This window comes from Hemiscyllium ocellatum, chromosome 28, assembly GCF_020745735.1.
Source record: "Hemiscyllium ocellatum isolate sHemOce1 chromosome 28, sHemOce1.pat.X.cur, whole genome shotgun sequence".
Lineage (NCBI taxonomy): Eukaryota > Metazoa > Chordata > Chondrichthyes > Orectolobiformes > Hemiscylliidae > Hemiscyllium > Hemiscyllium ocellatum.
In genome coordinates this window covers 39,742,438-39,886,616 of record NC_083428.1, presented here as the reverse complement: position 1 = coordinate 39,886,616, position 144,179 = coordinate 39,742,438, and the positions used below count along the sequence as shown (strand labels likewise).

General features: G+C 42.3%; 3 protein-coding genes across 3 annotated transcripts in view; 1 reads left to right on the top strand and 2 right to left on the bottom strand.

Moving 5' to 3' along the window:
• The window catches only part of LOC132829029 (immunoglobulin lambda-1 light chain-like), a 7,721-nt gene extending 6,217 nt beyond the window's left edge, over positions 1-1,504 (bottom strand). The window contains exons 1-3 of the mRNA XM_060846301.1: positions 1,422-1,504; positions 1,009-1,323; positions 587-637 (exon numbers count right to left, since the gene is read on the bottom strand). Coding sequence (XP_060702284.1) covers positions 587-637; positions 1,009-1,323; positions 1,422-1,470 — 415 coding nt within the window. The 5' untranslated portion in view covers positions 1,471-1,504. The remainder of the gene's footprint in view (positions 1-586; positions 638-1,008; positions 1,324-1,421) is intronic.
• Positions 1,505-36,516: 35,012 nt separating this feature from the next.
• Positions 36,517-48,353, bottom strand: rpl37 (ribosomal protein L37). The gene is made up of 4 exons (XM_060846290.1): positions 48,289-48,353; positions 45,917-46,052; positions 41,407-41,491; positions 36,517-36,633 (listed from the first exon to the last, which is right to left on the bottom strand). Exons 1-4 carry the CDS (start codon positions 48,289-48,291, stop codon positions 36,564-36,566), a joined length of 294 nt encoding a protein of 97 aa, XP_060702273.1. The 5' UTR covers positions 48,292-48,353; the 3' UTR covers positions 36,517-36,563.
• Positions 48,354-72,281: 23,928 nt separating this feature from the next.
• cdo1 (cysteine dioxygenase, type I) lies at positions 72,282-123,867 on the top strand. Its single transcript, XM_060846000.1, has 5 exons — positions 72,282-72,536; positions 108,022-108,099; positions 118,937-119,097; positions 120,901-121,070; positions 122,949-123,867. The coding sequence occupies exons 1-5, from the start codon at positions 72,367-72,369 to the stop codon at positions 122,976-122,978; spliced, it is 609 nt and encodes a 202-aa protein (XP_060701983.1). The 5' UTR covers positions 72,282-72,366; the 3' UTR covers positions 122,979-123,867.
• Positions 123,868-144,179: the final 20,312 nt, after the last annotated feature.

Here is a 144,179-nt window from a genome sequence, read left to right as displayed (position 1 = left end):
CTTGGTTTCTAAGAATGATTGCTTCTGATATTTGTCAAAATTAATAATGGGTTCTGTGTAGGCACATTGCTTTTTAGTTGAGTAGCAATGACAAAGCTTCAATTAATTAATTCACCATGAAATGTTTTGGGGCATGAAAAATTAAAAACATATCAATGAAGTTTCTTTCTTTCAATTGCACATTTTAAATAAAACCAACAGAACTAAATTTAACTCTGTTCCCAACATTGCACTTTCAAAGCCTTGAAAAAAAAATTAAACCACATTCTCAAAAATGTGCCACCACCAAATACATTAACTAATGTACAGCATGCTAAAAAGCAAAAAAGATTTGGTCAAATCAAAGCACTTATGAACAAAAACACTATTATGTACAAAACTATGAACTAACAGCCAATGTCAGAAACAGCACAAACTCAGACAGGCAGCACCAAGAGTGATTGCTCTGCTTCTGCTGCTAGACTCTGGAGAAACAACCAACATTTTCACTCAGGTTAAGAAACAGGCATGAGGAAATAATTAAATTTCAATCAAGTGCCTAAATTCACACAGTTAGTATCCACAGAGGGAATTCTCAGCCACTTACCTGCAACAAAGAGCTTGGTCCCTTGCCCAAACACATACACAGTGTGATGTTCTAGGGTTCAGTCCATACAGTTATCCAGGATCCTGGAATTGGAAAGAAAACACCTTCAGATACTCCAGTGCCAGCATTGATCATGTATTCCCAGTGTCCCAGTTGGTGTGGGACAGTAAGGAATAACCTCACAACAACATCCTCACACTGACATTAAAATGTCATCAACACTCGGTAATGGGCAGTGATTTCAGAAAGTTACCAATTATGAAAGAACGGGAAATGGAAAATATTATACCGAAGGACAACATTAAAGTTATTTATGAAATCTTAAATATTAGAGTATTTGATCCAATACAATGATATTAGGAGGACGTTATTTCCTGATATCAGTTTTTGTGTTACCTTCTGTCACTGTGAGACATTAGCACTGGCCGAGCTAAACCACTTTCCACAGTAATAGACGGCGGCATCATTCACACCCACGTTTTTGATGATTAACTGGTAAATGTTGTGGCCGTTGTTGACTGTCGATGTGAAACGGTCGCTGCTAAACCCAGACCCATAGGTAGGCGCACTGAGCGAGTGATAGTAATAGAGGATCCACTGAGGAGCTGATCCTGGTGTCTGCTTGTACCAGAACACGTAATAGCCATCATCCGTTCCAATGTTACAGTCCAGTGTGGCCGTGTTCCCCGGTTTCACAGTCAGTTGTGCAGGCTGAGTCAGAGTCTGACACTGTCCATCTGTAAAAGAGCAAGGATTAAACATCAGAAATGGACCCTTTTAAAGGTGACTGTAAAACCCCAACCTGCTGCTGTGGAAGGAGCAGTGTTTTACTTACAGCCCAGCCACACTGCCAGGGAACAGAGAAAGCACAAGATCCACATCATTTCTGTCAATGAGCTGCCTGCCTTCAGCGACTGTATCTGGGACAGACTGTGGCAGCAGGTTCCCATTGAAGCCAGTTATAGAGCCCTTCACAACAGGAAGGAAATCCGTGCAAATGAGAGCGATTCACACTGACCAACCAGAGCAAGGATCTGAAACCCGCCCATTCAGGCTCAGAGATTCAGGTTGATGCAGTGATGCCTCAGTCCGACTGGAAGAACTGTCACATTTTACACTGAAGCTCATTTATTGTCTGATATTTCCCTTTATGTTTACTGCATCTTCTGACCAGCCCTGGAGTTAAAATTGTTCTTCACACCTACTATGAAAAAATGTCTTTCTAGTGTAAATTATTTGTTGCTCTTGTTAATAGGTGAGATTCCCAACAGTGTGGAAACAGGCCTTTTGACCCAAGTCCACACCAATCCTCCAAAGTGTAAACCGCCCAGACCCATTTCCCTCTGACTATTCCACCTAACACTACAGGCAATTTAGCATGGCCAATTCACCTAACCTACACATCTTTATGGGCAGCACGGTGGCACAGTGGTTAGCACTCACAGCACCAGAGACCTGGGTTCAATTCCTGCCTCAGGTGACTGTGTGGAGTTTGCACATTCACCCCATGTCTGTGTGAGTTTGCTCCAGTTTCCTCCCACAATCCGAAATTGTGCAGGCTACACTAAATTGCCGAAGTGGTCTGTGTGGACTTGTTGGGCCGAAGGGCCTGTTTCCACACTGTAAGTAATCTAATCTTTGGACTGTGGGATGAAACTGGAACAGATCCACACAGACACAGGGAGAATGTGCAATTTCCACACACAGTCACCTGAGATTAGAATTGAACCCAAGTCCCTAGCACTGTGAGGCAGCAGTGCTAACCAACATGCCACCCTGAAGAGCTTTTAAAAATCTGCATATTGTCGATCTTTTTTATCACATAATGTGTATGTTCTAATGCCTTCCTGCAGGAAAATGGATCTGCAACGTGATACAGCGAACTTCTAAGCATAGGCCACTTGTTGAATGTCTGGTATACATATTTAATTTGCAAACCGACTTGAGGCATGATTGGAGGTAGAAAGTTTCCAACATCATTCCCAGCTCCAGCTATTTCAGACATTGTGGGTCTGGGCCCAGCAGGGTAGGGCAGGTGCCCAATTAGACTCTGTTAGGGTCTTGTTAACACTGAACTAATGGACATTGATGAGTCATTTCCAGCAAGTCTCCAACTTCCAGTTTGTGTAGGGGCCTGTTTGAATAAGGAAAGGCCCTCCTGCCTGCCTGGGTATTAGAGCAACTAAATGCTGCCCTGTGAAGGGGCTACACTCCATCCACCCATAATTCACGAGGACCCTGTCTCCAGGCCAGTTCAGAGGATCCCTCTGTGAGAATCCCAATGTGTGTGTGTTCCCAGCCTCCAAGAGAGGGATTGGAGCAGAGTGACATTCCCAACTCCTGTATCCCTCCCCAGGGGGAATATCCAGCCTGAGGTGTTGGTGAATCCCCTCAGTTAATGTTTGGATAATTTTGCTCTGTCACAGTTTGTGTGAACATGAAAGAGCTGAGCATGTGACTAGTTAATGATGCACCTACTTGCCACCTAACTATCAGACTCTAACCTGCTATTGACCACCAGGTGACCAGTTACACAATTAACAATATTGCCCAGAATGGTGAATATGATTGAGACAATAAGTATATCTGTTATTTCCATGGAACCCGAACATTGAGAATGAATGGAACCTCATGGGAACTTTGAAGGAGTTTGAGTGAAGCTGCTGAGCAGTCAGTTTCAGCCAATCAGCTTTCAGTATTTGAGGGTGGTTTGTGCCGTCCAATCCAGCTGCTCCGAGTGGGTGAAATGAACAAACACCTGGCCCCCAGCAGGAACTGGGGCCTGTTATTTTAAGCAGAGGGACTGTCCAGAACACAGTCAACCTCAATATAACATCATTTTACTGCAGCCGTACCCAAATCTCTCAGATTCCTTTCCACCCACTTAAGTAACAGAAACATCACTGTTTAAGGAGGCGAACCAGTTCTGTTCGGAATCTATGGCATGGTCAGCTTTGCATCAGCTTATTTAAAAACTCCATGTGAAGGGAAAGAAAGAATATACATGAATGTTACACTTTGATTTGTCACATTGTCAGTTTTGTCGAGTTTTCATTGTGTCTGTTCACGAGTCCGAGCAGCTTTCTTGTGCTATGGTTCAAACCTGCCTCATTAATGACTGACCACTCCTCTATGGTGCCCCTCCTGTCCAATAGTAGCTGGATTCTACCTCTCACTGTGGGAAGTTGCCACAGCACAGGTATCCTCATAACGAAGCAGCATCCCTGGTGCCATTACCATCGCTGTCTTGATGCATCTGTGAGTGAGTGACAGAGATTATCTTACTCTCCAAAAGGAGCCAGTCACATAGACGTTCAACAGCACTGTCACCTCCTGGGGGACTGTGATAGGATGCCTTCAGGTTGGAGGTGCCAATCCAGAGGCTGGCATAGTTCTGTCCTGGTGACCTGGGAAATCGTAACCTGCACCAATACTGAGCCTCACTCATCAGGATGAAAGCCCCTGGCTCCCCTGTATCTTAGACACCGCCTGAGGAAACCCATTGCTTGTGACAGCTTCAGGTGCTGTATACAAGTATTTTACAGAATACTTCCAGACTGGATGGGCAGAGAATGGGTTCTGTGCCATTTTGCTTCATGCCATCAACTGTGTTCTTTATAGCACACAGGTGTCTCTTTTAAGATCAGCTGTGATCACTGTTGACCTGCAGTTTGCAAGGATCAGTAACATGGTGGTCATTGCATGAAGCCAGTATTTGCACCCAACACACATGTACACTGCGTGTATTTCACATTGTATGATGTGAGGCAAATGATGTGAACCTGTACTCTACACCTCACTCAGAAATGGAGTCCTCCTTTTACCCATTGAACTGCCTCAGACTTCACCCACACGGATGTGATCCCAGCCATTTATCATTCACACGAATTGACAGATATGGAAGGGAAAGCAGGTCAGACTGGACACCATGATATCAGGCTCCGATGGAACACAGGTCCAACCAACTCATGAACTCACTTGTCCCTTTACCTGCTCTCCCTGGACAGCCTGTTGTTACTAAATCCCTACACTTTGACAGCCATCACATCAAATAGTGTGCCCCCCAAGCCCAGACACGACAGTTCAGTGATGTCCACTATCGAGCTGCACTGTAGAGGCCACAGTGGTGATGACTGTCTATAACTCCCCTGCCCGTAGTATCCCATTCCCCCACGAGCACAACTGGCTCTGCCATTACATTTTCAAGTGTCGCCCCAATCCCCTTCGCCATCTTTGTATTCTCCGTAAACCAGGCTGCCGCTGACTCTCCCCACCATTGAGTCCCTCCACCTCCCAGTCACAGCAGTGCTCCTGGTTCCACTCCAACCCCCTTGATATGCATTTTATTGACCCCAGGACTGACCCCATCCCTTTGTCCCTGCGTACACAGTGTGTTTGCTGCAGCATTGCCCTGGCAGCTGCCTGTACACTCTGAAGTGCGGAACTGTTGGTGGATCAGAGATGTGCCATGATGATGAGGAGAGGCTGGCAGGTGTTGATGCCACATCTATGGATGTGGGGGGCATGTGGCCAGTGCCCCTGGAGCATGCCCTGAGGTGTTGGTGCTGGGTGTCCAACATGGAGGTCTGGGGGAGCAAACACCAAGAAGCGAACTGGAGTGGCCAGTGTTTCAGAATGCCCTGAATATGAGATACAAGAAAATTTGTTGTATTTTCAGGTTGTTTTTCTACCTTTGTTCTGAAATGATCCCAGAACAGACACTGAGATTCCACTGTCCACTTTGAACTATGTCTGAGAAAATATTCTTAACCCCTTCACTCTGTTTATCTCTTCCAATACATCTTAATTCAATTCATTATTCTTCACCCTCTTCCACTGTCCCTTTGTGATCTCCTGTGTAATAGTTTGTCAAAGGCTTTCTGGATGTCCCTGTATTCCAGTTCCATGCAATGTCACCACCTCTCACCACATTTCATTCTGGAATCTGAGTTATACACATTTTGTTACAAACTGTTTGTGTGTAGTGCTGGGATTTAAAACAACAGCTCATAAAACAGAACAATTGGAAGAACAGTGAGTGATAAACTGTGAGAAACAAAACTCACATATTAATAAATTTCAGTCCAAGTCAAATTCTGAAGCAGCGAATTTTATTGATACATACTTGCAAGAATGGATGCCTAACGAGTAAGCTCCCCGATCTGAGGGTTACATTCTGATTTATGCTGTTCAGCTGCGTCTCTCGGTCCTCTCCTTTCACCCCATTCGTTACTTTTGCTGTAGCACGTCGCCTATCACAAGCTCTACTTCACTTCACCTTTGTCTAGCTTCTCTCTGCCTCTGTTTACTTCTCCCATTACTCTAAGCCTGTCGCCCCTTACTTTTATTTATCTCATTCCTTATATGTGACTATCCTGGCAAACTAAATTCCATCCGTTGGCCATGTCCCTCCTGTGACTGGCACACTATTCTCCTGGGCCTGGTACATCCTGCTACACGGTTGCTCTGCCTTATTAGTCATAGATAATTCTACCTGTTTTCACTTCTCATTGTTTAGTATTGGTATGTACAGCTTAATTTTATAATGTAAGGTTTTGCAGAAGCAACACCTGTTCCCTTATTCTGCACAATTTTAACCCTATATGTCACAATCCCAAAATTTTCTTCTTGGCTACGAAGTGTTGTCTTCTGCATTTGTCTCATAAGTTGCTTTCCAGTTCGCTAGCATCATCCCTGAGACTTCATTTATCATGGCTAATTCCTTAAGGTCACCCATCCCCTCATTGTTCAAGAGGTTGAGTTCCTCTGCCTGATTACCTTTTAGGGGTGTTTGAGACAGACTTGGCAAAACAATCAGCCGCTGGGTTAACCCCTGTACACAAGGTATGATACAACAGCCAATTGCTGTCAGTACCCCTGCTACCACTATCAGGGAGGTGAGGATGGAGACTACCACGCCTTTCCACTTCCCAAACCATGATTCCAGCCATCCCGTGAGTGATGTGTCCACCCCTGAATTCTCAGCCAATTCTTCCGCCAAGGTGGTCAATCCTTGCAAGACATGAGAGATTGACCCATCAGGTGCTGTATTATTTGGAATAAAGGTACAACAGCTATCTCCTAACATCACGCATACACCCCCTTTTTCGGCTAGGATCATAACTAAGGCCAGTCTGTTTTCCCAGGCCATTCTGCTGGTTGCATCAAGTTGCTCGGAAATACCCTTGACTGCATCTCTAGTGTAATTGATGAATCTTTGCTGGTTATAAAAATATAGTTTATCCAATCCACATTCTTGTTGACCGTTACCCATCAAAATAGGACTGATTCCAAACCTGCTGCAATCTGGTTGACAGCCTTGAACTGATCGGGGAGCCCTCTAGGAACTCCTATGGAGTTGAGGTAAAGCTTATCATCAAAGGAAGTATCTAATAATGACCTTTTACTCCTCTCATTCTTTGTTACTACCACCTTCTCCTTCTCAAATACCAAGGTGAATGGGATTGCCAATTGTTACAATTGCACATATCCCTCTCCAGTCAGGAGGTAGGGTAGGTCGCAATATTCTGCCTCCACAGTACCACCAGAGATCCGCCCAGGGAACCCTGAGTGCTGAGTAGTTCCCTCCTTTGTCTGTTTCTGTGTCATTCTGAGTTTCTATACATAACCTCAGCTCCCCCAAGTCTCGAGACTGATTAGTACCCTGTTGGCTTATACACGATGTGTGATTCCCGACCCTGGTCAAAAATATGGGGGGAACTTTCAAATCTGTCTTCTCCAAAGAAGTGAACATTAGAGATAGGGATATACAATTCCTATCATTCCATGCAGCCTTATCCTGATACAGGGCTATCATGCATCCCATGCCCTTCCTGTTTCAGTTCCACCCGAGCAGAAAGGGGACTGTGGGCAACTGGTCTACTGGAGGCACATGTATAGCAATTGCTTTTATTCAGAGTTTTAACAGTGAACTTTACCTATTCAACCCAGGTATTTGTGTCCCCGTATCTAGTTTTTATTTCATTGGTCTGCTTCAAGTCCTTCACCTCTATAATTTTTACCACCTTTGGGTTGTTGGGAAGGGCAAAATGTTGTATCTTACTATCAAGTGGTTTAGCTCATTTTCCGTTTCCTATGACTATTCGGAAACAGCAGCCAGAAAAACACTTCCCAGTGACAGCTATTACTATCTTTAAATCATTACTAAGGAGTCGAAACCCATTTTTAATGGGGAAAGGACTCTTCAGAGGAGGTATTCCTAATGGTGAGATATATCGGGTGGCACTTTTTGTCAGAACAGTCTAGGGCTGGGCGAAAGGGGGCTTCTATGGATAGAGCCATGTGGCGGTTTTTGCAAACCATACCTTGTGTCCGGTAGGGTCTTAAGAAAGATTTCAGAGGAAATATACTCCCTTTGATACTTTACATCTGCGCATTTTACTAGGCTGCAAGCATTGACTTCAATTACTTGCGGATGTTCAGACTCAGGGATCGTTAATAACAAATATGGAGATGACATGATCATTTGACAAAATTCCAATACTAAGAAGGCTAATATGGTAACCCTAAGTGTCCCCAGCATCCTACAACAGTATTGAAGGACCGAGAGATTTAACATGCAATACAATATATAGATATCAAAAAGAAACTATCCCGCGTCCGCATAAAAATCAGTTACTTAAAGTCTTTTGAGTCTGAGTTTCGGTGGTTCTTCCGTCGATTCGGTGTCCAGACTTCTTTCTTAACCGGGGATTCCACCGGTCCTTTAGTCCTGGTGGAGTGAGTCCAGCCTTTTTCCACCATGCGTATCGCCATTTTGGTAGTCAAAAGAGCCTGGTACGGTCCCTCCCAATCTGGTTGCAATTTAGTTTCTGTCCATGACTTAATTAGGACCCAATCTCCAGGCCAGATGGGATGAATGGCGAATTCAAGGGGTGGAGTCTGTACCAGTAACCATTGTCTCCTGAGAAAAGACAAAGAGGAGGACATGCCCATTATATACTTCTTTAAGAACAGACCTTTAGTCTCCAGGGTTGCAGTTCCCCTTTCATTCCCACATAGGGAAGGCCAAACAATATCCCATAAGGGGACAGCCCCATATCTTTCGTTTGGGGCCGTTCGCACTTGCAAAAGGGCTTTGGTAAACACTTAGTCCAAGGGAGTCTGGTTTCTACTATTAATTTCGATAACTGCTTCTTGAGTGTCTGATTCATTCTCTCAACCTTTCCTGTTGAAGGTGGGTGCCAAGGGGTGTGGAACTCCCAGGAGATTCCTAACCCCTTCATTACTCCCTGGAGTACCCTGGAAGTAAAATGAGTTCCTGATCCAAATCTATACATTCCATTATCCCGTATCTGGGGATTAGTGTTCAAGTATTATCTTGGACACCCCACTTGCGGTGGCAGTGGCTAAAGGGTATGCCTCCACCTATCCAGATTGGTGATCAACCATTACCAGCATATACCTCAGTTTTCCCACTCGGGGTAATTCAGTATAATCTACCTGAATGCTCTGAAATGGTCTTAGCTCAGGTTCTCTCCCTCCTGTTTCCTCAATATGTTCTTGTTGATTTTCTTGCGTGTTATACATCCCTCACACATCTGTTTGGCTACTGTATAGATCCCTTTGCATCCATATTTCGTTAAGACCAAATCACACATTGCTTGCACTCCCCAGTGACTTCCCTGGTGTAAGACAGCCCTAATTTCTCGCATCATCATCTTATTTAGCATCTCCTGGCCATCAGGTAGCATCCAGCACCCCTTTACTGGAGCTCCTAGTTCTTCTACCTCTCTCTTCCTTAGTGCTAAATATCGGTCTCCCCCCAGGTTCCTGCACCATCGGTACCAAAATCTACATTGTAGCGGGCTGGGGGTTCAGAGCTGCCTCCTTAGTGACTTCATCCACCAATCTATTTCCCTTTGCTTCGGGATCATGTCCCTGCTGAAGTCCATTTATGTGGACTATTGCTATTTCCATTGGCAACAAAAGGGATTCCAATACTTATTTTACCAATTCCTCATGAGCCAGTTCTTTACCCAAGGTTTGTGAAGGTTTCTTTACCCCTACTGTTCATCAGTCCCCTCTCCTGCCATATCTTCCCAAATGTGTGTGCCATCCGAAGGCATTCTTAGAATCTGTGTATACAGTTCCTTCTTTGCCTTCCAAGATGTTAACGGCTCTTCCTTGTGCATAAAGTTTGCAAGTCTGCGCTGACCAATCATTGGGTAGTCTACTAGCCTTAATAACACTCCCCTCTATTCCATCCACTACTGCATATCTTTTACCTTCAATCACTCTGGAGGACCCATCACTGAACAGCCTGGCCCCTAATCTCCCAAATCTGGCCTTTCACTGTATTGATGAAGTTAGAATTGTTCCCTGACATGACAGCCTGACCCCACTGAGGTCAGACAGTGTATATCACTGACATCCAGGTTAACCTTTGGTGTGCGCACCAGATGGGAAACATCTGTCAGAATCTTCAGATGAATCTCAAAGATGTGATTTAAAGAACCTCAAAATGTTTGAAATTCTTTTCCTTTTTCAGCCAGGCCCACCTTATATAGTCACAGCTTCAGTACTGGAATTCTCTCAGCTATTAGGAAAGCTAGGAGCATGGAGAGATAAGCTAGGGGAGGGTGGAGGTGGGAAGAGAGTTGTCCGGACTTGTCCGACCTGCCTAGCTCCTTTTCCACCTATCCACTCCACCCTCTCCTCCCTGACCTATCACCTTCATCTCCTCCCCCACTCACCCATTGTACTCTATGCTACTCTCTCCCCACCCTCACCCTCCTCTAGCTTATCTCTCCATGCTTCAGGCTCACTGTCTTTATTCCTGATGAAGGGCTTTTGCCCGAAACGTCGATTTCGCTGCTCGTTGGATGCTGCCTGAACTACTGTGCTCTTCCAGCACCACTGATCCAGAATCTGGTTTCCAGCATCTGCAGTCATTGTTTTTACCCCATTAGGAAAGCTAGGAAGACTCTCGTGGGCTAATCCACCTCTTGACCACATTCACTATTCTTGAAGTTCTCAGAATCACACAGCGCAGAAAAGGCCCTTCAGCCCATCGAGCCTGCACCAACAATAACTACCACTAAACCTGCATTAATCCCAATTTCCCACACTTGTCCTATATCTTTAACTGTTATGATATTTCATGTGTTCATCCAAATATTTTGCTAGGTTGTAAGGTTTCCAGCTTCCATGACCTTCCCAGGCTGTTCATTCCAGCTTCCCATGACTCTCTGAGTAAATATGGTTTCTTTCTCAATTCTCCTCTGAAGTTCCTACATCTTACCTAAAAACTGTCATCCTTCAACCAAGGGGAACAACCACTCTCTATTCACCCTCATAATCTTAAGCACCTTAATCATGTCACCCCTCAGTCTTCTCTGCTCGAGCAAAACAATGTAAACCTTTCTAGTCTCTCCTTATAGTTTAATTTCTCATTCCAGGCAACATCCCAGTGAACCTCCACTACACCCTCTAGTGCTATTACATCCTTCCTGTAGTGAGGTGACCACAACTGCACACAGTATGCCAGCTGTGCCCTAACCAACGCTCTGTATAACTCCAACATTACTTCCTTGCTCTTATACTCTATGCCATAACTGATAGAAACAAGTGTACCCTGTGCCTTCTTAACTATCCTATTCACATGTTCTGCTAACAGCAGGGATCTATGAACATAAGAACATAAGAGCTAGCAGCGGAGGTGGGCCATCTGACCCTTCGAGCCTGCTCCACTATTCAATAAGATCATGGCTGATCTTTTCATGGACTCAGCTCCACATACACCCTATCTCACTATATCCACTAATTCCGTTATTGCTCAAAAAAAATCTTCCTTAGCTTTAAAGATGTTTACTGAAGTAGCATCAACTACCTCCCTGGGCAAGGAATTCCACAGATGTACAAACCTCTGGGTGAAGAAGTTCCTTCTCAATTCAGTCCTAAGTCTGCTCCCTCTAACCTTGAGGCTATGCCCTCTTGACCTAGTTTCACCTGCCAGTGGAAATATCCTCTCTACTTCTATCTTATCTATTCCCTTCATAATTTTATATGTTTCTATAAGATCCCCCCTCATTCTTCTGAATTCTAATGAATATAATCCCAGTCTACTCAGTCTCTCCTCATAAGCAAATCCCCTCAACTCCAGAACCAACCGAGTGAACCTCCTCTGCACCCCCTCCAGTGCCAGTACATCCTTTCTCAAGTAAGGAGACCAAAACTGCACACAGTACTCCAGGTGTGGCCCCACCAGCACCCTGTAGAGCTGCAATATAACCTCCCTGCTTTAAACTCAATCTCTTTAGCAATGAAGGACAAAATTCCATTTGCTTTCCTAATAACCTGTTGTACCTGCAAACCAACCTTCTGTGATTCATGCACAAGGACATCCAGGTCCCTCTGCATAGCAGCACGCTGCAACTTTTTAACCATTGAAGTCATAATCCTTTTTACTGTTAATCCTACCAAGATGGATGACTTCACATTTATTAACATATATTCACATTTATTCCATCTGCCAGGCCTTTGCCCACTCACTTAAACTATCTATATCCTTCCGCAAAGTTTCTCAGTACCCTGCACACTTTGCTCTGCCACTCATCTTAGTGTCATCGGCAAATTTTGACACCATACATGTGGTCTCCAACCCCAAATCATCTCTGTAAATTGTGAATAATTGTGGTCCCAACACTGATCCCTGAGGCACACCACTAGTTCAGATTGTCAGCCAGAATAGCACTCATTTATCCCCACTCTTTGCTTCCTGTTAGTCAATGAATCTATCATGCTAATACTTTACCTGTAATCCCATGTATTTTTATCTTAGGCAGCAGCCTCTTGTGTGGCACCTTGTTGAAGGTCTTTTGGAAATCTAGGTACACCACATCAACTGGGTCCCCATTGTCCACTTTGCTCATAATGTCTTCATAGAATTTCCAAAGATTTATTAAGCATGATCTACCCTTCATGAACCCATGCTGTGTCTGCCCAATGGGACAATACCTATTTAGATTTCTTGCTATTTCTTCCTTGATAATAGACTCAAGCATTTTCCCCACTACAAAGGTTAAGCTAACCTGTCAATAATTCTCCATCTTTTCTCTACCTCCCTTTTTAAACAGTGGCATCACATCTGCTGTTTTCCAGTCTGCTGGAACTGCCCCAGAGTCCAGAGAATTTTGGAAAATTATCACCAGTGCACTTACTGTTTCTCCTGCTATCTGCTTTAGTATCCTGGGATACATTCCATCTGGGCCAGGAGACTTGTCTACTTTTAGCTCCATCAGCTTGCCCAACACTACCTCTTCCATAATAATAATTGTTTCCAGGTCCTCACCTACCTTCGTTACTTTGTCAATTTCTAGCATGTTATTAGTGTCCTCCACTGTGAAGATTGATACTAAATATCTGTTCAATGTCTCAGCCATTTCCTCATATCCCATCATTAAATGCCCCTTCTCATCCTCTAAAAGATCAACATTTACTTGAGCCACTCTTTCATTTTATATATTTGTAGAAACTTTTGCTATTTGTCTTTATATTCTGTGCTAGATTTTTCTCATGTTCTACCTTACTTTTTTTTATAGCTCTGTTTGTGGCTTTCTGTTGACCTTTAAAGTTTTCCCAATCTTCTAGTTTCCTGCTGTTTTTGGCCACTTTGTATGCCTTCTCTGTCAATTTGATAGACTCCCTTATTTCCTTAGGCATCCATGGCAGATACCCCCTTTTTTTTACAGTCCTTCCTTTTCACTGGAATATACTTTTGCTGAGCACTTTGAAAAATTGCTTTGAAAGTCTTCCACTGCTTGTCAACTGCCTCACCGTCAAATTTTTATTTCAAAATATTTTGTAGCCAACACCTCCTTCATTCTATTGTAGGACCCTGGTATTGGATTTTATCTTCACACTCTCCAACTGTATTCTAAATTCAACCTTACTGTGATCGCTCCTTCCAAGAGGATCCCTGACTATGAGGTCATTAATTATTCCTGTCTCATTACACAGAACCAGATCAAGGATAGATTGCACCCTCATCAGTTCCATTACATATTGTTCAAGAAAATTCACAGATACACTCAACAAACTCCTCCTCAAAACTACCCTGACTGAGCTGCTTCGACCAATCGACATGGAGATTAAAATCCCCCTATAATAATTGCCGTACCATTTTTACAGGCATTAGTTATGTCTTTGTTTATTGCCCACCCCGATGTGATGTTATTATTTGGTGGCCTATAGACCAGGCCTATCAGTGACCTTTTCTTCTTAGAATTTTTAATTTCCATCCAAATAGATTCAAGCTCATTCTCCATACAACCTATATCGTCTCTCAGCACCACCCTGAAGTGTTCCTTGATTATTAGAGCTACACCACTTCTCTTACCTTCCTGTCTGTTCTTCCAAATAGTTTGGTAGCCCTGGATGTTTAACTCCCAGTTGTGAACATCCTTTAACCAAGTCTCCGCAATGGCTACTAAATCATATTCCTTTGTGATGATTTGTGCAGTTAACTCATCGACCTTGTTACGAATGCTATGAGCATTCATGTAAGGTGCCCTTATGCTAGCTTTCTTACCTCATGACTTCCAATACCTTGAATTATATTCTCCTGCGTTTTCCTTTCTTTTTCATTCTTTCATAGTCTGCCTTGAACTTAAACCCTTCTGCACACATGCTGCTCCAGGAACACTCAGAAAGCTCGACATCACCAAGGACACAGGAGCTCACTTGATGGCACTGCACCCACAAGCATCCACTCCCTCCGCCACCAACACTCTGTAGCAGCAGTATCAACTATCTCTAAGATACACTGCAGAAATTCACCAAAGATCCTCAGACAACACCTTCCACACCCACATAGAACATAGAACATTACAGCACAGTACAGGCCCTTTGGCCCTCGATATTGCGCCGACCTGTCATACCAATCTGAAGCCCGTCTAACCTACACTATTCCATGTACGTCCATATGCTTGTCCAATGACGACTTAAATGTACTTAAAGTTTGTGAATTTACTACCGTTGCAGGCAAAACATTTCATACCCTTACTACTCTCTGAGTAGAGAAACTACCTCTGACATCTGTCCTCTGGAAGGACAAGGGCAGCAGATACATGGGAACATCATCACCTTTAAATTCCCCGCACAAGCCATTTACCATCCTGACTTGGAAATATATCTGTCACTGGGTCAAAATCCTGGAATTCCCTCCCTAATGTCAACCCACAGCAGATGGACTGCAGCAAATCAAGAAGGGAGCTCACCATCACCTTCTCAAGGGCAACTGACAGGCAATAAATGCTGGCCCAGCCAGCGGTGCCCACATCCTGCAAATTAACTTCAAATTAAAATTCTTCTGCTTGAATTTTGAATCTTTAGAGCTGCCTAAGCGTTGGGTGCTCAAATTCTCCTTTAAACATCTCACTTCCCTCCATTCAGACAGGGCAAGAGACAAACTTAAGGAATTTAAGATGCAATGCTACAGTTCAACCATCTAGATCCAGATGGGTAAATATCTCTGCAGTATTGGTGAGATGTTTAGCTGAAACAATTTCTATTTCTCCTGCATTCCTCATGCACAGCAATTCCTCAGGAAACTTTCGCCAGCCAAGGAAAGAAATGCCTTGTACTGTACCTCTCTAAGCTGTAGCCTGCACATCCATCTGACACTGTGTGCAAACAATTATCTCTCTGTGACTGGTTAACCAGCAACAATAATCTCAAGCTGTCCAAGATTTGATTGCCAGGTTGATCATAAAGCATTTATCTATTTCCAAGACCAGATTTGTTATCTTGGTGCAATTGGCCACACAACCCAGTAATGTATGGCTTAGATCTTTATGTTACAAACTACATCCATTTTGTCAGCTCCATACTTGCTCATTTATGGTGACTTCTGTCCAGTGATGTCTTGATTTTAAAATTCTCACCTTTTGTTTGCAAACCCTTCTGTTTTCTTGCTCCTCTGTGTTTATTATCACCTCCAGACTCACAAAGTCTAAGACATCAATGTTCCTCTAATTCTGTCTCCTGTGCATCCCCAATTGCGATTACTTGACCATTTCTGATCATGCCTTCATTTCCCTAGGTCCCAAAATCTGAAAGTCCCTACCTATACTCTCCACTTCCCCAGCTTGTCTTCCTCCTTTCAGTCAGTTATAAAACCAATTCTTTGAACAAGATTTTGACAATTCAACCCAATATTTCCCTCAGAGGCTCAGTGACATAATTTGTCTTCTCAAATTCTTGTGAATCACTTGGGTCCTTCCATTACGTTAATAAATGTGTGTTTCATTGTTGTTTGCTGTACAGGGAATATTTGTTGTGAACTGCAGGAAATCTCCCTTTCACTCCAACAGCCACTCCATCGGTCAGGTTATGTTGACTCGGAATGTTACTTAAGCTCTGTTCATTTAAAAGATTAGATGAGCAAAGGGCCTCGTGTAACCAGATCAGATGGCCAGATCAAAGAAAAACCTGGGAACTGCACACTAGTAAGCCTAATATTTGTGATAGGTAAGTTACTTGAGAAGATTTTGAAAGATAAGGTGTCCGTGCATTTGGAAAGACAGGGTGTGTGCACGGGAGATTATGTCTCACAAATTTGTTAGAGTTCTTTGATGAAGCGACCAGGAAGGTTGAAATGGGCAGGGTGATATACATGGTCTGTATGGATTTCAGTGAGGCCTTTGATAAGATTCCACATGGTACACTGCTCTAGAAGGCTGCATGGAATCCAGGGGGAGCTGACAAATTGGATACACATTTGGCTTGATGGTAGGAAGCAGAGAGTAATAGTGGTAGGATGCTTGTTAGAATGGAGGCCTGTGACTAGTGGAGTGCCTCAGGGGTCAGCTATTTGTTATCTATATCAATGATTTGGATGAGAATGTATAAGGCTTGATTAGTAGGTTTGCTGATGACACTATAATAGGTGGTATCATGGATGGCAAGGAAGTTTATCAGAAATTGCAGCAGCACCTTGATCAGCTGGAGAAGTGGGCCGAGAAATGGTAAATGGAATTTAATATTGATAAGTGTGAGCTTTTCGCATTTTGGAAAGTGAAATCAAGGTAGGAGATTCATGGTGAATGGTAGTGCTTTAAGGAGTACAGTGGAACAGAAGGACCTTGGAATTCAGGTGCACGGCTCTTTGAAAGTGGACTCACAGGTAGACAGGGCAGCAAAGAAGGCTTTTGGCACACTGACCTTCATCAGTCAGAGCATTAAGTATAAGAGTTGAGAAGTTATTTTGCTGCTCTACAGGACGTTAGTGAGGCTGCACTTGGAGTGGTGTGTTCTGTTATGGTCATCTTGCTAAAGGAAGAGAGATGGAAAGAGTGTAGAAGAAATTTACAAGGATATTAGCAGGACTCAAGGATCTGAATCATAGGGAGAGGTTGGACAAGCTAGGCTTTTTAAACTTAGAACATTGGAGACTGATGGGGATCTTATAGAAGAACATAAGATCATGAGAGGCATTGATAGGGTGAATGCACTCAGTCGTTTTTCCCAGGGTTGGGGGAACGAGGACTAGGGGGCATCAGTTTAAGGTTAGAGGGGAAAGAATAAAAGGGAACCTGAGGGGGCAATGCTTTTACACAGAAGGTTGTACGCATATGGAATGAGCTGCCAGCAGAAGTGGTTGAGGTGGGTACATTAACAATATTTAAAAGGCATTTGGACAAATACATGGATAGGAAAGATTAAAAAGGATATGGGCCAAGTGCAGGGAAATGGGGTTAGCGTGGATGGACATTCTCATTGCCACGGACCAGTTTGGGCCAAAGGGTCATCACAAAATAACAATATGGACAATATAGAAGCATGGATAAAAAATCTTATCTGACCAACCCTGAACAGACACTGAAAAAGCCGTCTTAGTCAAAGGATTAAATTACAACTTCCAAGATGTGGATGAGAAAGATTTCTTAGCAGCTTTAGAAACAACACTGAAAGACAACCAACTCGCAGAGAAAACCCAGCAAACCATCGTACAGACAGTCGCACCAACATTAAGCAGGAAAAAGGAAGGAAACACACTCAATACACAAGAAAGGAAAGCACTGGAAAGACTAAACAAAGATAAAAACATTGTTATCCTACTTGCAGACAAAGGACACTTGACAGTCATTTTAAATCAAAGAGACCACACTGAGAAAGCGAACGCACTACTTGAAAATACCAACACTTACCAACAAAGTGTCGATAGACCCGACCCCACAACTAGAGAATCAAATCACAGTCCTACTCAAAAAACTTCAGAAATCTGGAGAAACAAATAAAACCGATTTCCAAAAAATGAAACCAGACAGATCCAACACACCACGCTTCTACGGACTACCCAAAATTCACAAACCAGGAGCCCCCCTCAGACCCAGAGTTTCGCTCCCGGGAACACCAGCTTACAGACTGGCCAAGGAGCCACACCAAAGACTAAAACACTGAGTAGAAGGCTCACACCACTCCATCCACTCCACCCTAGAATTCCTGAAGACCATCAAAGACACCAAGATAGAAGAGAATGAAATAATGGTCTCCTATGACGTAACAGTCCTGTGCGCATCCATCAACATAAACTTGGCCAAGGAAACACTGTCTACACTATTAGAAGAACCAAAGATACATACACCAAACACCATCAAGCAGGGGCAACTTTATCAAGCTAGTGGACCTCTGCGGTACCACCCACTTTACCTTCAACAACAAAACCTACAGACAAACCAATGGAACATCCATGGAATCTTCGACTTCAGGGTTCTTAGCAGAGGCAGTAATGCAGAGACTCCAACAAACAGCTCTGCCAACCATCCAACCGAAACTTTGGGTCCACTACATGGATGACATCATTTGTCATCACTAAACAAAACAAATTAGAAGCCTTCAAAACCATCAATAATACCCTTACTGCATGAAATTCAATAAAGAGGAGGAAACCAACAACAAACTGCCATTCCTAGATGTTGCAGTAGAATGAACAGTAAATGGGGAACTTCAAACCAGCGTCTACATGAAAACAACACATACTGACCAAATACTGCATTACACCCTAACACCCACAAACGAAGCTGCATTAGAACATTATTTCAATGAGCCACCACACACTGCAACACAGAGGAACTAAGCAGAGCAGAGGAAAATCATGAATACAGTGTATTCAAAAAGAACGGGTACCCAATGAACACAGTCCACCAATTTCTCAGCAATAAACCCAAACAAGCAGATAAAATGCGTCCAGAAGCCTTAGCCACTCTCCCGTACATAAAGACATCTCAGAAATGACTGCTAGACCCCTCAGACCTCTTTGGTAGCCCACATACCCACCAACATACTAAAACAGCAGCTAATGAACCTGAAAGATCCTATACAGATAACAAGCAAAACTAATGACATTTACAAAATACCATGCAAGAACTGTAACAAACACTATGTTGGACAAACAGGCAGAAAACTAACCACCAGGATACATGAACATCAGCTAGCCACAAAAAGACATGACCCACTCTCACTAGCATCCTTATAAACAGTTGAGGAAGGAAACCACTTCAACTGGAACAACACATCCATCTGAGGACAAGCCAAACAGAGACATGTGTGAGAATTCCTAGAAGCATGGAATTCCAACCGGAACTCTGTCAACAAACACATTGACTTGGATCCTATTTACCATCCCCTGAGAAAAAGAACAGGAAATTATGTCACCACTCGAAATGACATCACCACAGGAAATGACACCACCAACCCAAGGAAACCTAAACACATAAATAGAAAGTGGGCCATGCCACCAGTCCTTCATCTGGAGGCTCACTGATGATGTTACCTAGTATGATGATGAAACGCCTAAAAACGAAACTTGCAGCTCAGCGAGCAAACCTACATCCAGGCCATGCTGTGGGATTCTATGACTCTATGACTCTACGATAACTATGGATGAAGCCATTTGAATTGCTTTCAGTCAAGTCTTCATTCCTCTTTGCGTCAGAATGAATCTACAGGTATTCCCTGCTTTTCGAAAGTTCGCTTTATGCCACTTCACCTTTACAAAAGACCTACATTAGCATCTGTTTTCACTAACCAAAAGAAATCCAAAGAGGATTTTCGCTTTTTCACTAATTGCTTCTTCACTTTATGCCATTTCGGCTTATGAAAGGTTTCTCAGGAATGCTCTACTTTTGGATAGCAGGAGAAACATGTTTATTTGAATCAATCGGTAGAATTCTCCCAGTCCTTGTATGACACGGGAGATCAGAAATGCAAGATCAGGAAAATGAGATTCTCAACTTTATGAAAAACAGTTCTAGTTTGTAACCAATTTTGAACAATGAGATGAGAATCCTGCCAATGAAAAACAAGTGGCCTGTTTCCATGATCAAACATCTCAATGTTGCTTATTCTCATGTTATTTATCTGCAGTTTGCTATCCTCCCAGCAGTGGGGAGAAACTAGGTGGCACCAATTCCCCACATGACCCTCAAAGGTGGCACCTGCAGGCTCCCACTCAACGCATGCTCCTCTGGACCACCATCTTGGCCAGTATTCCCAGTATCTCAGTGTTCACTCCCTGGGGAATGACTAAGGTGAATCCCGGGTCCATGGAGTTTGGCATCAGAAATGCATCAGCCTGACCACATCGTCATGGCGCGTCTCTGACTCACTTACAACACACCTCTCCACTTCAGTGCTGCGGTATGGAGCACACTGACAGCTTTCATTGTAATGCTGCTGCCAGTATACTTTGCACTCAGGGTCAGGCACCCACATTATGCATTGGAGCAGGGTCCATCACAGAGCATTTTGCTCACTATGTAACACTTACTCACTTTACACTGCCTTTGATGCTCGCAGTATCTATGCTCTGCCTTGCCTTGGCTTTTTGCACTTTGCTGCCTCATTCAGAACTTACACACAGTACACTCTGTGTTGCCTTCCCTTTTAGCACAGCCACGGGGCTTGGCGGCTTGTCGGGGTTGTCAGCAGTGACTGGTTAAAGAGGGAGGTGGACATGTTGCTGTATGTCACTGGTCAACATCTATCTCACGCCTAACACAACAAACACTGTGTGTTCTTCAGTTAATTGTCCACGTCACGAAGTCTAAGGGGAGTAGACCTCACTCAGGACAAGGGATTGTGTTGCCATTCAGGGAGTCTCACCACAGTCAGACAAGGGCACCGTCTGATCTCAGTCCGGGACCCAGGACACATATTCAATTGGTTGCTTAGGAAGGCCAGTTCTTCGGTTCTATATCACTACAGTCTGGGGAGAGGGCACTGTCTGTCCTGTAGATCCAATGCAATCGGTTAGGGCACTATCAGTGTGTTGATCAGGCAGCTGCATACAGAACGGTCAAGGGTCTGGTCTCTTATCAGAAAAGGCAGTCGTTCCAGCTTGGGGAGGGGGCATGGGCCATGGTCAGTCTTCAATGAAAGTCAAGGTGATTTACCAGGGCCCAGTGCTATGATTGGGAGTGAATTGTGGGGATTCCAGAGGGTATTGTCATTCTGACAGTGGGGAGCACAATATATAAGGATGGGAGATAACAGCACATTGGAAGACATGGGCTATTCTGGGATGGGGAGGAAACGGTGTCGACAGGGACAGCAAGATGAAATGAACATGTAGGTTTAGGGGTTCCCTGGATGACCAAGGACAATTCCATCAAACAGGTTCTTGCACAGTACAGGCTGAAGACAGCTATAAGCACAGAGTCCCGTGTGTGAAACACAAGCAGTCACCACTGTGTGGGATACAAATGCTTGCCACAAGTAATCTTGACCATGTCATTGTGAGTATAAACTGATCACAGTTATCCCTGTGAAGCAGCCACTGGAGTTAGTTATTTATTCATTCGTGGGATGAGGGCACCATTGCCTAAGCTGGCATTGATTGCACACCCCTATTTTATAATTTAGTTGACTACAAACTTTGGAGTTCTCATACCAACATTGTGTAACAAATTCCTTTCTCTCGCCAGATATAACTCCGACAGGCACCATCCAAAGTCTTGGCTAGCTCTGGATGCAGGTTTGCTCGCTGAATGGAAGGTTCATTTTCAGATGTTTCGTCACCATACTAGGTAATATCTTCAGTGAACCTCCAGAAGAAGCACTGCTGATGTTTCCTCCTTTCTATTTGTATGTTTGGGTTTCTTTGGGTTGTTGATGTCATTTACTGTGGTGATGTCATTTCCTGTTGTTTTTCAAGGGGGGTGGTAAATGGGGTCCAAGTCAATGTGTTTGCTGATGGAGTTCCAGTTAGAATGCCATGCTTCTAGGAATTCTTGTGCATGTTTCAGTTTAGCTTGTCATAGAATGGATGTGTTGTCCCAGTCGAAATGGTGTCCTTCCTTATCTGTACGTAAGGATACTAGTGAGAAAGGGTCATGTCGTTTTGTGGCTAGTTGATGTTCACGTATCCTGGTGGCTAGTTTTCTGTCTATTTGTCCAATGTTGTGTTTGTTACAGTCTTGCATGGTATTTTGTAAATGTCATTAGTTTTGCTTGTTGTCTTCCAAGTTCATTAGCTGCTGTTTTAGTGTATTGGTGGGTTTGTGGGCTACCATGATGCTAAGGGGTCTGAGTAGTCTGGCAATCATTTCTGAGATGTCTTTGATGTAGGGGAGAGTGGCTAGGGTTTCTGGACGTGTTTTGTCTGCTTGTTTGGGTTTGTTGCTGAGAAATCAGTGGACTGTGTTCATTGGTTACCCATTCTTTTTGAATACACTGTATAGGTGATTTTCCTCTTCTCTTCGTAGTCCCTCTGTGCTGCAGTGTGTGCTGACTTGTTGGAATAATGTTCTGATGCAGCTTTGTTTGTGGATGTTGGGATGATTGTTTCTGTAGTTCAATACTTGGTCAGCAAAACACTAAAACAGCAGCTAATAAACTTGAAAGACCAGAAAACAAGAAAAGCTAATGTAATTTACAAAATACCTTGCAAGACTGTAACAAACATTACATTGGACAAACAGGCAGAAACCTAGCCACCAGGATACGTGAACATCAACTAGCCACAAAACGACATGACCCTCTCTCACTAGTATCCTTACATACTGATAAGGAAGGACAGCACTTCGATTAGAACAACACATCCATCCTAGGACAAGCCAAACAGAGATACACACAAGAATTCCTAGAAGCATGGCATTCCCACCGGAACTCCATCAGCAAATACATTAACTTGGATCCCATTTAACACCCTCAGAGAAAAAGAACAGGAAATTACATCACCGTAGGAAATTACATCACCACAGTAAATGACATCACCAACCCAAAGAAACCCAAACATATAAATAGAAAACAGGAAACATCCGCAGTGCTTCGTCCGGAGGCTCACTGAAGATGTTGCCTAGTATGGTGATGAAACATCTGAAAATGAACCTTCTAGCTCAGCGAGCAAAACTACATCCAGAACATCAACCTGATCTACAAATCTTCTCAAACCCTGCTCTTGGCCAAATGTTTGGATCCATCAGGCTCTGAATGGCAATCCACACCTGAAGGTAACATGATGAAATAGTAAGCACATAGAAGCCAGCTCTCTTCCAAGATATCAGTAATGCTTTGATTCAAAGGAAAACTTATCCGCTCTTGGAGTTGTACTCATAGGGTACGGATTCCTTTCCTACAGTGCATTGTGTTTTGGTTTGGGGATTTATTTGCCTTAGCTACAAGGTGGTTTCTATTAACTCCCGGGGACCAAATTTGCCATCATTTGTATGTGTGAATTATAGAATGTACGCACAGTCTAAGTATTAATGACTAATCAGGAAAATTCAGGAGCTTTCTTTGAAGGACAGCTCAACACTGTACATGTTCATTACTTACCAGCAACTTAATGTTTTATTTTTCTGAGAATGTACTGCATTGTGGAAAGATGAAGATTCAATTAAGAGAGGAGGAATCTTGAAATACTCTTACACTCTATGCTGAGTTCAACTGATGTGTAAATATTTCTGTTTTCAAACAAAAAAAAGGTTTCAATCAAATCATGAGAAGATTATTCAGGAGACCGAGGAATGTAATACATTTCACGGTGTTCCCAGTTTTAGAATCATAGAATCCTACAGTGCAGAATAGGCCCTTTAATCTTTCAAGTCTGTATTGCCAAAAATGAAATACTCCCTACATTTGTTCGATTTTCCCACACTAGGCCAGAGCCTTAAACTTATGACACTGTAAGTACTCATCCAAGTACTTTTTAAAGGTTAGGAAGTTTCCCACATCAACTACCCTCCCAAGTAGAGCATTCCAGACAGACTCCCACCAACTTCTGGTTGGAAATGTTTTTTTCTCAAATCCCCTCTAAACCTCCTACCCTTCACTTTAAAATTATTCCCCCTTGTTATTGTTGCTTCAACGAAGGAGAACAGCTGCTTTCTATTTCGCTTATCCCTCCCTTCAATATCTTAGAAATTTCGATCAGGTTCCCCCTTAACCTTCTCTGCTCCAAAGAAAACAATCCAAGCATACCCAGCCTCTCTTCATTACAAAAATGCTCCATCCCAGATAATATCCTGGTGTATTTTCTCCACACTATCTTCAGTGCAATTACATCCATCCTGCAGTATATTGACCAGAACTGCACACAGTACTCCAGCTGTGGCCCAACCAAGGTTCTGTATAGCTGCAATACGAACTTCCTGCCCTTATAACCAATACCATGACTGATAAAGATAAACCCAAATGCCTTCTGAACCCCCTTGTTAACCTGTCCTGCCACCTTCAGGGATCTGGGGACAAGCACCCCATGATCTGTCTGCCCATTCTGGTGTCTTGTCACTTATTGAGTTGTCCCTTGTCTTGTTCGTCCATCCAAAGTGCATCACCTCACATTTATCAGAGTTAAATTCCATCTACCATTGATCTGCCCATCTGACCAATCTATTTACATGCTCCTGTATCCTAATGCCTTCCCTCTCACTGTCGACCACCAGGCCAATCTTTATGTAATGTGCAAAATTATTTATCATCTCTCCCACTCTTATCTACAAACAGCCCATATTCCAGTGGTATGCCACTGCACATCAGGCTCCAATCACACACCACCACTCTCTGCCTCCCATCACTGAGCCAATTTCAGATCCATTTTGCCAGGTTACCTTCATTGTCAATTTCCCATATGGGGCGATGTCGAAGGCTTGCTGAAATCCATATCAACTACATCAACTACCCTACCTCCATCCAAACACCATAGAGTCATAGAGATGTACAGCATGGAGACAGATCCTTCGGGCCAACTTGTCCATGCTAACCAGATATCCTAACCCAATCTAGTCCCAAATGTTACAATTGTACCAGCCTCCACCACTTCCTCTGGCAGCTCATTCCACACATGTACCACCCTCTGCGTGAAAAGGTTGCCCCTTAGGTCTCTTTTATATCTTTTTCCTCACCTTGAAAACTTCCACCAATTTTGTTCTGCATGACCTGTCTCTGACAAAGCCATTCTGACTATCCCTGATCAAACCTTGCCTCTCTAAATGGAGATTAATTTTCTCCTTAACTATTTTCTCTAATAGTTTCTCAACCACCGATGGTCTATTGTTCCCTGGTCTACACCTACCAGGAGGGCTCATGAAGAAGGGCTCATGCCCGAAATGTCGATTCTCCTGCTCCTTGGATGCTGCCTGACCTGCTGCGCTTTCCCAGCAACACACTTTCAGCTCTATACCTGGCACCTTTCTTGCAAAGCAGAACCATGTTCGCTGTCTGGCAATCCTCTAGCGCCTCCCTGGGGCCAGAGATGATTTAAACATTTGGGTCAGAATCCCTGTAATTTCCTCCCTCATTTCCTGCAGCAGTCTGCATGCAACAGTAAGGTAATGGCTTAGTGGTGTTATGAATAGACTATCCATCAAAAAGACCCCAGCAATGATCTGGGGACCTGCACTCGAATGCTGCCGTAAGTATTTCAAATATCTGCCCCCTCCATACTCTGATTATCCTGATTAATATAGGGGTCATTGTAATTTCCAAATTTAATTGCCCTATTATTTTCACGCACTTTGATAAATTGATTGACAGATATCTTACAATAATCCTAACAGCATGACTGCTCCCTTTTTATTCCTAAATTCTACCCATAATGCCTCATTCACTGACCCTTCCAAGACATCATCTCTCCTTACTGCAGTATCTGACTCCTTAATAATGCAACACCACCTCCAACATTACATCCTTCCGTACCTGAAAATCCTATGCTCTGGAATGGTAAGTTTCCCTCCCTCAACCATGTATTGACAACAACATCACAGTCCATGTGTCAATCCATTCACTTAACTCATCTGTCTTAACTCTCATACTCCCAGCCTCACCTTACTCACTTAAGACATCACATGGCTAAATTTGTTCAGCTTTGGTCCTTTTCTTAACCAAATCAAACATACTAGGTCCCAAAACTTCATCCAAAAAAGGTTAATTTATAATAGAAATTACCTAGAGTCCATTCTGAAATCAGACAGAATAAAAAATGTTGGGAGAAGGTTAAGTTGGGACATGTCACAGGTCATCAGATACTTCCTCCATGTCACTAGAGAGTTGGAAGATCTGACAGCCCAGGTGACAGAACAGGATCTATTGTAACTATAACTGATGAAATGAACCATTGCATCTAATCGTATTCCCTTTCAGTTCATGTTAATTCTTAATTTTGATACAATGACCTTTACCAAATTTTAGAAAAGCTGAGGCAGATTTACGAATTGGACACTCCTGCCCTAACTCCTGTTGCACTTATTGAAAACCTAATCCAACCTTCCATTTATCAGAGACAAATTCTAAATCCCTTCTCGTCACTAATTCACCCATGCTTTACACAACTGATTTGGGGACTTTCTCGGTTTTCACCATGCAGAACAAGAGACATGACCTGGAGTGTTCTGACGAAAGAGTGTTGCTGAGCTCTATTTTCCTCCGGGAAATTAAGCTAGAATTTAAAAATCTTTCGACATGTCTGAACAATTCTGATTTTTACAGACTCGTGAGTTCATTTTCTCCTTTATAGGTTGGTACCACTCCGACCAAAATGCAAAATGAAATATTGTCTAATAGTTTTCAAATTCTATATTTATACAAACCACTGTGTTTTATTTATCAATCCGATTCCTGAAAGGACCAAAGCAATTGAATTCCTGACAAATTAATTTTTAATGAAGTCATGTTGTCTTTCTAATAAACTCATTCATGCAATAATTCACAATGTTTTGTATACAGACACTAAAACGATGTTGTTTGTGTATTCTGAAGTAGTTATTGCAATCTCTTTTTACTAGTCATTTGATCAGGGATTGTATCCTGAACACCAGTACAGACATTGGCCCAACTTCATATCCAGATGCATTTAACCACTCAACATTTCAAAGTGTGGAAACAGGATGAGAACTGGGCAAAGGTGATGGGGGTCTCCTCACATCTGGACTGCTCAGTGATGTCAGGGATCAGGGTTTGTAAATAAGGTGAACAACACATGTGGAACTATTTCTGTACTGATTCACTTTAGTGGAAAGTACATAGTGACTGGACATTGTTGACTGTTCCACGTGAAAAAACTACCTTCAGGAAATCCAGCATTGGGTTTTCACTCAATTACCTACTTGAACTAGGTAAAAACAATGACTGCAGATGCTGGAAACCAGATTCTGGATTAGTGGTGCTGGAAGAGCACAGCAGTTCAGGCAGCATCCAAGGAGCAGGAAAATCAACGTTTTGGGCAAAAGCCCTTCATCAGGAATAAAACATATTTGAACTGAAATTCCTGGCTGGAGCTGTTATTGGTCACTTTAATCCTCCTGCAGCCTCTTCAAACAGGAGAAACTGAACAAAACCTTCCTCAGGTACAAACACTTCAAACATAATACAGCAGAATCACACAGAGCAAAACAGGAACACAAAATGCAGCAGATTCCAGAGGAAGAGGGTGGGTAATGGTGAAGGGGTGGAAGGTAAGTGACATTTTCTGCCTAAATTAGACAGCAAACACATATGAAACTTCCAAATATTTAACAGCCGGATTGTGAGACTGTTGCGGCTGTTTCTGAAGCTGTTCCTTGTTGCACTGTGCAGGAGTACACCTTCCCACTGCTCCAATCACTGCCAGGGACGGTCAGGTAGCTGCTGAGACTGAAGCTGTTGTCCGGGTCACGGGACACCATGCTGGTTTGGACCTCACTGCTCGTCGGACTCCCATCCACTGTCCAGCTGACCGCAGCAAAGCCCATGGACAGTTTGCTGACCAGACAAACTAACGTGCCGGCTCCTTTCCTGGACATCTCCTCGTCTGAAGGCCCAAGCAGTTTTACTGAAGGGTCAGGGAGTTGCTGAGCTGCAAGAGAAAAGACAATGTTTGGATAAAGTTAGGGAAAATTGCAACATTGTTTCAGCTTAACAGCAGGTTGAAGATGTTAGCTTCCTATAATTAGCTTGAATTGCATTGAGTGAGAGACAATATTAAGAGTGTGTTGCTGGAAAAGCATAGCAGGTCGGGCAGCATCCAAGGAGCAGAAGAATCAACATTTCGGGCACAAGCCCTTCATCAGGTCCGAGGTTTATGAACCAATGGGGTGGAGATTAAATGGGAGGGGGGTGGGGGGCTGGGGTTAGGAATCTGAGAGTGCGAAGGGTAGATGGAGGTAGGGATAATGATGATAGGTTGGAGAGGAGGGTGGAATGGATAGGTAGGAAGGGAGATGGGCAGGTAGGACAGGTCATGAGGGCAGTGCCGAGGTAGAAGGTTGCGAATGGGATACGGTGTGGGTTGGGGAAATGAGGAAACTGGTGAAGTCCACATTGATGCCATGGGTTGGAGGGTTCCAAGGCGGAAGATGATGTGTTCTTCCTCTAGGTGTCGGGTAGTTAGGGTGTGGCGATGGAGGAGGCCCAGGACCTGCATGTCCTTGATGGAGTGGGAGGGTGAGTTGAAGTGTTCGGCCATGAGGTGGTGGGATTGGTTGGTGCGGGTGTCCCGAAGATGTTCTCTGAAGCACTCTGCAAGTAGACGTCCTGTCTCCCCAATGTAGAGGAGACCACATCGAGAGCAACGGATCTCGTCAGATGCCCCCCACCAACCCACCCTCCCATCCCAGCACCTTCCCCTGCCACTGCAGGAATTGCAAAACCTGCACCCACACCTCACCCCTCATCTCCACCCAAGGCCCCAAAGGAACCTTCCATATCCAGAGTTTACCTGCACTTCCACGCGTCATTTACTGTATCCATTGCTCCTGATGCAGTCTCCTCTACATTGGGGAGACAAGATGCCTACTCGCTTCAGAGAACATCTCTGGGTCACCCACGCCAACCAACCCCACCATCCCATGGCTGAACACTTCAACTCCCCCTCCCACTCTACCAAGGACATGCAGGTTCTGGGCCTCCTCCATCACCACAACCTAACCACCTGACGTCTGGAGGAAGAACGTTTCATCTTCCATACTGGGACCCTCACACATCATCAATGTGGACTTCACCAGTTTCCTCATTTCCCTTATCCCAATTCCAACCTTCCAACTCGGCACCACCCTCATGACTGTCCTACTTGTCCATCTTCTTTCCCACCTATCCGCTCCACCCTCCTCCCCGACTTATTACCTTTACCCCCACCTCCATCTACCCTTCGCACTCTCAGCTCCCTTCCCCCTGGCTCCACACCCCTCCCATTTATCTCTCCACCCCCTTGGATCATAAGCCTCATTCCTGATGAAGGGCTGTTGCCCGAAACGTTAATTTTCCTGCTCCTCAGATGCTGCCTGACCTGCTGTGCTTTTCCAGTACCACCTTCGTGACGCTGATCTCCAGCATCTGCAGTCCTCACTCTTTCCTGAGAGACAGCACTGTCTGTTTAAAGTTGCCAAGAGTTTGACACCAGGGAGTATTAACTTCAACAAGGTCTTCTTCGTGGGGTCCTGCCATGATTCTGCGCCTTAGAGTGTCCTTCACTCCCAGGTTGCTTGCTGGTCTGTGTTGTATCAGTTATTTTCAAGTGAGCTCACCAGGAACAGTGCCCAGACCTCAGCATCCTTGATTGAAGAATGAGAGTCCACACCTCAATCTTCAGTAAGACCCAGTGATCACTGCCTCTCTACCACCCCATGAGGTGAGCAGACCATTTTGTTTGCTCCAAATCAAGTGTTGATCCTTTTTTGTTGAGGAATAATTTCTATATTTGAATCAATGGTGTTTTCTCCTACATCAGTCATTCTCTTTCTGATTTTTCTCTCCACCAACCACAGCATTGATAGCTTCCATACTCCTCAGTGACGAATACTACATGATGGAGGCAGGATGAATTCTCAATGGTCAACTTCTTCTGACAAAGGAAAGATAATCACTCTACTGGTATTATTCTGTAGGAGAAGGAATAACAGGAGAAGGAATAATGGGAGAAGGAAATCTGCATGACAATTGTGGAGGTGTGCAAGAATTATAAAGTGATTTTGGGAAAATTTAAGTGCCCAAATATCATCTGGGCTTAAGTTAAAGGTGATGACTTTCTAAAATAACACAAATAGTTTCCTTAATGATTAAGTCCTGATCCAACAAGGAAGGAGGCATAGATGGGTCAACTGCTAAAAGATGAGGCAGTCCAAATGGATTCCTGAGTGTCAGAGTAGGAGCACTTCTGTAAGTGTATCATAAGGTTTAGATTAGCCATGTAGAAGAATGGGGAACAATCTAGAGTCGAAATTCTAAATTGGAAGAGGGCTAATTGTAATGGTTTGAGGGGGCATCTAACCAGGATAAAATGGGACCAAAGATTGAAAAGGAAAACAGAACACGGAATGATCTTTAAGGAAGAGATCTTTCAGGCACAGGCCAGGCACATTCCAACAAGGGAGAAAGATAGGGGAATCAAAGTCAGGGCTCCATGAATGATGAGGAATACACAATGAAACAAAGAAGTGGGTTTATTATCCAAATCAAATGAAACGTTAAAGTCAGCCCAAATCCAGTACATTGAAAGAGGAAGTGAAGAAGATATTGAGAGTGCCAAAAAGATTATGACAATAGAAAAGCATAGCTGAAAATGTGTTGCTGGAAAAGCACAGCAGGTCAGGCAGCATCTAAGGAACAGGAAATTCGACATTTCGGGCATAAGCCCTTCATCAGAAGGGCTTATGCCTGAAACGTCGAATTTCCTGTTCCTTGGATGCTGCCTGACCTGCTGTGCTTTTCCAGCAACACATTTTCAGCTCTGATCTCCAGCATCTGCAGACCTCACTTTCTCCTCCAATAGAAAAGCATACCTGTATATCTTCTGCCAGCATGTAATCATATTCAAATAGTACAAGGTGAAGTGGGGCATATCAGGAAGAAGCCTTAGAAGTACACTTAGAGGAGCTGGGGATGGCTAGAGTACTTAATATATACTTCATATTAGTTTTACATTGAACATAAATCAGGAGCAGAGTGGGCATTCATTTCTTCAAACCTGCTCAACCATTCAATGAGAACTGTTTGTGTTCTGATTTCCACATTCATATCTGTCATGAAAATCATTGATACTCCTGCCTAACAAAAGTCTATCTTGGCCTTAAACAATTCAATGACCCCCACCTCCACTGGCTTCTGGGGGAAAGGGTTCCAAAGTTGTGCAAACATCTGAGAGACAACTTACCCTCATCTCTACGCTAAAAAAACAATCCGTAGTGATATAGCATCTAATTCTGGACTCACCCACAGATAAAATATTCTTTCCGTATCCACCTTGTTGAGACCATTCAGGATCTTATAAACTTCAAATCAATTCACTAAACTAGGTCTCAACCTAAATCTCCACTGAATAGTTTCAAACAAAATTGCATCCTTCCTTAAATAAGGAGGAAAACAGCACACAGTATTCAAGATGTAGTCTCAGCAATGCCTTACTCTTCTGTTCAATTTCTTGTCAGATAGGATAGTATCCCAATCCCTTTCTTCATCACTTGCTGTGCCTCCACACTAGGTTCATGAGACTCATGCACTATGACACCTTTCTTTGTAATTGCAATTGTTCTCTATTTAAATTATATTCTGCTTTTTCTCTGCCAGTGTTTTGCCCACTCACTTGAGCAGTCCATATTGGCCTGCATCCCTGTAATGACTTCTTCACATATTTTCTGATCTAGCTTTGTGTCATCACTATTTTAACCTTTGATCCTTTCACCTAAGTCGTTGATATAACTTGTTTAAGCTGAGTGCCCGGGGAAAGGTTGCTGACAAAATATTGGTAAAATCAGCAGTAATGAGGCAATGGATAATGTTTGTGAAAATTTACCAGGAAGGCTGACTACATCTCCAATTGCTTAGATCAGCTGGTCCAGGTGCTTTTCCATACAGGTTGTTAAAGGAAATGGAGCTGAAGATAGTAGAAGGGTTTGCCATAATCTTCTAATCTTGTGTTGACAGCGGGAACGTACAAGTGATTGAAGAGTAGTGACTGATATCGTTATCCAAAAAAATGTCAAACGGCCTAGCCACCTATTCAGTTGTATCAAATTAATAAAAAATCTCATGAATGGAATGAGACTGGATCAACCACCTGGCACTGACCTCTGCAGTAAAAAGAACTAACTCGGTTCTGTTGATCCTCCTCCAATTACCTTTTTCCTAAATTGAGGGCTAGTGCCAAAATTGGGAAAACTAGCTTACAGACTAGTCAAGCCATAGCCTGATATAGTCCATTTGTGGAATCATAACTTACAATGGCCCAGTCAGTACCATCATCACCCCAGATATGTTCTGTACCCACAGCAAGACAGAACTAGTAGATGTGGTGACTAGTGGTATGGACTCAGGAGGGAGATGCTCATTGCATCCGGTGAAGCAGGGCAAGGAAGGTTCTTCCAGATTTCCATGTGCCGCCATTGCCTCAGCTGATGAATCATTATTCCTCAACGTTGAACATGGAGAAGGTACTGTGGGTGGTGAAGTCCAATCCTCACATTAAGGAAACCCTTCATTGTATTGTGTGACACTACCGCCATGCTAAATGGGATAGACTTCAAACAGGTCTAGCAACTCAAGACTCTACATTCACGAAGCACTGTGGGCCATCAACAACAGTAGAATTGTACTTCAACACAATATGCAAGCACATACCATGTTCTAGATTAGAGTGGTACTGGAATCTGGTCTAGAATCTAATCTAGAATCTGGATTCCAGCATCTGCAGTCATTGTTTTTACAAAATACATGCTATGGTATTTCCCACACTTAACCATTACCATCAAGCCATGAAGTGGAGGTGCCAGTATGGGGCTAGGGTGGACAAAGTTAAAAATCAGACAACACCAGGTTATAGTCCAAAAGGCTTATTTGGAAGCACTAGCTTTCGGAGCGCCGCACCTTCACCTGATGAAGGAGCAGCATTCTGAAAGCTAGCTCTTCCAAACAAACCTGTTGGAGTATAACCTGGTGTTGTGTGATTTTGTTAATATCAAGCCACGGGATTACCTATGATTCAATAAAGAATGCAGGATGGCATGCCAAGGATCAACACAAGGGATACCTAAAAATAAGATAAGCTACAACACAGAACTACTTGCGTACCAAACAGCATAAGCAACAAGTGATTTGCAGGCCTAAGCAATCCTACAACCAATGGATCTGATCAAAACTCTGCAGTCCTGCAACATCCAATCATGAATGGTGGTGGACAATTAAATAACTCACAGGAGGGGGAAGCGCCACAAACATCCCCACCCTCAATGATGGGAGATTCCAGCATATTAGTGCAAAAAATAAGGCTGAAGTATTTGCATTAATCTTCAGTCAGTAGTGCAAATAGATGATTCACCTTGTCCTCTTCCACAGACCCCTGCATCACAGAATCCAGTCTTCACTCAGTTTATATTCTTATGATATCAAGAAATGATCAAAGGCACTGGACACTGCAAAGGCTATGGTCCCAACAACACCCCAGCAATAGTACTGAACACTTGTGTTCCAGAACTTGCCAAGTCCCTCGTCAAGCTGTCGATTACAAATAAAACACTCGCATCTACCCAATAAAGTGTAAAATTGCCCGGTCTGCCATACACATAAATGCAGGATTAATCCAACCCAACCAATTTCCAATCCATCAGTGTATACTCATTCATCACTAAAGAGATGGAAGAAGTCATCAACACTGCCCATCAAGTAGCACTTTCATAGCAATAACCAGCTCATTGGTGTACAGAATGGTTCTGCCAAGTTGCTCAACTCCTGACTTCATTGGTTCAAACATCTACAAAAGCGCTGAGCTAAAATGGCTACCTTTGCCATTTGGGCTGCATTTAACCAAGTGTCACATCAAGGAGCTCCAGCAAAACTCTCAGCTAATTGGAGTCATGTCTGGCACACAGGAATATGGCTGTAGTTGTTAAAGGTTAACTATCTCATTCTCAGAACATCACTGCCTATAAGGGTGGTAGAAACATTGACACTACTTTCAAGAGAACATCAGCTGGACAACTGAGGAGGTTAAAGTTTAATGGCTGAGAATAAGGAATTAAATTGTGGTACAGACATCAATTACTGAACGACCTCCTCCTGTATGTAACGGCTCCAATTCAAAAGGCCCAGACATTCCTATGAAACTTGGCCACATCTGGAGCAGAAGTTTGCTAAATCAACCGTAACAGGGACACTCAGCAAATGTTCACCATAACTGGCTACCTTATTTATGCTATCTTTCCCTCCCAGAACCTCTCTGCGGTCTGAAGCATTCTGCTGGCAGCACAATCTCTTGAATCAACCAAGAAGGAAATGCTAGTCCATTAGGGTGGAATTCTAAATTACAGATTGAGATTAGATTACTTAGTGTGGAAACAGGCCCTTCGGCCCAACAAGTCCACACCTGCCCCGCCGAAACGCAACCCACCCAGATCCATTCCCCTACACCTAACACTACAGGCAATTTAGCATGGCTAATTCACCTAACCTGCATGTTTTTGGACTGTGGGAGGAAACCGGAGGAAACCCACGCAGACACGGGGAGAATGTGCAAACTCCACAGTCAGTCGCCTGAGGCAGGAATCGAACCCGGGTCTCTGGCGCTGTGAGGCAGCAGTGCAAATTGGAGATTACACCTACTACGTTGAAACTGCACTTCCTGAGTAAATCAAGGTTACTTATTAAGAATATAATCTTTCAAGTAGTGACCTTTGGCAATGGAGTTGACCAAATGTCATATACTCACTTCCTAAATGCTTGGCTGGCAGTTTCATTCATCTCTTTGATTGCCAGTAACAACTGTCTTCCTCATTTCTTTTTCTGCTCCCTTGTTGTGTTGTAGAGATAACTTCTGAACTTCTCCAACCGTCCCATCAGCAGCATCATAAATGTTCCTGGTCACTGAAGCTTAACAGATGAGGTAGCTGAAACTTTGGTTTTGAAGTGCTTAGCATGCTTGCACTGGAGAAAGAGATGATAGCTAAAAGTTGTCCACAAATGAAACCACAAGAGATACATGTATCAGACACCGAGACAAGAATGGCTGGACCAGATGTAGGGAAGAACAGCTGCTTAGCTGTTCCATTATCCAACTTTTGAGGCACGTTCAAGACACCTGATGCGCATCGTAAGATTTAGTATCTGTGTTTCTCGCACCTCATCACATTGTGAAGGATTTAATGATTTTCAGCATCTTGGCCCTCACTGACCCAGAACTGGGTACCAATGTTTGAATTACTATACTCCAGTGCACACAGAGAACACAGCAGTCACAAAATTAGTTCTGTAACTGATAGTGTAACTAACAGTACAATCTGTAATATTCTTCAGGAATCTAGTTTTAAATCTGAAAGCTCATCATGTCAGGCCAAACCTGCAACTGAGGCATGGCCCCTTCAAATACAGAATCTTATAAATGTACATTGCAAGTGTATGACAGAACATTCAGGAGAAATAATCTGAGGCTTAATTTACTAATTCACAGCATTGGCTAATTTACAGAATTTGAGCTGCAACATCTGTTTAATAAGGAAAGCAAAGTTCATTCCAGATGGTGACAACATTGCAAGTAATGACCTAGAGTTTTTTGGTGAACTGGACAATTGTCAAATACTAGAAACACTCTCACCATCATCAATCACCCAACACACTGCCTGATTATTCATTCTGTCCAGGTCAAAATTTTTATTTTGGATACAAAGTGTGGGGCTCCCTGTGATATTGATACAATCAGCAAGTGCCCTAATGTATGGATAGAATCTTGCCCAATCATGTCACTTGCCATGCACGTCTAAGAAATCAAGTCTGCCATTCATGATCCTGAGTTGGATCTCGGCAGAGAAAAGGAACAGGATTTAACCAAGAGGAAGATATAGTGGTGCATGAATGTGGACAGATTTCCATTGTTTCACCATAATTAAGCAGACACCTGGATTATAATTTGGCCAAAATTGATAGATGGTAGTGCTGCTGCGAAAACATCCATCCAATCAGAATATCAAGGCAACATTTATACTGGCCATGATTTTCCACAATCTCCTAGATGTAGGAGAAAGTGAGGACTGCAGATGCCGGAGATCAGAGTCCAAGAGGGTGGCACTGGAAAGGCCCAGCTGGTCAGGCAGCATCCGAGGAACAGGACAGTCACCGTTTCAGGCATTTCCTGATGAGGGCTTATGCCCGAAACGTCGACTCCCCTGCTCCTCAGATGCTGCCTGACCAACTGTGTCTTTCCAGCACCACAATGTCCTCAATGTATACCAGCAGACTGTAAGTTAGCAAAATGTTTCAAGAAGGGACAGAAAACACAGGATTTTTTTTAAATGGCAAAATAAACCAGAGGGGATAGATCTTTTATTTAATTCAATTGTAATCTAAATGCATTACCTGAAACAGAGGTAGTCCAAATTCCTTAGTAACTTTCAAAAGAGAAATGCTTGGAAAAGTGATCAAATCCTTTGAAGTATAAGTTATTGTGCAGGCTAAATACGTTTTGAACTAATGAGTAGAATTAGAATAAAAATCAAGCACAGAGAGGCCAGGAAAACTTTGCAAATTTGAATTTTATTTGTTGTGTAGATACACTGATAGTTTATGCAGTGCTGGAGGAAGCCATTGCTGAACGTCTGGGCTTCGGAGTGGTCCCCTCGCGGAATCCATTCCTGCACACAAAGGTGGGAAAGTCGTTAGGCTAGTGGAATGTTTAGTGGCAACAACCAAGTACAACTGAGTATGCCTCTATAGGAACGCCAGAGTAATCTTCACTCTTTCACTTTTGCTGTACCCTTCTATGGGAATCATTGTGTATATAGCCAAAGACTAATTGCAGCTTTGTTTGTCCTCTCCAATTCTCTCACAAAGCTGACAATTCCAATTAGGTACAATCTGATGAATGCCAGCAGCCCTCTGGTGGCCATTTTTCCCACCTAACTGTATAAAATGAGTACAGTGCATTCTGGTATAATGCAACAGTTGCGTTCCTCTGCAACCTGGCGCTATGGGAAAATCATTGTCCCCATTCCGTCGAAAATTTGCATTATCCAAACAGTATCCACATTTTGTCAATTGCACCATAGCCAATTCACATTGATGAAACATGTGTTATACTTTAACACACTGTAAGGATAACTAGCAGAATTTAGAGTCATACTGCAAGGAAACAGACCTTTCAGTCCAAGCTGACCATAATCCCAAACTAGTCCCACCTGCCTGCTCCTGGCCCATATCCCTCCAAACCTTTCCTATTCATGTACTTATCTAAATGCCTTTTAAACATTGCAATTGTACCCACATCCATCATTTCCTTAAGAAGTTTATTCAACATACAAACCACCTTTGTAAAAGATTTGCCCCCCCCCCCCGTCTTTTTTAAAGTGAGAAGCAAGATATTGTGCCCCCTAATCTTGAAATCCCCCATCATAGGGAAAAGACAATTACCATTAACTCTATCTCGACCCCTCATATTTTATTCTATACGGTCACTGCTCAACTTCCTATACTCCAGTGAAATAAGTTCCAGCCTATCCAGCCTTTCTTTATAATTCAAACATTCCATACTTGGCAATATCCTGGTAAACCTCTTCTAAACTACCTCAAGCTTCATAGTATCCTTCATATAATCAGAACTGCACACAATATTCCAAGAGGCCTTACCAATGCCCTGTAAAATCTCAACATGACTTCCAAACTCTGTACTCAAAGGATGGATCGATGAAGACAAGCATGCTAAATGCCTTTTTAGCCACCCTGTCTACATGTAAGGGAAACTTCAAAGAATTATGCACCTGAACTCTTAAGGCTCTTTATGGGGGCATATTTTTAAAGTGAGAGGAGAGAGTGCAGTAAGATATGAGAAGCAAATTTTTTACACAGAGGATGGCTCACATGTGGGATAAATTTCCAGAGGAAGTGGTGGATGTGGGTACAATTACAACATTTAAAAGACATTTGGGCAGTACATGAACAGGAAAGGTTTGGTGGGATAAGGGCCAGGAGCAGGCAGGGTAGAACTAGTTTAGTCTGAGATTACGGTCAGCATGGACTGGTGGCACTGAAACATCTGTTTCCATGCTGTGTCACTCTATAACTACCCAAGGGCCTACCACTAATTGTACAAGCCATACCCTTGTGTGTTGCATGTTGAATGACACCCCTGCAATAATCTGTGCTGGAGTCTCATCCATTCACCATACTTATTACATAATGAATTAGCTCGCCACTAACCTTAACTTAATGATGGCATAAAAAATGTAGCATTGTAAGGAGTGTGGATGAAGCATAAAACTACAAATATATTATCAAATGGATGCGAAAAACTGCGATAAATGGATATTGAATACAGGCAAATAAAAGATCCAATATAGATCCAATGAGGATAAAACAGAACTCTTTCTAATTGTTGTAGAAAAGTGTGGTGCTGGAAAAACACAGCAGGTCAGGCAGCATGAATCAACTCTTTCTAAACATTGAAAAGCTAGAAACACTGAAGGTCCAAAGAAACTTGGGGCACCATGCACAAATCATTAAACTGGCATGAAAATAATAAATATTAATAAAACGGGTAATGAAATACTGCTTTCCTTTCTAAAGGACTAGTATTCAAGGCAGTAAAGTTATACTTTGACTAGGTAAGGCCTTGGTTGTGAGCAGTCTGGGCACCATACTTTAAGAAGGATATATTGGCCTTAAGAGACAATGCGGTGCAGATTCACCAAAACTATACTTGTACCTAGGAGGTTAAATTACAAGGAGACTACAAACACTAGCCAGTGCTCCCTGGAATTTGATGCAATATGATCAAAATCAAGATATTCAGGGAAACAATTGGAAGTAGAGAGAAACTGTTTGTATGTTGGGGAATATGGATCAGAAGACCGTCTAAAATTAGAGCCAAGCCTATCAGGACTGAAATTCGGACACTTAAATACATAACTTGTCAATACATTTGGGCTCTTCTGCAAATTGCAACTAATACTAGATGGTTATATTTTAAACATGAAATTAATGGAAATTTGTTTTTCAGACATATAAAGCAATTTGGGACAAAGGTCAATTAGTTTGGAGAGCAGTCATGGTCTCACAGAATAAGAGAAAGAAAAACAAAACTGAAGAAATAGGAGCAAGAGCAGGCTATTCAGCACCTGAAGCTGGCCTCATCATTCAACAAGATTATGGCTGATTTGCTCAAGGCCTCAATTTCTCGTTCTGGTCAGCTCCTCGTAGCCATCAACTTGTTGACGCTTCAAACATCTATTTACCTCCTCCTTGAATGTTTTCAGTGATCTAGCCTCCAAAACTCTGGGGCTGAGAATTTCAGACATTTTCTACCCTCAGAAGAGACTGCTTTGCATCTAAGTTATAAATGATTGTTTCCTTATTGTGTAACAATGTTCCTATTGTCTCACTACTGAAAACATCTTGTCGACATCGACTCTGTCAAGTCCCTCAGAATCTTGTATATTTCAATAAGGTAACCTCTTGTTTTTTGAAATTCTAATGAGTTTAATTCTAATAGGCTAACCTGTTCAACCCTCTCATCTCAGGAACCTCTCTTGAACAACCTCCAATGCCAACCTTCCTTAAATACGAGGATGCAACTGTATGCAGTATTCCACGTGTGATGTCACTAACATCCTGCACAATCGCCCGAGCACAAGAAATGCAGGGGCTTTTTAAATTCTAAACTGCCAGAAAAATTCAACTTGCCTTGTTAACTACTTAATGCACATGCATGCTAACATTGTGTTTTGTGTGGATCATCCAAATTCCTCTTTTGTGGAGTTTTTCTCCCTAAATCAGTCTGCTTTCAGATGCTTCCTACTAAAGTGAAAAAACTCACCTTTTCCTACATTAAACATCACTTGCCAAGTTTTTTGCCCACGCAGTCAAATGCAACAGTGGTTTTCCAATATATTGGAATCCTCCCTAATATTAGCAAGTTCAAGAATATTTCAACCAATGGCTCCAACATCTCTACAGCCATTTCCTTTAAAATTGTTAGATGCAGGCCATCAGGTCCTGGTAGCTTGTCTGTCTACAGTGGCATTACTTCTCAAGTACTCAATATTTCCTTCAATTATAAAGAACACCAGTCCTCTGGAATACCTTCCTCTTCATTTATGTAATAGTACTCTAAATTTGATGCTATTGATAGAAACCTCAAAGTTTCAGCAAACCATTTTCCAAATTGTTGCAGGTTTTGCTACTCAACTTCATTGTTATGCAGCACTTTGGAATATTCCAAGAATCTGAAAGGTGCTAATTTGGAGTAATATACATGGAGAAGACAAGTAGTAGGGTTTTTAAAAAAAAGTGATAACTTATAAAAACACACCACATTCCTTCTCTAAAACTTGTTACTTTAAGATGGCATTTGACCCCAATTCAATGTACAGTAAACATTTTAGGTGGCAGAAAAATGTCAAATCAAGGCTTAAGCACCATCACTAACACAACAATTATCTTATATTAAATTAACAGGCTGCTTCCATTATGTGAACAAAGGAATTTAAAAAGGAAAACCTAACAAATACACCAACATTTTAAAGACAAGAAATGAAGAAGTGTAAAATACACACCCTCTAGGGGTTTCTGAGGGTTTCCCAAACATCCAGGCTGCATTCATAACAGATGATTTTTATCATTGATTTGGGGCATGCCTTAGATTCATTTTTCCCCCAACTACCCAGCCAAGCACCCGAATCAAATTATAAAAAGGTGCTGTGATGTGTTCTGATTTAAGACCTTAGTTTATTCTAAATATTTATCAATCTCAAATCAAAACAACTTCTTGAAGAAGGAGAAAGTGAGGAATGCAGATGCTGGAGACCAGAGTTGAGAAGTGTGGTGCTAGAAAAACACAGCAGGACAGGCAGAATCCGAGGAGCAGGAGAATCCTGAAGAAGGGCTTATGCCTGAAGCGTCGATTCTCCTGCTCCTCAGATGCTGCCTGGCCTGCTGTGTTTTTCCAGCACCACACTTCTCAACTTCTTGAAGAACCCCAGTCCAAACTCATTTGACTAGGAAAGCGGAAATTCAATGATTTGGATTCAGACTAGATTACAGAGGTTAAAAAGTTGCTCCTGATCTGGCATGCTACTACCTCCTAGATTCACCACCCAATGCTGCCCCTCTTCCACATACAGCCATCAACACTGCTCTTTCTGAGATACAACCCACACCAACACTCCTTCCTCTAGATAAACTAACCCTATCCCACTCCACAATATGAGCCTCTTACAGATGGCCTTCCCAGCCCAAACTCTACCTCTGTCAGGAGATTAAAAAAACAGTCGAGAAGCCTATTCCAATTTTCTACTTTTCATCTTACGGAAGAATTGATGTTTGATCATTTCACACAGAAACAGTGATCATGTGCATTAGCACTGCTGCCATGATCATTACAAACAGGCTCTCAGCATCACTGCACCCCTTACCTGAATCTGCGATACACCACCTTCAGGTGCCTCATGCGACCTGTACCAGTTGTGTTTCTCCTTTTGGCCTTCACACTCCAGTTATCTGCAGAAAAATCAGAAAGATCACAACGATCAGCTCCCAAACTGATCAGGTACAATTGACAGAGCTATTCAACAAGAGTGGATGTTCCCACCGACCAGTTCACAAACCAGAGATTACAGCCTCTCAGTTTACTCCACATATCAATCATTTAAATGATGCTGAAACATTGGGATTTTACTATAGCTAAGGGGAAATACTTTTAGGATACCTTGAGATGTTGAGAATTCATCAGTACAAGATCAAGAGTTGACCGAATTAAAATCTTCAAACTTCTGAAGAACTACACAAGTCAAATAACAACGCCTTGTTTTCACTGGTCAAATAAGTAGCACAAATTGAAAATAACCACAAACGACTATTTTGTAACGAGGTTGGTTAAAAATATCATGTAGACACCAGAGCAGTTAGAATTTTTACAGCATGATATGGGGTTTTGACTGGTAAAGATTGAACGGTAAGAACACCAGGAGTGAAATCAGGCCATAAGTGAATTGAAGAACAAATGTCTGCATGAATTTTAGGGTGAAAATCAAGTGATTGCTAAAAGCATTCTTATTTTTTATTCATTTTGTGGGACTTGGGCTAAGCCAGCTGGACAGCATTAATAGCCCATCCCTAGTTGCCTTTGAGAAGGTAGTGGTGGGCTGCCTGTTTGAATTGCTGCAGTCCACTTGCTGTTGTTTGACACACAATTCCAGTAGGGAGGGAATTTTCCAGTTCCAAGGTTGATGCCAGGTGGTCTGTCTAGTTTCATTTCTTTGTTGTGAATTTCTAGTGATTGATACAACGGAGGAGCTTGCTAGGCCATTTCAGAGGGCAGTTAAGACTCAACCACATTATCGTGGCTCTGGAGTCACATGTAGGCCAGACCAGGTAAGGAGCTCCACAGGCAGGAGGCTGGAAAAACACAGCAAGCCAGGCAGCATCAGAAGGTGGAGAAGTCGACATTTCGGGTGTAACCCTACCAGACGAGGAGCTGGGTGTGGGGGGAGTTGCAAATAAAGGGGATCGTAGGGACAGGGTAGTGAAGTGGGAATAGGTGAAGACAAGTACAGGGTATGACCTGGTTGGTCAGTGGGGAGAATGAATCTAGTTGATGGCAGGATGCAGTGGAAGGGATGGGGAGGGAAGCTATTTGAAATTGGAGAACTCAATGTTGAGTCCTCCTGGCTGTTGGCTGCCCAGGCAGAAGATGCGGTGCTGTTCCTCCAATTTGCGCTGTAGTTCATTTTGGCAATGGAAGAGGCCAAAGATGGTCATGTCAGAAAAGGAGTGGTTGCAGGAATTGAAATGGGCAGTGACCAGGAGGTCTGGTCAGCCCTTCCAGAACCAGCTGCGATGCTCAGTGAGCGTTCCCTAAGTTTACATTTGGTCTCCCCGATGTAAAGAAGATGACATCAGGAGCACCTGAAGCAGTAAACTAGGGTAGAAGAGAGGCAGGTGAGCCTCTGTCTCACCTGGAAGGACCGTTTGAGGCCCTGGATGGAGGTGTGGCAGGTGGTGTACCGGCAAGTTTTGCATCTTTTCCAGTTGCGGGGGAAGGTACACGGAGATTCAGGGGACGTCAGTTGGGAAAGTGGCGCAAACCAAGGATTGGCAAAGGAACTGTCCTTGCGGAAGGCAGAGGGGTGGGGAAGGGAAGATGTTCTTGGTGGTGGGGTCTCATTGGAGTTAGCGGAAGTGCTTACAGATGACTCATTGGATGCAGAGACTGGTGGGGTGGAAGGTGAGGGAGAGGGGTTAGAACACTGGAACGGAGAACAGAGGTGGTGAAGCAGAGGGCTGTCTGCATGACAGTGGGAGGAAAAGCGCATTGTTCAAAATAGGTCGACATTTGGGAAACTCGCAAATGGAATATCTCCTCATCCAAGCAGATTGGCAGAGACTGAGGAATTTGGAGAATGGGATGCAGTTCTTACAGCATACTGGGTGGAGGTAGTGTAGTCCATGTGGTTATGAGAGTCTGTAAGTTTGGAGTAAATGCCCATCTCGAGACTGTCGCCCAAGGTGGAAATGGTGAGGTCAAGAAAGGGGAGGGAAGTGTCCGAGATGGACCAAGTGAACTTGAGGGCGAGGTGGAAGTTGTGGGTGAAGTTTATAAAAGGCAGATTTCCCTCCCTAAAGGACATTAGTGAACCAGTTGGGTTTTTCTGACAATTGACAATGGTTTCGTGGTCATCAGTCAACTCCTAATTCCAGATTTGTTTTTATTGAATAGAAATTCCACTATGTACAGTGGCAGGATTTGAACCCAGGACCCCAGAACATTATTCTGGGTTTCTGGATTAATAGTCAAGTGGTAATACCACGAGGCCATCACCTCCCCAGTAGCTAATTAAATAATCAAAATTTCAAGACGCTTGACTTTTACAGCCACAAGACCATTTGTGAGGGCTGACAAGCATTTATCTTACCATCAATCACTCCCCTCCATTCCTGGAGAGACATTGTTCAAAAGATACTGATCACTCACTGACATCTAACGAAATGCCCAACATTAACATACGAAACAACACAGTCAGCGTCAACTTAACCATGAAGCACCACATAACTGAAATAAAGCACACTCTCACGTGACATTCAACTTAATCTCAACTATGTCACCTAACACAAACCCACTTTTTGATATTCTCAAAAGCTGAAAATGTGTTGCTGGTTAAAACGCAGCAGGTCAGGCAGCACCCAAGGAACAGGAAATTCGACGTTTCAGGCATAAGCCCTTCATCAGGAATCCAAGGAACAGGAAATTCGACATTTCGGGCCTAAGCCTGATGAAGGGCTTATGCCCGAAACGCCGAATTTCCTGTTCCTAGGATGCTGCCTGACCTGCTGTGCTTTAACCAGCAACACATTTTCAGATCTGATCTCCAGCATCTGCAGATCTCACTTTTTACTCGATATTCTCAAAAGCACAATATAACCATAGAGTCAGAGTCATTGAGATGTACAGCATGGAAACAGACACTTCGGCCTAACCCATCCATGCTGACCAAATATCCCAACCCAATCTAGTCCCACGTGCCAGCACCCGGCCCATATCCCTCCAAACCCTTCCTATTCACATACCCATCCAAATGCCTCTTAAATGTTGCAATTGTACCAGCCTCCACCACTTTGTCTGGCAGCTTATTCCATACACGCACCACCCTCTGTGTGAAAAGGTTGCCCTGTAGGTCTCTTTTATACTTTCCCCACTCACCCTAAACCTATGCCCTCTAGTTCTGGACTCCCCCACCCCAGCGAAAAGACTTTGCCTATTTACCTTATCCATACCCCTCATAATTTTGCAAATCTCTGTAAGGTCACTCCTCAGCCTCCGACGCTCCAGGGAAAACAGCCCCAGCCTGTTCAGCTTCTCCCTAAAGTTCAAATCCTCCAACCCTGACAACATCTTTGTAAATCTTTTCTGAACCCTTTCAAGTTTCACAACATCTTTCCAATAGGAAGGAGACCAGAATTGCACACAATATTCCAACAGTGGCCTAACCAATGTCCTGTACAGCCGCAATTTGACCTCCCAACTCCTGTACTCAATACTCTGACCAATAAAGGAAAGCATACCAAACTTCTTCTTCACTATTCTATCTATCTGCAATCCCACTTTCAAGGAGCTATGAACCTGCACTCCAAGGTCTCTATGTTCAGCAACATTCCTGAGGACCTTACCATTAAGTGTATAAGTCCTACTAAGATTTGCTTTCACAAAATGCAGCACCTCGCATTTATCTAAATTAAACTCCATCTGCCACTTCTTAGTCCATTGGCCCATCTGGTCAAGATCCTGTTGTAATCTGAAGTAACCCTCTTCACTGTCCATTACACCTCCAATGTTGGTGTCTACTGCAAACTTACTAACTGTACCTTTTACGCTCGCATCCAAATCATTTATGTAAATGACAAAAAGTAACGGACCCAGCACTGATCCTTGTGGCACTTAACTGGTCACAGGCCTCCAGATTGAAAATCAACCCTCCACCACCACCTTTGAGCCAGTTCTGTATCCAAATGGCTAGTTCTCCCTGTATTCCATGAGATCTAACCAGTTTGCATAAATTAAAAACTTTAAAAATACTAAATCTATTCCTGATATCTGTGGCAGAGCAGATACAGGTCACAGACCTAGCCCAAGGGTGAGTGGGCGAAGATGCCACAGACAAGTGAAATATAAGTTAAAACAACTGCCCTAGAGATTGCTGACAAAAAATGCATGTCAAAAGACCAGAAATGACTTGAATTGCAGGGATTTCCAAAGAACCTCCCAACACTCAGTAGTCATGTACAAAGACAACACTTTTGCCATGGTATGTGCTAAAATGATGCTCATATGGGAATCAGCGGTGACAGGGAGATAAAGCATTCTCATCCTCAGCATTCAACCATTTTGTTCACGGCTACCACTGTTATGCTCTATGCGATGGTACTCACACTTCCTCTTTCTCTTGGCAGGGTAGGCACATTTGCCGCAGGTGGACTTCTGCAGGTGAAATGCCTTAGCCCCACATCGCCGGCAAAGTGTGTGGGTCTTGTTCCGCCTCTTACCAAATGACGATGTTCCCTTCGTCTAAGAAAGAATAAGAATAAAATCAACAAATCATTATATGAAAGAGGGATTAAAAACAATCAATTTACCCTTAGCTCAGAGTTCAACATAATGAGAGCCAAATAATAATAAGTGGCCATTAACACCTCACGCTCTGACAAAATTACAACAGAGCAGCAAGGCTGCAGACTCCAGGCAATTCAGGCAGAATGGACAGACCGTTGAATCCAACTGGACCACACAAAAGTTAATGCTCCAAGGCTACTTCATCTAACCCTATTAATGTATCCTTCTACTCCATCTTCCGTCATACACTACTGCCGGTTCTATCTTCAACTACTGCCAATTATTGCATTAATGCATTTCCATGTTGACATGAGCATCCTCACAAATTATAATAAAGCCAATACTGTGAACACTGGAGATCTGAAACAGAAAGAGAAATTGCTAGAGAATCTCAGCACATCTGACATCTCTCCACAGATGCTGCCAGATGTGAGTTTCTCTAGCAATTTCTGTTTTGTTTCCTCACAAACTATCCTAATTAAAATGAAAACAGAAAATGCTGGAGATGTTTAGCAATTCAGTAAACTTCTGTGAAGACAAGAGAGTAAATATTGGGATAACTTTATTTTGGTGCTACACATAGAAGATAATCTCCTGCATCGTTTAGAGCCTGGCAAAGGTGATCAGATTCTTCACCTTGGGCACTGTAAATGTGACTGACTAAATTTCAGGGTTTCAACTGTAATAGCAAATAATTTTAATGGTGTTGTGCAATAGGATGCACTATTTGAGGAGAAAGCAAGGAGTTGAAAAGTGTGGCGTTGGAAAAGCACAGCTGTTTAGGCTGCATCCGAGGAGCAGGAGAATCAACGTTTCGGCCATAAGACCTTCACCAAGAATGGGCACTATTCCTACACTAGCTGAATGATTCCTGAAGAAGGGCTCATGCCTGAAACATCGATTCTCCTGCTCTTTGGATGCTGCCTGACCTGCTGCGCTTTTCCAGCAACACATTTTCAGCTCTGATCTCCAGCATCTGCAGTCCTCACTTTCTCCTAAAAGCTGAGCTGAGACAACTGGAGGCTCACCTTTCATTTTACAAATGTTTTTAAAGTCCTCACGTTCTCCTCTTACTATTCCTACACTAACCAGGCACTATTTGAGAACAAGCAAACTTGGGAACTGACTGGTGAGTCAATTTATTTGCTCTCAGACGAAATATTTGTACATCATTTATTATGCACGGTCAGAAGTGTTCAGGGACAAATATGAAGTGAAAAAGAACAAAAAAACAAAGCAAGTGCCATCTTTTCAGTGCAGTCAGTAAATTATAGAGAAATCAGATTAGGAGCTGAAAGGTTAAAATCAAACTTCTCCCATTCAATATGCTGTAAATCTACAATACTGAATAGTGTAATAGAAGTCACATCCCTAATAGGGACTTCCTCAAATCTATCAAAAAATGACCAAAAATATTGATTGAAAGAAAAGGCTCTTAGCCAAACAATAAAAGAATGTGAAACATTGACATTCTTCAAACTGCGCAGAATCTGTTGTACAGAAATAATCAGGATCGGGAGTGTTACAAAAACTAAATACGGTTACTGCTGAAAATCTGAAATAAAAATACCATGCTTGCAAAACTCAACTTGTCAGGTAGGATGTGGAAAGAAAAGCAGTTACTGTTTCAGATCTTAGGAGCTTCCTTCATATTTGGGTCAGAATTGACAGTGGAGAAGAATAAGTTACTCCCTCATGTCTGAGGAAAGCTCACAGGTCTGGTTTTCTCTCCAGTGGTGCTGTATGGCCAAGCTGAGTATTTGCTGCACTTGGTTTTCGCTTGGTCTAGCACTGTAGCTCTATTGTGGCGAAGGATTCATTGTGAGATGGAGTGACTGGAGAATCAGAAACGAGAGGGACAGGCAGGGGCTATGTCAGTTCAAACCGTGGCCAGGAAACGGAGCCTTGGTTAAGATACACGACCACGTAAAAGCGTCACTTTATACAAAGCTCTGCCTGCTGTCAAATAGAAGCACTAGGCCCAATCTTAAGCCCCCGATTTGAGTGTGAGCACCGCTGCAGCGGCTAAACGCCTGCAAATTCCTCGGCCATTCCCCATAATATCTGTGCGGCACAATAGTTAAACATATATCGAACTAATTCCTCATGATGGGCTGATGGTAATGGCCCGGCTGGGAATGGATGGATGTGGATTTCTCCCAGGCCTTCACCGCCTTCAGCCCTCACTCACCATTTTCACTGCGCGCCTGAGAGACCGGAAGTTGACTTCTGCAGCCTCTTATACCTTGATACCGGAAACAATTCCTTCCCTGACCTGACCTTCAGCCAAGTCCTAGTTTCAAAGCTGTCCCCGCACAAACGGAACGTGAAAAATAGTTCCTACACATTTCTGTTGAAGAATCATTGAGATTGGAAACATTCGACTGTTTTCTTTCCATCCATGCTGTCTGATATCCAGTATTTTTTTTGTTTTCAGTACAGATTTAGTAATTTGCTTCCATTAATTTATCTTTGATGCCGGTGTTCATTGCCTGTTCCTCAAAATGGCATGGGAAATAGAATTAGTGATTTCAAAACTGTTAAATCGCTAATTTTCCCAGATACGATGACATTTGAAAACCAGTTTCTGCACAGACAGATGACATCCACATTGTTATTTGTTTTTATTTCAGACTCCCAGATTTTTCGTACATTCCTTAAATGCGTTTGGTGTAGCAGGCGCAATGGGCCAAATGGCCACCTTTTGCACCGTAACAATTCTGTGACCCTGTTCTTGAATTAAAAAGAGGCCTCAGGCCCATTTTTTCTGTCAACTCCTGAAAGAGCTGCCCATTATTATTTAATTCCTGTGCTCTTCCTTTGTTCTGCTTCCACTCAATACTTTTGGAGATCCTTTTTAAAAGTTAGTGTTGCATCTGTTTCCACTGCCCTTTCCATCAGTCAACAACTGATTTCAAAAAGAGTAATTGTCATCCCACCTCCATTATTTTGCCAAATAACATTAAATATGTATCCTATGGTCCCAGTACTAGGTTTGGGTATAGTCTTTATCACCCAGAAGTTCTTTAACATTTTTATCCATGTTGGTCTTCCTCTAACTGGTGCAAAGTTCAGTAAAACTGAATTGAATAAAATAATCATTGCTTGGGATCTTCTGTGAAAGGACTCATCAGTCTCTATCTCAGTCAGCTTCCCTCAACCATCTCCTGTAGGTCCCAGAACCTCATTTGTTCTTGATTTGTTTCAACTCAATGATGCGTTCTGGATGGAATTCCTCTGTTAAAGATTGGCTCTGATCCAGGAATGAATAACATTGCAGTTCCGGCTGCTAGCTTATGTGTGGGGATGCTGTTGTAAGGAATGTTGGTGTGGGTGCTAGATGTTGATTGGGATATCCCCACATAATTGGTGCTGGTGTGGGAACCTCTTGGAGTCCTAGTGATGCTGCCTTTCTGCATTTGTCTTTGTTCTAATTTTAGTAAGCTACCTTGCAACAGTCAGTGCTGTGATGACTGTCTTTGCACCATTCCCTTCGATCAGTTCAATGTGGGGTAACTTCATTGATTTTGTTTCATGTTTCCATCAATGCTCTTTATTCAATGGACCTTTTTTGATACTTTTCTCCTGAATTCAATTTCTATGATTCCATTTCAGGTGATCACCTCCCTACTAATATTATGCATAAGCTCTAAGACTCCAGCACCTATCATGTTCCTCACCTAAAGCCATTTCTTTGTCCTGTTGACACTACTGTCCATGCCAGTGCTTCAGAAACATTCTCAGCCCTGTCCTTATGCCCATCTCTTTGTTGGTAGAGTCGACAAAGTGAAGAAGGTTATCTAAGATTACAAAGCCATCTTGATCAAATGGGAGAATAGGCTGAGGAGTGGCAGATGGAGTTTATTACATCTTGGTAAAACAAAAAAAAGGTAGAACTTACATAGTTAATGGTAGGGCTCTGGGTAGTGTTGCTGAACAGGCACACTTAAGGATTCAGGCAGATACTTCTTTGAAAGTTGTGTCACAGGTAGACAGGATGGTTAAGAAGGCGTTTAGCATGCTTGCTTTCATTGCTCAGTCCATCGAGTGTAGGAGTTGAGACATCATTTTGAGGTTGTGCAGGATGTTGGTGAGGCCACTTTTGAAGTACTGTGTACTGTTCCGGTCGCCCTGCTATAGGAAGGATGTTATTAAATTGGAAAGGATTCAGAAACGATTTACTAGAATGTTGCTGGGAGTGGAGAACTTGAATTAGAAAAATAGGCAGGATCAGCTGGGACCTTTTTCACTGGAGTGTCGAAGGTTGAGGGGTGACCTTGTAGAGGTTTATAAAATCATGCGCGGTTTAGATAAGGTGAATCACTGAGGTCTTTTCCCAAGGATGGGAGAGTTCAAAACTAGTAGGCATATCTTTAAAGTGAGAAGAGGAAGATTTAAAAGAGACCTGAAGGGTAACTTTTTCCGTGCAGAGGGTGATTCGTATGTGGAATGACCTGCCAAAGGAAGTGGTAGTTGGAGGTACAGTTAGAACATTTAAAAGACATTTGGACAGGTACATGAATTAGAAAGGTTCAGAGGGATAAGAGTCAAATGCAGGCAAATGGGACTAATTTAGTTTGGGAGACTAGTTTAGTTTGAGAAACTAGTTTCCCAAGTTTAGTTTGGCTAAGCGGTTAGCACTGTTGCCTCATAATGCCAAGGACCCGTATTTGATTCCAGCCTTAGGCGACTGTCTGTCCATTTTTAATCCATTAACAGTAAAGTTACCATAATCCAACTGTCTCATTAGAGGGACAGCTGGTTGTGGTTTAACCTGCAGGTCACCAGGTGAGAGGTGAGGTTTCGAAGGTAAGTATCTTCATGGTAACCTCAGCCAGTAGGGGAATTGAACCTGCACTGTTGTTGTCACTCTGTACCACAAACCAGACACCCAGCTAACCAAACTTCACTGGCAGATTTGGGGGAGGGTGGGAGAAGATATGCAAGTCTACTGCATGTTCAATGGAATGTAATAAGAAGGATGAGTTTACTGATTTTCTCCACAGTCCCACTTTGTATTTGACAAAAAGTAAAATGGCAAAAACTAGAACATGCATTTTGTTTTAAAAAAGGAAATTGTTGGGACATTTAATGAAAATCTGAAACTTCTGATCATTCGACACAAGGTGGTGAACCATCTCAGGTTTTCAATGTTACTGAAGATGTGGTATTAAGAAATCTTTCTTCACAGTCTTGAAGGCCTTAATATTCTTTCTAAAGTATGGTACCCAGAGTTGGCAATTAATCTAGCAAGGACTGAAGCAATGACTTACATATGGTTAACATATATCACTGCATCACTGCATTTGCATGAAGTTCTTTAAGCAACCTTTGCAACCTTCAAGGATTTGTGCACATCATCGTCCAAGTTTTCTTATACCTCTATCCGTCCACTATTTAATAGTGCTTTTAATTCATATTTCCTTTTGTCTTGCTTTCAAAATGCATAATCTTACACTTATGATAAATTTCGTTTATCAAATCTGCACATTTTATCTGCTTAAGCTGGTACTAACTTTCTCATGGTTTACTACATTTCTGAGCAATGGAACATTACAAATTACAACACACATAATTAACAACAATAACTTTTACTTTTAAAGTGCCTTTAACAAAGTAACAATTTCCAAGTCAATATAAAATAAAACCTGACATCGAGTCAGAGAGATGTATGAGAGATATGGACCTCAGTAAGGCATTCGACAAGGTTTTTCACGGTAGACTGGTTAGCAAGATTAAATCACACTTAGAACACAGGAAGAACTAACCATTTGAATACAGAACTGGCTTGAAGATAGAGAACAGAAGATGGTGGTGAAGGGTTGCTTTTCAGACTGGAGGCCTGTCATAAGGATCAATGCTGGGTCCACTGCTTTTCATCACATATAAATGATTTGGATGTGGACATAGGAGGTATAGTTAGTAAATATGCAGATGACACCAAACTTGGTGGTGTAGTGGACAGCAAAGAAGGTTATCTCAGAGTACAACGGAATCTTGGGAAAGGCAAATCAGGGCAGGAATTATACACTTAATGGTAAGGGTCGAGAGTGTGGTGCTGGAAAAGCACAGCCAGTCAGGCAACATCCAAGGAGCAGGAGAATCAACATTTCAGGCACAAGCCCTTCATCAGGAAAGAGGGGGCTGAGAGGTAGGTAGGAGGGATGGGGCTGGGGGGAGGGGAGCTGAGAATGCGATGAAGGTGGGGGAGAATGTGATAGGTCAGAGAGGAAGGTAGAGTGAATAGATGGGAAAGACAATGGACAGGTCAAGAGGGCAGTGCCGAGTTTGAGGCTTAGGACGGGGATAATGTGGGGGGAGGAGACCTGAATACCACCCAACGCCTGGAGGAAGAATGCTTCATCTTCCACCTTGGTATCGTACAACCACACGTTGTACGTGGTCATGTGGATTTCACCAGTCTCCTCAGTTCCCCTCCCCCGAAATTATCCCAGTCCCAAGACACAAACTCGGCACCACCCTCTTGACCTGTCCATTGTCTTTCCCATCTATCAGCTCCATCCTCCCATTCGATCCATCACCTTCTCCCCCACCTTCATCTACATATCGCATTCTCAGCTCCCTTGCCCCCAGCCCCACCCGCCCCCATCTCTTAGCCCCCTGGCCAACAAGCCTCATTCCTGAAGGGCTTATGCCCAAAACATCGATTCTCCTGTTCCTCAGATGCTGCCTGACCTGCTGTGCTTTTCCAGCTCCACACTCTTGACTCTGATCTCCAGCATCTGCAGTCCTCACTTTGTCCTTACTTGATGGTGAAGTCTTGGGTAGTGTTGCTGAACAGAGAGACCTTGGATGCAGGTTCAGAGTTCATTGAAAGTGGAATGTTAGTTAGATAGGATAGTGAATATGGCATTTGGAATGCTTTCCTTTATTGGTCAGAGCATTGAATGTAAGAGTTGGGAGATCAAGTTGTGGCTGTACAGGACATTGGTTAGGCCACTTTTGAAATATTGTGTGCAATTCTGATGTCCCTCCTATAGGAAGGATGTTGTGAAACTTGTAAGGGTTCATAAAAGATTGAAAAGGATGTTGCCAGGGTTGGAGGGTGTGAGTTAAAGGGAGAGGCTGAATAGGCTGGGGATGTTTCCCATGGAGCGTTGGGGGCTGAAGGGTGATCTTTCAGAGGTTTATAAAATCATCAGGAGCATAAATTAAAAATCACACAACAGCACAACCACCTGATGAAGTGGCAGCACTCCAAAAGCTGGTGCTTCCAATTAAACCTGTGGAATTTAACCTGGTGTTGTGTGATTTTTAATCTTGTACATGCCAGTCCAAATCACGAGGAGCGTGGATAGGATAAATAGACAAAGTCTTTTTCCCTGGGGTGGGGAGTCCAGACCGTGAGACAGGAAAGATTTGACAGGACCTAAGGGGTAACCTTGTCATGCAAAGGGTACTGCGTATGTAGAATGAGCTGCCAGAGGAAGTGGTGGAGGCTGGTACAATTACAACATTTAAAAGGCACTTGGATGGGTACCTGAGTAGGAAGGGTTTAGAGGGATATGGGCCAAATGCCGGCAAATGGCACTAGATTAATTTAGGATATTTGGACGAGTTGGACTGAAGGTCTGTTTCCGTGCTGGACATCTGTATGACTGACTATTGTGAGCATTTTTTTTGCACAAGTTCTAGGTGCAATTCCTGTAAGATGCCACTGGGTGACACCAAACGAAGCAATTCAACACAAACTCATTGCACAATAACAAGAAGGAAGCTGATAAATATTGAAACAGCAGCATGTAAAAAGTTACCTAAAACATTCTAGCAAGTACCTGTATTAATGAAGCAACTGGAACATTAAGCATCTCCTGGATTGAGAAAAAGCCAATGGAGTTATTCCGAATCCACCTGGCTCAACTCAGATTTCTTCTTACAGTAGGTGTTGTCTATATCAGCATACCCACCCCTGATCTATCCCACTCCTATCCATGTTGCAGTCAGCAAAATACCCTACTGATAAGGCTCTTCGTACCACCGGACCCCTACTGCATACCCCCTGGTTCACATTAACAAATTCCCCATTGGAAACTTGAGTGATCACAGACACCAATGCAGCAGTTAATGTTTACATTTTTCAAAATCCACTGATGAGGCATGAGCATTGCTTATGAGGTCAGCAACTATTGCCCATCACCAATTGCTTTTAAGAAGGTGATGGTCCACCTTGAATGCCACATTCCATCTGATGATGAGACATCCACAGTGGCATTAGGGAGGGAGGGAGTCCTAATCTTTGGGCCAGGGACATTAAAAGAATGGAGATATAGTTCTGAGTCAAGATGGTATTTGAATTGGAGGAAAACACATAGGCAGTTGTGTTCTCATGCATCTGGGCAGATGGAAGGTGCTTTCAAAGGAGTTGTGGTGGGTTGCTATGTATGTTCATCCTGCAGATGGTACACATTGCTGCCACTGTGTCAGGGATAGAGGAAGTGGATATTTAAGGTGGTGGATGTGATGTCAGTCAAATGGGCAGCTTTGTCCTGGATGTTCCAAACTGTCATCTTATCACAGAGGAAAGGTCATTGATGGAGCAGCTAAAGATGGTTAGGCCCAGTGCACATCCTGAGAAACTCCTGCAGTGAAGTCATTAAGTTGAGATGATTGACATCCAACAACTGTAACTATTCTCCTTTGTGCCAGGTAATACTCTAACAAGTGGACAACTTTTGTGAGGGCTTCCTGTTGTCACACTTCATCAAATCACAGAATTGTTACAGTACAGAAGGAAGCCATTTGGCCCATCATGTCTATGCCAGCTCTCCTAAGGAGCAATTCACCCAGAGTCATTACCCCATAGAGCTGCACGTACTTCCTTTTAAGGTATGAATACAATTTCCTCTTGAATGTCTCAATTGAAACAGTCTCTACCACACTCTCAGGATGCACTTTCTCAATCTTAATAAGTTTTAATCACATTGCTGTTACTTTTTTTAACATTTACCTTAAATTCATGCCATCTGGTTTTCAATCCTTCCACCAATGGAACCAATGTCTCATTACCTGCTTCAAACCCCTCATGGTATTGAACATTTCTATCAAATCTTCATTTCTCAGTCTTGTGGAGTGGTGTGGAGTGGGCCGGGGGCTTGGAATGGTGTGGAGAGCCTGAGAGCTCGGAGTGGAGTGGGCCGGAGGCTTGGAGTGGAGTGAGGATGGTTGTTTGACTGGGATCTGCTGTGGATGATCAGCAGCTTGCGAAGCCAGTCAGACAATGTATGAAAGCCCTGCGCTGAGCTACTGCAATGTAATGTTTATCTGTAAATTATTTATCTGATTAGAATGTTTATCCTTTTAACTATTTCTTATTTCTAATTTATACTTCGAATCACTGTAAGGTAATGCAACTTTGCTTTTTTATCTCTGTTTTTGTATCTGGGATTTATACCGAAGATGGCATCATGACAGGTGACATTGTAAACTTTTCACTGTACTCTTGTACTTCTGTATTTGAGTACATATGACAATAAGGGATATTCTATTCTATTCCCTACCCCAAGCAGAACAATGCTTCCCTGATTTCAAGAGCATTCTTTCTGACCTCACTTCTGAAATTCAGCTCGATTTGTCCATATTTGGACCTAGGTTGGAATGTGGTCTGCAGCAAAGTAACCCTGTCACAACCCAACCTGAACATCAGTAAGCAAGTTATTGTTGATTTAGAGCTACTTGACAGCACTATCAATTACATCTTCCACCACTTTGTTGATAATTGAGTGTGGACTGATGAGCTGGTTACTATTTGCAATCTGTATGAAAGCCTTGGATGCAGGGATAGAAAATATTGAAGCCAAATTTGCAGGTGACAACAAAATAGGTGGTACAGTAAGTTGCAATAAAGGAATAAGAAATTTAAAAGTGGATATTGATTGGCCAAGTGAGTGGGCCAAAATTTGGCAGTTTAACAAGGATACATGTGAGGTTATCCATTATAGTTGGAAGAATAAAAAGTGAACATATTATCTAAATGGAGAAAAACTTTAGAGCACTTCAGTGCAGAGGAAGCTGGGTGTCCTCATGCATGAATCATAAAGAACTAGTATGCGGGTATAACAGGTAGGAAGGAAGGCAAATGGAATGTTGGAATTTATTGCTGAAAGAACAGAATATAAAAATAGCAAGTCTTGCAACAGGGGTATTGCTTGTAGTTTTGATCCCATTTCTTAAGAAATGATGTGGAGATGCCGGTGTTGGACTGGGGTGGACAAAATTAAACATCACACAACATCAGGTTATAGTGCAACAAATGTATGTGGAAGTACTACCTTTCAGAGTGCTGCTCCTTCATTAGGTAGCTGTGGTGCAGGATCATAAGGCACAGAATTTATAGCAAAAGATTATAGTGTCATGCAACTGAAACAATATATTGAACAAGGCTGAAAATGTGTTGCTGGTTAAAGCACAGCAGGTTAGGCAGCATCCAAGGAACAGGAAATTCGACGTTTTGGGCCAGAGCCCTTCATCAGGAATGAAGGGCTCTGGCCCGAAACGTCGAATTTCCTGTTCCTTGGATGCTGCCTAACCTGCTGTGCTTTAACCAGCAACACATTTTCAACTCTGATCTCCAGCATCTGCAGACCTCACTTTTTACTCCAATATATTGAACAAACCTAGATTACTGTTAAATCTTTCATCTTTTAGAATGGGTTGCAGGTTTCAGTTCATTAATATGTAAATCCCAGAACTTCTTTCAAGTCACATTCCCAAGATAACTTAAGGTTTTATTTAAAAAACGCTGACATCTCAGCTCAGGCAATGCATTAAAGATATGAGATTAGAGTCTGTCTGTATGCCAAGCTTGAGTCAAATTGGTTCTATTTTCACAGTAGTCATTTATAATTGTTACAAGGATGGACTGTCTGCAGATTGTGTGCTTTTAAAGCAAAGTAGAATGTTTCTGCAAATACAATTCTGCAAATGTGAATTCACCTCATAGACTTATGTATGAGTGTCCGTGCATGAGAGAAAGGAGTGTGAGTGTGTGCGTGTGAGAATGTGTGTTTGTGTGTGTGAGTGTGACGGAGTATAAGCTGTGAGAGGGTGTATGCGTGGATGTGAGTGTGGGGTGTGTATATGTGTGTGTGTATATGAGAGAGAGCATGTGTATGAGAGAGGTCTGCATGAGTGTGTGAGTATGTAAGAGTGTGTGTGTGAGAAAGAGAGAGAGAGCGAGTGTTATAGAGTGTTGGAGTCACCTGTAGTGTGACATGAACCCAAAGTCCCAGTTGAGGCCATCCTCATGGGTACCTAACTTGGCTATCAGCCTCTGCTTTGTTGTGTACCCCGAAGTCCACCTTGGAGGATGGGCACGTGAAGATCCGAACCCGAATGTTCCTGACCACTGAGGTGTTCCCCAACTGGAAGGGAACATCTCTGTCTGGCGATTGTTGCACAGAGTCCAATCATCCGTTGTTGTAACGTCTGCTTGGTCTCATCAATGTACCATACATATTAATGAACCAAAAACTGCAAACCATTCTAAAAGATGAAATCTTAACAGCAATCTAGGTTTGTTCAATTAATCATTTCAGTTGCATGACACTGTAATCTTTTGCTATAAATTCTGTATCTTATGATCCTGCTCCACAGCTACCTGATGAAGGAGCAGCACTCTGAAAGCTAGTACTTCTAAATAAACTTGTTGGACTTTAACCTGGTGCTGTGCAAATTTTAACTTACTTGAGAAAGGATGTCATTGCATTGAGGCAGTTCAGAGAAGGTTCACTAGATTCATTCCAGAGGCTTGTCTTATAAAGACATATTGAATAGTTTCAGCCTATACTCCCTGGAGCTTAAAAGAACGAGAGGAGATATAATTGTGTTTCATCAGATGCTAAAAGGGATTGATGAAATAGATGTACAGAGTACGTTTCCTATAATGGGACAATCTAGAATGAGAGGTCATAATCTATGATTTAAGGTAGCAGATTTAAGACAAGGATGAGGAGAAATTACTTCGATCGAAAGGTCGTGAATCTATGGAATTCACAACCTCGCAGTGTGGTGGATACTGGGATATTTAGTAAATTGAATGGGGAGAGATACAGACTTTTCATCAGGAATGGGTTGAAGCATTATGTAGAGTGGTAGGGAAGTGGACTTGAGGCCAAGACGACATCTACTATGATCGCACTGAATGACAGGCCAGGCTTAAAGGACTGAATTGCTTTTGTGTCTTTTGGTAATTGGCTGGATTGAACTTGTCTTGATTTTTATGGTTCAGACATATTTGAGTAATATTCTACATTATCAGGTAATGACAGTGCTGTAAGGTTACTGGAAAACCTTTGCTGCTCCCACTGCTTAGCATGTATGTAGTTCCACAGAGGCTGGCATCCCAACACTAAGTCTCCCTTTGTTTACACATGAACAGTCCTTGCCTCAGTGCTGCCTCATACAGAGTCAGGCATCAGACTGTCAATATCAGTGACAGTCTTTTGATGTGTCAGCCAAGGGCTCTCTGATTAGATGAGAATAACAGCCTCAATCAGGGAACTCATATTCTATGAGGTCCAGCTGGCTGACCTCATTACAATCACCACAGTCTTGTGTCACATTCTTCATCATCTGGAATATCAGGGAAAATACTGTCCTCATTCCTCGGCTGTCGTGATTTCGAGTCTTTGACAATAATTTTACTTTCCCCTTCCTTTGTGGGCCTCCCTTGTTGTACCATGATGACAGCATCATCGGTCCCACCTCCACTTCACTACCCAACCTCAACCTGGCTTCTTCCCATGTCTTGACACTTGGGAAGCAACTCCCCTCCATTCTATTCCAAGTTATTGAAATGGAGAGGGAAAAGCAAAAACCTGACTTACCATGGTGGGAGTTCCAGATTACTAGTCCTCTCTGCAGAATATGGTGTGTGGGTGGCAGGAATGCTAAAAGATCCAGTGAGAGAGGTCACAATATCCTGAAAAAGATACATATTAGCTCCAGCAGGTTAGAGTTATAACAAATACAGTTGCAAATTTCTCAGTAGGCTATTATACAAAATGCGGAGGAATGGGATTGTGGGAGACATAGCAGTTTGGATAAGTAATTGGCTTACTGAAAGAAAACAGAGGGTTGTACTTGCTGGAACATGTTTATCTTGGTGTCCAGTTACTAGCAGCGTACCACAAGGGTCAGTGTTAGGTCCACTGCTGTTCGTCATTTTTATAAATGACCTGGATGAGGGAATAGAAAGGTAGGTTAGCAAATCTGCGGACGACATTAAGGTAAGTGGAGTTGTGGATAGTGATGAAGGATGTAGTAGGTTGCAGAGAGACATAGATAGGATGCAGAGCTGGGCTGAGAGGTGGCAAATGGAATTTAATGTGGACAAGTGTGAGGTGATACACTTTGGACAGAGTACTCAAACCGCAGCGTACTGGACTAATGGTACGATTCTAGGGAGTGCGGATGAGCAGAGGGATCTTGGTGTCCATGTACACAGATCCCTGAAAGTTGCCACCCACATTGACAGGTTGTTAAGGAGGAATACAGTGTTTTGGCCTTTATTAATAGAGGGATTGAGTTCCGGAACCAGGAGCTAATGCTGCAGCTGTACAAAGCTCTGGTACGGCCACACTTGGAATATTGTGTACAGTTCTGGTCACCGCATTATAAGAAGGATGTTGAAGCTTTGGAAAGGGTGCAGAGGAGATTTACTAGATGTTGCCTGGTATGGAGGGAATGTCTTACGAGGAAAGGCTGAGGGCCTTGAGGCTGTTCTCACTAGAGAGAAGAAGGTTGAGAGGTGACTTAATAGAGACATCCAAGATAATCAGAGGGTCAGATAGGGTGGACAGGAAGAGCCTTTTTCCAAGCATGGGGAAGGCAAACACGAGGGGACACAGCTTTAAAGTGAGGGGAGATAGGTATAAGACAGATATCAGAGGTAGTTTCTTTACTCAGAGAGTAGTAAGGGTATGGAATGCATTGCTTGCAACGGTAGTAGATTCACCAAGTTTAAGTTCATTTAAGTCTTCATTGGACAGGCATATGGATGTAAATGAAATAGTGTTAATTGGTGGGCTTCAGATTAGTAAGACAGGGTGGCACAACATCGAGGGCCGAAGGGCCTGTACTGCGCTGTAATGTTCTATGTTCTATGTGTTTCTTTAAATAACCTGGTGAACAAAGTATCAGTCACTTGAGATCTGTTTAACTGATTTTCTATATTAACATTTCTTAATCTACATTAAATGGTTTGAATTCTTCATTAGGAATTTTTAAACATTACATTGTAAAGTGGATGTTTAGTCTTCTGTAGAAAAGCAAATTACCTCATATAACAAGTCATTCAATTTTTTATTATGCATTACAGTATCATCTGCATCTGACTTTAATGTCCTTCTCATCCGAATTACCATGCCTTTCTCTTAATAGATGTATTAAAAATCTTTCTATCTTTCCTCAAGTGGGGGGCAAACTCTCAGGTGAGTTTGATTGGCTTTGCAGGGTGTGGGAGAGAGAGCTGGGTGTTGAAATCTCCTCAGAGACATGGGGAGATATTTGGGAGAACACAAAAAAGGTATCAATTTGCACTAGGACCCATGCTTTACAGTTGAAGATTCTCCACAGGGTCCACTTGGCTCTGGATCATTTGTCAAAATTTAAACCAGGAGTATCTTCACAACATGCCCCAAGTGTAAAGTTAGTACGGGCACTCTTACCCATTGTCTCTGGTCCTGTGGCAGACTTCAAACATACCTGCGTTGTGCCAGGTGCAATGGAGGAGATTTTGGGTGTAAGGGTGGAGAAGGACCCAATTTCTCTTCTTCTTGGCCTGTTCCCTGTAGATGCACATAAGAGAAAACTTTTGAACATCCTCACTTTCTGCGCAAAAAGAATATCTTGTTAGGTTGGGTCTTTGAAAATCCTCCAGGCCTGTTAGGTTGGTGTAAGATTGTTATGGAGTATATCCCCTTTGATTTTCTTACAAGTACAGTACACCACAAAACTGAGAATTTCCATAAGACATGGCGGCCCTTTTTGGACTACCTGGACACAGGTTTGTCTGCCATACTAATAAGGGCTTTTATATAGCCATAACGATTGTGCTTTATGAGTCCAATATCCAAGGAGTGGGAATTGCGAATGTATGAATATTTGAAAATTAATGCTCTCGATATTCAAGAGTTAGTGTTTTGTTTTGGTGAGCTATATTATTATTATTTATTAGTTTGTTGTTAGTTACTATTTATTTAGTTAAGTAGTTAGTTTGGAATTTTTAATATTTTTTATATATATTTATACATTTGTGCATGACAACAGTTTGGATTTTTAAATTTTTTGTGGTCTTTCTTTGTATTGTTTTGTATTTGTTATTAAAATACAAACAAATCTATTTTTCAATAAAAATATATTTTTTAAAAGTCTTTGTCAGTTTTCATGTACTATGTGCGTTCTCTCAAATTATTTTTGCATCTCTTACTACTTTGTGGATCCTATTGTTGCCTTTTCGAGCTCCGCTCGTCCACTGGATTTTAATTTTCCCTGCATTTATGTCGGCCTTTTGTTCACCCTGAAACTGTCTCTTGCCTAATGTGTTAACCATAGTTGCTTAACTATACACGTAAACCTTTTGCCTTTTAGGAGGATATATTTGCCTTGGATTCTAACAAATACTTCTCACTGTGTGTTTCTCCCATTAGATTTACTCCTTACCAGTTCAGCTCAGTTTACGGTGATCAATTAATGTCTCGTCCTTTTGAAATTAGACTTTGATAAACAAACTTTGGTTTGTTAATTTTGCCCTTGAACTTCAGGTCGAACATTCAGGCACTGCCAGGGATGGGGATGGAATCACACAGGTTGGAATTTTGCACTGCCAGCCAGTGTGTTGATCCCAGATCCATCCTTGCCCCAGGCTATTTCTCCCGGTGGCAGATGGGATGTGTGACCTCATTACAATCACTGCATTCCTCCCTCCCGTTCCTTTTGCTTGGAGGACCTCCTGGGGTATTTTAGCATCGGGTCAGTTTCCTCTGACTTGGCTTCCAACATGTAACACACGGGAGCTCACTTCTTGTGCCAGGAGAGCCTCTGTAGAATTTAATTCTCTTCTTCTGATAGCAAAGGCAATGAGATGGCTACTTCCATCATGTCCATCTCTGAGGAGACTCAACAATGTTTGATGGAGAGGGTGAACCTGGAGGTTCTGGCAGCATTTCTGATAGTTCTGAGGGGCAGGGCACGTTTTGGTCCTCCACCGTTTGAGAATTCACAGCCCTCATGTGGCCCTATGCTTATTCAGGACTATCACCCCACCTGAACTTTATACGTCACCGGTCCTGACCTCACATCGACCATGCCTCTTACTCATGCAGGGCTGTTTCCGTGATTTTTACACCAAACTTCACCCGCTGTATCAAACTGTCTCTTTTTCTTGGCAGAGTCTTGTGTCTGCCGTTGATGTTCCTGATGCTGTTTCACCCTCCACTCCAGGTCCAGGAAGATCAGAGTTAACCTGGTGTGGAATCTTCTACTCATGAGCAGCTTTGTCAGTCCTATTCCTGTGATTGCATGAGGGGTGGTCCTTTAATTAAACATAAACTTCGACAGCTTGGTATCCAGCAAGGCTGGAGACTATTTTCACAATCCAGCCTTTAAAGCTTGGATTGCTCTTTCTGCCAAGCTGTTGGATGATGGGTGTTATGCAGCTGTTCTAATATGTAGAACCCCATTTGACTTTAAGAAATACCTAAATATCCTGCTGGTAAATGATGGCTTTATCTTTAACCAGCACTTCCGGGACAGATGCGCACAGCTTTTCTATCATCATCTCAGTGTTTGATGAATGGACCCTATGTGGATCCAACCACTTTGATTGGGCATCTACAATGACTAAGATCATTGAACCCATGAAGGATCTGCATAGTTTGTTTACCCAGCCATTCGTATGTATGTGCGGGTGTTCCAGGCAGTAACCTTTGTCCTTGTTGTCATTCAGGGAACTACCCCCCAATGTGGCCATGTTAGCATCCAGTTATAATTTCTCGCCAACATCTTCATTTTAAAGATCCCTGGACGGCCCTGGTGGAGTTCAGCCAGTGTTTAATAGTAAACTTTACATAGGACAATCACTCTTGCTCCCCATAAAAATATACCATCCTCCACCATGAGCTGGTTTCTCCGGGTCCAAAAAGGTTTCAATTATAGTTGTGATGGCCCTTTGGTTTCCCCAGTCAATACTGGTTATTTTAGTTTGTAAATGTCTGGATCTTTCTATGTTTTGGGTGGCACAGTGGCTGAGTGGTCAGCACTGCAGCCTCACAGCACCAGTGACCCGGTTTCAATTCCAGGATCAGACGACTGTCTGTGTGGAGTTTGCACATTCTCTCCGAGTCTGTGTGGGTTTTCTCCAGGGGCTCTGGTTTCCTCTCAGAATCAAAAGATGTGCAGGCTAGATGAATTGGCCATGTTAAATTTCCCATAGGTTCAGGAATGTGTAGGCTAGGTGCATCAGTCAGGGGTAAATGTAGAGTAACAGGGTAGAGGAATAGGTCTGGTTGGGTTACTCTTCGGAGGGTCGGTGTGGGCTTGTTGAGCCACTGGCCTGTTTCCACACTGTAGGGATTCTATGATTCAAAGTCTGATATTGTTAGCCAGACTGCCAGCGTGTACATAAAATTTAACATCATTACAGACTCTTCCATTGCAATACCACCACTGCTGCCCATTCCACAAACGATATTGGTTTGATGATTCCTTCACTTTCCAGCCTTCTGATTTCTGTCACTACTTTTGCCCACTAGGCAAATGACAGTGGGAAAGCCTTGCAGAATCATTGAATGGCTATCTGGTCAACATGCAGGTGAGAAGTCACACGACACCAGGTTATAGTCCACCAGGTTTATTTGAAATCACAAGCTTTTGCAGCGTAGCGTCTTCATCAGTGTAGTCACTTTTACTACAATCATTGGTAACTGAACCAGCTGCTTTTCTTAAGACATCAGAATTGAAGATGTACTCTTAATCTGTAAAGGTTCCCTGGTATAGGTTCTCAGCCTAGCTGAGGTTTTGTGCATAAGTAAAGGAAGTCAGGCACATTTTTATTCAAAACTTGTTCTGCAAACAGTGATATGGCCGTGCCAGTACCAACTCCATTAGAATTGGATAACCATTTAACCAGACATTGACTTTGTTTGGTTTTGATTTTGATGTTGCTCAGCATTTTAACTGTTCCAAACCAGATGTAGATGGACTTTCCACGGTATGAACTCTCCTGAATACAAGCCTAAGAGTTATCTAACTTAATTTATGTTAAGTAGAACTCTTTTCTGTCTCAAGAATGCATACTGGCAACAACTACAATGCCTTGCCGACCAAGATTCTGAGGGAAATTTTAACCATTTGGCCTAACCTTGGGGTTTTTTGAGGTTTCGCTGTGGACGTACATTGTTATGTCTTGGGCAAGGATATGCAATTGCTTGCACTCAAGTGGTGTTCTCCAAGCTCAACTGAACTGGCGAGAGTGTCCACTTCCATCAGAATACCCTGCAACATGTATGCTCCACTTGCAGCATTTTCCAATAATAAAGGCAGTTGTAGCGCCTGTTTGAAGTCCAGTTGGGCATCAACCAGCATGCGTTTTTGTACAGTCAGACTATTAATCCCACATACCATATGGTCTCTCAGCATCTTATTAAGGGTTAAACCAAGTTCAGTCTTCTGTCAGTCACCTTGATCTAGTAAAAGAAATTCCATACAGATTCCCTGGTTCTTGAATTGCTGAGTAAAAGCAATAGCATCTCAAAATTAGAGGAGGTATGGGGTCGCAATATTCCTTAACTATGTCAGTCAATTCTTGAAATGTTTTAGTATCTGATGTCTTAGGAAAAAGTAGGCTCCTGGAACAGAAAGGCTGCAGCTTTTCGGGAAAATTACCTGTTGTTTTTCATCTGCCACAATATCATTTGCCTGGAAAAAATAATGCATTCTTTCTACATACTGGGCCCAGGCCTCAATGGCAGAGTTGGACTAGTCACGCTTCCCAAAAAAAGCATAAGAAATGCTTACTCCAACTCAAAGATGACTGTTATGAGTGAGTGAGTTTCTTCAGGATCATGCTTTACTCTTGTCGCCAGTTCAGTCCTTCGAGTACAGGGGTTGGGAAGTCATGTTGAGGTTGTACAGGACATTGGTGAGTCCTCTAGGAGAAAGTGAAGACTGCAGATGCTGGAGATCAGAGTCGAGAGTGCGGTACTGGAAAAACACAGCCGGTCAGGCAGTATCTGAGGAGCAGGGGAATCAATGTTTCGGGCATAAGGATTTAGGATTGAGGCTTGTAGGTCAGGGCTGAGAGATAAATGGGAGGGGGTGGGATTGAGGGGAGGTGGCTGGGAAAGCGATATGTGGATAAAGCTGAGGGAAAAGGTGATAGGTCAGAAGGGACAGTGATGGACAGGTCCGGAGGTCAGTGCCAAGTTGGAGGTTTGGGACTGGGATAATGTGGGGAGAGGGGAAATGAGGAAGCTGTTGAAATACACATTTATTCTGTGTGGTTGCATGGTTCCAAGACAGAATATGAAGCGTTCCTCCTCCAGATGTTAGGTGGTAACGTTTGGAGGTAGAGGAGGCCCAGGACCTGCATGTCCTTGACGGAGTTGGGGGGGGGGTAGGTGGTGGGAGTCGAAGTGTTCAGCCATGGGGCAGTGAGGTTGGTGGGTACGGGTGTTCTCTGAAACAATCTGCATGAAGGTGTCCTGTCTCCCCGACATAGAGGAGACCATACTGGGTGCAACAGATGCAGTAGATGACATTGGGAAAGGTGCATGTGAATTTCTGATGGATGTGGAAGGATCCCTTGGGGTCTTGGACAGAGGTGGAGGGGGGGTGTGGGCACAGGCTTTGCACTTCCTGTGGTAGCAGGGAAAGTTACCAGTAGTGGGGTGTGGGCTGGTGGGGGAGGTGGACCTGACAAGGGAGTCACAGAGGGAATGGTCTTTTGGAATGCTGAGAGGGATGGGGAGGGAAATAGATCTCTGGTGGTGGGGTCCGTTTGGAGGTGGATTATGCATTATATATGGAGGTTGGTGGGGTGGAAGGTGAGGACCATGGGGGTGTTCTGTCCTTGTTGTATTGGGAGGGGCGGGGTTCAAGGGCAGCGGTGCGTGGGAAGTGGAGGAGATGCACTGGAGGGCATCGTCAACCACATGGTAATGGAAGTTGCGATCGTGGAAGAAGGACACTATCTGGGACTTTCTGAGGTGGAATTGGTCATCCTGGGAACAGATGTGCTGATACAGTCATCGATGGAGTGGAGGAATAGGTGGGGGGTGGTGTGGGCGTTACTGCAGAAGATGGACTGTTCCACAAATCTTATAGGGTGATACAGGGTGATAGGATAGGGGGATGGGCCAGGGTGGGATACTCTTCAGAGGGTCTGTGTGGACTTGTTAGGCCAAATGGTCTGTTTCCACACAGTAGGTATTCTATGGTAAATTCTATTCTAATCGTTGTTGTCCTTTCCCCAGAGTGGGTAGTTTCAAGACTAAGATGAGAGGAGGCAGATTTAAAAAAGACATGAGAGGTAAACCTTTTACACAGAGGGTGGTTCGTATATGGAATGAACTTCCTAAGGAAGTTAAAAATCACATAACACCAGGTTATAGTCCAGCAGGTTTATTTGGAAGCACTAGCTTTCAGAGCGCTGCTCCTTCAAAATAAACCTATTGGACTTTAACCAGGTGTTTTATGATTTTTAATTTTGTCCATGGTGGCTCGGTGGGGGGGTGGGGCGGCATGGTGGCTCAGTGGTTAGCACTGGTGCCTCACAGCACCAGGGACACAAGTACCCAGGTTTGATTCCAGCCTTGGGTAACTGTCTGTGTGGAGTTTGCACATTCTCCCCGTGTCTGCATCGGTTTCCTTCGTGTGCTCCAGTTTCCTCCCACAGTCCAAAGATGTGCCGGTCAGATGAATTGGCCATGCTAAATGGCCCATAGTGTTAGATGCATTAGTCAGAGGGAAATGGGTCTGGGTGGGTTACTCTTTGGAGGGTTGGTGTGCACTTGTTGGGCCGAAGGGCCTGTTTCTGCAGTGTAGGGAATTCTATCTAAACCTAGCCAACACCGGCTCCTCCACATCACTCCTGGTGGATTTGGGTACTATTACAATGATTAAAAGACATTTGGATGAGTACATGAATAGGAAAGGTTTGGATGGATATGGGCCAGGAGCAGGCAGGTTGGACTAGTTTAATTTGGGATTGTGTTCGGCATGGACTGGTTGGACCGAAGGGCTTGTTTCCGTGCTGTATGACTCTGTAACACTATGACCAAGCCACCTTTGTATTTACATATGAACAGTGCTTGACTATAATACTGCCTCATCCAGAGTCAGAAGCCAGAGTGACAGTATCTCTGACACCCACCCTTCATATCTGTTAACGAGATTAACAACTCTAATCAACTAACTCATATTCTATGTGGTCTAGCTAGCTGATCTCATTACAATCACTACAAATCCCTTTCCCTGACAACTGTTTGAGACCGAACTAGATTGTTTGCAACTTCGGGGGTCACAATTGAGCTTTCAAACGCATACATTCTATCCCTAGAAACACCTATTTCCACCTCAATAATACCATTCAATTCCTTAGCTCAACTGCTGCAGAAACCTTTATCCGTGTCTTTGTTGCCTCTCATCTTGCTATTAAACCATGGCCTCCTCTAAATGGCAGCACTGAAGGTACATGGCCTGGCTGGACTTGCTAGCACCGAAGAAATGTTACATTGCTTGATATCTTCTGGAGGAGATATCATACTAAAACAAGATATCAAAACGAAACCCAAAAGATCCTGTTGTACTTGTTCAAAAAAATTCAAAATTCCTGGTGTCCTAGTCAACACTTTCCCTCCAAACAATATAAATAATGTGTTTCTGCTAAAGATTATGGAATTTTAAAGCTGAGTTATGTCTGCAACCACTTCATACCAGAGAATTCGTAATGTTTCACGGTGGCACGTAAACAAAGTAAATGACACTGTCTCAAAAAGCAACTCAGAGAATGCTTCCATCTATAACAATTAACAAAAATCATCTGGTCAGTAACAAATGGCTGTTTTAAGGAACTTTGACGAATCTAAGGAAATTGACTCCTGAGCTTCTTTTATTATAATAATAACCTCACTTCAAAAAAGGTTAGGATTTGGCCAAAACACACAGTAGGACATGATGTCATGAGAGGCACCATGCAAGTTGTTTAGGTTCCTGACCCATTCTGCCTCAACCATCTGGCAGTGTGCCTTTCCTCATACACACAATTAATCACATTTTTCTTGCTTTTATAATTAGCAATTCCTGTATATAAAAAAGTGTATTCCTGATGAAGGGCTTTTGCCTGAAACGTCGATTTTACTGCTCCTCGGATGCTGCCTGAACATGCTGTGCTTTTCCAGCACCTCTCATCCAGAATCTGGTTTCCAGCATCTACAGTCATTGTTTTGACCTATAAAAAGTGGAAAAAAGGGAACAGGTGCAGGGCATTTAACCCCTCAACCCTGTTTCACTGCTATTCAATGAGAATGTGACTGATCTCTGACCTAACTCTGACTAACCAAGCTTTTGACTAGCTGAAGCATGGGGTCTATTTCCTTGTATTTTAGCCTTCTAGATATAATCAATCAACTTTAGATTACTTCCTGTACCCATTCATGACACTTTAATGATCTGTATACCTGGCCTTCAGCTCTCAAAACTTCTTTAGGCCTCTACTGTTTGTATCATTTCACTACTTAGAAAGCATAATGATCTATCCATTCCTGACTTCGTATTTATCTATGCTTACAGTTTTGTCCATTCACTTTAATTATCAATGTCTCTTACTAATTTTATGCTTTAATTTACAAATGCCCACATTATTGTTAATTGTTGTGACATTGACACAATTGGTTATGAAGTTATCAAACATTTTAGTCATTGATAAATGCAGTAACAGTTGAAACCAAGCACAGATCTTTCCAGGATACCACTAATCACATCCTGTCCATTACAGTGTACCTGCTGAGTATCTATCCAGCCTAACTCATGCCCCTTAAAATTTATGACCAAGTCAATAATTTACCTCAATTCCATGAGCTTCAGTTTTACCTAATGGTTACTTGAAGGATTTTAACCAAATTCCTTGCAAGTTCCTATAAAATATCTTATGGGCATTCCGCTATCCATTGCATTAGTTGCCACTTCAAACAAACCAGATCCACTAAGTCTGACCTACCCTTTCCAAATTCATGCTGACTCTCTGATCAGCTGAAGATTTGCAAGATCTGGTCAACCATCCTTACAAACTAATTATAGATGAAGAATTTCCTTAACAATGTGTTAAAGTAACAGGATAAATAGTTTGTAGTGTCCCTCACTTATCTTTCTTAAAAAGGTGGACTGGCCATGCACAATTATCTAATCAAATATATTCATATATTTCATCATTTTATTTTTAATTCCAGGAACCCTTCTCTGTAAACAAAATTACTTCTATTATCTTTATCACTCTCTGTACTCTGACCTTCGCTCTTATCCTTTCTGTCTCTTATCTTTAAGATTCTTTTGCTTCTGAAGATTATTTCTACAATTACTCCTATCAAACCTATTGCTTCTTTGTTGATTTAAAGTTCTTTCTGCAGTCCTACATATGATTTCCACTGGAGTGTTAGTCACAGCCTCTCTCAGATACAGCCCCTACGGGGTGTACACTTTCTGTGATCCCAGCTGCGGAGCCAATGTCCCAAATAATTAACCTCTTCTAGCTACAGCAATCTTTAAGCTTTGCATCGAACTTTTAAGTCAGATTTGATAACCAGAGTCCATGTATTATGTAGTAATTGAGTGAGCATGATCATAAAGGTTGTGCTTGGCTTAGCTCCTGATACATATTCATAGGAACCTTGGTCTCTGTTCCTTCTAATGTCATCAGTTTTGACATGATTTATACCATGACATTTGCTTCTTCCCCTTCCAATGCCAAGATCCTTTGCAGCTTCCTCTGAGATATTTGGCGGCATGGTGGCACAGTGGTTAGCACTGCTGTCTCACAGCGCCAGAGACCTGGGTTCAATTCCCGCCTCAGGCGACTGACTGTGTGGAGTTTGCACGTTCTCCCCGTGTCTGTGTGGGTTTCCTCCGGATGCTCCGGTTTCCTCCCACAGTCCAAAGATGTGCGGGTCAGGTGAATTGGCCATGCTAAATTGCCCGTAGTGTTAGGTAAGGGGTAAATGTAGGGGTATGGGTGGGTTGCGCTTCGGCGGGTCGGTGTGGACTTGTTGGGCCGAAGGGCCTGTTTCCACACTGTAAGTAATCTAATCTAATCTAATATCCTTTCCCCCAGCAATGGTTATGCTATCGATCTTTCTAGCCTGATAATTGCAACTGCAGTACTACTATCTCCCAATTAGTATTATTCCATGTTCTTGCTGATCTTCCCTACCTCACCATCCCATATCCTCTTTTAATGCTTAAATTCTCCTTTCCGTTGTGTAGTGAAGACAAGAAATCCTGTTCTTCAAGGAATTTCACCTGTCATATGTATTAGCAGGAAGGTTTCATGGCACAGTGTGTAGTGTCCTTCCAGAGTGTGCCAGAAGTTCCAGTTCAAATCCCACTCCAGCACTAGATAGCTCTGGAAGGAGCATTCACAATGTGGCCATGCAGGTTGATTATCAACTCGTATGGCAGCTGGTAAGGCTGGAACAGCCTCGTAGCACATTTCTGATGAAGATCTTATGTTTGAAATGTCGACTTTCCTGCTCCTCGGATGCTGTCTGACAGGCTGTGCTTTTCCAGCACCACACTGTTTGACTCTGACCTCCAACATCTGCAATGCTTACTTTTTCCCTGGGAGATCCTCTTGCTCAGCAATGCTACATATGGAGCGGTTCCCTCAAACTATGGTCACTTTCTCCAGAAAACAAGCTTTATTTGCTTCCTGCATCTCTAGGAGTGGGAAAAGAGTGAAGTAAGTATTAACAAAAAAAAATTTCAATAGCAGCTAGGTTCAGTGAAGGTCACACGAGAATGAGCTAAAACACAATTCAGAAACTGGGGCAACAGCATAAGGCTGAGTTAGCATCGAGTTACTTTTGCTCAAAGATAAAAATCACATGACACCAGGTTTATTTGGAAGCACTAGCTTTCGGAGCGCAGCTCCTTCATCAGATGATTCATCAACCACCTGATGAAGGAGCTGTGCTCTGAAGGCCAGTGCTTCCAGATAAACCTGTTGGTCTAGAACATGGTGTTGTGTGATTTTTAACTTTGTACACACCAGTCCAACACCAGCGTCTTCAAATCATTTCTTCAAAGACTCATAAATGGGGCAACAGAAACCTGACAACTGCTGCTTTGTTTTAGTTAAGGAAAATGAATATACAATATTAAAAATCAATATCTGAGCCAAATTGTTTCCTAGAGTCCCAGTCTGGCATAAGTCCCTCCCAACTGCTCACTAAGGTTCCTTCCACAGCATCTTCCCAAACCTGACTCCTGGCATTGAGGACAAAGACAGTGGATAAATGACAATAACACCACCTCCAAGCTACTCAATATCCTGATCGCTCTTCGTTCACTGTAGCTAGTCAAAATCCTGGAACTGCCTTTCTAATAAATACTTACTATTTCTTAGTAACACCTCAAGAACGGCAGTGGTTCGAGATGCCAGTTTGTTAGTAGCTTCTTAAGATTAGTGAAAGATAGGCAACCAATGCTGTCCAGCAAATTCAAATCCCAAGAATAAATAAATAAAGTGGGAATGTGCCACTAAATCTAAAAATCATTGAAATATAATAAAGCTAATTCCTACCAGCCGTCAGTAGTTAACGAACCGTGAAATTACTTAAATAACATGACATAACTTTGGAGTGCATCATCATTTATGTCAGGAACCGAAAGAAATGTGAACAATTTGTAAAATTTCACCACAGTCCTTGGGAACTTGCTCCAATTCTAAGTTGAGTAACAAGAAAATCCAAACACTAAGCTGAATTCGAGGTTAATTGGATACAATTTTTTAAACTGCGGGCACCCTGACGGACGGTTTGATATTTTGACTCAATAGCTCAGAATGCAGGGAACCATTGGTCAACTGTTGCCAATGGCAATGTAGTGATACTTCAATTCCCTGAAGCTCCGCCTCTGGCCCTCCCGGAAATTTTCCAGGCTCCTTATAAATCTTCCCGCAGTTTCACCCTCGCCTTCGGTCTGATCCGCTCTTCGTTCGGTTACTTAAACAAAAACCTAACCGAGGTAAACAATAAAGATGAATCAGACACAGCTCCAGGTACCGGAGACGTTAGGGGATCTGATTCAACAACTTCATGAGATCTTCTCGAGCGATAAAATCAACGTGGAAGAAGTGCAAATGCTGATGGAATCTTATAAAAGTAATCCCGCGGACTGGAGTAAATTCGCAAAATTCGATAAATACAGGTAATTATTTAAATCCGCGGGCAGATTGCAAGCCGCTGGGTCTACACGTACTTATGCTGGACATTTTGACAACCGTATAAATATTTTGCTGCGTTAAATGTAATAAAAGGTTTAGCAGCCCTTGGCCACTCGCTAACCAGAAACTGTAGTGGTGCACTTTAAGTTTTTATTGTTGTAATAAGGTCGAATTGTAACACTGTTTTGACCCAACTTCAGTATCATATAGTTAAGAGTCCAGAAACTTGACAAGATCCCTCAGAAGGAGACAATGGGTCTATTTTAACACGAATGACTTATTTCTTATGTTTGATACGGTAACGTATTGATTAACTAATGTTACTTTGTTACTCCTTCAATACACAGAAGTACACAGCTGACAATTTACAAATGTGTTTCCTTCGAGAGATCGATGGAGGTTGGATGCTTGCAAGCTTATATTCTGTGTCTCGTCATTTTCTTGACAGCTTGAGTAAATGCAAACTAGTCAGTTTAATGTTCTTTCAGTCACATAGCCTGCAACACTGCAGCCCTGCTGGTGTAGGTTTAATGACTCGGTTGAGGTAAGTATGAATCTTCGAGTCAAAAGTGAGGTCTGCAGATGCTGGAGATCAGAGCTAAAAATGTGTTGCTGGTTAAAGCACAGCAGGTCAGGCAGCATCCAAGGAGCAGGAAATTCGACGTTTCGGGCCAGAGCCCTTCCTGATGAAGGGCTCTGGCCCGAAATGTCGAATTTCCTGCTCCTTGGATGCTGCCTGACCTGCTGTGTTTTAACCAGCAACACATTTTCAGCTCTGAGGTAGGTATAAGCAGAGCACATCCGTTGCTCAGCACCTTCAGAACAGCAAATGGATTCTTTTGGGGGCAAGAACAAAACCGTCACTCTCTTTTAAAGTGATGCGAGGATCTTAAAGGGACTCTGTTTCCGTGGAAAATGTTTGACAGACCTTTACTTAAAAAAACAAATATCAGAGAGCAACATTGAAATAGTGGGACTTTTTTTTAACCTGGGGACAAATATTTGCTACAGACTTATTCATCAGATGAGTTTTACCTAGGAGCGAAACTAATCAATTCAATCTGCTTCAATTTCTTCAAATATAGTTAGGAGCAGAGTTTCTTAGCAAATGTGTTGACTTGGAGATAAAGTGTAAACTTTGGGATTCTCAACCTGTTCCGAATAACCTTGAGTATTCTTATAAAAGTCAACCCTAGGCACTGTAATTGCTTGCATTTTGTTCGACCAAAAGATATCGGAGCAAACTTACATCAGTCAGTCTTCGCCGTCATTCGACCATGGTTGATATGTTTCTTAACCGCATTCTCCTGTCTTTTCCCTATAACCTTTGATCCCTGACTAATCAAGAATCTATCTTTGAATTAAATATACTTAATGGCTTGGCCTCAACAACCTTCTGCAACAATATGTTCCACAGATTCACTATCTGTGCTAAAGAAACCTTCCCTCGTCTCTTCACTCTGAGGCTGTGCCCTCAGGTCCTAGTCTCTCCAACTGGTGAGTCATGGCAGGAGAGAGAGAGAGAGAATCTGCACAGTTACTGCCTTTGCTGTTTGAATTCATGTATGGTTGGACATCGGAGGGCATCTGGGAAAATTAACACAGTGAAACTCACAACTGATCTTGGAGCAACTGTTGGGCAAAGTTCACAGCACAGAATCAGATAAGTTAATCGTTGTTTTAAGTGTGGCCTACAGAGAATCTGCAGTAGTGAGTAGAGTGGGTTCTTTCTTGATTATGTTTTGGAGATATATCTCTTGATTAAACTTAAAATATAAGCCATAGCTATTAATTTAACCTGGGGCAGTGTTTGTAGAGGAATAGGAGGGTGTTGATTTCTGGGTCTGTAGATTGTGAAGGAGCAAAAATGGCCTTTAATAGAGTGATATGTACTTCTTGTCAGATGTGGGAGTTTAAAGAGAGTTTAAGGGTTACTGCCGATTATATCTGCCATAAATGCTGTTGGCTGTGAATCTTATCAGTTTGAATGGTTCGGTTGGAGAGATAGTTAGATGCAATGATGAATTTGCAACAGCAACAGTATGTGATGAATGGCAGTTATAGGAAGGGGGGAAAGTCTCAGATACAGTCACATAGATGGGCTAACTCCAGGAAAGGTAAGAGAAGTAGGCAGCCAGTGTAGGAGTCTTTTGTGGATATACCCATTTCAAACAGGTATGTTATTTTGGAAAATGTAGGGGGTGATGGATTCTCAGGGGAACATAGCATGAACAGCCAAGTTTCTGGTATTGAAACTGGCTCTATCGCAATGAGGGGTACGTCGGCTTCCAAGAGATCAGTTGTGTTCAGGGATTCTCTAGTCCAAGGTAAAGACAGATGTTTCTGTGTCCAGCAGAGAAACTGCAGAATGGTGTGTTGTTTCCCTGGTGCCAGGATCAAGGGTGTCTCAGAGAGGGTGCAGAATGTTCTCACGGGGGAGAGGGGCCAGCAAGAGGTCATTGTCCACATTGGAACCAATGACATAGGGAGGGAAACGGTTGAGATTCTGAAGGGAGATTACAAGGAGTAAGGCAGAATTTTAAAAAGGAGGTCCTCGTGAGTAGTAATGTCTGGATTACTCCCAGTGCTACGAGCTAGTGAGGGCAGGAATAGGAGGATAGAGCAGATGAATGCATGGCTGAGGAGCTGGTGTATGGGAGAGGGATTCACATTTTTGGATCATTGGAATCTCTTTTGGGGTAGAAGTGACCTGTACAAGAAGGACAGATTGCACCTAAATTGGAAGGGGACTAATATACTGGCAGGGACATTTGCTAGAGCTGCTCAGCAGGATTTAAACTAGTAGGGTGGGGGAGTGGGACCCAGGGAGATAGTGAGGATAAAGACCAATCTGAGCCTGGTACAGTTGAGAACAGAAGCGAGTCAAACAGTCAGGGCAGGCAGGGACAAGGTAGGACTAATAAATTAATCTGCATTTATTTCAATGCAAGGGGCCTAACAGGGAAGGCAGATGAACTCAGGGCATGGTTAGGAACCTGGGACTGGGATATCATAGCAATTACAGAAACATGGCTCAGGAATGGGCAGGACTGGCAGCTTAATGTTCCAGGATACAAATGCTACAGGAAGGATAAAAAGGGAGGGAAGAAAGGAGGGGGGAGGTAGCATTTTTGATAAGCGATAGCATTACAGAAGTGCTGAGGGAGGATATTCCCGGAAAGACAACCAGGGAAATTATTTGGATGGAACTGAGAAATAAGAAAGGGATGATAACCTTATTGGGATTGTATTATAGACTCCCTAATAGTCAAAGGGAAATTGAGACACAAATTTGTAAAGAGATCTCAGCTATCTGTAAGAAAAATAGGGTGGTTATGGTAGGGGATTTTAATTTTCCAGGGACTGCCATAGTGTTAAGGGTTTAGATGGGGAGGAATTTGTTAAGTGTGTATAAGACAATTTTCTGATTCAGTATGTGGATGTGCCTACAAGAGAAGGTGCAAAACTTGACCTACTCTTGGGGAAATAAGGCAGGGCTGGTGACTGAGGTGTCAGTAAGGAAGCACTTTCGGGCCAGTGAGCAAAATTCTATTTGATTTGAAATAGTGATGGAAAAGGATAGACCAGATCTAAAAGTTGAAGAAATTGGAGAAAGGCCAATTTTGATGGCATTAGGTAAGAACTTTCAAAAGCTGCTTGGGGGCAGATGTTCGCAGGTATAGGGACGGCTGGAAAATGGGAAGCCTTCAGAAACGAGATAACAAAAATCCAGAGAAATATTCCTGTTAGGGTGAAAGGAAGGCTGGTAGGTAAGGGGAATGCTGGATGACTAAAGAAATTGAGGGTTTGGTTAAGAAAAAGAAACAAACATACGTAAGGTATAGACAGGATAGATCGAGTGAATCCTTTGAGTATAAAGGGAGTATACTTAAGAGGGAAATCAGGAGGGCAATAAAGGGACATGAGACAGCTTTGGCAAATAGAATTAAGGAGAATCCAATGAGTTTTTACAAATACATTAAGGACAAAAGGGTAACAATGGAGAGAATAGGGCCCCTCAAAGATCAGCAAGGTGGTCTTTGTGTGGAGCTGCAGAAAATGGGAGAAATACTAAATGAGTTTTTTGCATCAGTATTTACTGTGGAAAAGGATATGAAAGATATAGACTGTAGGGAAACAGATGATGACATCTTGCAAAGTGTCCATATTACAGAGGAGGAAGTGCTGGATGTCTTGAAATGGGTGAAGGTGGATAAATCCCCAGGACCTGATCAGGTATACCCTAGAACTCTGTGGGAAGCTAGAGAAGTGATTGCTTGGCCTCTTTCTGAGATATTTGTATCATCGATAGTCATAAGTGAGGTGCCGGAAGACTGTCGGTTGGCTAACGTGGTGCCACTGTTTAAGAAGGGTGGTAAGGACAAGCCAGGGAACTATAGACCAGTGAGTCTGACATCAGTGGTGGGCAAGCTTTTGGAGGGTATCCTGAGGGACAGAATGTACACGTATTTGGAAAGGCAAGGACTGATTAGGGATAATCAACATGGCTTTGTGCGTGGGAAATCATGTCTCACAAACTTGATTGAGCTTTTTGAAGAAGTAACAGAGGATTGATGAGGGCAGAGTGGTAGATGTGATCTATATGGACTTCAGTAAGGCGTTCGCCAAGGTTCCCCATGGGAGACTGATTAGCAAGGTTAGATCTCACAGAATACAGGGAGAACTTGCCATTTGGATACAGAACTGGCTCAAAGATAGAAGACAGAGGGTGGTGTTGGAGGGTTGTTTTTCAGACTGGAGGCCTGTGACCAGTGGAGTGTCACAAGGATTGGTGCTGGTTCCTCTACTTTTTGTCATTTACATAAATGATTTGGATGTAAGCATAAGAGGTACAGTTAGTAAGTTTGCAGATGACACCAAAATTGGAGGTGGAGTGGACAGTGAAGAAGGTTACCTCAGATTACAACAAGATCTGGACCAGATGGGCCAATGGGCTGAGAAGTGGCAGATGGAGTTTAATTCAGATAAATGTGAGGTGCCTGCATTTTGGGAAAGCAAATCTTTGCAGGCCTTATACACTTAATGGTAAGGTCCTAGGGAGTGTTGCTGAACAAAGAATTTGGAGTGCAGGTTCATAGCTCCTTGAAAGTGGAGTCGCAGGTAGATAGGATAGTGAAGAAGGCATTTGGTATGCTTTCCTTTATTGGTCAGAGTATCGAGTACAGGAGTTGGGAGGTCATGTTGGGGCTGTACAGGACATTGGTTAGGCCACAATTCTGGTCTCCTTCCTGTTGGGAAGATGTTGTGAAACTTGAAAGGATTCAGCAGGATGTTGCCAGGGTTGAGGATTTGAGCTATAAGGAGAGGCTGAACAGGCTGGGGCTGTTTTCCATGGAGCGTTGGAGGCTGAGGGGTAACCTTATCGAGGTTTACAAAATTGAGGGGCATGGATAAGGTAAATAGGCAAAGTAATTTCCCTGGGGTGGGGGAGTCCAGAACTAGAGGGCATAGGTTTAGGGTGAGAGGGGAAAGATTTAAAAGAGACCTCAGGGACAACTTTTTCACACAGAGGATGGTACGTGTATGGAATGAGCTGCCAGAGGAAGTGTTGGAGGCTGGTACAATTGCAACATTTAAGAGGCATTTGGATGGGTGCATGTATAGGAAGGTTTTGGAGGGATATGGGCCAGGTGCTGGCAGGTGGGACTAGATTGGGTTGGGATATCTGGTCGGCATGGACAGGTTGGACTGAAGGGTCTGTTTCCATGCTGTACATCTCTATGACTCTGTGACTAGTGGAAACATCTTCTTCACATCCACTCTCAGTATGGTCTAAGTTTTAATGAGATTTCCCTCACCCCACCCCAGCCCCACCCCAACCTTGTAAACTCCATTGAGTACAGGCTCAGATCCTTCAGCCTTAACCTTAAGATAATTCTGAACTAGGACTGCTCAGTCTCTTTGTGCTTCAGATTTCCAATGCCTTTCCCCATTTAGAAAATTATCTCTGCTCTATTCTTCCTTCCAAACTTCATAATCTTACTTTCCCAAGTTATTCCACCTGCCACGTCTTGCCAACTGTCCTACCCTATTGAAGTCTTTTGCAGCCTCACTGCTTCATCAGTACTATCTCACATGGGTTTATACATTTGGGCAACAAGTAAACAACATTCTTCTTTTAATTCATCTCCCGTACTCAATTGGACAATATCGCCAATATGGCCCTGTTTACATCAACAGTAATTTATGTTTGTATTTGTGTTTTATATGTTGAAATTTGGCAAGAAGTAATACATTGCAAGACTATTGCCTAATTAAATCACTTGCTTTCAGAGAAATAGCTATTCACAAGAACTAATGCAGTGCCAATATATTCCCAGTAACAGCCTGATGATATATCTCTTATCATAAGGTTGCTTGAGGAAAGAATGTTTGTTTGGAATTCTAACATTTTCAATCCTGAACCCTAAAGCACTCTTCCTACTGCTCAATCACAACTTGTGAATATCTGAGTCAAAAGGTTCAGTGCTGAGTTTCCACGCTACAACCACAAATCCTGAGGAAGTGTTGCATTATCAGACATTCTGTCTTTAGCAGCAGTTAATAAACCCAGGTCCTGTAGGTCTGTCCCTGTAGGTTGACACAATCTTTAACTTTCTAACAAGCAGATGATCTTGTCATTCTCACATTATTGTTTGTGTGATCTTACTACGCATAGACAGGCAACTGTGTTTTAAACATTACTATAGCATGTACGTGTTTACTTTAATTCACTGAAAAATGCCTTGTGACATCCTGATGATATAAAAGCACAAATTCTTTCTTTCTTTCTTCAGATATCATAGGATTAAAATAATATTATTTGGTTAATATACTTCAGTTTTAAATCCTTTTTATCTTTATACAGCAACCCTAATTCATTTGAGCCTTACTAAAAAGGAATTAGTCATACAAAGATATAGAGCACTTTTGCTAAATAAGTGTCCATGTGAGAGTGCAGGATCATAGGAAAAACATCACTTTTATCAAGCCAACATCTCCAGTTGTCTAGTTTGAAATCTACTAATTGGTTTGCTTAGTTGCTTCAGAGGACAATTTGTAATCAATCACATTGTTCTAGGACTGGAATCACATGTGATTTCTTCCATAAAGACAAATAATCGAATAGATTACTTTTGGATTGAAAATTTCAAATTGCAACAGTAGGATCTGAATGTATATCGCCAAATAATTTAATATGAAAATATATGGTGTTTTATTAAGGAAGGAAATAAATGTTGTATATTTGTTGATTTATGCAAAATAAATCTGAACTTCATAATAATTGAGTAAAGACTAAAAGGTGAAATGACTGTTGTGATATTCCAGATAGTTATTTGTGATTAGCCGCTGTTATAGGTATGAAGAAGAAGAGAATTGAACGTTTTTGTTTTACCTTCTGTCCACAACAGTTGAAATTTGTAAACAAAGATTCTTATTTCTTTACCACTTTGAAACAGGCAGTGTGTATTTCCCTTCAACCTTTTTACTTGTCAAGTTCAATTTTTAAATGGCTCGCAACAAAGTTATTTTAGGCTTTAAAACAGTAGTATGGTTTAGTCATGCATTCAAACCTGGGGAATGCTTGTCACAACACATACATATGATAACCTCTACTAGATATTAATTTGTTTGTTTTAGTTTGCATCCAGAAAATCAATGTATTGTGAAGGTTTTTCCCAATGAGCTTGTATTTGGATGTGTGCAATTGGCTGAAGTTCTGGATTGTTTTGACGTTGATGAAGACACAAGATGGTGCTGGTCCAGTTTTGGTGTAAATATGAGATTTCTTCCTGAAAACTAAGTTGCAAAGAAGTTGAGACCTGAGGCTAAGCCTAGAGTTTGGCTGCGGTGTCAGCTGGTTTAGACGCTTCACAGACTAATGTTAAAAGTCACGAGATCTTTACCAGGCTAAAGTAAGTGTTCAAAAAATATATAATTAAACCCTTTTACAACATCTAGGAGCTTTGATCATGTGATGCAAGTTCCTGGGTGAATCTGTTTCAATTTAATGAGATATTTTCCATGTAACAATTACTTGCATCTCTGTGACTATAACAATGGTTTGTATGAGGTCAATGGTGAGCTTTCAGCACCATTTCAGGCACAATCAGATTCAATAGATCACCTTTGTTTTGAACTGACTGGGGAATCGTGGTCTTTTTCTGTTTGTAGCTTGCAAGGTCCACACTGTGCAAGGGTATGATATTCCAGGAGGATGATAGCTAAATTTTACCTGATCGGTAAATACCAATCAGAATCCTTCCAGGAATTGTACCGGTAGTTCTCCTATAATGCCATAGTTGCATTCCAGCGAAACCTTGTGTAATAGAATATCGTTTAATAGAAATAATGGGGCCTATGAGAAAAGTGGAGTCGGGGCAGACAAGCAAAACGTAACTCATGATCACTCAAAAACCACCCAAAAGCCTAACGCAAAGTAAGGCACAGCCTGAATGAAGGCTGAAATCATATTTATAAGTGAAACAAAAGTAAATTTGACTCAGTATATTTTTTTAAAAAATGGAAGAAAGTGGTTCTCCATACAGTAGCTCTCAGAAAGCTGCTCTAGTGGTAGTTGACATCAGAGCATGCACATTATGGCACAAAGACCAGTGCTAACATCGCACATGTGCAGAACAGCATCAAGACCGGCACCAACATTGCACATGTCTAGAACAGCGCAGACATGGTGGATGTGCAGAACAGCGTGGAGATTTCAGCATGGACATCGACACATACGCAGAACAAAGTAAACTTGCTATTGCAAACAGAGGTAAGCATTCTCAGAAATACCAATCCCTAATTCTTCAGCGACACTATAACCAAATCTGCTGTCAAAATGCGCATTATCCCAGAACCACCTGTACTTAATGTGCATCATGTGATAGGCCATGATTTAGTCCAGCAAAGTTTGTTTTAGAATTTAAACAAGTGTACATTTTCAAACAGTTTATGATGTCGTCATAAGTTGTGTTCATGACAGCCACTGTATACCCAATGAAACAATGGAAATGAGGTTTCCTGTGTAGTGATGGTGGGCGCTGCAGAAAGAACTTTGGGAAAAACATATGGCTTAAGTTAAAATTAATAAAGCAGTGATGGTTGGTAAGCCAGAACTTTGGAAGAACTGTGCTAAGTTAAATATTTTAATCAAACTTTTATTCACTGCTAATGTCCTCATCTAGTGTGACAGTTAAATAAACACTCAGAAGGGCAAAGTCAGCAGACACATGGGAAGAACACAATTTGCAATTTCCCTACTGAGCCACATAACACCTTGACATGGCACTCCATGGGCAAGACTGCATACAGACCTTTGAGAGTCAGGTGGCAGAAATGTGTAGTGGCTATCACTCAGGGGAATTTGCTGGGGAAGCTGAGGGGTCTAAATATGGATAGATCACCAGGACCAGATGGACTACATCCCAGGGTCTGAAGGAGATATCTGGGGAAATTGTAGAGGCATTTGTGGTGATCTGTCATTAATCACTGGAGTTAGGGACGATCCCAGAGTACTGGATAATGACAATGCAAAAGTCTTATTTAAGGAGGTTGGGGGGGGGGGGGGGGGGAGGTGGCTCGGCAGAAGACAGGAAGATTATAAGCCAGTTAGCTTGACCTTTGTTATTGGTAGATTTTAGAGTCTATTATTAAGGATAAGATTGCAGAGTAATTGGCAGTGCATAATAAAATGGAGATGACTCAGTATGTCTTCATTAAATGGACATCATGCCTGATAAAGCTGTTGGAATTCTTTGAGGAGGTAATGAGCATGTTAGTCAAAGGAGTCAGTAGATGTGATCTATTTGGACTTCCAGAAGGACTTTGACAAGGTCCTGCACAGTAAGTGCTAAATAAGATAAGAACCCCTAGTGTTAGTACGCAAAGAAGTGCCAGATGGAATACAATGTTAGAAAGTGTGAGATTTGTTTTGATTAGATTAGATTGCTTACAGTGTGGAAACAGGCCCTTTGGCCCAACAAGTCCACACCGACCCTCCGAAGGGCAACCCACCCAGACCCATTCCCCTACACCTAACACTACGGGCAATTTAGCATGGCCAATTCACCATAACCTGCACAATTTTGGACTGTGGAAGGAAACCGGAGCAGCCGGAGGAAACCCACGCAGACACAGGGAGAATGTGCAAACTCCCTGCAGACAGTTGCCTGAGGCAGGAATTGAATCCGGGTCTCTGGTGCTGTGAGGCAGCAGTGCTAACCACTGTGCCACTGTGAGGTTATGCAGTTTGGGAGAAAGAGTAGTGGTGTAGACTGTTTTCTAAATGGGAAAAGGCTTTGGAAAACTGAAGGACAAAAATAATTAAAAGTTCCAGTTCTGGATTCTCTCAAAGTTTACATGCAGTTGGCAGTTAGGAAGGCAAATGCAATGTTAGCATTTAATTCAAAAGGGCTTTAACACAAGAGTAGAGATGTACTGCTGAGGCTGTGTAGGAATATTGTGAGCAATTTTGGGCCCTGAATTTAAGGAAGGTTGTGCTTGCAGAGGAGGGTGCCCAGAGGAGGGTTACAGGTATAGCCCCAGGGTTGAAGGGCTTGTCATATGAGGATTGGTTGAAAACTGTGTGGACCTGCACTGGATGGAGTTTAGAAGGATAAGTGAGAAATCTCATTGATACTCACGGAATACTGAGAGGCCTAGATACAGTGGGCGTGCAGAACATGTTTCCACTCATAGTACAGATTAGGTCCCAGGGCACAGCCTCAGAGTATAGGGACAGCCTTTTGAAACTGAGATGAGGAGGAATTTCTTCAGACTCACTGGTATACAGGCTGTAGAGAACAAGTCATTGAGTTTCTCTAAGACAGGGATAAATATGTTCTTGATTAATAAGGGGTTATGAGGAGAAGGCGAGAGAGTGGAGTTGAGAAACACATCATCTATGATTGAATAATAGAGCATTGGCCGAATGGCTTAATTCGGCTCCTATATTTTATGATCTTATGACTTTTCCTTCACTGCCACTGGATTAAAATCTTTGTTCTCCCTTCCCAACAGTACTGTGGGTGTACCAACACTAGATGAACTGAAGTAAGTCAAAAGACAGTTCATCGTCATTTTCTCCAGGATGCGTAATAAATGTTGGTCTCCCTCACACCTGTGATCATGTTTTTTTAAAAAAAAACAATTCTCCAAAATAAATTTTGTAACAAAAGACTGAAACAAAAAAAAAACTGTCAACTAAAAGCCAAAGCTGGATTTTATTGCAAGATGAGAATTGTGCTAGTGGGGGTGCCAAGGAGGTCTGATAGAGCACATGGCGGGAAAACATGGTATTTTGGGTACCAAATGGATGGTATTGAAGATAAAAGGAAGTGTTCCCCAGCACAAAGGTACATGTCAAGGGGTGGGGGAGAAAGTTCTGAAAGGGATAGCCTGGAGGGATTGTCTAAGATGCAGATTTCCTCTTGAGACAAGAATAACACTTCTATCCCAGTTAGCCAACAAGAAAACAGGGATTTTAGAAAGGCATAGAATCTATTGACTATTCTGCACCCTGCCATACCTCAATCCTGCTTGCCACCAGCTTTAACTAGCGGGACAAAACTCTGTGTTATTCTGAGTTCTCATTGTGCCTGATGTTCAGGTATTAATGAGACCTAAGGTAGGCAGCTTCCATGAAAATAGAAACTGTTCACCTGGAAATGATGATGGGTGACAGCAGAAAAAATGTGACTGTCATTTTAAATCTTCAGTCATCCTATTACCATCAAACAAACAAGGTTGAATGGGATTATTAAGTTATTGCTTAAATAGTTTTAAGAATACAAACTGTAAAATAAGACTGAATAGGTCCAGAATTGAAACTTGCATTGGTTTATGTTACTAGTGCAAAATGCATTATGCATAATGCAAACTGCAAAATGATTTGTTTTCTTGGCAAACTCCATCATGTAAAGAATTTTTACAGGAGCAAAAAAAGTACAATGTTGTTAACTAATTACTATATTAAAAGAATGGAGGTAATGAGGTAGTTGACCAGTACTATAATCTTTTTGCATGCTTTGTTCTTCTGACTACACCCTCCTGTTAATCACTCCTCACCAAATCCCGTTGATGGAAAAGCTTTCAGCCAGAATCCTGTATTCAGGAATTATCTTACTACCTTCTCATCTTTTCAAACAAATCTCAAAGACCCCAAGGGTTTGGTCAATTTTTTTCTTCCCACTGGCATTGCTGACTTTTCTTAATCTTGCAATAAGAAACACTGTTTTGGTGATGAGTGGGGGTTTAAACATTAAAAGATGCTACATAAGTACACATCACTTAATAAAAATTGGAATGAGCACATCATTGCCATCACAAAGGAATAACTTCCTCAAGTTACAGCTACGTTGTGCACATTAATGCAAATTAATCTTTGTTGAAGTTTGCACACTGAGTGAAGACAATCATGCTGGGTGAACAAAGTTAAAGATTATACAACACCAGGTTATAGTCCAACAGGCTTAATTGGAAGCACTAGCTTTTGGACCAATGCTCCTTCATCAGGTGATTGAATTATAATCACAATTATAAGGCACAGCTACAAATTCTGTGTCTTACTAATAAATTATAATTTATAAATTATAATGAGAATTGTGCTAGTGGAGGTGCCAAGGAGGTTTGATAGAGCACATGGTGGGAAAACATGATATTTTGGGTAGCAAATGGATGGGGTGGGGGAAAGAAAGTTCTGAAAAGGATAGCCTGGAGGGATTGTCTGGGATGCAGGTTTCCTCTTGAGACAAGAATAACACTTCTACCCCAGCTAGCTAACAAGAAAACAGGGATTTTAGAAAAGCATAGAATCTACTTGTGTGATTTTTAACTTTGTACTCCCCAGTCCAACACTGGCATCTCCAAATCAGGCTGAGCGGATAAACACAGGAGGTTTGCAGCTTGCATTTTACAACAAAAAAGTGAAACAGAATTTCAAAATGTTTGTGTTTATATTCTCAGCCACTGGATTTTATTAGCCTTCGGACACCCACTGGAAACTGTGGCCCTTCTTTTAGAGGGGCAAATTACATATTGTGCATGCCAACCCCAAAGCACACAACGAATCTATTGTGTCCACACCCTGCAGCCTAGTTTATGAAAGCAAAACATAACTGAGTGCTGAAAACCTGAAGAAAAAACTGAAGATGCTGGAAATTAATTGAGCAGCTCTAGTGCCATATTTATAAGTCCAGCTGTGCATCAGTCACAAATAGCCCTTCACAGTACATGTAGTTGGAGGGAAATGGAAAACAACATTTCTGAGGGTATATAGAGAGTATGGGTGGCATTTCATTGGAAATACCAATCTCCATCAATAGGGTACAGATTTCCTGGAGTGTGCTCTGAGATGTTGGGGATGGCTTTCCTAGGTGAAGGCTTAAAGGAACAAACGGCAAGCTGTAGCCTCCAGATACGTACCCTGACATTCAGATCTGGAACTATCACTGTTACACTCTGCCATGTTGTAGAATAGCAAATTGTATATAAATGAAATGAGAATAACTAAAAATTCGATGCCAGTACATGTAAATAGGCCTCTCATCACTCATTAGTGAGATAATTGTTTCCTTGTTAAAATCTTACAAACAAGGCACGAGAGGAGGCCACTTGGCCCTTTCAGAGTTGAAAAATGTGGTGCTGGAAAAACACAGCAGGCCACTCAGCATCCGAGGAGCAGGAGAATCGACGTTTCGGGCATAAGCCCTTCCAGCACCACATTTTTCAGCTCTGGTACTCCAGCATCTGCAGTCCTTACTTTCTCCCACTTGGCCCTTTCAGTAAGATCATGGCTGATAAACTCTGTTCCTGCATACTCATGATAATCAAGAATCTATCCAACTCTACTTTAAAAATATTTAAAGATTCTGAATCCACTGAGGAAGGAATTCCAAAGACACCGTCCTCAAAGAGAAAAAAAGTTTCCTTATCTGTCTTAAATGGGTCAACCCCTAATTTTTAAACTATGATCCCTACTACTAGATTTTCCCATAAGAGGAAACATCCTTCCGACAATCACCTGGTAAAATTCACTCAGGATACTGGCCAGGTATTCAGCTTACCCACTCAAATGCAAGTTAATATTCAGACCAGGCTGGAAGTCAGCATCCAAGGTATTCTTCTAATAAGAAAGCAAATTACAGTCCACTGGGACTATGGCAATTTTCATTTTTCAAGTCATTTCCCTTATTTTAATTGGCTTGCCCTACTTCAATTTCTGTCAGTAGGCAAGCGTGCATACTGTAGCTCCGTGATAATGACAGAGTGAGGTAATATTCTAACAGAATCCCCACAGTATAGAAGCAGGCCATTCGGCCTATTGGGTCCACACTGACCCTCTGAAGAGCATCCCACCTAGACTCAACCTTTCCACCCTATCTTTGTAACCCTGGACACCATGGGGAAATTTAGCTTAACCAATCCACCTAACCTGAACATCTCCAGACTGTGGGAGGAAACCGGAGCACCCAGAGGAAATCCACACAGACACAGGTAGAATATGCAAACTCCACACAGATGTTCGCCCGAGGGTGGAATCAAACCCTGGGTCCCTGGTGCTGTGAGACAGCAGTGTTAACCACTGAGTCACTGTGCTGCCCTAATCTTGATGGCCTGATCTTTCTTCCATCCCAACCCCAGGTTATATTGGAAAGAGGATAAATATTGGCCAAGACACCAGAGTGAACTCCCCTGTTCTACAAAACCTGGATAAAATAACTGGCTGGTAACATTATCTTTTAGAAATCTTTCCCTCATCTGAAAACCATATTTTTGAGATCAGAAGATCTTGATTCTCAGTGCCTGTCTATGTTGAGTTCCATAGCTGTTGTTTAATGATATTAGTTTAACCATAATTCACTTTTAAGATTGTAATCAATTCCAGGGCAGAGTGCAGTTTTAGACCCTGGGGACACCTGAAAAACCAAGTAAGGTGGTCAGATATTGTGCCTGGAAGGCGGAAAATGTTCTGTCCTGCTGCGTCCTGCTTTCACAGGTGTACATTCTGTGACTCAGTATTACTGAGGCTTCCAAATGAGACTGGGGGAGGGCCAGTGGTCCAGAGGAGAACAAAGAAAATGCTCCAAAGATACTGAAGTATGGCAGCATTCACATGAATGCTTGTGATCGGTTCGCTCCCAATCGTTCAGAATAACGACAAATTCTGCATAAAACTGCATCACAATTTGAATTTCAAAGTCTTGAGAGGCAGAACAACAGGACAGAGGGAATGAAAGGAAGTAAATCCTGCATTCTGGATCCCACTACCGTGTGGGATATCCTGCCCAATGTGCCCAAAGACCTGCAGGTAAGGAATTGGTTCTTCCAGTCACACGGAGACCCATGGCAAAATCATGCAATCCTGACTGGATCTCATCTTTGAATTGAAGGACAGATGGCATAGACTATTGGGGCAAGGAACTAATTGGACGCTCTGCACAACCATAACTTTGCTGGAAGTTCAGCAGATGATTAATTTACATCGGCTATATAATTCCGTTGAACTTGTGACAAAGGCATGGCAGCAGAGCAAGAGAAACCTCAAGGAATCTCCCAGTAAAAATTGTTTGGATTTCAATGCCCACAGGAATCTCAAACCGTCTGCAAAAGATCTTTTAGATCAGGCAGGTCTGACCTTTTTTACACAGACAAAATTGAAGTTTCACTAAATGTGCACTGAATATAGTTTCTCAATTCTACATCTGTATTTATTGATGTGATCGTTATTCCTGATGAAGGGCTTTTGCCCGAAACGTCGATTTCGCTGCTTGTTGGATGCTGCCTGAACTGCTGTGCTCTTCTAGCACCACTGATCCAGAATCTGGTTTCCAGCATGTGCAGTCATTGTTTTTACCTAGTGAATCTAGTTCAAGCCCAGTGGCAGAATAGCTGCAGAACACTTTGAATTTGTTCTGAATTATTTGCATTTGTTAAACCAGAACATACTAGCCGAGACCATGACTTTGTGTTATAGTGTAGGACAGATGATAATGACTTGGCAGCACACTTTACATTGTCTCCAAATTTTTTGTTTCCAGAATGGAAGTAGAAATCAGGAAAGGTGTAAAAAAGTTGATGATTTACTGTTACCTATCACACAAGGTCGAGATATCCCACTACATTGTTATTTTAAACTACATATGCTCCCTAAAGCAACATGGAACATATCTGCTAGTGTTCGCTTTTAAGATGTGAGATAGGCATCCATGAAAAAATCATAAAGTGGCTGTATATGGCAATAAACAGACTGCACAACAAAACAGAATTGAAGGGAACAGTACACTGCTGTGTAATATTTGCTCATTGCAATTATATGCCATTGTTAAAATAGTGACCAACACAATGATGCCAACTTAAGTATAATTGCAGCTTAATGCAGTTTAAATGCTTCATATAATAAGAAACCAAGCAATACTAGATTAATATTTGCTGGTATGATCTAAAATTCTTTTAAGGCTGTTTGTTATAAGCAGAAGTGTCCAAAGAAAATGGGGAGAAATATTATTTTTGCCGCTCAATGATGTTTTACTTGCAGCCATGACTTGTGGGTTAATTTTTAATTCCTGATGAGTTATTGATCCAAAGCCTGCCCCAATTCTGTTTACTGCACAAGATTGTTTTCGAAATGTTTGTATTATTGCTCTCCATTAACTGTAGTAACCCCACTGTAATTTCCTCATTGTGTACACAGCCTGTTTAAATATTAAACAGTTGATCCAAAACAGGATGACTCACACGAGACAGATGATATTGTATGGACTTTTTAGCCTGAAATACAAGAGTCTCATGAGTAACTGTGTCACTGTCTGAAATAGCCCTAACCCTTCACTCAGGCGGAGGTATTTGGAATTCACTGAAAGGGTGGTAAAGGCAGACACCTTTGAAACGTTTAAGTATTTTAGCTGAACATGTGAAATCCCATAGCATGCAAAATTCTGAACTAAGTACTGGAAAATAGTACTAGAAAATAGTACTAGAGTAGATAGCTTGATGACCAGAATGGGCCAAAGGACCTCTTTCCAGGCTGTATGATTACCATGGCTGTTTAGGGTGGAGGTTTGCTCGCTGAGCTGTAGGTTTGATATCCAGCCGTTTCATTACCTGGCTAGGTAACATCATCAGTGGCGACCTCCAAGTGAAGCGAAGCTGTTGTCTCCTGCTTTCTATTTATATCGTTGTCCTGGGTGGGGTTCCTGGGGTTTGTGGTGATGTCATTTCCTGTTTGTTTTTTGAGGGGTTGATTGGTGGCATCTAGATCTATGTGTTTGTTTATGGTGCTGTGGTTGGAGTGCCAGGTCTCTAGGAGTTCTCTGGCATGTCTTTGCTTAGTCTGTCCCAATCGAAATGGTGGGTTTTTTTCCCTCCATATGTAGGGCTACGAGGGAGAGAGGGTCGTGTCTTTTTGTGGCTAGCTGGTGTTCGTGTATCCTGGTGGCTAACTTTCTTCCTGTTTGTCCTATGTAGTGTTTCTGGCAGTCCTTGCATGGAATTTTGTAGATGACGTTGGTTTTGTCCATGGGTTGTATTGGGTCTTTTAAGTTTGTTAGTTTTTGTTTGAGAGTGTTGGTGGCTTTGTGTGCTACTAGGATTCTGAGGGGTCTTAGTAATCTGGCTGTCATTTCTGAAACTTCTTTGATGTATGGTAAGGTGGTTAGGGTTTCTGGCTGTGTTTTGTCTGCTTGTTGTAGTTTGTTCTTGAGGAATCCGTGGACTGTATGTTTTGAGTATCCGTTCTTCTTGAATACGTTGTATAGGTGGTTCTCCTCTGTTTTCCGAAGTTCGTCTGTGCTGCAGTGTGAAATAGCTCTTTGGAAGAGTGTTCTGATACAGCTTTGTTTGTGTGTGTTGGGATGGTTGCTGATGTAGTTAAGTCTTTGGTCAGTGTTTGTCGGTTTTCAGTATATGCAGGTTTGTAGTTCTCCATTGTCCGTTCTTTCGGCTGTGACGTCCAGGAATGCGAGTTTGTTGTCGGTTTCTTCCTCCTTGGTGAACTTTACGCCTGTGAGGTGTCATCTACGTAGCGGACCCAGATTTTTGGTTTGATGGTTGGTAGGGCTGTTTGTTCTAGTCTTTGCATTACCACTTCTGCTATGACAACACATCTATCCTGGGACAGGCTAAGCAAAGACATGCCAGGGAATTCCTAGAGGCCTGGCACTCCAACCACAATGCCATAAACAAACACATAAATCTAGATACCATCTATCAACCCTTCAGAAAACGAACTGGAAATGACATCACCACAAACCCCAGGAACCCCACCCAGGACAAACATATAAATAGAAAGCAGGAGACAACAGCTTCGCTTCATTTGGAGGTCGCCACTGATGTCACCTAGCCAGGTAATGAAATGTCTGGATATCAAACCTACAGCTCAGCGAGCAAACCTACACCCTAAACCTCAACCTGAGCTACAAACCTTCACAAACCTTGCCAAAAGGTATCATGGCTGTGCATTGCCTTTCCAGCACCAATTGACAATAAAAAGAGAAAAAAAACTGCATTGATAGAACAATCCTCTGGATGTCCTAAAGCATTTTACTGTCAATTGGTTATTTTTTGCGACACAGTCAATGCTGTTTTAGAAAACCTGGCTTCCTACATTGGTCAGAGAAAAGACATTTCCTTGATTTGTTAAGATTAACTTCACACTAAGTGGCCAGTAACCACCTGGTATCTGAATCACACTGCCTGAAGATCTACGCAACTCCAGACCATTGATAGTCACAGGTGAGGTGCCGGAAGACTGGAGGTTGGCAAAAGAGGTGCCACTGTTTAAGAAGGGTGGTAAAGACAAGCCAGGGAACTATATACCGGTGAGCCTGACCTCAGTGGTGGGCAAGTTGTTGGAGGGAATCCTGAGGGACAGGATGTACATGTATTTGGAAAGGCAAGGACTGATTCGGGATAGTCAACATGGCTTCGTGCTTGGGAAATCATGTCTCACAAACTTGATTGAGTTTTTTGAAGAAGTAACAAAGAAGATTGATGAGGGTAGAGCAGTAGATGTGATCTTATGGACTTCAGTAAGGCATTCAACAAGGTTCCCCATGGGAGACTGATTAGCAAGGTTTGATCTCGTGGAATACAGGGAGAACTAGCCATTTGGATACAGAACTGGCTCAAAGGTAGAACACAGAGGGTGGTGGTGGAGGGTTGTTTTTCAGACTGGAGACCTGTGCCACAAGGATCGGTGCTCCGTCCTCTACTTTTTGTCATTTACATAAATGATTTGGATGAGAACATAAGAGGTACAGTTAGTAAGTTTGCAGATGACACCAAATTGGAGGCGAAGTGGACAGCGAAGAGGGTTACCTCAGATTACAACAGGATCTGGACCAGATGGACCAATGGGCTGAGAAGTGGCAGATGGAGGTTAATTCAGATAAATGCGAGGTGCTGCATTTTGGGAAAGCAAATCTTAGCAGGATTTATACACTTCATGGTAAGGTCCTAGGGAGTGTTGCTGAACAAAGAGACCTTGGAGTGCAGGTTCATAGCTCCTTGAAAGTGGAATCGCAGGTAGATAGGATAGTGAAGAAGGCGTTTGGTATGCTTTCCTTTATTGGTCAAAATATTGAGTACAGAAGTTGGGAGGTCATGTTGCAGCTGTACAGGACATTGGTTAGGCCACTGTTGGAATATTGCGTGCAATTCTGGTCTCCTTCCTATCGGAAAGATGTTGTGAAACTTGAAAGGGTTCAGAAAAAATTTACATGGATGTTACCAGGGTTGGAGGATCTGAGCTACAGGGAGAGGCTGAACAGGCTGGGGCTGTTTTCCCTGGAGCGTTGGAGGCTGAGGGGTGACCTTATAGAGGTTTACAAAATTATGAGGGGCATGGATAGGATAAATAGACAAAGTCTTTTCCCCGGGGTCGGGGAGTCCAGAACTAGAGGGCATAGGTTTAGGGTGAGAGGGGAAAGATATAAAAGAGACCTAAGGGGCAACTTTTTCACGCAGAGGTTGTTACTTGTATGGAATGAGCTGCCAGAGGATGTGGTGGAGGCTGGTACAATTGCAACATTTAAGAGGCATTTGGATGGGTATATGAATAGGAAGGGTTTGGAGGGATATGGGCCGGGTGCTGGCAGGTGGGACTAGATTAGGTTGGGATATCTGGTAGGCATGGATGGGTTGGACCGAAGGGTCTGTTTCCATGCTGTACATCTCTATAACTCTGACCATTCTAACTGTTCCACCCATGCTTAGGGTGCCATTTTATAGTGTCCTGTCAAACCTCATTAACCCTCATTAACTTTTAAATCTACCAACTTAATTTAAGAAAAATCAATGCTCAGTACAAATCTTTCCAGACCTCTGGGCTTTCTAACAACTATACAGATAGAATTGCGATATTGAGCAGCACATGTAAAATTTTAACTACCTAGAGGGAGAGGACCTTGCTAACTGTTTAATTATTCAGAAAACCAGGTAATTTCATGTATCAGAGATGAAGACTACTGCTAAATTAACTATAAAGTTCACGATACACAGCCTGTGCCCATGGGATCAAAGATTCAGTAAAGGGGGAAAAATGTGCTTATTTTCATATTTCTAATGGGCTTTACTATGAGTAACATTGGACTTGGGAGCAGGATTAGGCTTCCCTGTTTCTCGACCCAGCTCCACCATTCACTAAGATTTCAGTTGCTCTGCTTGTTGTCTCAACCCCGCTTTCCTGTCTGCTCCCATAGCCCTTCAAACCATTTATTGTTTTACTTCTACCTTAATCAGATGGAAATTGATTTGTTTGTGCCAATTTTCTGTTGATCAAAAGAGCTGAGCACCACGTCATATAAATTTGAATCAAGTACTCCTGGGCTGGATATGGAGTATTAGACTGCCTTTTTTCTACTCCAAACTGATTAGGGATGGTCAACATGGCTTTGTGTGCAAGAAATCATGTCTCACGAACTTGATTGAGGTTTTTGAAGAGGTAACAAAGAGGATTGATGAGGGCAGAGCAGTGGATGCGATCTGTATGGACTTCAATAAAATGTTTGACAAGGTTCCTCATGGTAGATTGGTTAGATCACATGGAATACAGGGAGAACTAGCCACTTGGATACAGAATTGGCTCAAGAAGACAGAGGGTGATAGTGGAGGGTTGCCTTTTAGACTGGAGGTATGTAACCAGTGGTGTGCCACAAGGGTCACTGCTGGGTCCACTGCTTTTTTGTCATCTATATAAATGATTTGGATGCGAATATAGGAGACATGGATAGTAAGTTTGCAGATGACACTAAAGTTGGTGGTGTAGTGAAGAAGGTTGCCTGTGAGTACATGGGATCTTGATAAAATGGGCCACTGGGCCAAGGAATGGCAGATGGAGTTTAATTTAGATAAATCTGAAGTGCTGCATTCTGGAAAAGCAAATCAGAGCAAGTGTAATCAGAGTGATGCACATAATAGTAAGGTCTTAGGGAGTGCTGCTGAATGAAGAGACATTGGAGTGCAGGTTCATAGTTTCTTGAAAGTGGAGCCATAGGTTGATAGGATAGTGAAGAATGTGTTTGGTATGCTTGCCTTTACTGGTCACTTCATTGAGTATAGGAGTTGGGAGGCCACGTTGTGGCTGTAAAGGACGTTGGTTAGGCCATTTTTGGGTTTTGCGTGAAATTCTGATCTCCCTGCTATAGGAAGGATGTGGTGAAATCTGAAAGGGTTCAGAAAAGACTTACAAGGATGTTACCAGGATTGGAGCTATAGGAAGAGGCTGAATAGGCTTTGACTCCTTTCCCTGGAGCATCAGAGACTAAGGGTGACCTTTACTGAGGTTTATAAAATCATGAGAAGCAAGGATAGGGTAAATAGGCAAGGTCTGTTCCCTAGGGTAGAAGACTTGAAACTAGAGGACATAGGTTTAAGATGAGATAGGAAAGATATAAAAGGGAATTAAGGAGCAAATTTTTTCAGAGGGTTATGCTTGTACGGAATGAGATTCCAGAGAAAGTGGTGGAGACTGGTACAATTACAACATTTAAAAAGCATATGCATGGCATATAATTAGGAAGGGTTTAGAGGGATATGGGCCAAATGCTTGCAAATGTGACTAGATTTATATAGGATATCTGGTCGGCATGAACTGTTTGGACTGAAAGGTCTGTTTCCATTCTGCATAACCTTGACTCTGTGACTCTATAACTCTCAGATTGTTTTCCCTTTGTTATGCCAGCCAACTTGCATTGACTATTTTATAACCAACGGAGTTCAGAAAATCATCTGTTTGAATTGGATATGAACCCAAGACATAGGGTTGAAAGACCAGCCAGTATGTAAACCAGGGCTTTACCCAGTTTCTCAGGTAAATGTATTTAAAGCAGGAATGTCATTCCTTGCAAATTCTATGGTTTTGAATATTGTTAAGCAAATATCACTGTATCTTTTGAGGTAAATAACAGAAGATGAAGATTGCTTTGCTCTCTTTTGCTTATCAAACGTAATTGCTTCTTATACACTTACAAAGAAGCTTAAAGCTGAGCACTCTTCCTTTAGTAACATTTATTCTTATGTATATATACTTTACCTAGTAAAATAAACAAAATATCAAAATGTCAAAAGAAAAATTTGAGTTAATATGCCCCAAAAAGACTGCAAGATGCAAGTTGTTTTAAGGAAAAGTGAGTCAGAGTGGGACCAGAGGGCATGACAACTGTTTCTACACAAGCTGCAAACATGCTCAATAAGATATTTTTGGTATCTAACAGGGAAGAGATTTATGATCTGAACTGGGAACTAAAGGGTATTCCAGAGATAAACTACAACTATATTGATGTTATTACCAGTGTAGTTGCCAACAAGGTGTGGCGATTTATGTAAATAAATAAATAATCACATTTATAAGATGCACCCACAGCAATTATTGAGGAAATTATAAGAACAATTGCAATAAAATTCCAGAAATCATTGTCTACTGAACAGGTGCTGGGGTTTGGGGAGAGAAATGTTACTCCCAAGTTAAAAGAAATGATTGGAAAAGTGTTATTCTTGCTGTGTGTAACCTGTTTGTTTAAATGCGCAGCATCTTTAATTTTTATTTGTGCTGAGCATCTTGGAGGGAACAATTTATCACGATGTGCCACTTGCAAAAGACACTGCTAGAGACTCGCAGGTTTGGTCTAGATTGTGTAAAAAGATCAGCAAACCAATCTTAAAAGTAATGTCTGGATACAAATAAAATGGGATAACAAAGCGACTATAGCAAGACCACCTCACTGTGAACCCAATCTAATGTACTGATTTTATTTGAGGATGTGACAATGGACCTTGGTAAGGATAAGATAGTGGATGCAGTATACTTTGATTTGAACAAGGCCCTTAATCCATTTAGAAATATCTCTCTATAGATATACATACTCAAGTGAACACTGATCCTCATACCAGTGTGCAGGATATTGTGTTGAGCACCATTTGCTACTTGGTGGCAAACATTATCCAATATTTCCCTGGTCTTGATGCCACAGCATTGGAACACCAGTATCACAAGGAGCACCACAACCCAATCTCCTGTGAGGATTGAGAAAGCAATTGGTATGTTGGAAGGAAGATTTCTACGCCTGGACAAGTCAACTGACTAATGCAGAATGTTCTCAGCATTGTCTTTAAACTGGTCGGAGCCTTCTTTGCCATTATCGTCCACAATTGCAGTGATTATTGTCAGATAGGGACCAGTAGAGCCCTGCAGATAAAGTTGAACACACTGCCAACCATCTGGTTAATTTTAAACAAAATATTATCAACATTGGTAATACAAGAACACATGAGATGATGAAAAGATACTTGGTGATCAGCCTGTTCTGTCCAAAGATTTTTTTGTCAGATTTATTGTTTTTCTTCAGTTTAAATTGGTCATCTTATTATTGCTAATTCTAGAATATCAGTACATATTTACCTTACACACAATCCTGTTCACAAAGCATATTATAGGAATCAGAGGGGAAAACAGAGCAGCAAATATTCCCCAATTGCATTGTTGATGAGAGGTGTCCTCACAACCTACAAAATTATCAATCAATTTGTTTGAATTTTTAAATGTATAAACAAACAATGTTTTCACTGACTGTAGTCTACATTGTAATGGAAATGATGAGCTTCCCTCAGTCATTTGAGGCTTTAGGAGGATTGAGAATAGAAACTATCATATCCCTCAGCAGGTCAACTCTCAACCATCTGCAGAGAGTCAAAGAGATGTACAATACTGAAACAAACCCTTTGGTCCAACTCGTCCATGCCGACCAGATATCCCAACCCAATCTAGTCCCACCTGCCAGGACCCGGCCCATATCCCTCCAAATTCCTTCTATTCATATACCCATCCAGATGCCATTAAATATTGCAATTGTAACAGCCTCCACCACTTCCTCTGGCAGCTCATTCCATACACGTACCACCCTCTGTGTGAAAAAAGTTGCCTCTTAGGTCCTTTTTACATCTTTCCTTTTTCACCCTAAACCTATGTCCTCTAGTTTTGGACTCCCCCACTCCAGGGAAAAGACCTTGTCTATTTATCCTATCCATGCCCCTAATGATTTTATAAACCTCTATAAGGTCACCCCTCAGCCTCTGTCTCTCCAGGGAAAACAGCCCCAGCCTATTCGACCTCTCCCTATAGCTCAAACCCTCCAACCGTGGCAACATACTTGTAAACCTTTTCTGAACCCTTTCAAGTTTCACAACATCCTTCCGACAGGAAGGAGATCAGAATGAACTGGAAATCCCAGGATAGCATTAGAATAGCACTGTGCAGTCCTGTGCATTTTATGCCATTCAAACTTTCAGAAATATCACCACATTAAAGGAAACATATTTTTCCAAGAAGCTAACAAGAGGGAATAACTTGAATTTAAGGTGTGTTAAATCCTCAGGGACATTAGAAATTTTGTTTTTACAGTCAATTATTTTTAAAGTGCAGATTTTGCTTTTTGTAGAGAAACCTGATACAGTCAGTTTCTACACCTCCACAAACAATAAATGATGTGGAGATGCCAGTGTCAGACTGGGGTGGACAAAGTTAAAAATCACACAACACCAGGTTAGAGTCCAACAGGTTTAATTGGAAGTACAAGCTTTTGGAGCACTGCACCTTTGTCAGGTAGCTAATGGAGCAGGATCATAGGACACAGAATTTATAGCAAACAATCAGAATGTCATACAACTGATACAATATATTGAACAATTCTAGATTGCTGTTATGCATTTCATCCTTTAGAATGGGTTGTAGGTTTTGATTCATTAATATGTAAATCCTAGAACTTCTTTCAATTCACATTCCTGAGATAGCTTAAGGTTTTATTTTTTAAAAAAGTGACATATCAGCTAAAGTAATGCATTAAAGGTATGAGGTTAGAGTCTGTATCCCAATCTTGAGTCAGATTTGTTCCAGTTCCAAAGTAGGAATTTATAAAATGTCACATGGTTTGATTACCTACAGGTTGTGTGCTTTTTGAACATAATAGAATGTATCTCCAAATACATTTCTGCACATGGAAATTCACCCCATAGACTTATGTGTGCCTGCATGTGAGGAAGAGAGAGGGGAAGGGGGAAAGAGAGATTTCTCACCTCTACCTGAACTGAACATGTAGACAGGATCTCCGATATTTAATGTGATATCATTTCAGTAATAGCTCAGATTATGTTTTCATTCTATTGTGATGCTTAAACCAAAACATTGAGTTTATGGTGTAAAGAATGCTACTGATCATTTCTTCACTGTAACTCCTTACTACCAATATTTAGGATCTAAATTCTGTCATGCCATGTGCCAAAATGCTAGATCTGCTGTCACCCTGGTAGTCAAGCTTGATCCAGGATAGAGATTCAGTGTTTCCACTTCAGTGGATATTGATGCTTTATGTTTGTTTGGTTGCAAAATTTAAGAGTTTTGCCAAAAACTGAGCAGACAGGTCAAGAAAACCTCTTTCCTCATACTACTGTACGTGGTGACCTCTCAAACAGTGCCCTTCATTTCTTGCCAGTACATTCCATTCTTGAGGCAGTGTTGTGAAATGTTCATGATGGATAAAGTCAGTAAAACAGACTGCATAGAAATGAGTCAAATTAAAACCACATAATCACTTTCTCTCTCTGTTCCCGACCCCCACAACCAATTCATTCTAACCTGCCCACGTCACCACCTGCTGTGGCCAAAGCTGGCCTCATGCTGTACTGTCATCTGACTTTGAATAGGGACATTTATGGCAACTCTGATCAAGGACAGATCGTGAACATTATGGCCTTACCAAGCTGTCTTTTTTGACAGTGCTGACAGAACACTAACCTTTTAAGGAGTCTTAACCTATTGTTCAAGCACTGGATGGAAGGCTGGTGGTATGGAAGTTCTGTGCCTAAGTATACTCTGTGATTATCAGTGATGGATTATATCTTTTACAACTTATTGATGCACCAAGCAACTAAAAGAATCGCTTCATTCTTTATCCAATAGATGTCTAAACACTGACATAGCTGACTGTCTTTACGTACCAATGTTGGTACTACTCACTTAAACGTGAATATACCTTTAAAACTTTGCCATGCAATAAAATTTATTCAAGCTCTCTTCCCTCTTGGAGTGACTAATACAATACTAGATTTCTTATGTGTATCCTTTGTGTAAAGATTGTCAAGATAAAAGAATCAGATTCAGAATCATAATCTTTTGTTTTAACTGAGTTAAAAAGGATTTGTCGTCATGTTATCCGCAATGCTGATAATTTCAAAGGCTGAGAAATTGATTCCACTCAGGATCAGGATTCTGTGTTGTGAGGTCAGACTCTGATTAAGTTCATTCTAATCTGCACCAATTGCCCTAGGCTCCAAAGGAGGGGTGGGGGGGGGGGTGCGAACCAGCATTATCCTTTGTTTTCTGTACAACACTGAGCTGAAAATGTGTTGCTGGAAAAGCGCAGTAGGTCAGGCAGCATCCAAAGAGCAGGAGAATCGACGTTTCGGGCATGAGCCCTTCTTCAGGAATGAGGAAAGTGTGTCCAGCAGGCTAAGATAAAAGGTAGGGAGGAGGGACTTGGGGGAGGGGCGTTGGAAATGTGATAGGTGGAATGAAATCAAGGTGAGGGTGATAGGCCGGAGTGGAGTGGGGGCGGAGAGGTCAGGAACAAGATTGCAGGTTAGGAAGACGGTGCTGAGTTCGAGGGATTTGACTGAGACAAGGTGGGGGGAGGGGAGATGAGGAAACTGGAGAAATCTAGGTTCATCCCTTTGTTGTTGGAGGGTTCCTAGGCGTAAGATGAGGCACTCTTCCTCCAGCCATCGTGTTGCTATGGTGTGGCGATGGAGTCCAAGGACCTGCATGTCCTTGGTGGAGTGGGAGGGAGAGTTAAAGTGTTGAGCCACGGGGTGGTTGGGTTGGTTGGTCCGGGCGTCCCAGAGGTGTTCTCTGAAACGTTCCGCAAGTAGGCGGCCTGTCTCCACAATATAGAGGAGGCCACATCGGGTAGATATATTTCCCTCCCCTCCCCTATCAGCGTTCCGAAAAGACCACTCCCTCGATGACTCCCTCGTCAGGTTCACACCCCCCACCAACCCAACCTCCACTCCCGGCACCTTCCCCTGCAACCGCAAGAAATGCAAAACTTGCACCCACACCTCCCCCTTACTTCCCTCCAAGGCCCCAAGGGATCCTTCCATATCCGCCACAAATTCACCTGCACTTCCACACACACCATTTACTGCATCCGCTGCACCCGATGTGGCCTCCTCTATATTGGGGAGACAAGCCGCCTACTTGCGGAACTGAGACCCACCTTGTCGCAGTCAAATCCGTCGGACTCAGCACCGCCTTCCTAACCTGCAATCTTCTTTCTGACCTCTCCGCCCCCCACCCCCACTCTGGCCTATCACCCTCATCTTGACCTCCTTCCACCTATCACATTTCCAACACCCCTCCCCCAAGTCCCTCCTCCCTACCTTTTATCTTATCCTGCTGGACACACTTTCCTCATTCCTGATGAAGGGCTCATGCCTGAAACGTCAATTCTCCTGCTTTTTGGATGCTGCCTGACCTGCTGCACTTTTCCAGCAACACATTTTCAGCTCTGATCTCCAGCATCTGCAGTCCTCACTTTCTCCTTTCTGTACAACACTGCCAGGAAGGCTCTTGGATTCCAGAATCCAATATTATCTAACAAAGAGGTGGGGTATCCAGATGGGATTCCAATCAGTCAGCATGTGAAAAATCTTAGAATCTATAAATTGGTGCTCTGCTTTGAGAGAAGGATTTAAGAATTTCAAAAACTTTTTTTGCCACTTTAAATGAAGAGTTTTCAAATCTTCTCTCCTACCCACTGTCTAGTGGGAATCCAAGATGTGCCCAGGCTAACATAAGCATCTGCCTCATTCACCTTGACTCCTAACACCTACAAACCAAAGCAATTTATATCCCTAAGCATCTATTGTGATGTGTTACAACTTCCAGTTTGCCACAGACAGGAGTGCAAATGGTCATGGTTTTGCTGTATCTATAATAGCAATCTAGATGTAGACTAGTCTAACCAGTACCTTCATCATTAATATCCAAAAACAATGAACTTTTAGGTTATTGGTAAGTGATACAATACATAAGACTAGAAATGTAGGTCAAGGAGGGTGGGGGGCATGGGCAAAACTGCAGATATTATTGTAAATGATGGTGCTGTATGGTGCTTACCTACTATGTTATCAATCCTACATTTTCTATGACTAGAATTGGCCATTCTAAATTGCCCATAGTGGTAAGGGGTAAGGGATAATGTAGGGGTATGGGTGGGTGGTGGGTCGGTGTGGACTTGTTGGGCCGAAGGGCCTGTTTCCACACTGTAAGTAATCTAATCTAAAAGTAATCTAATCTAATCTATATTTCTGTCTCCAGTTCTCATTTCCTTCTCCTTTGAATCCGGAGCTCCTGTTTACAATTCTCCTATTTCTGCTACTGTCTAAATCTGCACAGTGATATCTCCACATGGAACAGCCAGCCATTCTATAAAATCCGACTTTTCAATTGGGAAGACAAAGATTTGATGTTTTTGGATTAAATGAAAGTTGAAGTCACACCATATGTCTGACAGTGTCATTCTGATTGTGCATTGGGCATTACACACCAATGGTATTGATACGCTGCCAACTCCTACATACCCAAAACATGGAGCAGTATCTATGGTACCTGTGTACAACAGGTGTACAAAGCTGCTTAAAAATACTCAACTATGTTACCTGAATAACAGTACTGGACGTCCATGTCCACCAACTCTCCAGTACAAATGTGCTCAGGCTAACATAAGTATCTGCACCCAGAAACCCATGCAATTTGTATACCTAAGTATCTCTAGTGATGAGTTACAGTTTCCAGTTTGCCACAGACCAGGACTGCAAATAGAGTCACAGCCATAGAGATATACAGCACGGAAACAGATCCTTTGGTCCAACCTGTCCATGCTGACCAGATATCCCAACACAATCTAGTCCCACCTGCCAGCACCCGGCCCATATCCATGCAAACTCTTCATATTCATATACCCATCCAGATGCCTTTTAAACGTTGCAATTGTAATTGCCTCCACCACTTCCTCTGGCAGCCCATTCCAACACACACCACCCTCTGCATAAAAATGTTGCCCCGTATGTCTGTTTTATCTTTCCACTCTCACCCTAAACCTAAGTCCTCTAATTCTGGACTCCCCCACCCCAGGGAAAAGACCTTGTCTATTTACCCTATCCATGCCCCTCAGGATTTTATAAACCTCTATAAGGTCACCCCTCAGTCCCAGCATATTCAACCTCTCCTGATAGCTCAAATCCTCCAACTCTGGCAACATCCTTGTAAATCTTTTCTGAACCCTTCCAAGTTTCACAACATCTTTCTGATAGGAAGGAGACCAGAATTGCACGTAATATTCCAACAGTGGCCGAACCAATGTCCTGTTCAACTGCAACATGACCTCCCAACTCCTGTACTCAATACTCCGACCTATAAAAGAAAGCATACCAAAAATGTCTTCTTCAGTATCCTATCTATCTGCGACTCCACTTTCAAGGAGCTATGAACTTGCACTCCAAAGTCTCCTTGTTCAGTAACACTCCCTAGGACCTTACTATTAAGTGTACAAGTCCTGCTAAGATTTGCTTTCACAAAATGCAGCACCTCACAGTTATCTAAATTAAACTCCATCTGCCACTCCTCAGCCCATTGGCCCATCTGATCAAGATCCCATTGTAATCTGAGGTAACCTTCTTCACTGTCCACTTCACCTCCAATTTTGGTGTCATCGGCAAACTTACTAACTAATACTGTTATGCTCACATCCAAATCATTTATGTAAATGACGAAAAGTAGGGGACCCACCACTGATTCTTGTGGCACTTCTCTGGTCACAGGCTTCCAGTCTGAAAAACAACCCTCCACCACCACCCTATGTCTTCTACCTGGCTAGTTCTTCTTGTATTCCGTGAGACCTAACTTTGCTAACCAATCTCCCATGGGGAACCTTGTCAAATGCCTTACTGAAGTCCATATAGATCACATCTACTGCTTTGTCCTCATCAATCCTCTTTGTTACTTCATCAAAAAACTTGATCAAGTTTGTGAGACATGATTTCCCATGCACAAAGCCATGTTGACTATCCCTGATCAGTCTTTCCAAATACATGTACCTCCTGTCCCTCAGGATTCCCTCCAACAACTTGCCCTCTACTGACGTCAGACTCACCTGTCTATAGTTCCCTGGCTTGTCCTTACTACCTTTCCTCAATAATGGCACTACATTTGCCAACCTCCAATCTTCTGGCACCTCACCTGTGACTATCAATGATACAAATATCTCAGCAAGAGCCCCAGCAATCACTTCCGTAGCTCTCCACAGAGTTCTCGAGTACACCTGATCAGGTCCTGGGGATTTGTCCAGCTTTATGCATTTCAAGACATCCAGCACTTCCTCCTCTGTAATATGGATATTTTTCAAATGTCACCATCTACATCCCACCTTCTAGAACTTTCATGTCTTTTTCCACAGTAAACACTGAGGCAAAATACTTGTTTAGTATCTCCATCATCTCCTGTGGCTCCACACAAAGGCCGCCTTGCTGATCTTTGAAGGGCCCTATTCTCTCCCTAGTTACCCTTTTGTCCTTAATGTATTTGTAAAAACCTTTTAGATTCACCTTAACCCTATTTGCTAAAGCTATCTCATGTCCCCTTTTTGCCCTCTTGATTTCCCTCTTAAGTATACTCCTACTGCCTTTATACTCTTCTAAGGATTCACTCGAGTTATCCTGTCTGTAACTGACATATTTAACCAAACCCTCAATTTCTCTAGTCATCCAGCATTCCCTACACCTCCCCTTTCACCTTAACTGGAATATAGTGTCTCTGAACTCTCATTATCTAACTTCTGAAGGCTTCCCATTTTCCAGCCGTCTCTTTACCTGCGAACATCTGCACCCAATCAGCTTTTGAAAGTTCTTGCCTGATACCGTCAAAATTAGCCTTCCTCCAAGTTAGAAATTCAACTTTTAGACCTGGTCTATCCAATGTCAGGGCTGTGATGTATCTATAATGGCAATCTAGATGCAGATTAGTGTAACCAATACTTTCATTTTTTATTCATGTTCAGCACAAAAGCAAAATGGGTAAGAGCGTCAATCTATCGATTACAAAGGAAATTAGAGAAAATTATCTGATCCAAGGAAGAAGCATATAGATTGGCCAAGAAAAACAATAGATCTGAGGATTGGGAGCACTTTAAAATTCAGCAAAGAAGGACCAAGGGATTGATAAAGGGAAAATGCAGGACAAAAGTAAGTTTGCAGGGAACATAAAGACTGACACTAAGAACTTCTCTAGGTATGTGAAGGGAAAGAGATTCATGAAGACAAATGTAGGTCCCCAAAAGACAGAAACGGGGGGAACATATAAAGGGACAAAGAAAAGACTGAGCACCTGAATATATATTTTGACTCTGCCTTCACAAGACGACACAAATCAGATACCAGAAATGTTGGAGAATGCATGATTTAGTAAGAGGGAAGCATTAAGGGAGATCAATATTAGTAGAGAAATGGTGCTGGGAAAATTGAGGGGCTTGAAGGCAGATAAATCTTCAGGGTCTGATAATCTACATCCCAGAATACTTAAGGAAGTAGCTCTAGAAATAGTGGATGCATTGGTGGTAATCTCCCAGGATTTTATAGACTGGGGAAGACTGGCTGCAGATTAGAAGATAGCTAGTGTTACTCCAATGTTCAAAAAGGGAGATAGAGAGAAATCAGAATTATAGACCAGAAAGCCTCAACAGTAGTAGGGAAAATTCTCAAATCAATTGTCAAGGACTTTATAGCAGAGTATTTAGAAAGTAGTGGCAGAATCAGACAGAGTCAGCATGGATTTATGAAGGGGAAGTCATGCTTGACATACCTGTTGGAATTCTGTGAAGGTGTCACTAGTAGAGTTAACAAGGAGGAGCCAGTTGATGTGGTGTATTTGGACTTTCTGAAATAGTTTGACAAAGTGCTGCATAAGAAATTATTGTGCAAGATTAAAGTGCATGGAATTGAAGGAAGTCTATTGAGATGGATAGAAAACTGATTGGCAGAGAAGAAACAAGGAGTAGGGATTAATGGGTCCTTTTCAAACTGTAGGCAGTAATTAGTGAGGTGTCATAGGGATCAATGCTAGGATCCCAGATATTCACAATATGTTAATGATTTGAATGAGGGAACAAAATGTAACATCTCAAAGTTTGCAGATGATACAAAGTTGGGGTGGGAGGGTGAACTGTGATGACGATACAGAGATGCTTCAGCATGATCTGACCAGGTAGGGTGAGTGGACAAATCAATGGCAGATGCAGTATAATGTGGATAAATGTGAGGTTATTCACTTTGGAAGCAAAAACAAGAAGGCAAATTACTACCTGAATATCTGTAAACTGGGAGAGTGGAGTGTGCAGCGGGACCTGGGTGTCCGTGTGCAGCAGTCACTGAAGGTATGCAGGTGCAGCAGGCAGGAAAGAAGGCAAATGGTACGCTGGCCTTCATTGCGAGAGGTTTCGAGTACAGGAGCAGGAATGTGTTGTTGCAGTTATACAGGACTTTGGTGAAGTCACATCTGGAATATTGTGTGCAGTGTTGGTCTCCTTTTCTAAGGAAGGATGCTCTTGCTCTCGAGGGAGTACAGCAAATGTTTACCAGGCTGATTCCAGGGGATGTCGGGACTGACGTATGAGGAGAGATTGACCAGGTTAGGATTGTTTTTGCTGCGGCTCAGACAAATGAGGGGGGGAGCTCCGAGACACTTATAAAATTCTAAGTTAAAAATCACACAACACCAGGTTTAGTCCAACAGATTTAATTGGAAGCACTAGCTTTCAGAGCATTGCTCCTTCATCAGGTGGTTGTGTCACAACACAAGGGAGGATGTTCCCAATGGTGGGTGCATCCAGAACCAGGAGTTAGTCTGAGGATTTGGGGTGAACCATTTAGGACAGAGATATGGAGACATTTCTTCACCAAAGAATGGTGGGACTGTGGAATTCATTGCCACAGTAGTTGATGCCAAAACATTTAATTGTATTCAAGGGGAAGCTAGATATAGCACCTGGGGTGAATAGGACCAAAGGTTATGGGGAGAAAGCAGGCTATTGAGTTGGACGATCAGTCGTGATCTGAGGATGGTGGAACAGGTTTGAAGGATTAAATGGCTTCCTCCTGCACCTATCTTCTGTGTTCCGATGTAATGGTTTATGTGTCTCTTTTAAGAGTCTGTGTTTGATTTTGCAGCAAGTAACTTTATATTGACCCAGTGATTTCCGTGCTTATTTTATAGTGTCCTCAAAGTTTGTTACTGGAATTAATTGGTTGCCTGTCTGTGGGTGTTAGCTGAAGGATTGTTATTAAGCTTCACATAAACAGGATCTGCATTAATCTCAATCTCTCTGTGGATACAGGAGCAAGGCCAGCATCAAGGGATGCTTGTAGTGTAGGGTATATACTACAAGTTTCATTCTGCCAGGGTTTAGGAGCTGTGGTTCATACCCATAACTGGCCCCTAAATCTTGAACAGGCATATATTCAGGTACTTCACATCATTAAATTGTATGATACCTTACCAGGACATATAAAGCACAGAAATAGAGTAAGCAAATCACTCCCAGCTTACTCAAAGTTACAGCAGTGTATATTTTCTAACCCAATTTCTAACTTGCACCCTTCAAATTAAGTTTCCCACCAAGAAGATAGGATCAGTGAGTTTTCCCACGGGATCCTCCCCATTTGAATTGCAATGGCAATAAATACAGCTGTTAACCAACTCAGAAATATGAGATGGAGCTGTGTGTTTTATTAAGTTCCCAATGAGTTCGGGAACAGAATCTAAAAATTAGAGCACTCCCACTTAAGACAGATGAGAACTTTTTTTCTCACAGAGGGTCATTGTTCTGTGCGATTCTCTTCCACATAGAGCAGTGGAGGACAAATTATTTAATTTTTAAGACTGGGTTAGATACTTGACTAACAGGAAAGCCAAAAGGAATAAGAAGGAGCCAAGAAAGTAGAGGCTTCAATTTAATCAGTCTAACCTTATATATATACCATTGGTATGTAGTTTTGATTACTGGAGGTCAAACTTCTCAGCTCCAGCACCTCTCCTGGGCAAAACCATCTTCAGTTGCTTCATCAAAAACCTTCTCACCATAAGGTCAGGAGTGGAGATGTTCACTACAATGTTCACTGTTCACAAATCCTCATACTGAAGCAGTCCATTTCTAAATGCTGCGAGATTTAGGCAATATGTAGGCTTATGCTGACAAGTGACAGCTAATATTCATATCACACAAGTGCCAGGCAATGACCATCTCTAACAAGAGAGAATCTAACCATGACGTTCAAAAGCATTACTATCATTGAATTCCCCCACTGGGGTTACCCAGAAACTAGAAAATATAAATGTTTTGGCTGTAAGAGGAACTCAGAGGGTCAGAATCCTGCAATGAGTAATCTCCTGACAACCTAAAGCTTTTCCACTATCTATGGTGCACATCAAAAGTGTGATGGAATAATTCGCCACTTCATTGAGTGCAGTTTCAATCACACTTAAAAAGCTTGACACAATCCAGGTCAAAGCAGCCCAATTGATTGACACCAAACCACAAACCTTCACTCCCTCCAACATCAAGACTCCACAGCAGCTGGTTGTACCATCTGACTCGTAAATATATTGCCATTCCTTCACCGCTGCATTTTAAAAACCTAGAACTCGCTCCATAACATCATTGTGGGTGTAGTCTGTCAAATGGACTGCAGCGGTTCGAGAAGGATCCTTCTTAACAGTAATTGCTGGTTCAGCCACTGAAGCTCACATTCCTTTGAATTTTTTATTTACAGAAACAGGCTTAACGGTCCAAATGGCTCACTGCTGTCATTCCAATTTACATATGTTTATACTAATCTGTTTATTACAATCTGATCTTATACTTTTTGCAGATACACTCGCAATCTTGTGGACCATGGAAATGGAAGGTTCAACCTGATGATTCTTTGCTGGGGTGAAGGACATGGCAGGTAAGGAAAATCAGACGGAAATCATTCTGTAATTCAGTAGAATTTATTTTAACTAATTTCCATTTTTGAACTCCATTCCCCGGGTCAGACACCCATTGCCTAAATATACATTTTCACATCTGACAGTTGGCGAGTTATACATTGTGAGAGTATCAAAGACAGCCAGAGCTGTTTCCACTGAATACCCATCCCCCTGGGCTCCAACTGCTGTTTCCTGCCTGCAAGGCAGGATGCAGCCCAAGAATATTATAATGAGGCCTTAACGTTAAGATTGGCAGGCCTCTATTTCTCTAATCTGGTCAAGTTTGTATACCTGATGACCTGCATTTCCTTACTCCCCCTAATCATGTCAGGGCCACAGGACCCAATTTTAACTCTCTGCAAGTAGGCAGTTTTAAGTGGTTAAATCAGTTCTTTATACTGTTCACTAAACTTATTTTTTCTCTGTCATATCTTATGTGTCAGAATGCAAATTTCTATGCATTCAAAAAAAGGAAAAAAGAATAATTGTTTTGGATAAATAAAATTCACAATAATTATAAAAGACCACTGGGTCTGGGATTTGGACATAGCACCTTTAAACACAATTGAACTTCGAACACGTCCAGTAATTACTTAACATCAGTAATCAAACTTCCACACAAACTTTCACAGGAGTACAACTTTTTTCACAACAGGAGAATTGTGGTGATATTTCATAAGACCATAAGACATAGGAGTGGAAGTAAGGCTATTTGGCCCATCGAGTCCACTCTGCCATTCAATCATGGCTGATGGGCATTTCAACTCCATTTACCCGCATTCTCCCCATAGCCCTTAATTCCTTGTGACATCAAGAATTTATCAATCTCTGCCTTGAAGACATTTAGCATCTCGGCCTCCACTGCACTCCGCGGCAATGAATTCCACAGGCCCACCACTCCCTGGCTGAAGAATTGTCTCCGCATTTCTGTTCTGAATTTACCCCCTCTAATTCTAAGGTTGGGTCCACGGGTCCTAGTCTCCTCGCCTAACGGAAACAATTTCCTAGCGTCCACCTTTTCCAAGCCATGTATTATCTTGTAAGTTTCTATTAGATCTCCCCTTCATCTTCTAAACTCCAATGAACACAATCCCAGGATCCTCGGCCGTTCCTCGTATGTTAGACCTACCATTCCAGGGATCATCCGTATGAATCTCCGCTGGACATGCTCCAGTGCCAGTATGTCCCTCCTGAGGTGTGGGGATCAAAACTGGACACAGTACTCCAAATGGGGCCTAACCAGAGCTTTATAAAGTCTCAGTAGCACAATGGTGCTTTTATATTCCAACCCTCTTGAGATAAATGACAACATTGCATTCGCTTTTTTAATCACAGACTCAACCTGAATGTTTACCTTTAGAGAATCCTCGACTAGCACTCCCAGATCCCTTTGTATTACACTATCCTTTATGATGCAGCAAAATATCTTGTAGTCCTGTTTCCCCCACCCCAAAAAAGTTGAAGCAAAACGTTCAGAGACACAGTCTAGTTTTACCTCGTTCATTTTTATTCTGGAGGGAGAGGGCCTTGGAGGGAGAGAAAACGATCGCCCATGTACACAGAGCCATGAGTTCTCGGTCTTCTCTGGAAGAGCTGTTTCTTAATGAATGATGTGGTCATTTTACAGGGAGGAGCATCCAGATAAGGCAACATACATATTGATTGGGTGACCGTTACAATCAGCGAGTGTCAGTAGTCAAGATTAAGCCATCTGCTGTTACACAATGAATGTTCTTTACCTTATCTGGTTTCACATAATGAATACTTTTCACCTTGTTAAACTGACCTCACATGCTAAATGCTTCCAATATTGTTAAATGGCTCTACATAATGAATGCTTTTCCACCTTGTTAACCTATTACCCTTGCCTGCAGCACCCCATTGTTAACTGCAAGTTCTTATCTGATTGAAGTCATGCTCTTTTTTCACAAAACTCAAAACTTAATACTTTCCCTACCTGCTTATACCTTATATATTTTCTCAACCTGATTTAACCATAAGTAATTCAATAAGTGAGTAGTCTGTATATAGAGGTGCATTGCTTCAATGAATTATAAAAATGTGTTAACTCCTATTGAACATACTGCTGAATTGTATTTTTGGCTTATTATACTAGAGATTGAAATCAGTTTGATCCAATGTTATGTAAGTTGAAGCTCATTTGTTCGCTCAAAAGTGCTTATTTTAATTTTATGAAAGGTAAAAATTGGTATGTGTAGTGAGCCCTTTGGCATTCAAATAATTCAACTTTTACCATAGGCTTGAGACGTATCACACACAAGAATAATGACAATTATATTTATTTGGAGGCAATGAAGTTATTAGTTAGGCCTAAATCATCTGTGGGATCTAGCAAGACTGCACACCAGCCATTCCCATCTTTTGGTCAGCTTTCCAACAGCTAAAAATGTGTTGCTGGTCAAAGCGCAGCAGGCCAGGCAGCATCTCAGGAATAGGGAATTCGACGTTTCGAGCATAAGCCCTTCATCAGGAATGCGAGAGAGTAGCCAAGCAGGCTCAGATAAAAGGTAGGGAGGAGGGACTTGGGGGAGGGGCGATGGAGGTGGGATAGGTGGAAGGAGGTCAAGGTGAGGGTGATAGGCCGGAGTGGGGTGGGGACGGAAAGGTCAGGAAGAAGATTGCAGGTTAGGAGGGCGGTGCTGAGTTGAGGGAACCGACTGAGACAAGGTGGGGGGAGGGGAAATGAGGAAACTGGAGAAATCTGAATTCATACCTTGTGGTTGGAGGGTTCCCAGGCGGAAGATGAGGCGCTCCTCCTCCAGCCGTCGTGTTGTTATGTTCTGCCGGTGGAGGAGTCCAAGGACCTGCATGTCCTCGGTGGAGTGGGAGGGAGAGTTAAAGTGTTGAGCCACGGGGTGGTTGGGTTGGTTGGTCCGGGCGGCCCAGAGGTGTTCTCTGAAGCGTTCCGCAAGTAAGCGGCCTGTCTCCCCAATATAGAGAAGGCCACATCGGGTGCAGCGGATGCAATAGATGATGTGTGTGGAGGTACAGGTGAACTTGTGGCGGATATGGAAGGATCCCTTGGGGCCTTGGAGGGAAGTGAGTGTGGACGTGTGGGCGCAAGTTTTACATTTCCTGCGGTTGCAGGGGAAAGTGCCGGGGGTGGACGTTGGGTTGGTGGGGGGTGTGGATCTGACGAGGGAGTCACGAAGGGAGTGGTCCTTGCGGAACACTGATAGGGGAGGGGAGCGAAATATATCCTTGGTGGTGGGGTCCGTTTGGAGGTGGCGGAAATGACGGCGGATGATACGTTGTATGTGGAGGTTGGTGGGGTGGTAGGTGAGAACCAGTGGGGTTCTGTCTTGGTGGCGGTTGGAGGAGCGGGGCTCAAGGGCGGAGGAGCGGGAAGTGGAGAAGATGCGGTGGAGGGCATCGTCGATCACGTCCGGGGGGAATCTGCGGTCCTTGAAGAAGGAGGCCATCTGGGCTGTGCGGTGTTGGAACTGGTCCTTCTGGGAGCAGATGCGGCGGAGACGAAGGAATTGGGAATATGGGATGGAGTTTTTGCAGGGGGCAGGGTGGGAGGAGGTGTAGTCCAGGTAGCTGTGGGAGTCAGTCGGTTTATAGTAGATGTCTGTGTTGAGTCGGTCGCCCGAGATAGAGATGGAAAGGTCTAGGAAGGGGAGGGAGGAGTCTGAGACAGTCCAGGTGAATTTAAGGTCGGGATGGAAGGTGTTAGTAAAGTTGATGAACTGTTCAACCTCCTCGTGGGAGCACGAGGCAGCGCCGATACAGTCATCGATGTAGCGGAGGAAAAGGTGGGGGGTGGTGCCAGTGTAGTTGCGGAAGATGGACTGTTCCACATATCCTACGAAGAGGCAGGCATAGCTGGGGCCCATGCGGGTGCCCATGGCAACTCCTTTAGTTTGGAGGAAGTGGGAGGATTGAAAAGAGAAGTTATTCAGGGTGAGGACCAGTTCAGTCAGTCGAAGGAGGGTGTCAGTGGAAGGGTACTGGTTGGTGCGGCGGGAAAGGAAGAAGCGGAGGGCTTTGAGTCCTTCGTGATGGAGGATGGAGGTGTACAGGGACTGGATGTCCATAGTGAAAATAAGGCGTTGGGGACTGGGGAACTCTCCGCCCCCACCCCACTCCGGCCTATCACCCTCGCCTTGACCTCCTTCCACCTATCCCACCTCCATCGCCCCTCCCCCAAGTCCCTCCTCCCTACCTTTTATCTTAGCCTGCTTGGCTACTCTCTCTCATTCCTGATGAAGGGCTTATGCTCGAAACGTCGAATTCCCTATTCCTGAGATGCTGCCTGGCCTGCTGTGCTTTGACCAGCAACACATTTTCAGCTGTGATCTCCAGCATCTGCAGACCTCATTTTTTACTCGAAGTTTCCAACAGCTAGCCAACTTAATTTATTAAATTAGGGTATAAAATTACAACTAACAATAAAACTTTACAACTGTGGATCTATCTCTCTGTTAGGAGTATTATTGTAAGACTCAATATCTCAGCAATATTAACAGCAGTACATAGCGAGATGTGGTATTTTTACAACAGGAAATCATATGACCTATTATCAGTGAGGAGGAAAGTGTAAGTACAATGTCTAATCAATTGGAGCACCTGGTGATTGACTTTGAGTTCCATTATAGAAAATCGCCTTGCTATTATGATTTTTGTGAATCCATAAAACTCCACAGGTGTCAACCTGATAAGTCAAGTTGACTATTATTGCTGACTATTCCATCAGAAAGATATAATGGACCCGAGTTCATGAACTGTTGAACAGTCACTATGCAATAGTGATAAATAAATCCATTTTAAAATTTAATATTTGCCTTGAATTAACCTGAGCCTATGCAGCTTTATGAGGAATTCAAAACAAATTTGAAATGAATTTGTATACTTGTTCATGGGATGTGGCATTATGGATGAGGGCAGCATTTATTGCCTAACCCTAATTGATCTGTCAAAGGTGGTGATGAGCCTTTTTGAATTGCTGCAGTTGTTAGATGCAGGTAGATATGATTTTGCCTCCGTGACACTGAAGGTGACCTTCAACTGAAATTTATCAAACCATCTGTCAATTTTGGGGAGTTTCATAGAGGGTTTCTTTCTGTGAATGCGAGCAAATTCTTTCATTCAGTTTTTATGCTGCTCACATCTTAATGTTGAAACCATATTTTTAAGGCATTGTTCTTGTGCCAACACGTGCTCCCAAGTGGTGGGAATTCTCATCGTTGCCAGGACATTCTAGGATTGAATGCCACCAGCGCCATATTTAAATCCCAGCTGTACACCAAGTCAATCATTGTTGCTATGAATTGTCTGTCACGTTTGCAGTTTTGGAAGAATTGCCAACAGAGGCAAGTTGGCACCCAATTTGTTGACAGGGACCTCTAATCCCTATTATTGACTTCCCATCATCCCCACCAACAATGACCCCTGATAACATTTTATTTTCACGTAAACTCCCTGGAAGAACTGTGGCCCAACCCTCTATGTAACTTGGAAAAAAAGCCCTGACCAGTAATTCCTAACTGATCTCTGTGCAGCTCGCTGACTGACTTGATGTTAATTCCAGACATGGAATTGCAGGACTCATGTGGGCCATTATCCAGATTTTCATGATATGGACTTCCAACCCTAGACACCCTAAGTGGTTGACTGACTATGTCCAGGTCCCTGGAATGAGGTCTGCCGACATTCTTGACTTACTTTACTGATTCCTCATTATTGAATACAGTTCTCATAACCTTGATTGTATGAATTTGGCCATTTAGTTAAAGTGTGTGCAGTGTGTTTGCTGAATAGGCTGCTGGCACATGCTGTAAGTGTGAGATTTGTATGGTGCAATGCCAACATGTTCATCCCTTGACTGATGACTGCCTGCACCATAACAAACTACCTGGCTTTGTGTCTGTGCTAAAAGGCAGTGCAAGGCATGGCACAAATGCTGTGAACATCCAAGTAGGCACAAAGTGAGAGAGTACTCAGAATGCAAGCTAAGAGCCTTGAGATATATCATGCTCCAATGAAATGAGATGATTGCTAGTCCCTGAACATAAAATAGCCTGGCAACAGCATTACAATGCAAGATATCAGAGTACTCAAGTGCAGTATTAAACTTGTGAACTGAATTATACATGAGTCATATGACACATGATGATATGTCCCCTATACCAATCACCTTGGATGGGGTGGATGGTGACGGTTGCTGCTCATAGAACATGCCCTTAGACTGTGGGGATGGCTGACAGGTCAGAGACTTAGTGGAGCAAGCGATGAGCTATAGCCACCAGATACTAACTCTGACTTTCATCTGGAGAATTGCTGCCATTTAGTTTCTCTCTGCTGTGCAGGAGTTAGCAAACTGCATATAAATGAGATGTAAATGTTTACAAATAGGCCTCCCGCTGCTCATCAGGAAGATTTTCACGTTGCTGTTTAATAGTTAAAAAAAATTGGACTTTCTTTTCCTCAGTTTTTCGATCACACCATATTTTCCCAACTGACCTACCACTGTCCACATCATTCAGCATCTAAGAAAATTCAGCCTCTGGCTTCAAGTCAAAATGGTGTGAAATTTGAATGGTTACCAACACCTGCAAATTCCTCTCCAGCAACAGGCCATAGGTCTAGAAGGACTGTCAAAGGAGCACAAATGAGTTGCTGCCATGCACTGCCACTGTGTCAATGGTAAAGAAACTGAATGTTGAAGTTGGTGAATGAAATGTTTTGTTCTGAATGGTGTCCAACTTTGATTGTTGTTGGAATTCATCTATTCAGACAAGGGGTAAGTCACACTCGTGCCTTGTAGATGATGGACAGGCTTTCTGGAAGACGGATGGTGAGTATATGCTGCAGAATTCTTAGCCTCCGAACTACTCTTGTAGCCACAGTATGTATATTGTATATCCAGTTCCTTTGAAATTACTAATGCAAAAGTTGTTTCTATTAATGACATAGAATGGTGCACAGACTGCTGAAGTCTGTGAGCCAGTTTTCTTTTGAACTAACACCTAGCATCTGAACATCATTCCAAGATTTGAATGTCTCCAAAGGCCTTTATAACCTTCACTGTCATCTTTTCTCCAGCCGTAATTTTTATCCCTTTCACTCTTGGCCCCAAAAATATATTTATTAAAAGAAACCTTTAATGTATGAATGCTCCATTTTCATTCAGCTAATTGCATTATTGGTTTTGGATGTGTATATGAATTGCCTAAAGCAGGGCTTCTCAAAGTGGGGTTCGGATTCCTTGTGGGATTGCCCATTGAAGTTCCAGGGTCATGTGCTGAGGCACCAGTGGCTGATATGGAGCTCTTACTGAGTTATAAGAACTGTGCCTGTCTAACAGGCTGCAACTTTGATAATTTCACAAGGGGTTCTAATATGTTCCAAGCCTCAAAATGGGGTCACAGTAGAGGAAAAAAAAGTTTAGAAATCAGTGGCCCACAGGATTTTGCCCACGATAGTTAAAGGGAGGTGAGAAAGACATGGGTGGGGCTTAAATTAGCCAGGATACCTGGCAGCGTGCAAGCCATGCCATCTGCATCATGTAGACTCAGCCTCCCATCCAACAGCCAACCAAGTAAATGGCTTTTTGGCGTTGAAGCCAATGCTAAAATATCATTATGCAATTATTTTTTCTTTAAATGTATTATCATAAGGCTCAATATTTCAGCAACATCAACAGCAGTAGCTGGATAAAGGTTGTGGGCTGGGGGGGGTTTAAGACTTCTTGTCTTACCAGACCATAGGGGCTGCTCCCTCATGAGGGAGAAGGGGCTGGTGGTGATTTAATCTGAGGACCACCAGACCTCAGGCAAGGGAAGAGGTTGAGAAGGAGAGTCGTTCATGGTAACCTCAAACCAGTGATGGGGAGTTGAGCCCACGCTGTTTGCATCACACTGCTCTGTAAACCAACAATTTAGCCAACTGAGATAAACCAATCCCTTTAAGATTTAGAATTTACTGTTTCTCTTTCCACAGATACTGCTGGGTGTCTCCAGCATTTTCTGCTTTCCTTTGAGATCTTCAGCAATATTTGCTATTATACACATAGTTCATCTAATTATTATAGAAAATTAAGTCCATGGGGTAAGACGGGACTCTGTGGGAGCCAACCTGATGAGTAGTTATTTTTAGTTTCATTTGAAAAGTAGACATGAATTTGTTAATTATTCTACAGCCATTATCATGGTGCAACACAAACTGAAGCATCTGTCAAGTGAAGTTATAAATCGACCCATTGATAAATTCACATCATGACTTAACATCAATCTAACTTTACAAGGAATCAAACCTTTTTCTTCCTCACCTCTTTAAATTTGCAATGTATGACATTGACACCTGTTTGGCATGGCAATGTTATAGTGTAACACATTGGGTCTAAGTTTACAAGTTACTCCATCAATTTCTTTCCTATCATCTAGCTATTCTGATCTCTAATTTTTGCATTAATCCCCCATAATAAAGTAAACAGATGCTTCCATATTATGCCCTTCACAATATATTGTATCCTCTGCTGCTTTCCTTGCACTATTTTTATCACTTCTTTACTGGAGAGACAGATTTTTCTTACAGCACTTACGTTATATATCAAGATATTAAGTGCACAATATATGAGAAAAATTGAGAAAATCCATATATAGTGTGTCATGAATGAAAAGAAAGTTTGACTTGTATATCAAATATGTACAAAAATGTGATTTTTGGGGTCTGAAACATATATATGCTATTATTTACAGGAATGAGAATATGGTTGACACTGATGTCATATTTGTTGCCCTTCCTTGGGTTGCTTTATAAAGAAGCTGATGGGCCTTCTGTAACCTCTACAGTGACTGTTCTCACAATAATGTTGGGTAGGATAGGGAAAATAGTGACACAAGCAAGAAGAATTTTCATTTATCTAATATCTTTTAACATAAAACAAAATCTCAAGATGCCTCACCGAGTCAAAGGAGAGATTATGCAAATTTAGTCAAAGGTTAGTTTTAACAACGTTAGGATTAGGGCAAGGTCAAGGCCATATGGACCCTCTGACAGATGAACTAGAGGTTATAAAAATAATAAAAGAATAAAATTTCAGGCACTATACTTGAATGAACATATCTCCTACCTTCCTCCTGAAATCCCGATCAGCAGCTCTCATTCTTCCAACCCATCACAGGACTATCCTGATCACAGATTTCCCACCCAAGCCCATCCCCCAGCACAGCAGCTAACCTGTTAAGTTCCATTTCAATGGGAATTTGACCTATGGTTTGACTTACAGGGATGGTTCTCCTGCCCTCTGCAGAAGTGGTGGTGAAGGTTAGAAACCAATGTCGTTTTGCTAACATAATTTATTCAAAGCTTCTGGTTAAAATAATTTAATACAGACTGGAAATAATTAAATACTCTAAATCTTGCACTGACCAGATGAATTAGAAAAGATGTGAAATCGTTCTGGGGTAAATACAGAGAGAAATATAATAAGTTGAGTATCACCATTTCTTCTTTAATTCTAACACTTAATATTTCAGCAATACAACATCATGACCTAGAAAAAGACTGGTGATTTATTTAGAGTGGAAAATTAAATGATGAATTATCAGTGAGCCGGAAGGTAAAAGGACAATGTTAAATCATACTGGAACACTTGGTGATTAATTGTGTGGAAAAAGGACGGCAGATGCTGGAGGTCAGAGCTGAAAATGTGTTGCTGGAAAAGCGCAGTAGGTCAGGCAGCATCCAAGGAGCAGGAGAATCGACATTTCGGGCATGAGCCCTTCTTGAAGGCCCATTATGGACAATCACCTAATTAACATAATTCATACGAAAGACATGGACCCACAGAGTAGAATGAAATTCTTGGGGTTTTTGGGGAAGATAGGGACCATAATCTGGTAAATCAAGTTGACCACTATTATATAAAAAAAACTGTGGCTGCTGGAAATCTGAAAGAAAAACAGAAATTGGTGGAGAAACACAGTAGATCTGACAGCATCTATAGAGAGAAAAACAGAGTTAATATTTCAAGTTCAGTGACCCTTCATCAAATAGCTGCTGCCTGACCTGACCGTGATGATTATGTTTGAAATCAGAAAGGCAAAATGAACATGAATTGCTCTACAGCCATTGTCGTGTTGCAACAGTACTGAAATATTTGCAAACCCAAATGGCAAATAAATACAAATTAATTCAAATGTTGACCTTTGTCCTGAAATATCATGACTAGTCTTTCCCATGTTTGGCATGGCAGTATTTAATTTGCATTGATCTGGGAGCACACCTGAACTACAAGCATACAAGGCTCCAAACCCAATTTCTGCTGTTCCCTAGTATGGTTTAACCACCACTTTATTTTGGAAATTTATCCTAAAGTTAAAAATGTCTCTATAGAATGCTCTTCCTGATGTTTTGTATCCTCATTTTGTTTTCAACCACTATTTTCTCTCTTGTCCTTCATTGTACATATCAGCAGGCTGTTTGACTCTGAGATCTAAGGTCTGACACTAACCATATTCTCACACAGTGCTCACACATAAGCAGTCTTTCCAGTACTGGGTAAAAGTCAGCAGCAAAAACTTGTATAATTTTTTTTAGCCCAAGGTTACTAAGACCGTATCGCAACTCCGGTGCTTGTTTTGGATTTGATCAGCAAATATTGGAATTAGGTCCTGGACCTTTTGTACTCATGCAACGCAGCACTGCCCTGTATATTGGCTTCACTCACAGCTTTATTTGCAGTTGAAATATAAACTTCTCAAGCTAATGTTCTCTGATCTGTGCGTTATAAACTTACTGATGATTTGTTATAATTTGTTTGAGTGTCTTTGTCTGTTTACTCCGCAGCAGTATCCATGACCACGCCAATTCACATTGCTTCCTGAAGATACTACAAGGGCAGCTGAAAGAAACTTTGTATAATTGGCCAGATGGTGATCACAAGAATCAGGAGCTGACCAGGAGATGGGAGAAAACCTTCCTTGAAAATCAGTGCACCTACATCAATGGTAAAGTTCTCCCCAATAAGGTCATGTATCTATTCTAAGTAGGATCAAACCCAGCAGATACCATACACTGGTGGCTCTAAGAGCCTGCTAGTAACAAACATCCTTACTACTTACATTGCTCAATTGGACTAGTCTAGGTATGTGTGTGTAGTACAAAGGAATAGATAATCCGAAGGATTATCCATGTAAAGCACTTTGTTTGCAGCAATCTACTAGTAGTAGCAATCAACAATACTAGAGATAATTCAAAACATTTTGAATTGCTAAATTGTACAATTAGCACAAATGAAATTAAACACTGGTGACTGGTACAAACACAAATGTAACATGAAACATTAAACATAGCCATTCAGTGTTCCTAAACATCTAATTTAACAGAGCAAACCTATGGATTGTCATGTTTTTTTTTAAATATGGGTAAAATGAGTACTCAAATAGATTACAATAGAACAGTTGTGTACCTACATGTTTATATATCATATTCAGATGTATTAGTTTTGACATGATTATATTTTGAACAAACCTAAATTTTCATACAACATGTGAGGGTGTTAATTTGACAGTCTAATCTGTCAATTATCATTGCTATTAAGCTTTACTCCAACAAGCATTTAAGCTGTTATTGGAGAAAGTGAGCACCGCAGATGCTGGAGATCAGAGCTGAAAATGTGTTGCTGGAAAAGCGCAGCAGGTCAGGCAGCATCCAAACAGCAGGAGAATCGACGTTTCGGGCATGAGTCCTGAAGAAGGGCTCATGCCTGAAACGTCGATTCTCCTGCTGTTTGGATGCTGCCTGACCTGCTGCGCTTTTCCAGCAACACATTTTCAGCTTTAAGCTGTTATTCCCAATTGGTACCAATTACATAATCTGGTCCAGTAAGGAACGGTATTGTGTAAATCACATTTGCAAGGTACAGGCACAGAATGTAAGATAAATGTAGTGAAACAAGAAAGAATGAAAAAGACATTTCAGAGAAGGAATAAGTGATTCTTAAACTAAATACATGAAAGGAAAGCTCATGGAGAAGGAGTTTACATTGGCTGGTAACTATACAAAGAATTCTCCTGTTTCTTGGTTCAATAAACTATTTACAAATGTAAGATACTGCCCTAAAGTCTATGGTAAAGTCTACATAGACAAAGATTGTAAAAAGAAAATTTAGGGTTGAACAATGGAATATTTTCTTCACAAAGAATGAACTGCAATAACTTTACCTTCAAAGCAAGGAACTTGCATGCATACACAACTTTCACATGACCTCAGTGCATTCCAAAGTGCTTTACAATAAATGGATTATTTTTGAACTGCATTTACCATCATGTGGAAACATTCAAACACAGCCAGGTTCAACAAGTAGTAAATGAATGAATGACAGATACTTCTAGCTTATTGACAGGTACTTCAATAGTATTTATTGAAATGAGAGTGATAGTTTTGGATGTATATTCAAATTTTTTAAATATGAGATTTTTGTGACTAAGCCTGGTTAGCAGTGGTGATCAAAACAGTGCAACGGGCTTCAGAGAAGAAAAATCAGTTGAGGTTAATACATCCAACCAAAGCCAGTAGTTCTACTTCAAAATGCAATTTCATGGGTGTTAGGTGATTGTATGAAACATCAGAGTTGAATGAAATATTGCAATGAAGCAATCAGCTTCATTTATGATTAATGGTACACGCATGAGTTGCCAAAGGGCAGCTGATGCCCATAACCCTTTGCATACAGGAGGGAAATAAATTAGCAAGTTAAAAAGTTACTCCAATGAACTAACTGATGTGTGATCCTGCCCTCTAAACCACAGATACCATCGGCCTGCACCGGGTGGAAAACGTGAGTCACACAGAATCGGCAGTGAGCCTTCACTTGTATAGTCCACCATTCAACAGCTGTCATTGTTTTGATGAAAGAACAGGTCACAAGAACCAAGTTAACATGACATTCTGGAGCAGATTTGGTGAACGAACACCTTTTGTAAGTGTTGAAGAAGAACACTGGATTAAGTGCTGACAAAGTAAAGCCATAGTAGTGATTGATTTTATAGTATTTCAAGTTCTCTGCACCCTTGCACTTGGGTAATAGATGTCCAATATTGTAACATGGCAGTTGACAGTTATTCTGTTATGGTGTTTGCTCTGTTGTTGAAATATGATATAACTAGCACATCAAGTGAATTAATATATTACCCACTATGACACTGAGATAGATAGAATAAAGAGATTCCTAAGGTAGATCTCCAGACTGTCATACCACAGCTTTGGTTATGTAAATGTCCCACAGTTGCCGTCAACACCTCGAGTTTAATAGAGGAAAGTTTGGTCACTCCCAACCAGTATCCATGGGTCTTACTTGAAAGTTGACAGTGTGAAGAGAGGACAGATTAAGCTATAGGTGTTAAATCTTCCAAACTTTGAAGTCTGTTGATATTCACAGTTTAAGCCAGGTAAAAACAATGACTGCAGATGCTGGAAACCAGATTCTGGATCAGTGGTGCTGCAAGAGCACAGCAGTTCAGGCAGCATCCAAAGTGCAGCGAAACCACTTTGGATGCTGCCTGAACTGCTGTGCTCTTCCAGCACCACTGATCCAGAACACAGTTTAAGCCACTTTGATAAACTGTGAGAAGGCCTGCACTCATCAAACTGTATTCCTGCAAGAGTCTACACAGTCAGAAAAAAAAAAGCAGTATTTGAAGCATAAGGCTTTTTTTTCACAAAACATAGAGCCATAACTGTTCACTTTCTTTTGACTGTTCTTTAACTTTTTTCTCCATCACTAAACCGTTGTGGGGAGATATCTGACTTACGTTGGGCAGGTTCCTGAAAGGCAAAGCAAAAAGCAGGCCATCAATAAATGGGAATCCTAATTAAAAATACAATTCCTGGCGAAACTGGGTCAGACTCGTACAATGCATTGGCTGTAACTGCCACAGTGCATTATTACTTTATACCATAATGTATTGACCCTTTATGATTCTAAGCATTGTTAGTTTATGCCACAAGCCATTGATTGGTACTCTCCTTGCCAGTCTGTTCATAATGAATTCCATTATGAATTCAGCTATTTATAAATTCAATACATTGAGGTTTCTCCTATCTGAATACCCAAGCAGCCACATCCAAACTAGATATCGTTAGGATAGATTATGAAGGTGTTGCCTTCCACTAGATTAGCATATTTTTGAAAATGCTATCAGATAGTTATTTATATTTATGTACATGTAGAACATATGTTTCATTATTGTGGAATCGGAGTTTCTTGTTCCAGCAGTCTGTAGCAGGACCCAGGATAGTAACGGCTACAGGAGAACTGCTTGGGCGCAGCTGACCTTTAATAGTTGGGACACGTAGTTTGTCACAGCTGCAGGGATGGATGCAACTGTTTGACTTCAGCATAGTTAGGAGGCGTCATAATAAAACCGAGGAGGAACATACCATTATAGCATTGTTTGGATGCAGTACAGCAGTAAGAAGTATAGGTTTGTCTGTCTGGAGCACAATTTGACTATTCAGAACCTATCCCACCTATTAGGTTATAGAACTGAGTTGGGTTAAAGAACACAGCACTGGTGGCAGTATAAATCACAAGGAATTTTATTTGCATACTGAAAGGATTGTGTTAAAACTACAATATTATGGGTTATTACACATCCTGAGGGTGGGAGGGATACAGTTACATGGAACATTTAATGTGAAAAGCATACATTTGGTTCAGTTTAGGATTGCAGTGAAGCTGAAAATTACAATGGCACAGTGTGCACAACCAGTCTAGCTGAACAAAAGCACAGCTGTAGATTGAAAGAAGAAATTGTGCTTGAATAAATGAGTGACATAATGTTTCTCTAACCCAAAGGAAGCCTCAGTCTCTAAAGAAAACAACTGAACCAGATGATCGGCCAAGAAAATCCGTGAAATGTAATATCTGTTCTCACTGTGATGATGAAGACCTTTACGGATGGAATTCAAAGAACTTGTTTTGATGAATTGACTTCTCAATGAGGATTCCTCTTCTTTAACTGAACACTGAGACACCAGATTCTATTTTTGCATAAATGTTTAAGCACAAAAAGGTCTGAAAATCCTATTGTATTTTAACTTTTCTCCAAAAACATTCTTTGCACTGTACCTTTCCACTTTCCTTTCACATGAGTCCTTTCTCATGCCCCTGTCAGCTGGTTTTGAACTGCTTCCCTGAACAAGAAGCGAGAGGACTGTAAATTTAATTTGGATGAATTCACTCTGCTGTTTGCCAGGTACAAATGACCATGTAACCTCCTTTTATTTGCAGACCACAAGTCCTTAGGACTCACCACTAAACTATCTGAAGCGAGCAGTGACGGTTCTTCTCTTATTCCAGATTACAGGCTCAATAATATTGTTTGAGATCATAATGGATGAATACTCCTCCATCTTTATCAGATTCCAACCACCCTTCCAGCAATTCTGAAGAAACCTTAAGAATCAAAGTCCTATAGCTAATTCAGGTGTGTCCTGTTATACAGTACTGTCTAATGCTTCATGGGCATTCAGGCTATCCTAAGAGGACGCTGATCCACAAATTGCTTTTCTAGAATATCTGTCATAACTTCCAATCCATGTGATCATCTTACAGTTACAGATCTATCTTACATCTACCTGAATGGTTGTAAGGAATCAGTTTTACTAATATCATGTTTCCGTGTGTCTGATTTCAGCAGTCAATTGTCCATTTAAAATAAACAAGCTGAAACTGTGGATAAAGGAGTGTTCTTCAAATGTGTCAAACATGACTAATATCACAATTTCCTAAATAAAGAGATCATTTGATGTCCTATTATTATAAAGCTTTGCAAAGGTCATCTTGATTTTCAATAGAACAAGATGGTTTACTGAAAGTGAATGAAAAAGTTTATTACTTTTGTCAGGTTTTTGCAAGTGATTTTGTTGTGCCATCTGTTTCTGTAAAACTGCCACAAATGAAGCAGAGCATATAGTGGGGTAAGGGACTAATTGGATAGTTACAAAAGCTGGCACAGGTTCAATAGATTGTAGGCTCCTTTTGCTGTAAATAATTATGATGTTGCTTGGCTTAGAACTGAATGATCAATTGTCAACATAATTCAAGGGAAGGTTTTGATAATTTTCAGATGGTACTTGAGAATTATACTTAACCCTGAACCGAGTTCACCTGATGCTGCATAAAATGATTTTCCAATAAGGTTAATTGTATTTCAAGGGAGAAGGCTGGCTGATAATGCTTTCACTGGTTCTCAGGATATGAATGACACTAGCAGGGGTGAATTTGTTCTGTCCTGACAACTTAAGTGTTTTGGTAGACCACTTTAGAGGTCAAGAATCAACCACATCAACTGTGACAAAAAGCAAGTATACGCTATCTGCTATTTTAAAGATATTTTGTTGCTGAAGGATGTTCATGATTTAGCTGCTGTTTACAACATCCAATAGCTTTTATAGTGTTTTTCTGTTACCAAACAACAAATTGCAAAATATATCAAATTCAATTTAAGAATTTGGCATGGTGTGATTTGAACTTGTGACCTTTTGAGGTGTTTGTCTAGTGCCATACCATGACTTGTCTGCAGCACTACTCCTGCTACCCTAATTATCTGGTTTACTGATGTCTGTTGCTAAATGAATTTCACAGTATGGACATCTGTCTCCACTTTGTTATCTCATTTCAGTTGACTAGCTGTGCAAACAATATATTTAGCTTCTGTGCTCCCAAGCTAGCAAAGGGAAATATCAGCCATTGTTGGCAAGGGGTTCTCTGTTCGCTATCTCTATCAAAATAGCGCAGGAGTTCTTTCCAAATTGAATTTATTTATTGATATAAAGCACCAAGTGCAGGAAATGTTCACAAATCCCACATGTACATAAAAGTCAGATGAATTCTTTATTTCATCATCACATGGTACATGTACAAGTTTCACTGTTCTGGTCTTTCTAATCTTTATTGCAAGTGTAAAGAAAGTTAAGTGCCATTACTTTTAAAAGTATATATAGCATATAATAGGTGATTCACTCTAAGTGACTATAAGAATATCAGAAGTAGGATCTAGCTTAGGCTATGTGCATGGGAAATCATGTCTCACAAACTTGATTGAGCTTTTTGAAGTAACAAAGAGGATTGATGAGGGCAGAACAGTAGATGTGATCTATATGGACTTCAGTAAGACATTCAACAAGGTTCCCCATGGGACACTGATTAGCAATGTTAGATCTCATGGAATACAGGGAGAACTAGCCAGGTGGATACAGATCTGGCCCAAAGGTAGAATACAGAGGATGGTTGTGGAGGGTTGTTTTTCAGATGGGAGGTCTGTGACCAGTGGAGTCCCACAAGGACCGGTGCTGGGCCCTCTACTTTTTGTCATCTACATAAATGACTTGGATGCGAGCATAAGAGGTACAGTTAGTAAGTTTGCAGATGACACCAAAACTGGAGGTATAGTGGACAATGAAGAGGGTTACTTCAGATTACAACAGGATCTGGACCAGATGGCCCAATGGGCTGAGAAGTGGCAGATGGAGTTAATTCAGATAAATGCGAGGTGCTGCATTTTGGGAAAGCAAATCTGAGCAGGACTTATACACTTAATAGTAAGGTCCTAGGGAGGGTTGCTGAACAAAGAGACCTTGGAGTGCAGGTTCATAGCTCCTTGAAAGTGGAGTCGCAGGTAGATAGGATAGTGAAGGCATTTGGTATGCTTTCCTTTCTTGGTCAGAGTATTGAGCACAGGAGTTGGAAGGTCATGTTGTGGCTGTACAGGACAATGGTTAGGCCACTGTTGGAATATTGCATGCAATTCTGGTCTCCTTCCTATTAGAAAGATGTTGTGAAACTTGAAAGGGTTCAGAAAAGATTTACAAGGATGTTGCCAGAGTTGGAGAATCTGAGCTACAGGGAGAGGCTGAACAGGCTGGGTCTGTTTTCCCTGGAGCTTCGGAGGCTGAGGGGTGACCTTATCGAGGTTTACAAAATCATGAGGTGCATGGATAGGGTAAATAGGCAAAGTCTTTTCCCTGGGGTCAGGGAGTCCAGAACCAGAGGGCATAGGTTTAGGGTGAGAGGGGAAAGATATAAAAGAGACCTAAGGGGCAACTTTTTCACGCAGAGGGTGGCACGTATATGGAATGAGCTGCCAGAGGAAGTGGTGGAGGCTGGTACAATTGCAACATTTAAGACGCATTTGGATAGGTATATGAATAGGAAGAGTTTGGAGGGATATGGGCCGGGTGCTGGCAGGTGGGACTAGATTGGGTTGAGCTATCTGGTCGGCATGGTCAGGTTGGACCGAGGGGTCTGTTTCCATGCTGTACATCTCTATGACAGAGCAGAGCAATAGTTATTGGGGACTCGATAGTTCGGGGCACAGATAGGCGGTTTTGCGGGGGCGAGAGAGACTCATGATTGGTATGTTGCCTCCCAGGTGCAAGGGTACGTGACGTCTCAGATCGTGTTTTCTGGGTCCTTAAGGGGGAGGGGGAGCAGCCCGAAGTCGTGGTCCACATTGGCACCAACGACATAGGTAGGAAGAGGGATGAGGATGTTAGGCAGGCTTTCAGGGAGCTAGGTTAGAAGCTCAGAGTTAGAACAAACAGAGTTGTTGTCTCTGGTTTGTTACCCGTGCCACGTGATAGAGAATCAAGGAATAGGGAGAGAGAACAGTTAAATGCGTGGCTAAAGGGATGGTGCAGGAGGGAGGGATTCCGGTATCTGGATAACTGGGGTTCTTTCTGGGGAAGGTGGGACCTCTATAAACAGGCTGGTCTACACCTGAACCTGAGGGGCACCAGTATCCTTGGGGGGAGGTTTGCTAGTGCTCTTTGGTGGGGGGAGGGGGTTTAAACTAACTCTGCAGGGGCATGGGAACCTAGACTTTAGCTTTAGGATGCAGGACCTTGAGTGTAGGGAGGTTAGGAACATGGCATCAATCTCGAAGGAGGGTGCCTGTAAACAGGAAGGTGGCTTGAAGTGTGTATACTTCAATGCGAGAATTATACAAAATAAGGTAGGTGAACTTGCAGCGTGGGTTGGTACCTGGGATTTCGATGTTGTGGCCATTACGGAGACATGGGTAGAACAGGGACAGGAATGGCTGCTGCAGGTTCCAGGATTTAAATGTTTTAGTAGGGTCAGAGGTGGAGGTAAAAGAGGGGGAGGTGTGGCATTGCTTGTCAAGGATAGTGTTACAGCGGTGGAAAGGACGGTGGATGAAGACTCACCATCTGAGGTAGTTTGAGCTGAGGTTAGAAATAGGAAAGGTAAGGTCACCCTGTTAGGAGTTTTCTACAGGCTTCCTAATAGTCCTAGAGACGTAGAAGAAAGGATTGCGAGGATGATTCAGGAGAAGAGTGAAAGTAATAGGGTGGTTGTTATGGGGGACTTTAACTTTCCAGATATTGACTGGGAAAGCTGTAGCTCGAGTACATTAGATGGGTCGGTGTTTGTCCAATGTGTGCAGGAGGGTTTCCTGACACAATATGTAGACAGGCCAACAAGAGGTGAGGCCATACTGGATTTGGTTCTGGGTAACGAACCAGGCCAGGTGTTAGAATTGGAGGTAGGTGAGCACTTTGGGGACAGTGACTACAATTTGGTGACTTTTACTCTAGTGATGGAGAGGGATAAGTGTGCACTGCAGGGCAAGAGTTATAGCTGGGGGCAGGGAAATTATGATGCTGTGAGGCATGACTTAGGATGCGTGGCTTGGAAAAGTAGGCTTCAAGGGAAGGGCACAATCGATATGTGGAGCTTGTTCAAGGAGCAACTATTGAGTGTCTTTGATAAGTACGTACCGGTCAGGAAGGGAGGAAAGGGTCGTGTGAGGGAGCCGTGGTTTAATAGGGAATTGGAATCCTTTGTTAAAGGGAAGAGGGCGGCCCATGTAAAGATGAAGCGTGAAGGTTCAATTGGGGCGATTGAGAGTTATCAGGTAGCCAGGAAGGATCTAAAGAGAGAGATAAGAGCAGCAAGGAGGGGACATGAAAAGTCCTTGGTCGGTAGGATTAGGGAAAACCCAAAAGCTTTCTATAGGTATGTCAGGAATGAAAGAATGACTAGGATAGGAATAGGTCCAGTCAAGGATAGTAGTGGGAAGTTGTGCGTGGAGGCTGAAGAGATTGGGCAGACACTTAATGAATACTTTTCGTTAGTATTCACTCAGGAACAGGACATTGTTGCTGATGTGAATATTGAGTCAGAATTAATTAGAATGGATGGCTTTGAGATATGTAGGGAAGAGGTGTTGGAAATTCTGGAAAGGGTGAAAATAGATAAATCACCTTGGCCTGATGGCATTTATCCCAGGATTCTCTAGGAAGCAAGGGAGGAGATTGCAGAACCATTGGCCTTGATTTTTATGTCCTCGTTGTCTACAGGAATAGTGCCAGAAGACTGGAGGATAGCAAATGTGGTTCCCTTGTTCAAGAAGGGGAGTGGGGATAACCCTAGTAACTATAGCCAGTGAGTCTCACTTTTGTTGTGGGCAAAGTCTTAGAGCGAATTGTAAGGGATAGGATTTATGAACATCTGGTTAGGAATAACGTGATCAAGGATAGTCAGCATGGTTTTGTGAAGAGCAGGTTGTGCCTCACAAACCTTATTGAATTCTTTGAGAAGGTGACTAAGGAGGTGGACGAGGGTAAAGCGGTAGATGTGGTGTATATGGATGTTAGTAAGGCATTTGATAATGTTCCCCATGGTAGGCTACTGCAAAAAATACGGAGGTATGGCATTAAGGGTGCGTTAGAGGTTTGGATTAGGAATCGGCTGGCTGGAAGAAGACAGAGGGTAGTAGTTGATGGTAAAGGTTCGTCTTGGAGTGTAGTAACTAGCAGTGTTCCGCAAGGATCTGTTTTGGGACCATTGCTGTTTGTCATTTTTATAAATGACCTGGAGGAGGGGCTAGAAGGTTGGGTGAGCAAGTTTGCGGATGATACGAAAGTCGGTGGAGTTGTTGACAGTGAGGAAGGATGTGGCAGGTTACAGTGGGATATAGATAAGCTGCAGAGCTGGGCAGAAAGGTGGCAAATGGAGTTCAATGTAGGTAAGTGCGAAGTGATTCACTTTGGTAAGAGTAACAAGAAGATGGAGTACAGGGCTAATGGTCGGATACTTGGTAGTGTGGATGAGCAGAGGGATCTTGGTGTCCATGTACACAGATCTCTGAAAGTTGCCATCCAGGTAAATAGTGCTGTGAAGAAGGCATGTGGTGTACTGGCTTTTATTGGTAGAGGAATGGAGTTCTGGAGTCCTGAGGTCATATTGCAATTGTATAAGACTCTGGTGCCGCATCTGGAGTATTGTGTGCAGTTTTGGTCGCCATACTATAGGAAGGATGTGGAGGCACTGGAACGGGTGCAGAGGAGGTTTACCAGGATGTTGCCTGGTATGGTAGGAAGATCGTATGAGGAAAGGCTGAGGCACTTGGGGCTGTTTTCATTGGAGAAAAGAAGGTTTAGGGGTGACTTGATAGAGGTGTACAAGATGATTAGTGGTTTAAATTGGGTTGACAATGAGAATCTTTTTCCATGTATGGAGTCAGCTATTACGAGGGGGCATAGCTTTAGGTTAAGGGGAGGTAGGTATAGGACAGATGTTAAGGGTAGATTCTTTACTCAGCGAGTCGTGAGTTCATGGAATGCCTTGCCAGTAGCAGTGGTGGACTCTCCCTCTTTATAGGCATTTAAACGGGCATTGGATAGGCATATGGAGGATAGTGGGCTAATGTAGGTTAGGTGGGCTTGGGTCGGTGCAACATCGAGGGCCAAAGGGCCTGTACTGCGCTGTATTTTTCTATGTTCTATGTCTCTATGTGGTCCTCCAAGTCTGTTCTGCTACTAATGATCGACTTTAACAACACCTTCTACATTATGCCCCATTCCCTTAACTCCCTTAGTATCCAACAGATCTGAAAAACCTCCTGTATTCAATGACTACTATGCTTTGGGATGAAGTATTTCCAAAAAAATCATGACGGTTGTTGGTTTAATGTAGAATCATAGAATTCCTACAGTGTGGAAACAGGCCATTTGGCACAATAAGTCCACACCGACCCTCTGAAGTGTACCCCACGAACCACCCAGACCCATTCCCTTACTACTCTACATTTCCCCTAACTAATGCACCTGGTCTACACATCCCTGAACATGACAGGCAAATTAGCATGGCCAATTCACATAACCTGCACATCTTTGGACTGTGGAAGGATAATCAACCTGCATTGCAATACTTACTACCAACTATCTCAAACTGTAATCTGAGTGGTATCTTTGCTTCAAAAATGTGAACATGATCAAAACATGAAGTTACATCTGAACTAGCCCATCTCCAAGCTTCTTCCATGAAACTTTGCTATCCCACTATAACAGTCCCATTTACCTCGCCAATTCTTCCAGAATGTTTCCTCCAGTACTGGACTTTGAAACATTAACCATATTGGTGTGGTACAGATGACTCTGGAATCAGAGCTGCTGTGGAGCATGCCATTTTACAAACACATAATTTGGAACTATGGATAGTGATGGTAAAAGTTCTGGCTGACAAGGAAGCTCTCCCATACTTGTTGCCTGCTACTGGCATGTGTTAAAAGGATTTGCAGGATAATAATGAATCTGTTGGCCCTATTGTGAACATACATTTTTAGCCACTAAGTCCTGGATGCAACTTGAACCCAGAGCTTCTGACACTATCCATTGGACGACAAGGCCCATTATTCCTGTCACCAGCTTGTATTTACTCCCCTTTGTTTACTTTGAAACTGTGCTCTCGATCATCCTTATTTTTGCTTCTTTTCGGTCATGCTTTTTCTCTTTCTTCAGTTATTCCTCTTAGATTCTCTCTGCTCTCTCCATTGTTCTTTGTGCCGATTGAGTACTAACAGTAAGTTGCTAATATAACAGTATCCTGTGTTCTTAAGACACCCAAGGACATCTTATAAACATGCGTAATAGCTCATGGGAGGCATTCATCAAAATGATTCTATATAATTAATCTGCATTTTCAGTCATAATTTGTTACATTTAAACTTTGATCAAAGGTCATTGATCCAAAACACTGGGAAGGATTTTCCCAGCCTGTGGAGATAAGGGCCTCGGCTGGTTAGAAAAATAACAGGGTGTGCCATTTTGGAAAGCTTCTTGTTACATTCCTGTAGGAAGTTTCCCAGTTATTGAATGGGATGTAAACTAAAAGCAAAGTGCTGGTGATCCTGAAAAACTGCCTCTAGTTGGGATCTTAATTATTTAAGCGAGCAGTCAATTTATGTGGATGAAGATGAAAGTACAAAATTAGCAAGTAGTTACATAATTTTGATGTTACATAAACGACCCCCATTAAGTTCTGCGTATCCTATTGAATCATAGAAGCACTACAGCACGGAAAGAGGCCATTTGGCCAATCGAGTCTGCAGTGACCCTTCGAAGAGCATGCCATCTAGACTCTGCTCCCCACTCTATCCCTGTAAACCCACTTTAACCATAGCTGATCAACCTAACCTGAACATCCCTGGTCACTGCACACTATAGGGCAATTTATTGTCAGAGCATTGAATATAGGAGTTGGGAGGTCATGTTGCGGCTATACAGGACAGTAGTTAAGCCACTTTTGGCATACTGTGTGCAGCTCTGGTCTCCCTGCTATAACTTGAAAGGGTTCAGAAAAGATTTACAAGGATGTTGCCAGGGTTGGACGATTTGAGCCATAGGGAGAGGCTGAATAGGCTGGGGCTGTTTTCCCTGGAGTGTCAGAGGCTGAGGGTGACCTTAGAGGTTTATAAAATCATGAGGGGGGGGTGGTTACGGCAAATAGACAAGGTTTTTTCCCTGGGGTGGGGGAGGACATCGGTGTAAGGTGAGAGGGGAAAGATATAAAAGGGATCTATGGAGTAACTTTATCATGCAGAGGGTGGAATATGTATGGAATGGGCTGCCAGAGGAAGTGGTGGAGGCTTGTACATTTACAACATTTAAAAGGCATCTGGATGGATATATGACTAGGAAGAATTTAGAAGGATATGGGCCAAATGCTGGCAAATGGGACTAGATTAATTTAGGATATCTGGTCGGCATGGATGAGTTTCACTGGAGGATCTGTTTCCATGCTGTACATCTCTATGACTCTAATTTCGTCTGGCAGTCTGCCTAACCTGCATATCTTTGGACTGTGGGAGTAAACTGGAGCACCTGGTGAAAACCCTTGCAGACACAGGGAGAGAATGTGCAAGCTTCACACAGTCATTCAAGGCTGGAAATGAACCTGGATGCCTGGCACTGTGAGGCAGCGGTGCGGGCCACTGAGCCAGAGTGCTGCCCAAATTTAGCCAAATGATATTAAAACTGACCCACAAATAATCAGTCACAAACAATCAATTTCTGGTAAGTGTAATTAAGGAGTTGCCTCTTTGTAGTACTGAGTAGTAAATAATTCCATGATTCCCAGTCTGTTCTCATTTGATCACAGCCCAGGTAGCGGTTGGAAAGTATAACAAGCTTCTGCCTGAGGATGAGAGAACGGGGCAGAATTTTCAAGCCCCTGAATGTGGCCTTTTTGAAGCTGGCATGCCAGGAAATAAAGTAGCTATAGGCTTAGTGGGCGGCACGGTGGCACAGCGGTTAGCACTGCTGCCTCACAGCACCAGAGACCCGGGTTCAATTCCCACCTCAGGCGACTGACTGTGTGGAGTTTGCACATTCTCCCCGTGTCTGCGTGGGTTTCCTCCGGGTGCTCCGGTTTCCTCCCACAGTCCAAAGATGTGTGGGTCAGGTGAATTGGCCATGCTAAATTGCCCGTAGTGTTAGGTAAGAGGTAAATGTAGGGGTATGGATGGGTTGCGCTTTGGCGGGTCGGTGTGGACTTGTTGGGCCGAAGGGCCTGATTCCACACTGTAAGTAATCTAATCTAAACAGGTGAGTCAGCAGTCTGTGATGTATCAAACTCACTTCTGGTCCCTAGCTAAACAGGCCTGGTAATCTGCTAACCAGCAAGCACAAAATTAGATTGAGATGGGCCCACCACCAAAACTAAAACCTAGTGCTGGGTTTCAATTATTCTAGCTCTGTAATGTTGAATCACCTCCAGGTTTCATTGGGACTGCTGAGACTCAAAATTTATGGAACAGTCATTTAGATGAGGTACCTAAAGACACCCAGCACCAATTACCCAAACATATGTCAGCACCTCGAGTACAGGCGTAAAAAAATCTATAAGAATTGTAATGAGTAAGTAGCTTGTCGGCAGGTACACAATTGAACAAAGCCATAAGGCTGAAAATCTTATAAGAAAATAGACAATACTCAAGCCAGGTGAAATTTGTGGAGAAAGTTAACATTTCAGGTCAGTGCTCTTTCACCAAAAATAAAAATTAAGGATTTAATAGTTTATAAATAACTACAAAACCAGGGAATGAAAAGGGGAAAGGAGAAGAGAACAATAGGGTAGATCTTTTGATAGGGTGGAAGATGGTCATGTTAAATGGCCAGGAAAATTCTAGCACGTCAGAATGATCCCTTTCTGTTTTATCATCATCACACATTTGTTAGAGGGAGTGCTATTACAAAATAATGAAAGAGACAACATCATCCAAACATGCAACCTCTACCACCCAGAAGGACATGGGCAGAACACGTATGGGAGATCCCTCCCAAGCCATACATCATCCTGATTTGGAAGTAAATCACTGGTCTTTCACTGTTGCTGGGTCAAACTCATGGAAATCATCCTAACAGCACAGTGGATTATCTACCTCACATGGACTCCAGTGGTTCAAGAGGGCAGCTCATCACAACCTTCTCATGGGCAATTAGTGACGAGCAATAAATGCTGCTTTAGCAACATACATCATTATGCACCAACCACATCAACCAGCCCAGGTTTAGCTTTTTCTCAATGATACAGAGGCACAGACTCCATAATTCCCCAGTGAAATAATTGTGGAACTATGCCAGTTGCTTTCAGGAGACCTCAGGACAACCTCCAACATTGGATGGCACTGTCAGTAGTAGTCAATATGACAACTGTGGCATTGCCTATCTGTTTCCCAGCTGGTGAAGAGATATTTACAGGGTTATCCACTTCATCACTTAGACTGATTTCAGCAAGTTGCTAGATTTGTCCAGTGTCTGGATTCACTACTCTGGTGTGTGAAGTATCTAAATTTTCGCTGAACAGAAGTGCTGAATACACTGGAAACCTGAATATAGTTTCATTTCCTTGTCACTTAAAAAAGCATGGCTGACCTCAATCTCTACCAAAGAACAAGCAGTAATGGATGACATCCAGGTTGTCATCAAGGAAGTAATATCAGAATGACACACATGGTCATACAGCAAGAGGCTTTACCACACCAATTAATGAACATATTCACTGTGCCAGCACCCAAGATTTTCTCCCGTCCTGAACAATTATCCAGCGATGCTTCCAAACATTCTAGGGCAATCAATTAAACAACTTGTACCTTATGCAATATAGTACGTTTGGAATTCAGTGGATGTTGCCATGTAAGCAGGCACCTGCAGACATAAATGCAGAAATATATCTCCTCAGAACAGTAACACTATAACTTTGTATTGTTCAGTCACAGGTTAAGACTTCAAAGAATCTAGGCTGTCAGCAATGCATGTAAATCTGCTTTACATTTTGTTCTTTGCACAGGCTTGCCACTGAAGCATGGCCTTCAAACTTAATGCACCGAGCAGAATCTATAATGAAGATCTGCAATTGACTAGTGTCTCATTCAAAACACAAGTTTGTCTGTGCCTATTGGATTTGCTGGCACTGCTAAGACATCACACAAGACACCCTGAGGCACTGCCTGAGTTTCACCTAAAAGGAGTGGTGTCAAACTAGTTTTAAAAATAGTCCACTTTAACTGTATAATCTTCCCATCCAAAACCTGCAAAGGCAAATTAGCATTAAAATGAGAATCCTATAATGTATTTTGGAGCGGAGTACTATTTTCATCTAGTCACTGCCATTGCTGCTGCCTAAGACAATGTGTAGGCTGGAAAGAGACATGTTTCCTGGATAGCTGGTTTGTGTTACAGAATGAAGACAACAGTGTGGGTTCAGTTCCCAACTGGCTGAAGTTACCATGAGGAATTCTCCTTCTCAACTTCTCCCCTCACTTAAGGTGTGATGACCCTCAGGTTAAACCATCACCAGTCGTCCCTCTCTGAGAGAGCACCCATGAAAACAGAACTGCAACTATTTGGCTGACATCTTGCTGTAGGTTCACACTATTTCTTTGTGAAATATCTCTGTTTTACATTAGTGGTTTAGTCATCAGTAAGCTTAAGGGAGTGTACGTGAGGTGAATCAGCATCAGAATTCTATGGCATTAACAGAGCAAGAGAACTCAAGTTCCCCTCCATAAGATATCATAGGTCCAGAGTAACATAAAGTCATGGAGATGTACAGCATGAAAACAGACCCTTCGGTCCAACCCGTCCATGCCGACCAGATATCTCAACCCAATCTAGTCCCACCTGCCAGCACCCGGCCCATATCCCTCCAAACCCTTCCTATTCATATACCCATCCAAATGCCTCTTAAATGTTGCAATTGTACCAGCTTCCACCACTTCCTTTGGCAGCTCATTCTATACACATATCACCCTCTGCATGAAAAGGTTGCCCCTTAGGTCTCTTTTATATCTTTCCCCTCTCACCCTAAATCTATGCTTTCTAGTTCTGAACTCCCAGGACCCCAGGGAAAAGACTTTGTCTATTTATCCTATCCATGCCCCTCATGATTTTGTAAACCTCTATAAAGCTCACCCCTCTCAGATGCTTCAGGGAAAACAACCCCAGCCTGTTCAGACTCTCCCAATAGCTCAAATCCTCCAACCCTGGCGTCATCCTTGTAAATCTTTTCTGAACCCTTCCAAGTTTCACAACATCTTTTCGATAGGAAGGAGACCAGAATGGCATGCAATATTCCAACAGTGGCCCAACCAATGTCCTATACAGCTGTAAGATGACTTCCCAACTCCTGTACTCAATACTCTGACCAATAAAGGAAAGCATACCAAACGCCTTCTTCACTATCTTATCTACCTGCGACTTGACTTTCAAGGAGCTAGCATTTATATAAATGATTTGGATGTGAACAGAAGAGATATAGTAAGTTTTGCAGATGACACCAAAATTGAAGGTGTAGTGGACAGCAAAGGAGGTTACCTCAGATTACAACAGGATCTTGATCAGATGGGCCAATGGGCTGAGAAGTGGCAGATGGAGTTTAATTCAGATAAATGCAAGGTGCTCCATTTTGGGAAAGCAAATCTTAGCAAGACTTATACACTTAATGGTAAGGTCCTAGGGAGTGTTGCTGAATAAAGAGACCTTGGATAATCAATTATTTGAGAAGCAGCGCTGAGGGGACCTTATCTTTATATGGAAATGTCACCCACCTGCATCACCTACTGCAACCAGTCTTGCAAACCACTGCCAAGATTGAACTGCATTCCCTGATTGTCAGCAACATATCATTTAAGTCTGCTCCAGTTAACTGGCAGTTACCATAACACAATTGTATTGAGGCAGTCCTCCATCCTCTCACTCTGTGAAGCTGCTTTAAGACCAGGGATATTTTCTGCACACTTTGTTCATGACTCCTCTTAGGAACACTACTGAATGGTCAAATTTCACTGCAACCAAATCCAGAACTCAACGAGAGCCTTCACTTACTAGATCATCAGTGTTCAAGCAACTTTTTCCAATACAGCCCAATGAAGTTATCAGTGTCACTGTGGTATTCTGAGTGCTGCATTGAAAACAATGTGAAGCCACCATTGTATCAACCTTCAACCAGAGGACACAGCCAACACTGATAGCATTGACAATGGGCAACCAAAACATCCTACAGCAAGGTGTGTTCTGACTTAACTATCCCACTCTCCTCACGTTAACTGTCATGACCACCACCCATTACAATCGTAACTTTTCTCAGTTCTGATTAACGTCAGTGACCTCTGTTTCTCCCGCTACAGATGCTGCCAGATCTACTGAGTATTTCTGTAATGACTCTACTGGGGTGAATGCACAGTTGTTTTATCTAAAAATAGCTGACAAAGTTTGGACTGTGGATTCAAATACTGAAGGATAGCCACTCAGGCCTGCAAAAATGAATGTTCTAAGCATAAAGTTGTATTACATGAGAAGAAGGTTAATGTTGAAAACTTAAAATTTAAAAACTAATTTTACTTTATCTCCAATGTTATTTTAGTCTCTATTTCAATTTTTTAAAAGTTATTTAACTCTAACTTGTATTTCTTAGATTTATACTTCCTGGTTTTGGAGTTATCATACACATAGTGAAGATTTTGCAGTCAGATCGGTTGAAAAGCCTCGCTAATGGTTGGCCTGTTCGCGAAGCCTTCCAGATTCCCTATCATAGAGATGTATAGTTTGGAAACAGACCCTTTGTTCCAACTTGTCCATGCTGACCAGATACTCTACATTAACCTAGTCCCATTTGCCAGCATATGGCCCATACCCCTCTAAACCCTTCCTATTCATATTCCCATCCAGATGCCTTTTAAATGCTGTAATTGTACCAGCCTCCACCATTTCCTCTGGCAGCTCATTCCATATAAGCATCAACCTTTGCAAGATAAACTTGCCCCTTTTAAATTTTTCCCCTCTCACCTTAAACCTATGCCCTCTAGTTTTGGACTCCCCCACCCAGGGAAAATACCTTGTCGATATACCCTATCCATGCCCCTCATGATTTTATAAACCTCAATAAGGTCACCCCTCAGCCTCCAATGGTCCAGGGAAAGCAGCACCAGCCTATTCAGCCTCTCCCTATAGCTCAAACCCTCCAACCCTGGCAACATCCTTGTAAATCTTTTCTGAACCCTTTCAAGTTTCACAACATCCTTTTTATAGAACAAAGTCAAAAATCAGACAACTTCAGGTTATAGTCCAACAAGTTTATTTGGAAGTACAAGCTTTCAGAGCACAACTCCTTCATTAGGTAACTAGTGGAGCAGGATCATAGGACACAGAATTTATAGTAAAAGATCCAATTGTCATGCAAGTGATGTGATGTATTCAACAAACCTAGATTGCTGTTATGTCTTTAATCACTTAGAATGGGTTGCAGATTTCAATTCATTAATATATAAATCCCAAAATGTCTTTCAAACCACATTCCCAAGATAACTAAAGATTTTATAAAAAAAGGTGACATCACAGCTCAGACAATGTATTAAAGGTGTGAGGTTAGAGTCTGTTTGTATTCCAACATTGAGTCAGACTGGTTCTGAAAGGAGAGAGACCAGAATTGCACACAGTATTTCAAAAATGGCCTAACCTATGTACTATATGGCCGCAACATGACCTCCCAACTTCTATACTCAATACTCTGACCAATAAAATACCAAATGCCTTCTTCACTATCCTATCTACCTGTGACTCCACTTTCAAGTAACTATGAACCTGCACTCCAAGATCTCTTTGTTCAGCAACACTCCCCTGGACCTTACATTTAAGTGTATAAGTCCTGCCCTGATTTGCCTTTCCAAAATGGAGCACCTCACACTTATCTAAATTAAACTTTATCTGCCACTCCTCGACCCATGGGCCCATCTGATCAAGATCCTGTTTTACTGTGAGGTAACATTCTTCGCTGTCCACGACACCTCCAATTTTGGTGTCATCTGCAAACTTACTAACTATACCTCCTACGGTCCAAATCATTTATATAAATGACGAAAAGCAGGGGCCCAGCACTAATCCTTGTGACATACCACTGGTTACATGCTTCCAGTCTGAAATGCCAAGGACACTGTAATTGAAATGAATTATCTGTTGCGATGAGATTGGGTGTAGTTGTCTGAGAGATTTATTCTCCTACAGAATTTGAGCCCATTATATTTTGCCCTAAATCACAGCGCTCTAGTATAGTTTTATGCATCGGCAAAAGTGAGTACTGCAGATGCTGGAGATTAAAGTCAAGTGTGTGGTGCTGGAAAAGCACAGCAGGTCAGGCAGCATCCGAGGAGCAGGAAATTCAATGTTTTGGGCAAAAGCACTTCATCAGGAATGAGGCTGGGAGCATCGAGGGTGGAGAGATAAATGGGAGGAGAGGGTGGGGCTGGGGAGAAGGTAGCTGAGAGTGCAATAGGTAGATGGAGGTGGGGGTAAAGGTGATAGGTTGGAGGGAAAGGTGGAGCGAATAGGTGGGAAGGAGGATGGGTAGATGAGGACAGTGCTCTACTGCAAGGTTGGAACTGGGGTAAGGTGGGGGGAGGGGAAATTAGGAAACTGGTGAAATCCACATTGACGCCAATGGGGTTTGAGGGTCCCGAGATGGAAGATGAGGCATTCTTCTACCAGGCATCGGGTGGTAAGAGAGTGGCAATGTACATGCAATAATGATCAGAAAATTATGCCAATTTCCCACTCCCTATTCTTAAGCATGCAAGTTAACTATTTTTTAAAATCTTCATTTTTTTTATCCAGATCCATATTACCATAACTTCCCACACATTCTGGATGCATCGCCACTCCCTTCCCACCCGATGCCTGGAGGAAGAACGCCTCATCTTCCATCATGGCATCAATGTGGATTTCACCAGTTGCCTCACGTCCCCTCCACCCACCTTACCCCAGTTCCAATTTTCCAACTCAGCATCATCCTCATGACCTGTCCCATCTGTCCATCTTCCTTCCCACTTTTCTGTTCCACCCGCTCCTCCAACCTATCACCTTTGCCCCCACCTCCATCTACCTACTGCACCCTCAGCTACCTTCCCCCCAGCCCCATTCTCCCTCCCATTTATCTCTCCACCCCCAGCCTCATTCCTGATGAAGGGCTTTTGCCCAAAACATTGAATTTCCTCTCCTCAGATGCTGCCTGACCTGCTGTGCTTTTTCAGCACCACACTCTTGACTATAATTTTATGCATACCCAGTCCCCTCCAGTTACTGCTCAAATGGCCATTAATAATGTGTAAATATGGACAGGCTGTTAGATCATGAACAGGATTTAAGACAAATCTGACAAACACATATCTACATTTTCCACCAGAATAATGATCAGGATCAGAAAATTATGCCAATCTCCCACTGCCTATGCAAGTTAACTATATTTAAAATAGTCATCTTTTATCCAGATGCATATTACGGTAATTTCCCACACATTCTAGACAACTATCCATTTCCTTTTGAACATTTCAAGTTGATTCAGAACCCACGGTCTTTACACAGGGCAACCCAGATTCTCATAATCCTGTTTTTCCTGAATTCATTTTTTTCTTACTTCAGCCCAAATTCTCAGATTGCACACTTTATACTGAATTCCTAGCAGAAGAGTCATTTTCTCTTTACTTTTCCAACTCCCATCAGAATCATAGAATAATTGTACAACATAAGGAGATATTTAACTCATCATATCCATGCCATCTCTTTACAAGAGCTGGTTACTCTCCCCAGCTCTTATCAGTAACTCAATTATATTTTTTGACTCTGAAGAGGTTTTTCCTTTTTGAAAGCGAGAATTGAATCTGCCTTCATCATTGGTTAAGGTGGGGCATTCCAGATCCACCACTAACTACAGGTTTTCTTCTTATAGCCATTGTTTCTTTTGCCAATCACATTAAATCAGTGACCTCTATTCCTTCTTTTTTATTCTCTCATGGGACATGGGCATCGCTGGCTGGCTGGCATTTATTGCCTGTCCCTAGTTGGCATTGATAACATGTTGCTGAGCTGCCTTCTTGAATCCTTGCAGTCCAAGTACTGTAAATAGATCATCAATGCATTTAGGGAGAGTTCCCACTTTGAATCAGCGACAATGAAGGAACAGCAATATAAATCTAAGTCAGGATGGTGAGTGGCTTGGAGGGGAACTTTCAGGTGGTGGTGTTTCCATTTATCTGCTGCCCTGCTCTAGATGGAAATGGTCATGGGTTTGGAAGGTATTGTCAAAGGATCTTTTGTGAATTTCTGTGGTACATCTTATAGATTGTACATACTGCTGCTAAGTGTTAGCGGTGGAGTAAGTGGATGTTTGTGGATGCAAATTAACAGGATACTTCCCATTCCTTACTCCAGCAACAGATTCCCCCAATCTCCTGTGTCTAGATTGCTCCTGATTTTGAACAGCTCTATGAAACGTACTCTCACTTCTCTTCAAGCAGAATAACCCAAGCTTCTTCAATTTGTCCTTGTAACTTAAATTTCTGATCCCTGGAACAGCACTTTTCAACTGTCTCTAATGCGTTCACATCCTTTCTGAAGTGCAAGGCCCAAACTTCTCATGGTTAACTGGGAAGGACATTAAATGCTGTTCTTGCCAGTGACATTCAAATCTCTTGAAAGAATAAAACTGGAAATAATGCCACAGTTGGGGCGGAACTAGTGTTTTATAGAGATTCATTGTAATTTCCTTGCTTTTGTAATCTAAAGCATTTAGATATTAAGCCCAGGATCCTTTTTGCTGTAACAATCGTATTTTAACCTGTCCTGCCACTTAATTCCTCAATTAAATTTCTCTATAATTTGATGAATAACACAGAATACAGCATAGAATTAACTAATTGTTTAAGGTATCATCTTGGTAGATTATTACTGGGGATCCTGAAATTTTTTCTCAGGTATGGCAAAGATTCCAATGCCTCGAATTAATTCATCAAGTCTGTAGAATGGATTTTCTATTTTGCAAGAGGAAAATAAATTTCCAATGTAATTCCCTTGGCACTACTGATTTTAAGACATTGAGTGTCCTTTTGTAATAATATAAAGACAAGGACGTGTACTTTACCAAGTTGCACAGGCAGTGTTACAGGAATCAAAATGTTCAGCACTATTAACAGGTTGCCCTTTAGACCATTTCTTTATTAATTCAATTGGGCCATTAAGCTCCCTTTTATGAGATGCCATTCGGAAATTATACTTTGTGAAAGGCATTCTATAAATGTTAATTGTTGTGCTGTGGCTGAGCAAATGTAGAGATGTAAATGCAGAGACAGAATTTATTATGAGAGTGCCACAACGTGAAAGGTTGAACGTAACATCAGACATTTTTTTGAGCACCTAATTGCTTGTCGCATTGAAGGCTGTTTTAAACAGCTATGTGATAAGTTTAATGATTACAAATTCCACATCCTTTGTAATGAAACCAAGTTACTCACCAGCCATTTTGATTATTGTACACTGCGTTGTCAATTTATTTGATAATTTAGTACTCTGTTACTTCAGTGCTCTTAATTTAAACATATACCCATCCACTAATCTGTCATTCAAGCTCTTCCCCCACCCTCCCACATAGTTTGATACCTTAGTACATCCACCATGCTAACTGTTCCTTAGAAAAAAATGAAAATTCCACCCTGTATTCATAGACTTATAAATAGTGAAAGACTGGAGCCCAGAATTCATTCATCAGGGTCATGACTAATCACTTACTACCATCCTTCCTTTTAAATTCCAGTTCTTATTCAGACTATTAACCAAAAACCGTATCTAATCCCATGCAACTAAATTTCTAATTTGATGACATGCTATTTTAAAAGACAGCATACAGTATTTTCTACTTTTGCTGCTAATTCATTTCCATTCTAATATTAAAAATAACCTACCCTGTTTGTACTATTCTCTCAACAGGTGTCCTTGACCTGTGCACTGACAAACTACTATCTCAGCTCACGCTAATCTCAATCAATTTGTTTACCATGGATCTCAAATAACATAAGAAAAATCCCTCTGGTGGAGTGCTTTGGGAACTATAGGTTCAAAGTCACCTGTTTCTTCTAAGTATATTACATGACATTTTCAAGTTACTTCTGTACCGTATCACAAAATGTTGATTTTGTTCAGAAATCTATCTCATTTACACTTACATAAAACAACACTGACTACTTCCACTGTCTTCACTGGGAACGCTACTCCTCAAATTCACTTGCTCACTGAAATAATGGCCCCTGATATTCACAGGAAGGTGGGAGCAAGTGAAAATAGCTAAGGATAGGAATCAATGGCACGACCCCTCCTCCAACCCAATTTGCATTATCTATCCAGCCTCTAAGTAAAATAAGAGTCGAACTGTCCAGTTGCAGGGAATGCCAGCACCAGAATGCTGGGGTGGACCTTTCTGTGTGAAAGGGGTAGGGTGGAAGAGGCTGCAACTGGGAGAGGGGAGAATGGGTTGAGAGCTGGAGAATGGTGAAAAAGATGATTGGCAGAGTCAGGAAAAGCCATGAACAGCCAAATGGAAAGGCAGTCTAAGCAGAAGGCAGACAGGATTAGATTAGATGCCCTACAGTGTGGAAACAGGCCATTTGGCCCAGCAAATCCACACCAACCCTCCAAAGGGGGTAACCCACCCGGACCATTTCCCTACACTTACCCCTGACTAATACACCTAACACTATGGGCAATTTAGCATGGCCCATTCACCTGACCTTTACATCTTTGGACTGTGGGAGGAAACCGGAGCACCCAGAGGAAACCCACGCAGCTACGTGGAGAGTGTGCAAACTCCACACAGACAGTTGCCCAAGGCAGGAATCGATGTTGGGTCCCTGGTACTGTGAGGCAGCAGTACTAACCATTGAGCCATCATGCTGCCCTAACGAGATCAAGTCAAACAGAAGCCACACATTGCAGGAGAAACACTGAGTATGGCAGCACCTGCAACAGTTCACAAATCGAGCCATATCTGGTCTGTGCTGGCTTCCCACCGCCAGAATGTGAGGGCCATTTAGTTTGATTTGCATGCACCAAGTGTTCTCTGTTCCAGGGCAGTGCAATTTAAAAACAACTGCCCAAGCAGAAACTCGATCCTCAGATTAAAAGGCTGATGCTCTACCAACTGATCTACCTGGAACTCCCTCCCTGATGGCATTGAGAGTCTCCCTAAACCCAAATGGACTGCAGTGGTTCATTAAGGCAGCTCAGCACCATCTTCTCAAAGGCAACTACAAATGGACAATAAACACTGGCACAGTCAGTGACCCCCTTGATCAGACTCACCCTGGATTCATGGCTAAGACTACCACTGGAATCACAATGTCCTTAAATCAGACTTGTCCCCCAGTGTTGAGGACTGACCATCTTTGGGACTAATTCTCATTCC

What these genes read in the sequence shown, in the direction of transcription:
- rpl37 (XM_060846290.1), bottom strand. An exon ending in TGCCAAGAGAAAGAGGAAGT is followed by an intron (nt 41,492 to 45,916) that starts GTGAGTACCATC and finishes ATTTTTCTGCAG; the next exon opens with ATAACTGGAGTGTGAAGGCC. An exon ending in GTGGTGTATCGCAGATTCAG is followed by an intron (nt 36,634 to 41,406) that starts GTAAGGGGTGCA and finishes CTTTGTGTGCAG; the next exon opens with GAATGGATTCCGCGAGGGGA.
- cdo1 (XM_060846000.1), top strand. Translation starts at nt 72,367, where the DNA reads ATGAATCAGACACAGCTCCAGGTACCGGAGACGTTAGGGGATCTGATT. An exon ending in GCAAAATTCGATAAATACAG is followed by an intron (nt 72,537 to 108,021) that starts GTAATTATTTAA and finishes TACTTTTTGCAG; the next exon opens with ATACACTCGCAATCTTGTGG. An exon ending in TTGGTGAACGAACACCTTTT is followed by an intron (nt 121,071 to 122,948) that starts GTAAGTGTTGAA and finishes TCTAACCCAAAG; the next exon opens with GAAGCCTCAGTCTCTAAAGA.